Source organism: Ovis canadensis, chromosome 21, assembly GCF_042477335.2.
Source record: "Ovis canadensis isolate MfBH-ARS-UI-01 breed Bighorn chromosome 21, ARS-UI_OviCan_v2, whole genome shotgun sequence".
Lineage (NCBI taxonomy): Eukaryota > Metazoa > Chordata > Mammalia > Artiodactyla > Bovidae > Ovis > Ovis canadensis.
This window is the reverse complement of record NC_091265.1, coordinates 56493869-56630551: the sequence shown is the minus strand read 5'-3', so window position 1 is coordinate 56630551 and position 136683 is coordinate 56493869. Positions and strand designations below refer to the sequence as shown.

The 136683-nt window shown below is 58.3% G+C and overlaps 5 protein-coding genes and 1 long non-coding RNA gene across 13 annotated transcripts in view; 3 read left to right on the top strand and 3 right to left on the bottom strand.

Moving 5' to 3' along the window:
* FADS1 (fatty acid desaturase 1) overlaps window positions 1–5807 on the top strand; it is a 13727-nt gene extending 7920 nt beyond the window's left edge. For both annotated transcript variants that reach the window (XM_069565943.1, XM_069565944.1), the window contains exons 7-12: window positions 1465–1541; window positions 2432–2529; window positions 2704–2800; window positions 3012–3091; window positions 3209–3334; window positions 3565–5807. In XM_069565943.1, coding sequence (XP_069422044.1) covers window positions 1465–1541; window positions 2432–2529; window positions 2704–2800; window positions 3012–3091; window positions 3209–3334; window positions 3565–3616 — 530 coding nt within the window. In that variant the 3' untranslated portion in view covers window positions 3617–5807. The remainder of the gene's footprint in view (window positions 1–1464; window positions 1542–2431; window positions 2530–2703; window positions 2801–3011; window positions 3092–3208; window positions 3335–3564) is intronic.
* A 2459-nt stretch (window positions 5808–8266) lies between these two features.
* FEN1 (flap structure-specific endonuclease 1) lies at window positions 8267–13058 on the bottom strand. Its single transcript, XM_069565951.1, has 2 exons — window positions 12714–13058; window positions 8267–10159 (listed from the first exon to the last, which is right to left on the bottom strand). Exon 2 carries the CDS (start codon window positions 10138–10140, stop codon window positions 8998–9000), a length of 1143 nt encoding a protein of 380 aa, XP_069422052.1. The 5' UTR covers window positions 10141–10159; window positions 12714–13058; the 3' UTR covers window positions 8267–8997.
* A 40-nt stretch (window positions 13059–13098) lies between these two features.
* Window positions 13099–16800, top strand: TMEM258 (transmembrane protein 258). The gene is made up of 4 exons (XM_069565939.1): window positions 13099–13170; window positions 14948–15057; window positions 16072–16208; window positions 16686–16800. Exons 1-3 carry the CDS (start codon window positions 13168–13170, stop codon window positions 16196–16198), a joined length of 240 nt encoding a protein of 79 aa, XP_069422040.1. The 5' UTR covers window positions 13099–13167; the 3' UTR covers window positions 16199–16208; window positions 16686–16800.
* Window positions 16801–17315: 515 nt separating this feature from the next.
* On the bottom strand, window positions 17316–51673 carry MYRF (myelin regulatory factor). Of its 6 annotated transcripts, none has more exons than XM_069565932.1 (27): window positions 51515–51673; window positions 38725–38812; window positions 38274–38537; window positions 36151–36212; window positions 34947–35226; window positions 33887–34137; window positions 33681–33804; window positions 31571–31766; window positions 29945–30021; window positions 29653–29763; window positions 28924–29014; window positions 28364–28564; window positions 28020–28131; window positions 27433–27542; window positions 26431–26591; window positions 26286–26358; window positions 25922–26010; window positions 25556–25624; window positions 25060–25140; window positions 24833–24921; window positions 24532–24723; window positions 24042–24293; window positions 22649–22736; window positions 22342–22416; window positions 21880–21982; window positions 20309–20383; window positions 17316–20129 (listed from the first exon to the last, which is right to left on the bottom strand). In XM_069565932.1, exons 1-27 carry the CDS (start codon window positions 51558–51560, stop codon window positions 20049–20051), a joined length of 3441 nt encoding a protein of 1146 aa, XP_069422033.1. In that variant the 5' UTR covers window positions 51561–51673; the 3' UTR covers window positions 17316–20048. The 6 variants fall into 6 exon arrangements, with proteins under 6 accessions (XP_069422033.1, XP_069422034.1, XP_069422036.1 ...); XM_069565933.1 differs by having other exon boundaries at window positions 24833–24918; XM_069565935.1 differs by lacking the exon at window positions 25060–25140.
* Window positions 51674–57489: 5816 nt separating this feature from the next.
* Window positions 57490–124309, bottom strand: DAGLA (diacylglycerol lipase alpha). Of its 2 annotated transcripts, none has more exons than XM_069566696.1 (20): window positions 124175–124309; window positions 86428–86566; window positions 85869–86080; window positions 84238–84339; window positions 83250–83388; window positions 79894–79981; window positions 77748–77882; window positions 77124–77201; window positions 75190–75314; window positions 69050–69203; window positions 68435–68518; window positions 68245–68322; window positions 67680–67760; window positions 66488–66630; window positions 65868–65936; window positions 65451–65523; window positions 64064–64260; window positions 63243–63372; window positions 62533–62720; window positions 57490–60948 (listed from the first exon to the last, which is right to left on the bottom strand). In XM_069566696.1, exons 2-20 carry the CDS (start codon window positions 86520–86522, stop codon window positions 59994–59996), a joined length of 3126 nt encoding a protein of 1041 aa, XP_069422797.1. In that variant the 5' UTR covers window positions 86523–86566; window positions 124175–124309; the 3' UTR covers window positions 57490–59993. The 2 variants fall into 2 exon arrangements, with proteins under 2 accessions (XP_069422797.1, XP_069422798.1); XM_069566697.1 differs by lacking the exon at window positions 124175–124309 and adding an exon at window positions 87638–87704.
* On the top strand, window positions 68930–70263 carry LOC138427340 (uncharacterized). The gene is made up of 2 exons (XR_011251951.1): window positions 68930–69158; window positions 70025–70263. It is a non-coding gene; the product is annotated as an uncharacterized lncRNA (long non-coding RNA).
* Window positions 124310–136683: the final 12374 nt, after the last annotated feature.

Genomic DNA, 136683 nt, shown 5'->3' with positions numbered 1-136683 from the left:
CTATGGTTGTTTTAAGCTCTTTACTTCTTTTTTTAAAAATGCTCATTTATTTGGCTGTGTTGGGTCTTAGCTGCTGCACGAAGGAGCTTCGCTGTGGATCGCAGACTCTAGTTGTGGCATGCAAGCCCTGGAGAGCGCCAGCCTCAGCAGTTGAGGAGTGTGGACTTAGTTACTCCATGGCACATGGGATCTTAGTTCCCTGACCAGGGGGCAAACCCAAGACCCCTACACTGCAAGGCGGATTCCTAGTCCCTGGACCACCGGGGAAGCTGTTAAGCTTTTTCTGAAGATTGGTGCTGCTTTAAAGATCTGCTTCATAACGCCTGTGGTGGTGATTTAGTCGCTAAGTTGTGTCCGACTCTTGCGACCCCATGGACAGTAGCCTGCCAGGCTCCTCTGTCCATGGGATTCTCCAGGCAAGAACACAAGTGGGTTGCCATTTCCTTCTCCAGGGGATCTTCCCAACCCAGGAGTCGAACCTGGGTCTCCTGCTTCAGGCATATTCTTTACCAACTGAGCTCCGAGGGAAGCCCTTCCATAATGCCTAAGGAATTTTAAACGTCAGCCATTCCCCCAAGGCGGGAATGATTCCATTGATCCCATTTTAGTTCAAAGGAATTTATCTTAACTGCCTGGAATTCCATCCCTGTGGAGAAATGGGGATGGGATAGAAGGGTGGGACAGAAACATTGGAAGAAAGGCTAGAATCCATGGCACATCAGGATAGAAGAGCCAGGGGTGAGCGTCGTGATGCTGGGTTACAGGTAACGTCAGGCTCTGCAGAGAAGGGACACAGGGAAACCGACTAGCACAGTGGATGGGCCACTTCTTCAACTCCCAGTTCTGAGAGACGCTCTTGCGTCCCTTGCCACATTTGACCTCCAGGCTGCTTCAAGTTGGGTGGCACCAGCTTATTTCCCTAGTGCAGGGAAGTGAGCTTTCAGCCTGTGGAGGATCAGCAGGGTCCCCCCACTCAACACACACACTTTCCAGCTCCTGTCCCTTCACCCGTGTGGTGGAGCAGCCAGGAGCAGGGGCCTGATGGCTGCAAGGATGGGCATAAGGCCAGGAGAAGGCAAAGGCAGAGGCAGAGGCAGAGGCAGGGCTGAAGACAGCAGCTCAACTCGGGGAGGGTGAGCAGCGCCTTCTTAAAGGCACAGGTGCAGGGCAGCTTCCACACCAAGTGAAGCTTGTTTCCCCAGCTATCCTCTTCCACTGAAGAGGATGCCACGCCCTACCCCTCACCCTCTCAGCATCCATGGGAGATTCTCCTTTCTTCAGACTGGCATTTATGCCCACTTTCAGTGCCTGGTCGGTCCTAATGGATTGAGGGGGGTGGCTGGAGGGGTGACAGGAGATGGCAGGGGGCAGCCCTGTGCTGGAGGCCATCTGTCCCATACCAGCTGGCCCTTGGCAACCCTTCTGCGGCTCACACTTCCTCCCATGTCTCCATTTCCTCCCTAGTTGGGCCCCCAGCTTTGCTGCCTGTCTACTTCCAGTGGTATATTTTCTACTTTGTTATCAAGAGGAAGAAGTGGGTGGTAAGTATCCATTGCCCCCAGATCCCACATCCTTTGTTGCCAGTACTCTGAGGGCTGGGAATGGGGTTCCCCAGGGAAAATCCCACTGGGGTTTACTCCAGGCTTAATTTAGAGCAAAGTAGCAGAACCAGTAGAGACCTCCCATATCTCTAGATGAGATGATTTGGGCTCAGCAGGCAACCTGACTTCTGATGCCCTATTTCATTCAGCGAGTATCTCCTAAGGTCACTGTGCTCGGCATAAAGCAGGGGCCAGGCTGGGTAGGGGGAAGAGGAACGAGAGACGGCCCCTACTCTCAGGAAATGTCTGATGAAGCAGGATGTGATTACGACCAGAGAAAAGGTATAGGCTGAAGGTTCTGGGATTCCAAAAGGGAGCCGACCGCACCTGGCTGGATGGGAGGCATCAGAAAGGACTTCTTGACATCACTTTTCTAGCTGGCCATGGACAGGTAGAGGTCGGGAATTGGGAATGGACTCTGAGCAGAGAAGCTGGGAATTAATGGGCGAATATGGTCACCGGACGAGGGGTGCTGGACTTGGGTGTCAGGGGAGGAGAGTGATGCAGGAAAGTTTGATCAGGGTCCTGGCACGGACTGAGCTGTGGTCCTGGAAGATTCATTTGGCAGCCGGAGGAAGACCAGAGAGGGGTTAGGGGGAACTGGAGACAGGGAGACCTGGCACCTGGGAAGGAAATAAGCAAGGAGGGCTGGGGGCGCTGCTCGGAAAGGAGCAGCAGTGCTAGATGGCACTAGAGGGGGCAGCTGAGAGAGGCCGCCGTGACCACTCGTCTCAGGACCCAGGAGGGTGGCTGCTCCGTGCAGAGAAACGGGCGCTGCAAGAGGAGGGGCGCTCTGTGGCATCACAGGGCTCTCTTGCCTCTTGCTGCAGGACTTGGCCTGGATGATCACCTTCTACGTCCGCATCTTCCTCACTTATGTGCCGCTGTTGGGACTGAAAGGCTTCCTGGGGCTTTTCTTCATGGCCAGGTAGTACTTGATGGGGGAGCAGGGGCTGGTGCAGAGAAGTAGACGTTTGGGAATAACCAGTCTAGCCTGGGAGTGTTGGCTGGGGAAGGTGCTGGGCTGGAGCAGTTATTTGAGGGGGAGTGACAGCTCTGGGCACTGCTTGAACTGATTTTGTCTGGGTGCCTTATCCACCAGGTTCCTGGAAAGCAACTGGTTTGTGTGGGTTACACAGATGAACCACATCCCCATGCACATTGACCATGACCGCAACATGGACTGGGTCTCCACCCAGGTAAGGGACAGTCACTTGAAAGACCTGGGCATCACAATTAAAAGGGTGGGTGGGCACAGACCCAAACCTTGCCTTGTTAGCTGGACACTTCTCTCCGGCCACCACGTGGGGAAGGGAGTGACTGAAGCAGGCCAGCTCTGCCTGAAGAAGGCTGGGCTGGCCCTTCCATCGGGTGCCCAGAGCCATGCTCCCCTCTGACCTTCCCCTCCAGCTCCAAGCAACATGCAATGTCCACAAGTCAGCCTTCAATGACTGGTTCAGTGGCCACCTCAACTTCCAGATTGAGCACCAGTGAGTAGGGAGGCCGGGGAGGCAGGGACTTGGGGAGGGCTCATGTCGGGAGGAAGGAGGGGGTGGTGCAGGGACAGAGGAGCTGGACCCACTGACTGTCCCCTGTTGTCCCTGAAGTCTTTTCCCCACGATGCCTCGACACAATTACCACAAAGTGGCTCCCCTGGTGCAGTCCCTGTGTGCCAAGCATGGCATAAAGTACCAGTCCAAGCCCCTGTTCTCAGCCTTCGCTGACATTGTCCAGTGAGTATCTGAGCTTGGGAAGAGGGCAAGGTGGCGGGGTCGGTGATGAGAGTGCAGGGTGGGAGCCACCGCAGTGCTCCCCGGGTCTTCTGCAATGGAGGGTCACCCAGCAAAGGGGCCTTGCATCAGCTCTGGAAGGGCCTCGCTGCTGCACTTCTGGTGGGTGGTCTGCCTTTGGGCTCCGCTCTGGCCCATTTCCCTCACCACCTGCCTTCATCTTGCCCCCACAGCTCACTGAAGGAGTCCGGGCAGCTCTGGCTAGATGCCTATCTCCACCAATAACAGCCGCCTCCCTCTGCAAGAAGGGTTATGGCACCAAAGCAGACGGAAGCTTGGGGGCAATGCCACTACAATCCTAATATTCAGAGGGGGTGGGTTTGAGAAGACAACAAGTTTGCACTCAAACCCCTCCCCTTTATTTTCCAGGCATAGATCTAAGACCCAAAGGGGTGGGGGAAACACAAGCCCCCTGAAAGTAGGGGTGGAGCTTCTGGGACAGGCCTGTGCGTTTTCTTTTTTTCGTTTGGCAGATATAGGTGGCTGGTGAGCTAAGAGGGAGGCAGGAGGGTGTAAGAATAGGGAAGGTCTACTGAGCCCAGAAATCAGGAAGAGATTTAGCACTGAAATTTCACCCAGGAAGGGGAGGCACTCAGCCCACTGGTCCACTTCTTGGTGCCTTCTCTACCCTGGCTTGCAAATCTCAAGAGGTTCACGGGCTGGAGGAAGACAGAGCAGCTAAACTGCCTGGGCAAGATTTAGAATTCTCAGCCTGGCACAGTGCGGGGCCTGGGAGCTCAGCTCACTCTAGGGCTAGGTGTGACCCTTGTCTGCTTCAGCCTCCTCAAGAAGCAGCTTTCCCACTTTGAGAAGCAGGGTGGCAGAGGGGAGCAGAGGCCAGGGCTGTGCTGTTGGAGGCGTCCAGCCCTGAAGGCTGCTAACACTACTGGATTTGGTCTCGTGTTCGTAGGCTGCCAGTGGAGTCGCTGGCCATTAAAAATCCTTTCAGCTTTTGACTGGCCTCGTAACTATCACCCAAGGGACAGAACACTCCTAGGGTGCGGAGTCCACTTCTTGCTCCACAAGCAAGTTGGGCACGTGCGGCACTCAGTCTTCTCCATAGAAACAAACTGGGGCTCCCAGTGGCTTCCCTGTACTCCCCTACTTCCAGTTCCAAATTTAGTAAAAATAGCAGTCAAGTGAGCACAAGTGACCCGGCCACGGGAGAGACTGGACTCACTAGCCATGATGAAAACTCAAGAGTTCAGTCACAAAGAACATAATGGCTGTAAGAGATTTTCTGTAACAAATTATGTTACAGCATCACTTTTGAGCAGGGGCATTGGGTAAATATAGTGACTTCATAGTTCTTATCAGAAATAGGAAGATAAAAAACAGAAGTCTGACCATCATTCCTGTCCTTTAGAATCCTTACTCTGGCAACTATGTTCAGGTGTCTTTCTGCTGGAGACCAGGTAGGAATTTAGGAGAATCTCTTAAAAGTGTATCAGTCTAACACTGAAATACAATTTTTTAATCCCTTTTTTTTTAATTGAAAACAGTTTAACCCATCTCTAGAGAGGGAACGCCAGGACTGTGCCCCCCCCCGGGTTACCAGCACCCCCACCCCCATAGCCTTTCAGTTCAGGTGAGATCAATTCACCTGGTCAACAGCATCTTCTCTAAGCATATTGAGTATTCTGGACACTGGAAAGAGAGAACCTTAAACTAGAAGAAAAAAGCAGAGGCCTGGGAGCATTCACATTTAGTTTAAGAAGAGAATGGCAAAGAGATGAGAGTGATAATCAGGGTGATGAAGGGCCTAGGGCATGTTGGGGTGGGGTTAGAGGCACCTAACAGGGTTTGCAGTTACTTAAAACAGACTTTTACATACAGGAAAGCAGGTTACAGATTTTAGGTCTTTTCCACTGGGGCAGAACAGCTGAGAGCAGAGTTGGAGAGTGCTTTCACCGGCTCCTTCACTCTGGAACAGGTGCTAAACCCAGCCTTTCAGGCCAGCTGGCTTTGGGCCCAGGCTGCCCAATCTGAGCAAAGCTAGTGGGTCTTACTGAGCCAAGTCCAGGTCCTCAGAGCACCTCAACCACTGCGGCCTTCTCTCCTTAGTCTGGCCTGTGGTCTCACATGGCCACAAAGGGACAGACGAGTAACAAAAAGCTCAGAACTGCAAGAGAACATGAGCGATCTCACAATGACAGGAGCCACACCATGACGGGAGAAAACACGACTAGAGAGGGTAAGTTGCCTCTCTGGTCATAGATGTGGCAGCACTAACATTTGGACTCACTTTTTAAAAACTCCAACTTCTAGGCTGTCTTGTTACTTTCGTCTTCCTACCACTCTGCCACAGGCCTTTTAAGTAGACCCTGTGTCAGCATCCTTTTGGTGTGTACCAATTTTGTTACCACGTGCCGATGAAGTCAAACTGAGAAATAAAAGTTAATTTTGACCAAACAAAGGCTCTTCATTTATAATCCATGATGCTTCCCTGTACCTGTTGATAGGGCTGCCTGTACCTCTGCTTCAGATTACTACCTACCTCTACGACTCTAACCTTCTAGAACACGTGCCCCCTTGGGGTACAGGGAGGATCGTCAGGCCCCTCTGAAAAACACCAAGGTTCAGACGAACTGTGGCAAGAAGGCAGGCCAGCCCCTTCCCATGACACTCAAGTGTTTAAATGCTAGACTGCCTGTGTACACTAAGCAGTTTCAGCACTCAGTGTAGACGGCCTGCAAACACTAAGCAGTTTCAGCACTCAGTGTAGACGGCCTGCAAACACTAAGCAGTTTCAGCGCTCAGTGTAGACGGCCTGCATACACTTAAGTGGTTTCAGTGCTCTGTGTAGACGGCCTGCAAACACTAAGCAGTTTCAGCGCTCAGTGTAGACGGCCTGCATACACTAAGCGGGTTCAGCGCTCAGTGTAGACGGCCTGCATACACTAAGCGGGTTCAGTGCTCAGTGTAGATGGCCTGCGAACACTAAGTGGGTTCAGTACTCAGTGCATCATCTCCTCCTATCGTGAGGCAGTGCCCTCACCCTTTTAAACTCATATCTAATCTCAGTGTAGGTGGTCTCCATAAGACTGCTTTTTTGCCAACTCATACCTCAGAGTTGACTGTAAAGCAATGCCCTTTTTTTTTTTTTTTTTTTAAAGCAATGCCCTTTTAACCAGTGCCCTACTAGAACAGCTCTCCTCTCCAGGCAAGAGTATTAGAATGTGCTAAATAAAATGTGCAGGACTAATTCTCCCTGCAGTGGTTAATAAACTTCTAGAAAAGACCAGGTAATTCTGAAGACGAAGCACTACCTGCCACCACAGAAGACAGGCCCTCAACTAGGGCTACTGTGTCAAGGCAGTAACTCCTGTCTTCCCACTTCTGGGCCCCCATCACTATCAGTGCAGGCTGGCTCCACACTTCCACTGCAGGGTTCAATCCCAGGTAAGGGAACTAACATCCTGCATGCTGTGCAACAGAGTCAAAAAGAAAAACGGAACTCAAGTTTTGTGGCTTGGTCCAATCCGGAAAATTGGTTGGTTAACTGCTAGAAACAGACTAAGATCCCTGCCCTAAGGACATAACTTTCTGTCTACACTAGTGGTTTAGAGGCCCCTGGTTATGGGATGTTCCTGGGGAGACTGTATCTCATTCCTGCTTCAACCAGAGGAGCTCTTACAGTCTTACATTTCATGTAAGATTTCACTTGAAAGATAGTTTACTCTTAAAATATCTGAACATCACTGGTCTTTAAAAGGATATACACCAACACATCACTGATTCACTTTGCTGTACAGCAAGAGACTAACACAACACTCTAAAGCAACTATATGCCAATAAAATTTTTTGAAAAATGCATATAAAAACACAAAGGACCCCAAAGGGCCAAAACGATCTTGACAGTAAGATGGAGGCTTCACGTATTGATTTCAAATATATTACACAGGCACAGCAATCAAAACAGTATGGTATTGGCATAGAGACAGGCAGACAGACCTATGGGCCAGAACAGAGCCCTCAGATAAACTCATACATACTGGCACAATCATCTTCACCAAGGTTCTAAGACTCCACAATGGGAAAGAAGTCTCTTCAACAGTCATACAGAATGGGAAGAAAAGTTTAAAACCATATGACCGAAAAAGGACTAAGAAATAACTATAAATCAAGTTTCAAAAAAGGGCTAATAATTCAGTTTAATAACGGACCAAATAACAGATATCTCCCCAAAATTAAGTAAAAATGATGAAGCGATAAATGAAAATGTTCTCAACCTCACTAATCATGGGAGAAGTGCAAATCAAAATCACAATAGATATCACATCACACCTATCCAGATATATATTTTTTGATTCATTTTTTACTTAAGTATAGTTTAATTACAATGTTGTGTGAATTACTGTTTTTAAAAAATTTTATTCAAGTATAACTGAATTACAATGTTGTTTTACTGAGGGTATGTTTTATTGATAACAGTTATGTTGGTAAAAAAAAAAAAAAGAACCACAACATTCCAACTCTATGAAAAGTAACCTGAAATTTAAGTCACAGAGGCAATAAGAAAGTGATAAAGTGGTAAAGTAAATGCCTGGATGCTATGATGTAGTTGACCTAAATTGTGAGGATTTCTCAAAGGAGCTCCTTTATCTCACACAGTAGGTGCAAAACTAGAAATTCATTCAATTTATTAAAGCTCCTTTCCCAGCAAGGTAAACCAAGCTTCATGGCTAAAGGACCTCCAACGCTGCCTTGGCCATCCTGTGGAGCATGGTGCCATCTTCTGGCCACTCTCAAATCAGCTGTTAATAATGTGCAATTCTAACATGTTACCTTGGAGTGAAAAGAACATTTTATATTGCTTGATGCCTGGGGCACTTGAGATGTCTTCAAATGTTCTCAAAGAACAGGACATTCTGGTTACTTTTTACAATTTTATTGAATCTTTTCTTCTCATACCTTAAAAAAACAGCACATGAAAACAGCATCTTATCCCAAAGTTTCAACTCAAAGGCTTCAGGAAGGCCTTGAGAGCCACTCCACCACCTTATGCCTATGAATTACCACTGTATAAAATTTCATAGCAAGTTCAAGTTTCTACCCACCCCAGGATACAAAGCCAGTAATCAAACCCTTGTTGCCAACTCCCGGGACTCCAGCTCTCTGCCTATCTTGCTTCTCAGCAGCTCTTCCCATCTGTTTAAGACAATGGATCTCCCTGATGGCTACTCTTTAGGGCGGGTCAAGGCTGAGCCAGAGAGAGCAGCAGTCTGGTTCCACAGTCACCTCCCACTAGCCACCAGGTTGGCCAGGCAGGAAATCATCCCGTCTTTCATCTCTACCATTTATCTCCCTCTCTTCTTCAAAACTTCTTGCTTTCATGTAACAATGGATTCAGTGTCCATTAAATTGCCTGAGAGGCAGCTTGAGCCTGACATACTTTCCTGAGCTAAAAAAGAAGACAATGACGTACCTCTGTGGTGTTCCTGCCATGAGATCAAGTAACAAACGGAAAAGCAGTACTGAGCAGGGTGGTGCCAGGGAAGCAATGAAAGCCCCTCCCCACCCCCATGAAGGTTTCTCCAGCGCCAGCTCTAGCAGGTAGAGGCAAACATCCTGGGGTCACAGAGGTATCGTGAAGGGAAACCCGTTTATTTTCCTCTTTTGAACTTCCCTGCTGCCCCAGTCTTTGCCTTCTTCTTGGCGGCTCCCTTGGGCTCTGGCTCCTTGCGCTTGGCAGAAGAGAGGGAGCCGGTCACCTTAAAGAAATCATCCAGGCGGCCCTGGGTGCTGCCCTGGCGGCTCTTGCTCAGCCGCCTGACCCCACTGCGGATTCGCTCCTCGGAGAACTGCTTCTCCCCACACATGAACCTGACGAGCTCTTCTTCATTGGGCTCGCTCCACTTGAGCTCCACAGACTCCGGGTCCAACACCTCAGGCTCCAGGAAGAGCTGTTGGGCCTCCTTGTGGAGCCAGTTTTCTGGCACAGGGTACTTGTTGGGGTCCAGCCGCCGCACAATCTCCTCGATGCTCTTGTGCTTCTGGATGAGGTCCACAGCCCGCTTGGGCCCGATGCCCCGGATGCTCTCACAGTAGTCACTGCCCAGCAGGATGCACAGATCCACAAACTGCTCCTGGTTGAGGCCCAGCTCCTGCAGGATCCGGCTCAGGTGGAACTCCTGGATGGGCAGCTTCTTGGCCTCGCTGGCAGTCAGGTGCCGCATGAGCACCGGGCTGCCGAACGTCAGGCAATCCATGTCCTCTGTGGCCGCAGCGTAGACTTTGCCGGCCTTCACCAGGGCCGCACAGCTAGCCTCCGCCTCACTGGGCGCATCGAGGTATGGGATGCCCATGAGGCTCAGGAGGTGCTTGCATTCATCGTTGTGTTGTTTGGTGACCTTCACCAGCCGCTTCGTAAACTTTTCCACCTCCGCCTCAGCCCCGGCGGCCTGAGCCTGCTGCAGCTGCTTCTCCGCCTCGGCCCGCCGCTCGCTGCGCTTGGCCAGCTCCCCGGACTTGAGCTGCGGTGGCTTGCCATCGAAGACGTACACAGGCTTGATGCCGTTCTCCATCATGCGGATGGTGCGGTAGAACATGCCCATCAGGTGGCTGGTGGTCTCCCCCTCCTCGTTCTGCAACACATCCCCCCCTTGGCGAACAGCTATCAGGAACTGATAAATGCTCATGGAGGCATCGATGGCCACCTTGCGGCCAAAGTAGCTCTTAATGTCATTCTCCCGGATGGCACTGGGGGCCACGTCAGCAATCAGTTTGGCCAGTCCTTGAATTCCCATAGCAATACAGGAGGGACAGCTAAAAAAGAAAGGTGGGTAAGACAAGGAGGTACTTAAAGGATGCAGGAGGGTTACCAGGGGCACTATGTCATCAACGTCATGCCTTCAGCTAAAGAAATTTAGCACAACAAACACCAAGGCATCAAGAAATGACAGCAAGAAAGTCTATTCAATTAACACTAGTCTACTCAGTTAATACTAAGGATTCCTGAGTATCAAGAACTAAACCACATGCTGAAAGGATAAGATAAGATGTTCAAGTCCTTGAGGGACTTAAAGTTTTGCGGCTAAGGCAGCAACAGGGCTAGTATGCAAAAAGGGCTACAGCAAGGCCAGAGGAGGCGGCCAGGGCCAGCTTGAGGAGTCCAAGGACCATGATGGCAGAACTGCCTCCTGAATGACATGCAAATCCCAGTTACACAAAGGTGAAACAAGACAGATAAAAAGGCAACCAAATGTCTAAAGTGGTAAACAAACTTAGGAGTCTCTGTCTTCTTGCCAATTCATGAACAACACATTCGTTCCTCCATTGGATCTTTATTCCCAACTCACTCCTCCAGCTCACCTCCTCTCAGCAGCTCTGAGGGTTAGTTCTGTGTCAATTTGTCAAGGCCACAATATCCAATTATTTAATCAAACATTAATGCAGGTGTTGCTGTGAAGGTATTTTGTGGATGTGGTTAACATCTATATCAGTTGACTTTAAGAAAAGGAGACTTCATTCCACATTGAGACAAAGTGAAAACGTTAGTCACGCTGTCGTGTCCGATTCTTTGCAACACCACACTCCTGTGTCTACAGAATTCTCCAGGCAAGAGGGGATCTTCCTGACCAAGGGATCAAGCCTGGGGCTCCCGCATTGCAGGCAGGTTCTTTATCATCTGAGCCAGCAGTGAAGCCCACAATGTGGGAAGGCCTCATCAAATCAGCTGAAAGGCCGTAAGCACAAAAATGAGTTTCACAAAGAAATCCTGCCCCAAGACCAGTCATCAACTCCTACCTGAGTCTCCAGCCTGCAGACCTGACCTACAATTTTCAACTTTCCAACACCTACAATCACCTGAACCAATTCATTAAAGTCAGTCTTCCCATATATCCATATTCTAGATCCTGTTTGTTCTGTTTCTCCGGGCAACATAGCAGCTTTGAAGAACTGGCAGGAATAACATCTGTGTGAAAGTAATGTGGTTTTCACAACACTTCTCTAATCTCTCTTCAGCATCTGCTCAGCACTTCAAAGAGTTTCTACTTCCGTCATGCTGTTTTAAGTCTTTCCCTTTGTATTTTCTCACCACCACTAAGTCTGAAATGTGAACTCCGCAGCTCCTTTTCCACCCCGAGTCCTGATCCAGAGATGCTACAGTCACTTAGCCCAGTACCACAGTTTCTGTGGTTCAGACTCCTTAACAAAATATCTCCTAGGACAATATTTTCCAAACTTCAGTCAGGCTTAAAACACCCTCACATTTCTGTGCAACTTCCCATGAAAACCTATACTTTCATTCACTTAAAATTTCCTTCATATGGACACCATTTTCTAAAAACTAAATTGGAAAACAGAATTCATCTTAAGTAATAATACCTGTGCTTTATCAGTTATATTTTACTACACGTTAAATGCATGAATATTCAAAAGGATTTGGGGGAACTTCCCTGGAAGTCCAATCGTTAAGATTTTGTGCTCCCAATGCAGAGGGCACAGGTTTGATTTCTGGTTGAGGAACTAAAATCCCACATGTGCCACAGCCGCCAAAAAATATTTTTTAAAAAAGGATTTTGGGGGGTGCCTCTTAAAGTCATCATGTATCCACTGGTGGTGTGTCCAACACGCTAACTTACCTTTACAGTCTGGGAACCTAAGACAAAGGCTGGGATAAGACTGCCCTGTCTCACTCTGCTCAGCTGTACCCTCCTCCCACCATTCTGCAGCCCTTTTCTTCAAGGTCTATCTCGTCTTAGTTCCTCTGTGAATGGCAGTGGCCTTGAATCTAGGCACCATTATTTACCACCTGGGTAACAGTGATCACTAGGTCACTTAGTGTGTGACATTACTATGCCATTTAGGATTGGTTTTCTCATCTACCAAGATAATAACCATGCCTACCTTGCAGAATTACTGCCAGGGTTAACTGAGATATCAAACGAAAACCTCTGACAAACATTAGGTGTTCATAAACGTTCCCCCAGTAGAACCCACTCGAACCTTTGGTTCGTGCCTCAAGCTACCGGCTTTGCTAGAAAGAGGGCACAATGCCTCATTAGCTGGACATCCTCCCACTGCGTCCGTCAAAGACAGGGAGCAAAGGGATATGAACAAGTGCAGGTCAAAAGAGTATCTCCTCCAGGAGCTCAGTCACAATGCACAACGACCTCATGAGGTGGGAGTTACCTCTTTCTACAAATGAAGAAAGAGGCTCAGAGATTAAGGGACTGGGCCCGGACTCACAGCTGGAAAGTGGCGGGCCCGTCTGAATCCCGCTCTCGCTCCGCCCTGCGCGCGGCAGCCGCCCGCCTTCCCCAACAGCCGGCGCAAAACGGGCCCGACGCTCTGAGACGCTTCCCAAAGGTCTCACCTGGCCTCTGGGATGCTCCGGGGTGGCCCAGAACAGAAGTAAGCCCGACTCCCGCCTCTGCCCCGAAGCCGCCTCAGAACCAGTCTCTGGTACCCTCTCGCTTCACCGCCTTCCAAAGCCCGCGCTCCAGTCACGTGACCTGCCGCGGCGCAAAGCCTCCTGGGAAGTGTAGTACAGGCCCCAGCCCCCTCGGCCAGCTTCTCTCACGGCAATTAGTCCCGCCAGGGCGGACGGACCTGCTCTGCGACCTGACCCTACCATTCTCCACTGCTTGCCCCTACTCCACCTCGGGCTCCCGAAGGCCTCAGATCCCGCCATACCCGAAACCACGGGACTACAAGCCCCACAATGCCACCCACGTGACTGCATTTCCCCTTCCGGTTGAACAGCGCGCCTGCTCCTGCCTACGTGTTCTTCCGGTAGCGGAGTGGCGGATTATCCTGTGCCCGGCAAAATGGTGAGAGGGTTGAGGGAAGTTCAGGACAGGGCTCTGGGGACCCCCCGGGGTCCGTCCTGTGCCTTTTTCTCTCACAGAGGCGTCAGGTGCCCGAGGTCTAGAGGGCGGGAGGACCCTGGATCCTTCGATTTGGACTGAGGGGCGGGGAAGGGGCTGACTCCTTAGGTAAGGTTTTGATCGCACTGGGCTTCTGATCTCCCGATTTATAAGGATGTGGAGTGTGGGTGCATTTTTTAATACCTTCCAGCATTTAGCTCTGTTACCTGTGGTCAAACTGTTACCTCTATCTGACAAGTTTCTCACTGCTGCGAAACTCGTACTCATACTACCCAGCCCTGGGCAAAAGTCACCTTCTTGGTGAAGCACTTCCAACTGTCTCGGGCACTTGCCCCTTCTGCCCTGGGAGCCCCCACAAGCTGTGTGCAGCCCTCTTGCCACGTGTCATGGACTTCTTTGTTATCTGCCACGCCTCCTAGTGACCACCATCTGACGTGCCTCTAGCACTGGGATGATGTCTATTCATCTTTGTATTCCCAGTGCCAAACACAGGGCCTGCAATTGGAGGCTCAGTCAATGGCAGCGATTGTCTTTATCGTTAATGGGGGGGCATAAATGTTTACTGATTTGAATTCCAGCGTCTCTTAGAACAATGGGCTCAGTTTACTTGTCTAGAGTTGTTATGTTCTGGATTTAAACATTGGCTGCTGGGTGACAATGGAAATTAACATTTGTACGGAACTTTACTTTTTCAGCCCTCTTTCACAAGCATTAGCTCATGATCTTCCCTATAACCTTGGGAAGGAAACAAACACCTATTGAGCAACTACTCTATTCCAGGCAGTGAGTTAGATGCTATGACGTTTGTCTTAAATCATACATCAACTTTGTGAGAGACAGATTATAATCGCTTACTGAGATTCATGGTATTTAATAGAGTCAGAATTTTGACTTATGTCTTTTGTTTGCAGATCCCAAGATTCCTTAATTGTGTAGTGGGAAGAATAGAGAATTAGAAGTTGAGGCCTGGGTACCAGTTCAGAGTCTGCCTGTCAGTGGGGATTCTGAGCTTGGTGTCTACAGACATGGGTCCATAAAGCTCCTAAAATCATAAGCAAACTTTTTCTTTTTTTTAAAAAAAAAAGCACTTTATTTTGTATTGGGGTATAACCAATTAAAGAAAAATGTTATGATAGTTTCAGGTGAACAGTGAAGGGACTCACCCCTCCCACAAATTTTTTCTTGTATGTGATTTGTCCCAGGCAGAGTCCAGACCTTTCATCATGGGTTTTTTTTTTCCCCCCCATGATGATCAGTGGCCTCAGACAATGTTAAGGACCAGACTTCCCTGGCAGTCGATTGGTTAAGACTCTGCGCTTTCAATGCAGGGAACACAGGTTCGATTCCCTGGTCAGGAAACTTAAAATCCCACAAACTGCATGGTGCAGCCAAAAAAAAAAAAAAAATGTTAAGGACTGTTGATCTGTAGCTAATCAGTCCCCTTGTGTGTCTCAGCCTCTGACTCTTAGCTGCCCTTCTCATCTCCTACTGAAAAGACAAAGTGCCACCTTAGTTTAAGATGTCATCATAATCGTTGTCATTCCCAAAAGGTATCATTTGACAGTGGTTCTGTCAAAGGAACCAGGAAGGATGTCCCTGTCTCCCAGGCTGAAATAAGCTTCTTGCAGTCACAGCAGCATGAGGCTCCGATAACCTCGTAGTCCTCGCAGGTTGAAGTCTTGGGAGTCTTTGTTGGCTCTGATCTCATACCTTCCCCTAGGAACTTGAGGCCATGAGCAGATACACCAGCCCCGTGAACCCGGCTGTCTTTCCCCACCTGACCGTTGTGCTGCTGGCCATTGGCATGTTCTTCACCGCCTGGTTCTTCGTGTATCCTTTGATTGAGCAGCCAGTGGGCCAGAGTTAGTGATGTGGGAACTGGAGTGGGGAACTACACGGGGCACATGCACCCAGCCACTTTTGTTCTGGCGTGGGGAAGCAGAACAGTCAGGAAGTGAAGGGCTAAGGGCCGTTGACATCCAAAGTCAGGCTGTGGCCTTAGAATTTTCCAAGTTCAGGTGAGCTTAGTTTGCTTTTCAGGTTTCATAGTGAGCGGAGGTCCTGGCTGGACTGGAGGCTGGGCACAGGGACCTGAAGTTGAAAAGTGTTATAGGAGTGATATACTCAGGTGTCAGGAGATCAGAGGGCTAATCCCAGCTTTGCTGCTCATTAGCTATGTGGCCTTGGGTGGTTGAAGGGTGTTGTGGAATCTGGAGTTGCAAAGCACACCTTGGAGGACACTCAAGACAGTGGAGTACAGTTTATTACTCCAGCAGGTTCAAGGGGAATCAGTTCCCAACAAGGACCCTGATGTTTCTGAGAGCCCCGGCTTTATACCCCCGACTACTTGACTGGTTACATGTTAGCAATCCCTTTGTTGTACATGATTGAGTTTTACAAGTAGGTGCTAGGAGAACAAACAATTAAGGTTGGTGAGAGGGGAGGCAGACAATGATTATACATCAAGGGGGGATGTCTCCATGGTTAATCTAACAGGGGTAGCCTGACCTAACTGTCATCTCCGTGTGCCGTCTGTGGGGAGGGAGGTCTCCAGACCTGGTTGACACTAGCAGTGATATCCTCACTTCTTGGGCAGGGTTCACATCCTGTCTTTAAGATGGATGACAGGCTTCAAGATGCAGTCTCTCCTTCTTTCCTCACACTGGCCCCAACAGTAGGAGCACCAGGGTCTAGGTCATCTCTTGGACCCCTCTGCCCAGCTGCATGGAGCCAGACCAGCCTCCTGGAAAGCTCTCAGCCCATGCCTTTCTCCCAGAGATGCCCTGGCCGGGTTCCCTGCCCTGCATAGTCCACCCCTTTGCTTCTCCTTAATCACCCTGCCAGTTATGAGGTCACGTCCACCAAGTACACCCGGGATATCTACAAAGAGCTCCTCATCTCCCTGGTGGCCTCACTCTTCATGGGCTTTGGAGTCCTCTTCCTGCTGCTCTGGGTCGGCATCTACATATGAGCTCCCAAGGGTAAGAGCGGTGACAGGGTGGGACGCTGGAGATACCGCCCCTCACCCACATCAGGGTCCTCGGGCCTGCGTGACCCCTTAGCTAGTGGAGACAAACTGGGCAGAAAGGACAAGGACACCAGTCACATGGACTTCTTTCCCTGTCCCCTGGTGGGAATCTGAGCCAAGTGGGACCTGAGGTCAGATCTGAGGTCTCCACATTGTCTGACCTGGGTCTGGCACTGGAATGTACTGCCTTGGGCTGTGGGCACAGCTTCATGTGGTTCCACCTCTGTGTTCTTACACATCACACACACGGGCTGGGGAGCCATTGGCAAGTGGCCAGGCAGGGGGCCAGGATCCGGGACTTGGTCCATTTTAGTCGGTTTCAGCGTTCTCAGTCATTGAGATAAATTTTGACTGATGTCTAGTCACTTAGTGGAAGGAAGCTGATGGAAAGATGGGTCCCTGCTCTCATTCTGATACCCTTCTCTTTCAGGTTCCAAACGGGCAGCTTCACGGAATCCCTACTTTTGTAAATTAATTTTTTTTTTTTTTTTACTGTGGCTGGAAGTTTCCCACCTGTTGCTACAATAAAGGCAGATGTGACATTCTGTCTGGTGCTGGGACCCATGGTTCTCCAGTCCCTCCGCTTCCTGTGTCTCTGCTGCCTCCCAGATGGTTCCTGTGGCTGGGAAGCCCTGCACTCTGCCTAGGAGGGAAATGTGGGGACTGTCTTATCCTTAGAATTGAGGGCTTCCTGTGGACAGGAAGGGACTGAGCCTGCCCTCTTCTGCGGCTTCTAGAGTAAACTTCCTTAGGAACCCACACCAGTGATGTCTGTCCCAGGGCCAGTCCCCTCCTCTAAGTGTAGCCAGGGACCCTTGAAAGACAGCTTGTCCCTAAGGTGGCTCCTTCTAACCTAAGCCGGGCAGCAGTAGGTCCGTGGGGTGTGGCTAGTGGGAGGGGCTACCGCGTCCTGTTCCCAGGCCTGAAGCTACGAGGGATAATGGGGTACAGAGCATCTATCAGGCTCAGGGGCTCCAATGGTCCTAGCCCCACAGATGACCCCATCCTCCCCCCACCCCCACCCTGCCCCAGAACAATTTCAAGAAGACAGGAAGCAAGCTCAGATACAAAGCAGTATTTATACATTTATTTATATACGTATATTTATTTCAGAAAAGAACAGGGGACAGGAAGCAAGCAGGCCTGGGGCCGCTTCCCTCTGCCCGCTCGAGTCAGAGTTGATACGATAAATACGAGTCAGCTCGGGAAGGGTGGCGGGGGGCAGTTATGTGGGAGGGAGGGGGTGCGCTATGCACATGCAGGCTTTCTTGGAGGCTGTAACGTGGACGGGGCACTTGTGCATTGAGAGGCCCTATATACAGCTTGAAGCTTGGGGAGATTAGCCCAATGGCTACAGGGGTAAATGCCAAACGGGAGAGAGGAAGGGAGGGGTGGGTTGCTGGACCACGGGTAGGGGATAGAGCCAAGACACCCGCTCAGCAGCACCCGCTGGGCAGCTGTCAGCCTCCAGCAGGTGGCCCACTGGCCTTTCCTGAAACCCTTTTGCCTCCCTGGGCTTAAGGCAACTTTGGTCCAAGGTTGACCCCCCCGCCCACCCCCCTACCTTGAGCAGCTTGGAGCCCCACTTGGCCCCAGCCTCCACACAGAGGACCCCCTCCCCAGGCATGGAAACAGCCAGCTGCTAACCAGATTGGGGCAATGCTGTGTCCAAGTGGCTCCAGGGGGCAGTGGAGGGTCACTTTCCAGTTTAAGCACTTTAACTCCAGTTAAGGGGCTGTGGTCCAAGAAAACTGCAGCCCCACTGAGGAAGCCCCAGAATCCTGCCACAAGGGGCAAGGCTCGGCAGGTTCACGGCATTTAGCGAGGGTTCCTGCAGTGGAGGGAAGAACAGTAGTGCTAAGTAAGGCTCAGCCACCTGTGTGGTGTGGTGAACTGAAAGTTGCTCAGTCGTACCCGACTGATCCCGTGGACTATACAGTCCAAGGACTTCTCCAGGCCAGAATCCTGGGGTGGGTAGCCATTCCCTTCTCCAGGGCATCTTCCAAACCCAGGGATTGAACCCAGGTCTCCCACATAGCAGGTGGATTCTTTACTAGCTGAGCCACCAGGGAAGCCCAAGAATACTGGAGTGGGTAGCTATCCCTTTCCCAGCGGACCTTCCTGATCCAGGAATCGAACAGGGGGGTCTCCTGCATTGCAGGCGGATTCTTTACCAGCTGAGCTACCAGGGAAACAGTGGTGTGGAGAACCGTCTAATTCCTATGTCAGAAGAAGGGTGTGGAATCCCACTGTGGAGGGGCTGGGAGGTGCGGTATCCTGGCTACCCCCCATCTCGCCAGTGTGGACAAGTGCATATGTCTATAGCAGAATGGGGCCCATGGTTCCTAGGCTTCTTTAGGATTCAGGTCTCCCCTGAAAGGCTCCCACTCAAAGCTGAGAACGAGAGGCAGGAGGGGCAAGGCCTGGCTCCCAAAGAGGCGGCAGAACATCACCAGGCGAGGACGGCAGTTCCGTCCACATTTCTGAACCCTCGGCAGACACTGCACAGTGATTTCCAGTCCTTCCATAAGCCTGGCTGTGGCCTCAGAAGGCTCTAGATACCCACTAAGAAAGGTTAATGTTGGCATTTGAGATAAGACTTCAGTAACCCAAACCCACTGCTCTGCTCCAGAGAGGATGGGCAGAACTGGGGCCTACTGCTGAGCACAGGGCCCCCAGCCTGGCAGGCCGAGCCCAGCATGGGGCCCTTGACCTGGGAAGGTGAGGCCACCAGCAGACAGGAGAGAGGGGAGAGGCCCGTTCTGTTGGTCGGAGTTGGGAGGGTGTCTCAAGGCTCCCAGGGACGGATCAGAGCCAGGGCCCTGCCTTTCAAGAGTCCGCCAGAGCTCTGGCCCACTCGGGACTCTCCATCTCCATTCTACTCCTGCCCTGGTTTAAGTGCATTTTAGTAATTACTTCATTAATAACAGCAAAAGCTATTTGCATCCACTCATCCACCAGCCAAGACCAGCCTGCTGCCTTGCAGGGATTCCTGCTCCTCTGCTCAGACCAGTGGAAGCTCCCTGGAGCCCAGGCTGTGTGACTGCACAGGGAACTTCCCTTTGGGATACTCCAGGTTCTAGGATCCAAGGCTTACCTGGCCCACCGGCCCCGCCCCTGGTTCAGCCAGGCACTGAGTGTATAGAAGGCACATGGTCAATCGCCAGCCCATCCAGGGCTGGCTTCAGCTGCCCTGGGAGCTCTTGGAGCCAAGCTCTTCCAGGGAGAAGAGACCTCCTGGACCACGCTTAAAGCTTAGAAGTCCGAGTCCAGTAACAGTCAAACCCTAAAACGTCTGCTCCCTAACCCTCCCCAGGGAGCAGCTTTGAGAGAGGGCTGTCCTCCCTCCACCGACTCTTGACTCGGCCAGGTCTCTGAGGGCTCGTGCCAAGTCCCCGCCAGTACCAAAGGTGGACAGGTCCTCTCCCCAAAGAGGGACGGCTCCCAGTGGCAGAAGGGGAGGCGGGGAGGGTGGGCTCTGGACAGAGTCACAGCTTCCCCCGCCTCTGGGGCACCTGACATCACCAGGCCTGCATCGGCCATATCTGGATGGACGTGAATTGGGCCCGGCAGGTCTCTCTCCAGCTCTGTCCGTGGTGTGGGGGTGCCGCCAGCGGGAACAGCAGCTCCAGTGTGAGGACTTCCAGTTTCACCAGGCATGGGGAGGGCCAGGCCGGCTCAGTCTCCAAAGAAGTGCCAGCGGCGGGCTCCAGTGTAACACCATTTCATCCAGTGTGGCAGGGGCGCCCGGGAACCCCCGGGCCCTGGTGTGGCACTGCCTCCAGAGGGCAGCTCAGTCACACAGGCGGTAGAAGTGGAAGTAGTAGTCCGTGGCCGGCTGGACCGGGGCCTCCGCGCTGCAGTTGGCCTGACCCTGGGTGGAAGGGCAGGGGGAACCTGAGAAGTGGCTCCAGCGTCAGGCAGGAGGCAGTCCCCCTGCTGACATCGCCTGACTCTGCCCCAGGTCCCACTGTGCGCTTTTCAACGCCCCCCGCCCACTTCTCCCCCAAGCCCCACACTGAATGTCTTGGGGAGGCGGGGTGCCCTGCTCACCAGCAATGCCACCCGGAAGTGGTAGGTGAATCTGCGGAAGGACAGGATGGTTACTGGCCACTGGTGGGAGGTGCCCTGGGGAGGGAGGGGGAGAGGGGTCAGGACAGTGGCACGGCCCCCACCCCCAGCCAGTCCCAACCTGCATCCCTCGCCAGGGCCATCGCAGCCCCGGGCTCTCTAGCAGGTATTTCAAAGGAAAGTGCAAGTCGCTCGGCCATGTCCAACTCTGTGACCCCATGGACTATACAGTCCAAGGAATTCTCCAGGCCAGAATACTGGAGTGGGAAGCCTTTCCCTTCTCCAGGGGACCTTCCCAACCCAGGGATCAAACCCAGGTCTCTCACACTGCAGGCGGATTCTTTACCCACTGAGCCACAAGAGGGGAGAAGCAGAAATCGGGAGAGGCTGGACGGCACAAGTTCTGCTTTGGGGAGCAGCAGGGGCCACCATCTGCATGCTGTGCCCAGCACTGAGGGCCCCCGGCCTCCTGTCTCACTGCCTTTCCTCTCACCACTGTGCTCCGGGCCCATGGAAGCGTCTCACTAAGCTCATCCTAGCTACACGCCGCTGAGGAGGTGCTGCTTACGGATGAGGACACTGCTGAGTTACCTGCCTAAGCTCCCACGGCGACACGTGGCCACGCTGAGGCTCAGCCCTCTCTGCTCCCCCCCCCCGTCTGCTGGGCCCTGGGGCCTGAGCCTCTTTAGGGCTCAGCACTCCATCCTCTACGCCGGCTACTTCTGCACCTCTTTTCTCGTTGGTGAGGGACTGCGTTCTTGGAAGGCGAGGTCTTTTACCCCATGTCTGGCTCCCCTCAGCTGGGCCCAGCCCAGGGCCGGGGACAGGGGAGGCCCCGAGAAATATTGATTGAATAAACACGCGAGTCGGCGAGGAGAAACTGCCTTAACTTGTGCTGAGCGTCATGTGGCCAGAGAGGAGCCGGACGGTGACTGGGTCCCAACCGCCTGGTTCCCAGACCACGAGGCAGCCCCCTCCACACAGCCCAAGACCTTCCAAAGTCACAGATGGGACCAAGTCACCGCCCCCGCCCCCCCGCCCCCCGCCACCCCAAGCCTGAGGTCCAGCCTCCTTCCCGGCTCCTCTGAGGCACGACCCTCACCGTGCTTCCAACTCTGCCGGCACGCCATGCCCGCCCTGGTGGCCCGGCCGCTGTACACGCTGTTCCCTGACTCCTGGGACACTGTCCCCTTTCCTTTCCCCTGCTGATCCCACATCGTCCTTCAGGTCTCGTCTTAATCAAGCATGACCTGCAGGCAGGCGCCCTGACCCTGCGACCCGACAAGGTCAGCTCTCCCTGCCAGGCTCCCAGGACGCCCTCTGTCTCCTCCATTGTGCTCACCCCAGGCTAGGCCTTGGGCAGGGCAGGGCCGGGAGACACTCGCCATGGAGGGGTGCGTGCACACCCCCTCCCTGGGGCACAGAGGCCCAGGTCCCAAAGGGTCCCTTGTGGAGACGCCTTTGCTCTAACCCTGGCTCCCGCTCCTCACCTACTTGGGGGCTCAGTTGTGCCGGGGAGAGGAAGCTCCAGGCTGGCTGGAGTCGCCTCCTACCTGAGTGTCCTGATGGGCGTGAAGGCTCTGTAGAATTCCCCCCTCTTCACACGGCTCCTCCTTTGACAGGCTGCACAGCACCACGGACACTGGGGACGAGGAGCTGGGGAAGGCCCAGTCAGCGGGGAGTTGGGGTTCCGAGCTCCTCCACCCCAGCCCCCTCCCAGCCAGCCCTCCACTCAGCCTCCCTCTCCCCACAGAAGCCAGCCACTGAATCCTCTCGGCCAGTCAACGAGGCGCAGCCATCAAGGCCCTTGATGGCTACAAACCCCTTCCCATCCCCCATCCCACACGCTCTTCACAGCCCATTTCACAGATGAGGAACTGAGGCCTGGAGACTGCTGGGTCACACAGCCAGTGAAGCACGGAGCGGGCAGGAGAGCCAGCAGCCCCCTCAGCTGCCCCCCACCTCCCCCAGGTCACCGGGACCACCACGCCCCCATCCCCCACGCCAGCACTCACTTCATCTGCAGGGTCAGGCGGAGGTGCAGGGGGGTGCTGCTGCTAACAGGGATGTGGTAGGTGATGTTTCCAGGCCTGAAAGGGCCAAGCTGGCTCCTCAGCCCAAGGGCACCCTGCCATCCCACCCCTAACGCCCATCAATTCCTCAGCCCCCAGACTAGAGGGGAGCCCTTCGAGGGCCTGAAAGGGGCTGCCCTGCCTTGTAAGGGAACTTCCTCCCTGAGGGGAGCAAGATCTTGTCCCTCTGGCCTCACGTCACCTGAAGGAACCTGTCCTAGTGGGGGTGTAGGGAGGCAGCCAAACCCACCTGCAGGCATCCTCTGAAGCACAGTACTGGGAAGTAATGGGCATCGAATTCTCCAGCACCTGGATGGAGGTCAGGAATGGCACTGGGTCTACAAGGAGAGAGGCCGTTGGGGCAGGAAGGAGGGTGACAAGTCAGGACACAAATGAGGAGGAGTCACATCTTCCCTTGTCTGACTTGGATCAGTCATTCACACTTTAGCGTGAATAAATTTCAGGTTATTCTTTCCAGCTCCCACTTGGACTGAGGTCACACCACCACCTTCCCCAGCAGCCCCAGGACTCCCCAGTTCCCATGAGCCCGAGGTCTGCCTCCCTGACGGACCCAGAACACCCAGGGGCAGGGATGGGTCTTCCACACCCCCAGCCAGGAGCATCCAGGAGCCCACTCTTTAGCACTCTGCTCCTGACTGCACACATTTCTCCCCAACTTGGGGCTCAGGGATGTCAAGTTGGTAGCTTGAGATCAACCGTGGTAGGAGTATTCCCACACACAAGTCAGGGCCCCGCTGTCCTTCAGAGACTCAACTTCCATGTCACCTCCTTCAGGGACACCTCCCCTGATGAATCCCCACCTCAGTCCAGATTCCGTGCCCTCCCCAGTCGCCAAGCCACCTCTGTGTCCCCTCAGGACAGGTGAGGGGAGCCTCGCCACACTGCTGTTCGTGTCTGTAAGCCCTCGGGGGCAGGGCTCATCTGTCTCCATCACCCCCGGGTGCCCTGTACAGAGCCAGCCATAGAGCAGGGACCCAGGAAATGGTGCCTGGCGAGCATCTACCTCGTGGGGTTTCCCCATCACTTTGAACTTCAATCTCAGCAAAGCAGTTTCAAAGCTTTTTTTTTTTTTTTCTTTAAGCCACAAAACCCATCAAATGAAAGTTGATGAGGAGGCCCAGTACCTAGAGCCAGAGGTGCCTGGTTGAAACCAGGAAGGTTCTCAGCCTCCCCTTCCACCTCCTAGGCAGCCTGGGGTGGAGGGTGGGGGAAGTTCGGAGACACCCAGTTTGAAAATGAATACAGCAAAGGGTTCTCTAGCTTTGCTAAAACCAAAAGTTTGAGGTTTGGAAAACTGGGGGGACCACAGCACCCTCCTTGCCCTGGCAGGGTGACACAGAAGGAGCCAGGCAGACATGGGATCAAATTCCATCTCTGCCACTAACAGACTATGATCCTAGGAAGTTACTTCACCCAAGTTTCCATCTCCTCGCGTGAACAATGGGGACGATTCTGTTCTCACGGGAGTGTTCTGAGGATTAACCAAGGCCATCGATACAAGGCTACAGAATCAGCGTGGCCTGATTCCTGGGGCTCAGTCATACTCAGTGAATGTGGACTGACAACTCTGCACCCAGGGAGTCTGGTGATGGGCCGAACTGGGCAGAGGGTCGGGCAGGTACCTGACTGGCTCCGGGCCTGCGTGGGCTGAGCAGGGCTCAGGCCAGGCTCAGGAACCGCTCGGCGGCCCCGGCCATGGAGACTGAGGCTGGGGCCGTTCTTGGCTTTGCCCTGGCCCCCAGGGAAGGGGACCACAGGGCTGGCCATGGGGTTCGAGCTCTTTGGATGCTTGAAGTAGCCAATGCCATTGGCTGACAGGCCCCAGGACTTGGCTCTGATGTTGGTGACGGGCAGCAGGGCCATCTGGCTGGGACCTGTGGAGAGAGACAGGCCCAGGCTGAGAGGAGGGCGTGGGCAGCCTCCTATCCAGCTGTCTCAAGGGCCCCACGGGGCTCCAGGTCACTCCCTTCTGTCTCTTGGTCTCAGTCTTTTTCCAGAACCTTATTTGGTCTCCAGGAGATCAAACCCTCCCACTAATGGGTCTTTGGGGCCTTTCTTAGGCCTCATGTAAAAACCCCTCAAGCCAAACCCTGGGCCCCAGGTGAGCCATACCTGAGCGGTTGGTGGAGGGGCTGGGACTAGGGCTGAGACCACGACCGGGATTAAAGCTGGGGCCCAGACCAGGGTCGGTGGAGGGGGTGGGGCTGGGCGAGGAGCAGCAAATGACCGGGCAAGGGTGGGTAGAGCAGAGGTCCAAGGTGCGGAGCGCTGGAGCTGGGGCTGAGTGGGTCGGGCCAGTGGTACCTGAGGAAACCAGAGGCTGTATGAGCCAGAGGGGTCAGCACAGCTCCCCGCCCAGGACACACCCACTGCTCCCCGTCCTATCCCCTGCAAACCCACCCCCGGCACGCACCCAGCAGCAGAGAGGGCTGTGGGCCCAGCACGCCAGTGGTCACAGGGGACTGTCGGAGCTGAGTGGTCCCAAAGCTCTGGCTGGACCTGCTGGGGAAGGGTGGGCTGAGCTCAGAGGGGCTGGGCGAGCCTGGGCTGGGAGTTGCAGAGAAGCGGGAGGGACACGAGGAGGTGGACAGGGAAGGCAGAAAGGAGGCAGCGGGGAGAGGGCTTGGTCCAGACACGTACCATGGGCACATGGCCTCGCTCCCCCCAGGGTGCTGGGGCCGGAGCAGGGCCAGAAGACAGGAAGTAGACACGGCAAAAGAGCTAAGGGGCGGCAGAGAGGAAACGGGGGCAGGCACGGGGAGGAGAGAGAGAGAAGACACGGTCAGAGATGGCCCAAGGGCTGAGGGTGACAGTGGGCAGAAGAGCCCAAGGCCCCACCCTGGCCCTCCTTCCCCCACCCCCTGCTCTGACCTGGGCCCTGCAGAGGCCCAGCCACCTGGAGAAGCACTGAGCAGGCCAGGGAGCAATACCAGCTTCAGCAGGACAGCGAAGCAGCTGCGCCCCCCCCAAACCAGGGGATCTTCTGACCCACCACCGCTCCCCTCACAAACCCCCAGCGGGGTCAGATCTTGAGGTGGAACCCCCTTTACAGGAGACATTTTCCAGGGCTCCTCTGACCCCACCCAAGCCCCACCTGGCCTGGTGACAGCTGGTAGCCAGGCCTCCAGGGACATACCCATCACTTTCCACCAGATCCTCCTCGGTGCGCAGGCTCAGCACATACAGTGTGGACATGGACACCACGCTGGGAGCCGCAGGAAAGGGCCGTCGTTAGAGCCGGAGCCACAGCCCAGCGCCCTCTCCCCAGGATGGGGGCTTGTGGCTTTTGGTCCCAGGGGAGAGGCTCCCAAAGAGATGGGTGTATGTGGGTCTCCCCAGTCCCAGGGGGAGGAGGAGACAGGATGAGGCAGCCCCCCACTCCTTCCCCAAGAGCTCAGCCACTTCATCTCCCGGGCCACGGCCTCCTGCTCCCCGAGGCCTGGGCCTGTGGGCAGCCCGACGCCCCGAGCCGGCCACCCCCAGAGTCTGGAGGACCAGTCACCTGAAGGCCATGACGACCACCAGGGCCACGATGGTTCCCTGCAGGAAGCGCTGGCTGATGCAGGCCTGGTCTGGGACCACAGACGATGACTGAGGACCAAGAGGAAAGGGGACAAAGGCCCAGACTTAGGGAGCCCGCAGTCTTGCCCACCGTGTGCTCTGTTGGAGGTGGGGGACATCTCCCCATCCCCGCAGCGGGCAGAGGGAGAGGGAGGAGGAACCGGGAACTGGGGGAGCTAGAGGTTGGGAAGGGAGGGACGAGGAAGTGCTTCTAGTCAGTGAACTGGGAGAGGCGCCAGCTGGAAAGGCTCCATGAGGACGGGGAGGCCCCAGTGCAGCCTGCCCCCCATCCTGCCCACCCTCACCTTGCTGGCCACCTTGGGGGGCCTCTTCTTGTGGGGGACGCTGCCCGCCCGGCTGAACTGGCTCCCTGCATGGCTACAGCAAGAGGACCAGGTCAGAGGTGCCCGTGGGAAGGGGGTCAGGCCCTCCCCCAGCCCGTGCCCCCACCTGAAGGCGCCCGAGCTGCCGGTGGACTTGAGGCTGTCGAGACGCCGCAGCTTGGCCAGCTTGTGGCTCCAGCGCTCCAGCTCATCGATGCGTGTCTCCAGGTTGTCCGTCAGCTTGCACAGCTCCTTCACGGCACCCACGTTCTCCATGAAGATGCGCTCCTGCCGTGGGGGATGGCCAGTGTCGAGGGCACAGTCAGCCCCTGGGAGGCCCAGGCCACGGGCCCATGGGGGAGCAGAAGGGAGCCCTCGAAGCCCCACCCAGGCCAGCCTCACCTCTCGTCCAGCCTCAGCTCCCCCAGCTCCCTGTTCCTGCCTCTGAACACCATCCCACCTCTCCTCCTTTCCCCACCCGTGGACAGAACTCTGTGGTCCTCAGGGCCTCCCGCCTCCATCTCCCCCTCTGATGGACACAGTGTCTGAGACTTCAGCAGAGGCCAAGACCTAGGGCATGCTCACTGGCACCCAGCCTCATGCCAGGAAAGTTACAGACATCATCCTCAACAAACCACGTACGTGTTTAAACTTTGCCATAACCCTATGACAGAGGATGAGATGGCTGGATAGCATCACCGACTCAATGGACATGAATTTGAGCAAACTCTGGGAGATGGTGAAGGACAGGGAAGCCTGATGTGCTGCAGTCCACGGGTCACAAAGAGTCGGACGTGACTGAGCAACCGAACAACAAAACACCAAGAGACGTTCTCAGCTGTAACGAGCGTTTCCCTCCTTTTGCAGGAGAGGAGGCTGACTCTCAGGAGGTTCCTCTTGCCTTTGATCACACAGCCACAGATGGGCCAAATCCTCATCTCCCACCCCCCCTCCTCCCTGTGGGGTGGGGAGGGGGCTCTACAAGCAGCATGAGAGAAGACTGGGGTGAGGGGATGCTCCAACTCTCTGCACTTCAGAGCCCTGTCTCTGTGCGAGGGGCTGCTGAATGCCCTCCAGCTGGTCCACCCGTCTGCCTTTTGGGCTCCTTCCAGTTCCCCCACCCAGAGACCTTGTTCACCACCAGGAAGTTCTCTATGGTTTTCCCATTGGCAAAGACCACATCTCCTGTGTCCTTCACGGCCTCGGGCAGGATCTCCTTCACCTCCTGAGCGATGACACCTGGGGAGGGACAAACCAAGTGTGTGTTGGAGGGAAAACTGCCCACGGCACCATAATGTAGGCAGGGGCTGGGACTGGTGAGGGTGAAATTCTGGGAGCTAGAGATCTGAGATCCAGGGAGCCTTGGAGCGGGGTGGCAGTTCCAGGGATCAAGGTGTGGGGTTCCAAGGGGTAGGTGCGGGTAGGGGCAGATTCTCGGAAGTAAGGGCCACAAGGGAAAGGGGACAGAGATCCAGGAGAATAAAGGCAAGATTCATCCAGGGAACAGAGGAGCAGGGATCCCGGGACCACAAGTGCCAGACTTCCAATGTCAAAGTGCAGGGGCTCCAGGTGAAAGGGCAGGTCTCCCAGAGGGCCAGGAATCCCAGGGGCGGGGTTCCGTGAGTCGAGGGAAGGGGTTCTTGGAAGCAGAGTTTCCAGGGGACAAGGACAGGGGCGGGGTTACCAGATGCCAGATCCCAGCCCCTAGGTCTTTACCCGTTTCTGGCGCCGCAGCTTCGATGCCGGCAGTGGCGGCAAACTCCGGCTTGTACCTGTAGTGCACCAGCCGCATGCGCGAAATCCTCTTCAGCTGCTCGGTGGTGTCCACCTGCGCGGTAGCCAGGGCCCAAGTGAACCCCTCCCCTCCTGGGCCCGTCCGGTGGCAGGAGTGTGGAGGGGGTAGACCCTGCTACCACCAGTGTGGCGGGATCCAGAGACCCAGGGCCAGCCTCCTCCGAGCCCTTTTCCTGAAGCCCCGCCCCTAGGAGCCCCGCCCCAGCCCGCCCCTGCCATAGGCTCCTCCCCGCTCATGGAGTCCCCGCCCCCGACCCTGCCCCCACCTCCTGCACGTGCTCCTTGGCCCGCAGGTCGGAGGGGTGCATGAGCGAGCCCATGACCTTGACGTTGCCGTGCACCACCAGCGCCTCATCGGGCCGGTCCGTGTTGATGCCCACACGGCCATGGTGGAAGACAGTGTCCGGCACCTGCGCCCGCTGCCACAGCACCTCGCTGTCACTCTCAAACTGGCCTGGATTGGAGGCCTGGCAGGAGATGGGGCTGGATCAGTCCTGGGGGTTGGGGAACGCGCAGCGCCCTGGGAAAGGGCGAAACCCCACAGCCACCCCTCCAGCTCCAGCCGGAGCTCCTCACAGCCCCATGCCCAGCTTAAACTGTCCTCCCATGGCTGCAACTTTCAGGAAAGCCACCAACCGGGTCCTGGCCACCTCCTCACTTCATTGTGAAGGAGACACTGGCCCTGAGAGGGTGGGAACCTTGCCCAGGGCCACACAAGATCAGCACTCCAGCTCCTGACCCCTGAGGACCCTGTATTTCTCCTGGATGCTGTTTCTCCCAGGTCTGGGGAGGACTCTCAGCCCCTTTGGGGGGAGGTGGCCCTCACCCTGACGATGATGCGCTCTGAGATCTGGGCGGCCAGTGTGTAGTTCTGATTTTGTGCGTGGGCCTGGAGGGCCACCACCAGCATGAAGTACCTGGACACAAGAGGGTCTCAGAGGTGCCCAGAGTCCCGCCCCATTCCCCTCCCGCCTCCACCAGCCTTCCTGGGTCAGATGTACAGTGCACTTGGTCATCTCCCCCAGGCTCTGGGCACCCTGGAGGAGAGCATGACCACCCCACCCTACAGAGGAGGGGCTTCCCACGCGGCTTTAGTGGTAAAGAACCCGCCTGCCCATGCAGGAGACAGAGAGATGTGGGTTCGATCTCTGGGTTGGGAAGACCCCCTGGAGGAAGGAATGGCAACCCACTCCAGTATTCTTGTCTGGAGAATCCCCATGGACAGAGGAGCCTGGGGTGGGAGGTGGGGGCTACAGTCCACGGGGTCGCACAAAGTCAGACACGACTGAAGCGACTAAGCACGCACTACAGAGAAGGAAGCTGAGTCTCCACTAGGGGGCGGAAACAGCTAGGAAGCCAGCTTCCTCTCTCCTATCCGTAAGTGGTAAAGGGCTCTGAAACCCAGGTCCCTCATGTGGGAAGTGGGTCAATCTCTGGGACTCCGTTTCTGGCATGCTATGGGCAGGCGGGGGCGGGGGTGGAGTCGGGGAGACACCCTCCAGCCCCTGGTCTTCAGAAATAGAGGGGCTCCTGGGCAGGGGCGCAGCCCGCTCACCTCTGGTCGGGGTTGGGCTTGCCCTTCTTGCGCATGTTGTTGGCGGTGGTCTCGCTGAAGTGCAGCCTCCCCACAGTCACTTTCGTGACCTGTTCGGGGGGCAGATTGACCCTGCAGAGGAAGGGCAGGGTACTCAGGGGCCAGGGAAGAGGGGCTGCGGAGAGCCAGGCCACCAGGGGCCCCGGGGTCAGGAATGTGTGGGAGGGGCACGTTGTGGGTGCCTTTGGCCCTCCTTGGCTCCTGCCAGCGGAGCCCTCCTGGGGACCTCCCCAGCCGCGGCTCAGGCACTCACGTGACGGGGTTGAAGGGCCGCTTGCTTCGGTCCGACTGCGACTGCTCGATGTTGATGGACTGGTTCAGGGCCTCCAGCTGGGGGAGGAGCAGAGGCCAAGGGCACCTCAGGGCCTAGGGTCTCCCCACCTGGTCCTGCCCTCCTCAGCCTCTCAGCCCAGGCCCAGCCCAGCGGGAGCTCCTGGGGAAACTGAGGCCCACCCTCCCCTTGGCCCACAGACTCCTGTGCCTTCTCCTACACCGCCGTGCCCCTCCATGAGCCCACACCCACACCACTCTCCCACCTACGTGCACACGCGTGAGCACACACACACAGGCAACTTCGCTGGCCACCAATTCACACCCACTCACTCATCTCCAAGTACACATCCCAAATCAGCCTCCACAGACACCGATGCGTGCATGCTAAGTCACTTCAGCCCTGTCTGGCTCTGCGACCCCAAGGACTGTGGCCCAGCAGGCTACTCTGTCCATGGGATTCTCCAGGCAAGTGGGTAGCCATTCCCTTCTCCAGGGGATCTTCCTGACCCAGGGATCGAACCCACGTCTCCTGCGGCTCCTGCCCTGCAGATTCTTCACTGCTGAGCCACCGGGAAGCCTATCCACAAACACCCAGTCACACCCAAAACCACACTCCCGAGAACCCATCCCACTCCCAGGCCTCTCAAGCCCTCCAGAGCACAGGCTGAGCTACGGCAATGCCAGGCCCCACTCATGACATGGAAGGAGACACACGCAGCCAGGCCATCAGGGAGCTCATGGGCTCAAAATCAACCACCACCACCATGGAGGTGCTGGACAGTGAGGGGCCTCAAGTCAAAACGGGCCTCAAGGCAGGTGTCCCAGAGGAGGCAGCAGAGTGAACGGTGAAGGTCAAGGAGCGGTCAGCCAGGGGAGGAGGCAGGCAGTGGGGTTCAGAGGGCGTCCCAGAGAAGGAGCCGCCTGGGGGGAGGCAGGGGCTGTGACTGGGCACAGCAAACCAGGGCCGGGGTGAGGATGGGGTCCCGAAAGCCTCTGCTGCCTAGCAGTCAGGGCCTTGCTCGGGTGGATGGGGGAGACGGAGTCCTGGAGGCCTTAAATGGGGAATGTTGGGCCCACCTGTGTCTCAGGTGGAACAGAAGTCCGGCTGGCTGTGGGTGGTCAGATAAGGAGGGGGCTGGCCTGGTCTGGGCAGAGGTGCGGGGAGGAGAGGAAGGGACCAGGTTGTGGAAAGTTCCAGGAGAGAGAGCGGGGCCTAGTGCATGGTGAGAGGTGGGCAAGCAGGTCCCAGATTCATGGCTTGGGTAACCAGGGTCCCGGAGCCCCATTCCCGGAGAGGAGAGCCTGGGGAGGGCGAATTTGCAGGGAGTTCATTTTGGGACGCTATGCTGAGGCAGCTGACAGCAGGGTCAGGGGCGGGGTCCTGGCTGGGCACACAGACTTGGGGTCACAGGGTAGAGAAGGAAACAGGAAGCAGAACTGAGCAGAGGGCTGGGGACATGACCCTTCAGGGGCGGGCATGGGGGTTCAGGGGGGACGGGGGCTGGACTCAGCCCCCAGGAGTCTCCTCAGGACACACTCACCTGGCCCCAGGCTCGTCCAGCTCCCCGGCCTGCTGCCCACCCTCACTGCCGAGCCCCAGACCTGCCTTCACTCCGTGCAGCTTCAGGTAGAAGCAGTCCAGGGGCTTGAGGCCTTCGGGCGTCTTGACGTACTTGGGCTCGCCCAGCATGCCGATGTACGCCGTCACCTGGAAGTGGTTCTTCTTCTGGCACACAAAGGCGTCGTCGCCCACCGAAAAGTTGAAGCCCTTGTCGGCGTCCACGCGGTAAGTGAGCATGGGCCTGGGGGCAGGCGAGGACACTCGACCGAGGGCCCCCAGCCAGGCCTGCCTCGCCTGTCCTGTCTGTGGCCCATGTCCCCAAGCCAACTTCCTACCTGGTGCCCCCACCCTCAAACCTCTCTCAGGATTGCTCCCACTTCTCAGAAATGGAAACTGAGCCCCCCAGGAGGATCTGAGCTCTGGTGTGACAATGCCTTGGCCAATATTCCTCCCTTATATGCCTGGGACCACTGTGCCCCGGTGATGGGGGAGGCTGGGCAAGACCCTAGGATGGGAGTGAGCTCCTGATGAGGGGGCCTGACAGCCCCTCACCACACTTGGCTTCCTCCCAGAACGCTGCCCGAAGGCCCCCTCCCTCCAGGGAGACAGGGTGAGAGGGGATGCGTCTGTGGAGCCTCACTGAGCCTGACAGCTGGTTGCCATGGAAACGGTGGAACCAGGCGCCGGCTCTGCACGGGCCCAGCCCCTGCCCACCAGCTTGCTCAAGCCCCCAGACATCTTCATCCTGACTCCTACCCGGTGGGGAGGGGGCTCTCTGGGCAGCCTGGACTCAGCCTCAGTTTACCAATCTGTTGCTGGGAAGGTGTTCTTGGTCTAGGCTCTTTGGGGGATCTCCAGGGGGTAGGACACGGGGAGACTGTTGGCCCGCCTTCCCCCAGGTCCCCAGGCACAAGCAGTGCCCCCGATGCCCAGGCCTGCCTGGAGGAAGCTGGGCAGGGAGAGTGTTTCTAAACTTGGAGAGGCCTTTGGGCCTGGCTAACATCTACAGGAAGATGCAGGGCTCACTGCTTCTCCCTCCCTGGGCTCCGCTCATCTGCCTGACCACCCAGGAAACACCCAGAAAGTGCCCGTACCACACTGGGGTGGACCTCAGGTGCCAACTTCCTGGCCTTGGGATCTGGGGTGGCAGGGCTGACCTGAGAAGAATGGCTGTAGGAATGGGGGGGGTCCTCACCAGGCCATAGGGCTGGACAAAGACCTCTCCCTGACACCTAGATAGGGTCTCAAGGGATCCTTTAGTCACTACATCAGTTGGACAGCTCCTTGCCCCAGCCCTGAGGGCTTTGCGCTAACAACCCCACAAAGCCTGGGACCCCCAACTCCAGGATGCTGAACTAGCTGTGAGAAGGCAAGTCCCAGACACCCTGCCCAGTCCCAGCAAGGTCCAAAGTGAGCTGATGGTGAGCCATGCTCTCACCCCTCGCTGGCCTTCTGTGGGAGTGAGGGGAGTGGTCCCAGAGTGCTCCTGGCCGGGTCCCAGGAAGCTGAATCCGCATGGGTGGGTGCTGGAGCAGAGCTAGGAATGCTGGGGCAGCCTCTGACCAGTCCTCCCCCACCCACTGGTCCCTCCCCTGCAGGGAGGGGGCTTGCTGGAAGGGCCTCCCTGACACTCAGCTTCCGGCTACCTTCCTGGAATGCAGGAGGAGGGGGGAGGGGGAGGAGGAGCCAGAAAACACCCCTCTCCACCCACTGCTGCCAGACTCGCCCCCACTGGCCCCTCCCTGGCTGACACCACCTTCTTAAGCCTCGGGCTGGCTCAGGACTCAGGAGCCCTGAGTGGCAGCCCTAGCTCTGCCCTGAGCCTGCTCTTCTGTGAAAAGGGACTGTCTTGTTCTGAGGGTGCTTCCAGCCCTGCTCTAGGATCCTGAAGCCAGGGCTGGGGTTGCCCAGATGGCATGACCAGGAGGGATGGGTGGTGGTGGTGGTTTAGTCGCTAAGTCGTGTCCGACTCTTTTGTGACCCCCATGGTTGGTAGCCCGCCAGGCTCCTCTGTCCATGGGATTTTCTAGGCAAGGATACCAGAGTGGATTGTCATTTCCTTCTCCAGGGGATCTTCCCGACCCAAGGATGGAACCCGGGTCTCCTGCGTTGGCAGGCGGATTCTTTACCGAGGGAAGGGGCACGAAGCACTCACAGCTCCTTGTAGTTAGCGTCGTACAGTGTCGCCCATTTGTTCTGCTGATGCGGTTGCCACTTGATGGACTGGTAGTTGGGGTCCAGGTAGGAGCCACTGAGGCTATCACTGTCCTGCAGGAGACCTGGAGAGAGGGAATGGCCATGGGCCCCGAGCCCCGGGCCCCACCTCCCCAACCCAAAAGCCTGAGCAGGCCAGCCGTGTACCTGGTGAGGGGGCACCTGGTGGATGCCAAGGGGGTGTCTGGACCCGGGCGATGCTGAGGGGCAGGGAGCCAGGCCCGGGTGAGAGCGGGCCCTGGGGAGGCCAGGGTGGGGAAGGGGCTCGCGCTGGGTGCGGGGGCAGGGTCGTCACAGTCCCAGGCTCCTGTTTGATCATTCCGTTCAGCATCTGAGCATTGAGGGTGTTGGGAGGCGATTCCGAGTGCTTCCTCTTCTTGGCGGGGTGTGGGGGGAGCCTGGGGGATACAGGTGTGCGTCATGGGGGGACCAGTGCCCCCCCAACCTGTCCCACTGGGCAGTACCCCCGCTCCCCTCTCTGCCCTGTTCCAGCAGGATACGCCCAGCCCAGCAGACACCTCCTGCAGGAAGCCGCGTCTTTACCACCTCTGTGCTCTCCCATTGTGGTGTGCTATCATCCTGTGTCTGTCCCTCCTCCCTGCTCCCCAGGCTGTGGAATCCAGGAGGGCAGGGCCACACCTGACTCGCCCGTGTGTCCCCATCACACCAGGCAACTGGCCTGGTGCACCAAGTGCTCAGAATCGTTGGTGGAATGAGTGAGTCTGTCCCTTCCCTGTGGGGTCATTCTCAGCATCACCCGTTATAGTGAGGGCTCTTTGGAGAGCAGCCTCCAGAAACAAGCCAGAGGGCTTGGACCACCAAGGCTGGGAGAGTTTCCTGGAACAGGGGCTGACAATTTGCAGGGGGGGCTACACAGCACCCCTTCCCCTTCTGGTTTGCAAAAAGCTTTGCCAGTGGAATCTTTCCTTGAATGAAATCTTTCCCGAAATCTCAAATGTCCAAAACTGATAAAAAGATAATTCTGCAGCTGGAGTCAGAGCGGAAGTAGTTCTGGGTCTACAGCTAGAACCTCCTCAGAAAACTGCGGACTCTGTGTGGTTAGAAAGTCACTGCCGTGTGGGTAAGAGCACCGGCCCAGGTTCAGGCTGTGGCTCTGCCCCTTTCTACCTCTGTGACCTGGGCAAGCATCCCCTCCCTGCCCCCACCAGCCCATCTCCCCACCCTGAGGAGGCTGCCCGGCTCTTACTCAGCTCCGTGTTGCTGGAGCAGCTGGTGGAGCATCTGGGACTGCTGGCCATGGTGGAGGTCGGTGGGCACCAGCCCCTGCCCCATGGCGGCGTAGGGGGGCATCGGAGGCTCGGCCTTCATGTACAGGTCCCGCTGCAGGACGGGGTAGTGCGGTGGGGGCGGCGGGGGCGGTGGGGGGCCTGGCAGGTGGGCTGGAGGTGGGGGCGGGTGCTCCAGGCGGGAAGGCACCCCGACATGGCACAGGGTCTCGGGGGTAATGGTGCGCAGGAGATGGGGGTCTGTGGGAGAGAGGGGGCAGGGGGTGGACATTAGGTTTCCAGGCACCAGCTCTCCCTGGGGCAGGGTCTCCTCATACCCACCCCCTCCTGAGCCAGCCTGGGGGCTGCCCTCCCACCCATCCCACGTGGGAGGAGGCTGGGCAGCCCAATCCCACTGCAAGCCTGGGCGGGGAGGCTAGACCCTGTCCAGGGGGTCGGCAGCCTTTCACCCCATCGAAGCCCTCTTCTTCCCCGGGCTGGGCCTGGCCCAGCTCCCTGGGGAGGACCCACATCCCAAGGCTCTCTCCCAAGCCCCTCGCAGGCCTGCTCCTCCTCTGGACTTCAGGAAGGAGTCTCCTGGGACCCCCGGTGCAGTCCTACAGCAGGGAGGTGGGCCCCTCCTCCCTCCGGCAGCCCCTCTACCAGGCTCCCAGGGGCCAGCCCCCCAGCATGAGGGGGGGAAGCCCCAGCTCCCTTTGTTCCCCAGGAGGCATTCCAGAGATGTTTCTGGTAAGATAAACAGAACTCTTGACCCCTCTCAGGGCCGTGGGGAGAAGGCTGCCTGCCATCCTTCGGCTCTTGGCCACCTGGGGGCCGCGGCAGCCCTGAGCACACCCCGAGGCGCGGTGGGCCCAGCCAGCTGCACCCAGGCTGCCTCCCCCAGCCATCCACTCACCGCCGAAGGGTGCGTCCATGATGGCGCAGGCGGGCAGGCGGGTGGCATCACCGGCAGGGACACTTGCTCAGAGGCCGGGCGGGCTCCCCACCCGCCCACGGGGAAACAATAGCCAGCGCCAGGGAGTATTTGACCAGCGATAATCTGGGCCTGTTGGGCGGCCGCTGGCCCCCCACCCCCACCCCCGGCTCGCTCCCTCCCTCCCGATAAGGCCGCCCCAACCACTTGCCCAAACCCCAGAGGGGGAGGGCGGTGCCCGCCGGACTCACCATTCACCTGCTGGGGGGAGTAGGCCTCGGAGCCCGAGTCTGGGGGAGAGTCTGGCAGGGTGCTGTGGAGAAGAGGGAAGGGCTGTTGGCTGGGCCACGGGACCCCTGCCTCCCAGTCGGGCAGCTCTTCTGCGGGGCAGGGTCCCAGAGACCCAGGGGCTGGAGGCCTTGAGGTCTCTTCCCCGCCCCATTACAGGCATTTCTCTTTACCAGCCCCCTTGGGGTGCCCGGCAGGGCATGGGGCTGAGTTGCAGGTGGGGGGCCTTGGGCTCCCACCCCGCATCCCCTCAGACCTACAGGGCACTAGAGGGGCCTGTCCCTGGTTCAGGGATTCAAGGACTCCCTCCCCAGATCCAAGGGCCAGGCCAGCTCTTTTCTTCCTGCACCCACTGAAGCCCCACTTCCTGGAAACTCTAGGGGGCCTAGGGGGCTGGGCCTGGGAAACGTCAGTGGCTCACCGGAGGGGCTGCCCTGCCATGGGCAGGTGTGGGCTGGGCAGGGAGCCAGCCTGCCAGGCCTGCACTCATAGGTTTTGTGTTATCAGTGGTTTGGGCAAGCAAGAACAAACTCGACTCTAAGAGGTCAGCACGTCCTCCATGAACCCTGCGCTCGCCCGGAGAGGAAGGCGGGCAGGGGGCTGGCTCTCTGGCCATCGTGGCCCCCACATCTGGGAAGACTGCCCTCCATCAGGCCCAGGCAGCACCTGAGGCAGCCCAGTCACTGCCGACATGGCCCTGGGCTAACTGAGGGTCCCCAAGGTCCTCTGGGCAAGCCGCCCGCCATCGGCTTCCCCAGGCCCCGTGGGTGAGGATGACAGGAAAAAGTGACGGGGACCCGGTCCTTGCTGTGGCCCTCGCGGCCTGGTGGGCAGACCGGGGCCTCTCCAGCTCCGTGTCTGTCTCCCCGCCTGCTGCCTGCACTGCCCCGACAGTGGTCTTGTGTAAAGGCCCTTCTCTCTCTCTAGCCCCTGCAAACTCATATGCCAAGTCCAGAGGACCTTGCCTTCTTCCTCCTAACTCCTCACAGCGCTCGAGTTGCTGATTTACTGATTACTAACTCCCTCCTCAGCTAGACCCCCTGCAGGAGAGACAGGCCTGCCTTGTTTTCCACCTAGAACAGGGCCTGGCAGGGGTCGGGTGGTGGGAGCCGCCCGGGGCCCATGGAGTGTCTGTGTGGCTCTCCCTGGGAAATGGCTTCAGTGGGCCATCCGAATCCTGCTGTGAGGGAGACGGGGCTCTATGCACAGGCTGGCTGGTTTTGGGGTCCCCCAGGAGCTGGCTACTGGGGCAGTTGATGAGCTCACATAGAGGCCTGGGGTACAGCAGCGGGCACTCAGCAGACACTTGTTAGGTGGTGTTAGTTCTCTTCCCTCCCTGCCTTTCAGGGTCTGCTGCTTTAGGACAGCGTCTTGGCCTGAAGCGGCCAGCTACCTTCTGCCGCTATGGCTCACCCTTGCCTGGCTTCCCCCCTATAAGCCAGGACATGGCCACTGTCCCCCAGTACTTCCTCTGGGTTTCCTTCCCCGATTCCCACAGTCACATGATGGGGCGGAAGCATTTGGGGCTCCCCTTACAGCTGGGGCTGCTGAGGCCCTAACCGAGGTTGAGGGTCAGTACCCGGAAGAATGGGCTTTCCTGGTGGCTCAGCTGGTAAAGAATCCGCCTGCAATCCCACAAGGCTGGGAATAGTGGAGCTGGAGACAGAGCCTGGCTGTCTGACGGGCGTCGTGCTCCCAGCACCCCACCATCCTTCCACTCAGAGACGGGGTCCCCTGCCCCCTGCCTCAGCCTGAGGGGGACCCAGAACTTTCTCTGAGCACCTCTGCAGGGCTTGGCAAACCCATGCTCCCCGCCTCTACGTGGGCTGGGCGGATCTGGGAAGGGGAGGCTGGCTTGTCCCCACTCCCCTGCTCGGAACCCTCAGCTGCCCACTGCCTTAGCACAAAGCCTCCTCGGCCTAGTCCTGGAGCCCCTCGCCCACCACCACCACCTTGCTCCCTGCAGGGCAGCCCGTCCCCCACTGCCCAGCCTCGACCCCAGGCCCACTGTCACTGTGCCCATGCCTTGCCTGGCCCGGGGCCCCTGCGTCTTAACCCGCCCGCCACACTCCCTGCCCTCACTCACCCTGGGGCATAGGGAGCCTTGGGCTCTGCCTTGATGGGGGGCCCAGAACCCCCCAGGAAGGGCTTGGGAGCAACACCCATGCCGTTGTTGTTGTTGCAGTTGAGCGGGGCGCTGTAGCTCGGGGGTGGGAGGGCCCCATGGCGCCCTGGGGAGGGCGCGCCCCCCGGGGGGCTCAGGTGGTGGACCCCGCTGGAGCCGGGGATCGCTGGCTGCCCATGGGGGTAGGAGGCCGCACTGGCTGGAGCAGAGATGTCAGGGAAGCAGCTGCGGAGAAGGGAGGAAGCTCAGCGCCAGCGGGGGCCCCCAGCCCCTCCCGGGGCCCCACCCGCAGGGCAGCATGGACCCCGCAGAGGGCTTGGAGGCTGGCGGAGGGGGAGGAGCAGCTTTTGGAGGCGGGACGTTGTCATGCCTCCCAGGTGAGGCCCGTGGGGCTGGGGGCGGGGCCACTCACAGGTCAGAGGCGTCCTCCTTGCTGATGTACTCCTCCAGGATGCTCGTGTCTATGTTGGAAGGCTCCAGGGCGCCGTTGATGTCGTGGCCTGTGGGGAGGAGTGGCCATGAGCCACGGCAGAGACCCAGCACCCACTGCCCCCCAACCTGTGTCCACATGGAGGGAGAGCCCTTCACAGTCACCACCTGCCGCCCCTCCAGCAGGCAGGGACGCTGCTGCCCCCAGCCCACAAGGCCCCCTGGACTCCTCCAAGAGGGGAGGGCCCCACAGTCTGCATCTGGACGGACCCACCGGCTCCTGCCCCTCCATCCCCTCTCCCAGATGCGTGACACGAGCAAGTCCCTTCGTCTTGTCTATAAGATGGGGTGAACGTGTCCCCATCTTACGGGGTGCTGTGAGCAGCAAATGAGGTGCCACCACCCTCACTGCCTTGGGCCCAGACTCGCTGACTCTGTCCTGCCCTGTCCTCCAGGTGGCGGTTCCAGACAGCCCAGCTACGGGCAGCCAGGAGCATCGGGCCTGGCCAGGCTGGACCACACATCCTGGGTGGGGGGGCGGGGGTGGCGCATGGGGTTCGGGGAGACTCCTGCACCCCGGGCCCAGCTGCAGGTGGAGAGGGAGTTGGGGTCGGAGTCAGGAGCACCCAGCCCCCCCTCAGTGCGTGTGCCTACCACCCTCATAATGAGGGCGAGGGTGCTGAGCCCAGAGGAGGAAACAGCCTCAGAGAGGTTCAGCAGGGAACAGCGGGGGCCCTGGGCCCTCCCCCTGGCCTGGCCTGGCCCCACCAAGTGGGGGGACTCTCAGAAAAGGCGCCCCCGTGCTCTCGGGCATCAGCAGGGGAGGAGTTGCCCTCCCCTGCTCCACCCTCCCAGGGTCACCTTGCAGGGAGAGTTGGAGGGCGGGGTGATAAGGGGGCTGACGTGGGAGATGCGTCAACCCCGATAATGGAGGCTGGCCCCCCCACCCTCTTAGCCTGGGCTGGCTGGCCCCAACTGAGGCAGGAGGCATCCCTCCCACAGGCCCCTAGGCCATGAGTCAGGGGTCTCATCTCATGCTCCCTCTCCTGGTGAACCCTGAGAACAGACCTCAGGTCCAGTAATAAATCCTAGATCACCTACTGCGTGCTGTGTGACCTTGGACAGGTCACTCACCCTCTCTGAGCCTCAAGCTCCTCAGTAAAATGGGGACACAAACAGCTAACACTTTACAGGGTTGTCTGAGGATGAAAAAAATTAAGGTGTATAAGGGGCCTGGCACGTAGTGGGTGCTCAGCAAACAGTGGCTGTCCTCACTCCCCAGCACCCAGAGCCCTGGGGTCCCCAGGAACCCCCGACTCAGGCCTCTCCCTGGCCCCGGCCGGCATTTCAAGAATGCTGAGCCCCGCTTAGGTGATTAATGAGTGGCTAAGCCCTCCTAGGAGTCACGCGCTGCCTGGGACAGGCCCTCCTGCCTGGGCTCACCCGGCCGGGAACAAGGGACATCCACCAAGCATCGCCAGTGGCTGCCCGGGGCAAGGGGAGCTTCTCAAGCTGGGAGTGACCAGGCTGCAGGCTGAGATCCTAGGACTCCAGTCACACTCCGGCCCCCACTCCATCCTTCCCAGTTAACTGAAGGTCCCATTTATTGAGCGCCTGCTGTGCCCCAGGCACTTTTAGAGCCTAACACATTAATAATCGTAGGAGTTTATTCTATGCAGGGCAACCTACAGGCCCTTCCCGTGCAGTGAGACACTTCATCCTCCCAACCTGTAACGGTGACAATGATGTGATGATGATGATATTGACAGGGGCTCCCACTGAGTGCCCACCAGGCCCCAGCGCCCTTAATGGGTTTACCTCCCAATCGCCCCTGAAGACCTGGTGTTTGTTATTAGCCTCATTCTCTTTGTCCAGAGAAGCCAAGTCTCTTGCCCAAGGCAACAGGGCGAGGAGAGGCCAGGGGCATGGGCCTGACTCCAAGAGGGAAGGTTTGGTTGGCTTCCTGGCCATCCTGGGCGACCCCCCTGGATGGGGGATGGTCCCGAGGGAGGCAGGATGGCACAGGGAATGGGGAGGAGGAGGTACTGGAGCGTCACGCCCACCTTGGCCGCTGAAGCTGCAGGTTTTTGAGACTGAACTTGGAATCCACAGTGAATGATGGGGTGATGGAGTCATGGTGTTGCTATTTATAACAGGCCACCCCTCCTCCCCTCCTCCCCCTCCTCCCCTGGCTAGGAGCACTCCTAATCACCCCTAATCCTCCTGCCCACCTCCCCCCACCCCAGGGATTGGTGGTGGGGGGGCTCAGACAGAGGCATCTTGGGAGACCCTAACGAGAACCAGATGTGGTTGGGGGGAGGAGAGGCCCTCTGGTGCCAGGGGCCGGGCGGACGGGAGGATGCAGGCGGGAGGGGTGAGCCACTGGGGCAGGGTGGGGGTGGGCCGACGGGTGGGAGAGAAGTATGAGGTTTGGGGGTTGAGGGGCCTCCTGAGGGACCCTGACCCCAAATATTCGCTTTCTCTGGGAGTCGTCGAGGCCTGTCTGGCCCTCTCCCCACACCACCCATCCTAAAGGGAGCCACTAAGCAGATGCCCCCAGTCTGTCCGTGAACCACACTGGAGATCTCTAACCAAACTTTCCAGCCCTGGGACCTCTGAGGCTGGAGCAGAGGCCCCCAGGAACTCAGGAGAAAGGCAGGGCACCCAGGGCACACTCTTGGGGGTGCCCCCTTCCCCACCACTCCCAAAAGAACCCTGGAAATTGCTGAGCCAGCAGCAGACACCTGTCAGGCAGGAAGCTAAGAGTGTCACCTGCTGATCCTCAAGACCTCCCTGGGAGGTGTGGAGGCTGCCCAAGGTCCTACAGCCTGAAGGTGGCACCACCAGGTCAGGTCCTTGCCCTGCCTCTCCCCAGACCCTCCAACTTCCCATTGCTCGGGACACCCAGAACCCTCGTGCAAGGCCTGGCAGCTGGGCCCCCTGCCTGCCCAACGGCTGTTCCTGCCCCAGTGCCCCTCCCCACAACTCTCCAGGGTCCAGCCCCAGCCTCACTCCCTCTTGGGACAAAAAGCCCCACTTGCTCTTCGGGGCCTTGGCATGTGCTGTTCCCTCAGTTCAGTTCAGTTCAGTCGCTCAGTTGTGTCCGACTTTCTGCGACCCTCCCTGTCCATCACCAACTCCCGGAGTTTACTCAAAGTCATGTCCACTGAGTCGGTGATGCCATCCAAACATCTCATCCTCTGTCCCTCAAGCTGTTCCCATTCCTCATCACTCGTTAGGTTTGGCCTTAAGTGTAAGTTCCTCCCAGAGACCATGTCTGACTCTCCCAATCCCTTGAGTGGCAGCCTTCTCTCTACTTTCTCATCAGGCTCTTTGCTCACACGCCCTAAGGGCAGAATTGATCCTCTGCCCACCCACAGCCGCCAATTACCGAGCGGTCATTCTGCCCAGCCCCACGTCACACACTTAATATACAGCTTTTTTGGCGGCTGCACAGCATGTGGGATCTTAGTTCCTCGACTAGGGATCTATCCCATGCCCCCTGCCTTGGAAGCATGGGGTCTTGAGCACTGGACCGTATATAACACATATATAATTCTTATAACAATCCTACGGGGTAGGTGGTTTTCTTGTTCCCTGTTTCACAGATGAGGAAACTGCAGCTCAGAAAGGATAAATGTCTTTCCACTCCCTTGAAGGTATAGCAGCTGGGCTGAGTCCTCCCCATCTGCCCTGTGTGGCATTAGCATCTAAGCATACCATAGGCACACAATAAATGTTCGCGGGATGAATGAGCAGAGTGGCAAGCGGAGCACTGGGACCAGGCCTGCCTGGGTCTGGAGACCTCCGCCCAGCTGTGCTGCGGTCAGGGTCCAGGGCTAGACAGGGCCCCTCCAGGCACCGCCCCTGCCCTGCTGAGCTATGCACCCCAGCTGCTCCTCATTAATTAGGCCCTTTATTACCTGCTTTTAACAGGAGCCAGACACTGCTCCTTCCCAGGGAGACAGGGATCGGGGCTGTGGGAAGGAAGCCCCCTGCCCTTCTCTCTCCTCCTCCCTCTAAGGCCACCCAGCTGGGCAGAAGGGGAACCCAGGGGACACAAGCCAGGTGCGGGCTCAGGGCGTGTGGGGGCCCAGGTGGTCCTCCACCCTGGACCCTTCCCTTCCTCCCCCATCATGCTCACGTCCCCTCACCACCAGCTGTGGCTGCTGGCTGAGTCTCGGGCATTGTCCCGAGGAACGGGGGAGGGTGGGGACACGGCACAGTGGGAGGCTTGTGCCCTGTCCACACCCTCCCCTCCACCCGTCAATGGGGCACTTGTCAATTCATGCCCCAAACATGGCGGAAATCCCGTCGGCCACGTGGCTGTGGGCGGGGCAGGCCAGGGCCCAAGGATGCCGTCCGGGATGAGCTGATCGGAACCCGGGGCAATCAGGGCACAGGTCTGTCCTCCCACTGTTGACTGTCCACCCCAGGGATCCTGCCTCCAGACGGGGACTGGCCCAGGGTAGCAATGGTCAGGAGATTGCCCACCTTGGCGCTCCCACAACGCCCTAAATGGACCCCTGGGGTCACAGAGACCTGGTTGGTAATGTGGGCCCCTCCTTCATTGCTGTGTGACCCTCAGTAAGTGGCCTGGCCTCTCTGGCCTTAGCTTCCTTCTCTCTCAAGCGCAGGAGATTCCTGCATCATGGGGTGGTCGTGAGTCTTCAATGAGATGGTGGGAGAGCTCCTCACCCCAGGAGGCCATGGCTCAGTTAGTGGTAACTATCCTATCTCCATCAACCTTGGGGCTCCCGTCTCCTTCCCTGCCCAGGCACAGCTGCTGCCATGTTGTTATTCTGGCATACCCGTGGCACAGTGCAGCCTCCAGCACTTGGCTGTAGCCATCCCCGCTCCAGTGGGTAGGACTTCAGTGACTGCCTGCCGCGGCAGTCCTTCCGCAACCACCCCAGTCACAGAGGGCCCCCAGTGCTGTGGTTTCATCTCCCAGTATTGACTGAGCTGATCAACATGTGCCAAACTCGTTCCCACTGGGACAGGGCATATGGGCTCTCACCTCCCTTGGTCTGGACTATCTTTATTAATATGACCTATGGTTAATACGTGATAACTAATTCAGGCTTCAGATTCTGACCAGAGCCTTCTCACCCAAACTGCCTTCAGGTCAAATGCTTGACCCTCTGCATCTCAGCATCAAATCCCCAGTTAGCCTGGGGCTGAATGACAAGGATGTGGCTCTGGAGTCATTGCCAGCAGATCCTTAAATCTGATCCACGGTTGTCTTTGTTCCCTCTCAACTTCTTGCCAAAAATGCAGTCGAGTCCTGCATCCTGTTTGCAGAGACCCTTCTACTCCAGGGGACCTGAAATCTTTAGCCCCCTCTGGGGTATAGCTGTGTCCTCCTTGGGTCCCCACACAGCTGCCATCCTGTCCTCAGATCCACACAAGGCTGAACGCTCAGCCCCAAGATGCTCCCAAGCCAGGTTCAACAGAGCTGGGCCCAGCAGCTGTGGCCCCTTCTTAGGGAACCCGCATTGGTCCCTAGGGATTTCCACTTTGCTCTGGGACCCCCAACTTCTCCCACAGCGACCAGGCCAGGCAGGCTGGGGAAGACCCCTCGCCGTAGAGGTAAAATAGGCACCCTGCAGCTCGGGGTGGGCTTACCAGGGTCACCCAGGCCCATTTGTGTTCACACACCAGCATGTCCCCCATGCACGTGTGCACACAAGGGCACACTCCCAGGCATGTATCCACTGGCACACACACAATCGTGTACATCCAAACATACACCTATGCAGAGGCACACACGCCGAACACTGACACACGCGTGTGCACACACCGGCATGTTCCAAGTGTGCTCACTCATACCTTCACACGATTATTTACTGAGCTTCTACTACGTATCAGTCATGATGGTAGGCTCCAGAGATGAAGCAGTAAACAGACAAAACCTCCTGCCCTGTCCCATTTGTGGCCAGGTAGGGGGCCTAGTCAGGGGACGACCTTGCCTTTGGGACCAGAGCAAAATAGCGAAGGGCAAGCTGGGGACACATGTGCACACCCTCTTCCCCAGGAGGGCCTGGGGAGGGTGACAGTTTGCACAAGGAACCCCCCACTTCCTCTTGGCTCCCCTTCACTTTCTGGCTGCCCCTCTCCCGGTCTCTTCACAGCCACTCCCGGCCTGTCCCCGTCCCCTCTTCGGTATCAGGTTTGTTGGGTGTACATATAAATTGTGCTTTCCTTAAAAAAAAAGACAAAAAAAACCTCCTGCCTACATGGAGCCGACATTCTGGATGCAGAGTCAGGTGACAAGATAGATGGGTAAAACCCACTGCATTTGAGACGGGGACAAATGTTACGGAGACACTAAAGCAGGGCGACAGGCTGGGTTGCTAGGAGAGTGAGGAGCTGCGATTTGAAGCAGGATAGCAGGGAAGGCTTCACAGAGCCAAGATAGGGAGGAGGTGAGCCGCACGGACCACTGGAAAGAGCATTCCAGGCAGCGGGGAGCCAGTGCAAAGGCCCTGAGGCATGTTCACATCTTAACACACCTCACATTTGTACACTCCTGCCCACAGTGCTTCCCTGGTGGCTCAGTAGGTAAAAAATCTGCCTGCAGTGAAGGAGACTCCGGTGATGTGGGCTTAATCCCTGGGTCGGGAAGATTCTCTGGAGGAGGAAATGGCAACCCACTCCAGTCTCCGTGCCAGGAAAATCCCACGGACAGAGGAGCCCGGCGGGCTACAGTCGATAGGATCGTAAACAGCCGGACACGACTGAGTGAGCACGCACGCATGCCCGCAGTGCTCACTGACCCACGGTGGGCCCGGGCCAGCACACCTCCCCATCAGCTCCAGGTGAAGCCAGTCCAGCTGAGTGAACTCGGTGTGAGCCAGTCCAACTCCGTCACCTAAGGCAGCCCCCTCCAAGTTAGCAAAGCAGGGGATGAGGCTTCCCTGCTCCCTCGAAGACCACAGACCCCAGGAGAAGAACCATGGTGGGGAGAAGGGAGCACGGGGGACTGAGGTGATGGAGAGTGAGCGGGGGTGGGTCCCCAAGTTCCTCAGAGAGACAGAGGCTGTGGTTATGCATTAGTGGGGCTGGAGGGATCTAGGTCAGATGGAGGAAAACCTTTCCCACCTATGAGCAAGGAGGCAGGGAGAGGCCAGGAAGCCCTGAAGCCAACTGTCCGTGGTCCAGACCAGGGGCTGCTTAGGAGCCAATTGCCCCTCGACCCAGGGTTTTCCCTTCCTTCCTTCCTCCAGCCTCAACAGTCTTGGGGTCTCACTGCTTCTATCACACAACCCTGACCATCTGAGTGAGGAGTCTGAGGTCCAGAGAGGTCCAGGGGCTGGACAGCAGTCACCCAGCACAGCCGCACGTGAATGGTCAGGCCCCCCAGCACACAGACGAGAGGCCCCCTCCCGCCCCACTCCAAGCTGGCACCCAGCTGTGACGGGCTGCAGGTCAGGAGACGGGATCCCACCCAGCTCTGCCACCACAGTTGCCCTGAGGGAGCCTGCCCCATCGCCTCCTCCTCCTGCCTCAGCAGCCCCCTCTCAGAAGTGAGGGGACCCCAGCCGCACTTCACAGGGCCCCAGGACTCCCGAGAGACAACACATGCCTAAACCTCTGGCCTGGGTGCGGCTGGCAAAGACAAAGGATAGTCAAGTCCCTTCCCCAGGCCACCAGCCAGAGTTCCTCATCTCTGAGCTGGAAGGTGGGGCAGGCCCCACTGGAGGCACCGGGAACCAGGAGTGGCATCAGGACCAGGCAGGGCCATGTAGCGGCCTCTGAGAACAGGGTGCTCAACAAGGCGACAGCTTCCCTTCAGCTCTGGAACGAGCAGCCCAGAGAGGGTGAGGGGCTTTCCCAAGACACACAGCGCCAGCCACAGGCCCAGTCCGACACTGGGAGTACTAACCTACCCTCGGACCAATAAAGTGGGGAGCATAGTACCTGGTGTGAGCCTTCCAGGGGAGAGCAATCTCAGTCCAGGCTGCAGGCACCCCACCAGGCAGCATCCCAGAGCCCCTTTATCTAATCCCCAAGGAAACCCTGAGAGGCAGGTACGACGCCTACAGCTGTGTTGCCATTCTACAGATGGGAAGGTGGAGGCACAAAGAGGTTTAGGGACAAGACTAGAAGGCTAAGGACAGACCCACAGCCCACTTCAATGAATGCAGAGACCCACATGGGCTCAAGGGGCTGCCCAACATCCTGGCAACAGGGGCTGGAGGCCAAGATGGGAGAGGATGCCTCTCCATACACACACCCAGGCTGCGGGGGAACCCGATGCCCAGAGGAGGGCTCGGTGAAAAGGAAGAAGGTGGGAGAAAAAGGGCAGGCAGCCTGGGTAGGGCAGGGCCGGCCCCGGTTAATAATGCAGTTAATGATTTCTTCTCCCCATCCTTATCGAGCGGGCAAAGTCCAAGGGCAGCAGCCAATCAGCAGCCCCCGCTGGGCAGTTACCCAGCGGCCTCTGCTGCCAGGGCCCCCAGTCCTGCGAGGAGTCAGAGAGCGGGGGCCAGGTCCCCAGGAGGGGGCCATTCTGCCCAGAGCAGCCTATCTTTCCCCCCAACACCCTGCTTGGCTCTGCCTAAGACCCCCAGAGCCCCTCTGCTCAGGCCCCCAGACTCAGGAGAGGCCCTGGGGTCGGCAGGCTGGAAGCAGCCTGCTCCACTCCTCTGCGCTGAACCAGGCCCCTGACCCTGCCTCTGTTCACACGGTCATTGTTGCTTCCATCTCCTGCCCCCTCCCACCCTGTTCGGCCCTACACTGGGTGCTGGGAACAGAGAGATGAGTCAGTCGTCCGCCCCACCACTGCCCCTACTACCTACCACTTCCCCTCCAGCTGGAGTCAGGACCTAGGGAGGTGGGGCTGGGACAGCAGTCCTCCAGAGGGGCTCTGTGCGGACCCAGGAGGTACCCCATCTCATCCCCTTGAGAATCAGGGGTCTGGTGGTCTCCCCCACCCACCAACTCCCCAGAGCATACTGCAGACAGGTGGACTCGGGCACAGTGCCTGGTCACACACCGCATCTCAGCCCCAGACTCCCGTCCAAGGTGGGCATCCTCTTCCCGAGTGGTCAGGTGGGCTCCGCAGGGGCCTCCTCTGCAGGCAGACTGGGGAAAGTGGGCCATGCCATCCTTCCCCTTCCCCATCCCAGAGCTGAGGAAGGGTCAAAACCAGGATCTGGTGTTCTGGGGTTGGTGAGGAGCCCAGCGCCCCCTCCCCGCCATGTTCAGTGTATATGTCCTGTTGCGAGGTCAGGAGCTTGCCTTTGTTTGGTGGCTAAAAAGAATCATACTGGAAGCCCCTGCTCTGGTCCAGCCTACCTGCCTACCCCAGACAGGTAGGGGACATGAAGCCAGAGAAGGGAAGTCACCAGCCCAAGCTACCCATCAGGTCTGGAAGGAGTGAAAACCCAGCTCTCACCTCCAATCCTAGCAGGGCTCTAGAGGCCAGGGGAGGCACCCCAACCTCTGGGTGGCCTCTCCAGCACATGCTGGCAGCCCAGCTCCGCTCAGTCGCTTCCTCCATCCCCACCGGCTTTCCGAGGGCTGGCCGCTGTTCACTCACACCCCATGTGTCCCTGAAGCCAGGGGCCAGCACCCTCTGCCTTCTAAAACATCCCTCTTCTCCAGGGCTGGAGGATAAGGCTCATCAGAGCCGAGGGCAGCATCGAGACCTTCTCTGCTGCCCACTCCTGTCTTGCAGGTGAGGAAAAGGGGTCCAGAGAGGGCCACACAGCTCTCAGCGACCGAGCCCACCCCACAACCTCTAAGACCCTATAGGGATCCTCCGATGCCGCCTGGCCCTGGCCCTGGCCCTGACCAGCTCTGGGAGCCCCAGGCCCCAGCCAGTCAACGTGATTAGGAGGACACCTGCCACTGTGTCCCGGTTACCTGCTGGGAGCCAGTGCATCGTGCCCGGAGGGTCCACTCTCTGCAGGCCCTGTGCCCGCGGGTCTGGGCGGCCGTAGCCTCCCTCTAGGGGATTAGCAAGGCGGTCACGGGGGCCCGGCTGTACCAGCCTCGAGGGGGCCGCCCTGTCCCAGCCTCCCACCTGAAGCTCAAAGCGCCTTAGCCTCCAGCCCCTCACCCTGGGGCCGGGTACAGCCTGGCCCCCTACTCTGTGCGGGCAGGACCCAGGACACACGCCTGATGTGCCTGGAGAGGGGGCCTTGCCACATGAGGGGCCTGGGCACGCCCTGCCCCCTTCAGTCAAGCCCTCTCCCGTCTCCAAGCCCAGAGCTGAAAGCACAGACCCTGCGCCTATGTACCCACTGTCCTGGGGGGTGACCACAGCCAAGCAGGACCCGGGATGAGAGCTCAGGCGTCCCCTAGCCCCAAGGGACATACGCACCGCGTCTCTTCCCTCCCCCTGGAACAACACATCCACCACGCACACAACAGCACCGCTGCCCACGCTTCCACACTTCCACTCATGAGCACACTCGCCAGCACCCCCCACCCCCAGGGGTTCCCTAACACCCACGCTGAGTCTCCCATGTGTCACTGTCCACCAGATTCCCGGCCAGGCCTTCCCCCCGCCAAGCTGCCCAGGAGACCCCAGCCCTCAGCGCCTGCCCCACCTTCCCCCCATCGCAGGCTCTGGGAGCACTTTTCCAGCCCCTGGCTCCCTCCACAGACATTCTTGAGTCTCCTCTTATCTCTCTGGAGGGAGCAGCACAGCCTCCCCGCCAGGCCAGCCAGGCCAGCCGCATGGCTGAGCTGTGGCGTCAGCCCCCACCCCCACCCCCCACCCACAGCCAGGAGGGAAAGTTTGGCTCCGGAGACAGGGAGCCTGGGCCAGCCAGGCCCACCCCTCTGCCTGGGCCCAGGGTCCTGGGGGAGGAGGTGCGGGGATATCTGCAGGAAGCAAGGGGGTCTGGCTTGTGAGTCATCGGGACGTCTGGCACGCTCAGGGCACCCCCAAAAGAGTAGCCCCCAAGCAAGGACGAGTGCCCCCTTCCTACCTCCCCAGGGTCTCCATAAAGCCCCTCAAGGCTCCTAAAGGATTAACAGGAGCTGGGGAGGACCAGAGCCCCTGGGACTGATGGGGAAACGTCAGGACCCTCAAATGGCCCATCCACTCAGGATCAACCACTCAACCTAGTCCCAACCTGACTTCTTGGATCTGGGGCTGCTGGGGGCGTCCCAAAAACTGCAGTGGGGAGGCCTGAGGTTTGGGGATGCCCTTACCTGTGTTATTTAGCAAGCTTTCTCCCTGTCTGTGACTTCTGGCTGGGGGGCAGCAAGCAGAGTGGACAAAAGCTCTGACCCTCACACCCCGGAAGTCACAGGGAGAAACTGAGTCAAAGAAAGGCCTTCCTTGCTTCCTCACAGGACCCCAAAGGGATCTGGGCGCTGGGCTTGAAACCTGGGCCCTAATTCCCTGCCCTGTGTGCCCTGTGGGCCACCCGCAACTCGCCAGGGTTAGGTTCACACTGATGGAAGGTTCTGGATCATCGAGTTTTGCATTCTGAAAACCCTGAGGTGCAGGGTATGGGCTCAGGGACTGGGGAGCAGGTAGGGGCAGAGGGTGGGCTACCGAGGTGGGTGGAGAGGGACACGAAAGCACCCAGAAGGTCTGGCTAGATGTTCCAGCAAGGGTCTGAGAAGCCGGGGGGTGTCAGCCTGCGCCTGTCCCCCTCCCCCACGTTGTCCCTTCCCTCCTGAACTCAGCACCCAGGAGGGGGACAGCTTGGAGGAGGGGCGGAGGCTACTCAGGAAAAGGGGAGCGGAGTTGGCGAGATGAAGGTGCCGTGCCCCCAAAACCACTGCTCAGGAGCAGGGAGAGGGCAGAAGAAAACGCTAGGGTGTGTGTAGATCCCAGCCCTAGCAAGGGTCCTGTAGGGTCAAGGTGAGGAGAAGAGGTCACTCTTGGGACAGGGACACCGTCTGAGGGGGCAGAGCTCCAAGGACAGGTGTGAGGCACAGCCCAGAGGACCCTCGGGGGGTTGGCAGGAGGCAGCGAGAGGTCTCAGAGGGCGGAGGTGGCTAACGCGGCAGGGGCAGCGGGAGGGGGGGTGGTGATGCCAACTTCAAGAAGGTTCCAGCCCAAGGAGAACATTGGAGGTGGAGGGGGTGGAATCCTGCCCACAGAGGAATGTCGGGGAGGGGTACCCCAGCCCCTAGTAAGGGAGGGGTAGCTGCTTCCAGGGGAAGTTCGGCCGTGGGGGAGGAGGCGGCCTTGGAGAAGGTGGGTGACGGTCCTGAAGGGGGTCTCCCCATCTTGATGGGGGTCCTAGGCTCCTGGAAGCACCGTGGGGCAGGTCCCAGCTCCTAGGAGTCAGGGGGCAGCAGAGGCAGGGTGCCAATCTGAAAGGCACAGCAGGGCGTCTGGGTCCTTGGGGAGGGGTGGGGGTCCCAGTCTCTGGGAGGCACCATGGGGTGCCAGCCTAAGAGGCATGGAAGACCTCCAGAAGGCGTGCTGGGGACCCCAGCCTAGAGGGGGTTCCAGCGAAGCACAGAGACGGTCCCCGGGGTCGGGGAAGTGTCAGAATTTAGAGGGGACTGCGGGTCCTGGAAGGCGTGAAGGAGGGCTGAGTAGGGACGGGACGCAGCTCCAAGGAAGTTGTGTGTGTGGGGAGGAGGCAGATCAGGGAGGGGGAACCCAAGTTCAGCAGAGGTGGGTATTAACCTGCAGGAGACGGAGGAGGGCCCCCGCCCGGAGCAGGCGTTCTGGCGGGGTCCCGGCGTGGCGAAAGCACAGTCAGAGGTCCCAGTCCCCAGGCAGACCGGGTTGGGGGCTCCCAGCTCGAGAGGGTCGCCGTCCCCGCCGGCCCCGCGCGGTCCCTCACCTTCGAAGAAGCGCTGCAGCGCCTCCGTCTCGTCCACCACCTCCATGTCCGGCCTGCCCGGCGCGCACTCCGCCCCGGCCCCGCTACAGCCCGGCCCGGGGGCGCGGCATCGCCGGCGCGGCCAGCGCGACAGTCCCGGCTCGGCTCCCGCTGCCGTCCCGCCCGGCCCGCCGCCGCGCTCGCCCCCAGCGCGGCCCTGGCCCGGCCCCTGCCCGCCCCGCACGCGCCCCGCCCGCCGGCCGCGCGCCGCGCCCCCTGCCGGCCCGCCGCAGCCCCGCGCCGGGCAGGATGCGCGCGGCTCCTTCTGGGGGCGCTCGGCGCGGGGGGCGCTCCTAATCGAGTTGGGGGGGTCGCTGCGCCCCCAGACCCCTGTGCTGCGGGAGGCCAGGACCCCCGCAGTCCTCGCCTGCCTCTGGGGTAAGAGAAGACAGCAGGCTTCTCAATCTCAGATGTTCAGAACCAAACCTCAGGGATAGCCCCCGTTTCCTCTGCTGACCCACTGCCCATCTCAGCCATAACTCGCATTTCTCAAATATTCGTTAGGGGCCAGGCCCACCCTGAGTGCTCTACGGGGATTATCTCCGAGTTCGTCCTCTCAGGTACCCTACCAAAGAGAGACTACTATGTGATTTTACAGATGCGAACACTGAGGCTCAGTGAAGTTTGGTATCGTCTGAGGAAGTCTGTCCTGTAGAACCTTGCAGTGATGGGGGAATCCCTCTCTGTCTTCCATCAGGGTCACTGCCAGCCACATCTGGCTGCCGAGCCCTTGAAAATTTTAGTTAATTTTAATTAGTTCAAATTTAAATAGCTATGTGTAGCTGCGGTATTGAACAGTCCAGGTCTAATGGTTTCAAAGTGATTAAGTTCAAAGGCAACGTCAGAGCCAGGTCCTGGCTGACCTGGGAAACTGCCCCTTCCATCATCCAGGAGGGTCCCGCGTGAACCCACCAGCCTTCTCTCTCTGTCTCCATCTCTGTGAGCGCCTCTCATTTCTTTCCTGCCAAACAGCACAGCCTCTCTCCCCACTGATCTCCTCTGTAACCCTCCCTATCACTCTTTTTATTTATCTGTTTTTATTATTTGTTTATTCTTTGGCCATGCCACACAGCATGTGGGATCTTAGTTCCCCAACCAGGGATGGAACCCCCCAACCCCCGTACCCCTGCATTGGAAAACACAGAGTCTTAAACACTGGACCACCAGGGTAGTTACCCAAATCACTCTTTTTAAAACGTAGATCAGATCATGTCACTTCTTTCCTAAAACCTGGGCTTTCCCTTTGCACTCAAAACAATATCTAGGCCCATCCATGCAGCTGCAAATGGCGTTATATTTGTGGATGTATAACTGATAGACTTCCTAGTTGGTGCTAGTGATAAAGAGCCTGCCTGTCAACGCAGGAGACTTAAGAGACACGGGTTCGATCCCTGGGTTGGGAAGATCCCCTGGAAGAGGAAATGGCAACCCACTCCAGTATTCTTGCCTGGAGAATCCCATGGAGAGAGGGTCCTGGTGGGCTAGGGTCTGTAGGGTCGCAAAGAGTCAGACCTGACTAAATCGACTTAGCACACACACACAAGTATACAGCAGAAACCAACACAACATTGTAAATCATACTCTGATAAAAATTAAAAAAACAAAAACAATATCTAAACTCCCGCCCTGGTTTTCCAAGGCCACGTATGACCTGCTCCTGCCTGTAACGCTGACCTCATCTCCTACTTTTCTCTCCATTGCTAAGTCACAGCCACCAAAATTCCTCTTTGCCATCACTCAAACATGCCAGACTCACACCTGCCGCAGGGCCTTGGCACATGCTGTTCCATCTGTCTGCAACATTGGTTCCCCTGAGCTGGTTCCTTCGGAGTAGTTAGTCTCAGCTCATTCATCACCTCATTGGCCATCCTATTGAAAGCAATTCCCCCTGTGTGCATAAGTGCTAAGTTGCTCAATTGTGTCCAACTCTTTGCAACTCCACGGACTGTAGCCCACAGGTTCCTCTGTCCATGGGATTCTCCAGTCAAGAATACTGGAGTGAGTTGCCATGCCCCCTTTCAGGGGATCTTCCCAAGCCAGGGATCGAAGCCTCATCTCTTAAAGTCTCCTGCACTGGCAGGCGGGTTCTTTACTACTAGGACCACCTGGGAAGCCCAGTTTCCCCTACCTAGCCTTTCTTTCTCACCACAAAAAAGATTTGTATCTACTCTTTGTTATCATTCTCCTTGGTCAAGAATGAAAGCTCTGTGAGGGCAAGGGTATTTTCTGGCTTGGTCAGTGGTCTAACTTCAGCACCAAGAATGCTACTTGGCACACAATAGATGCTCAAAATAGTAATAGATGTGATGAATGAATGACTAGGGTAGTATCTTCAAACTGCAGAATCTTAGAACTCTGAAACTTCGGGAGCAGGGAATTCTGGAATCCTGGACCCAGAATCATCTCACTACAGAGTGGCTCCGCTCACAGCCTCCCTGGGTCCTCAGACACAGCACGGGGGCTGGAAAAAAATCCACCCGACTCTTGTTGTTGTTCAGTCGCTAAGTCGTGCTCTACTCTCTAGGACCCCATGGACTGCAGCACACCAGGCTTCCCTGTCTTTCACTATTTTCCGAAGCTTGCTCAAACTCGTGTCCATTGAGTCGATGACGCCATCCAACCATGTCACCCCCTGTCACCCCCTTCTTCTCCTGCCTTCTATCTTTCCCAACATCCGGGGCTTTTCCAGGAAGTCAGTTCGTTGCATCAGGTGGCCACTGTATTGGAGCTTCGGCCTCAGCATCAGTCCTTGCAGTGACTATTCAGGCTTTGTTTCCTCGGGACTGATTGACAGATGACAAAACTGAAACAGCGGCCAAGGAGGGGGTGGTGGGAGGACTCACTGGCAGATCAAGATGCCAGTCTAGCCAGCCCACCGGTGGCCCCTCAGAGGACAGTGGGGCGTGGGGGGCGAGCTGGGCTACCAGGTGGAGGTGGCAGTGAGAGCCTGCAAAGCGGTTTCCACCCAGGCCACCCTCCTCCTCCTCCCCAGCGGCCAGCCTTGGTGGGGGTGGGGGGGACAGCCGGGGCCTGAGCCCCAGATGTGGCCCAGTCAGCAGGCCCGTGGTGGCCCGCCGAGGAGGGTCAATGCCACGACAGTTCTGGGGCTGGGGGAGGGGGTGCCCAGGCCGGCGGGCGCCTCACAATGAGGTTTTGTCCCCCGGGGGCCGCTCTCGGAGCTGTTGCTCTTAGATATATAGAAATGGATTTTGCTGGAGGCCCCAGCTGTGTGTGCTGACCGGCGCTCCCCCCCGCAGGGGCCCGACTGAGGGAGGGAGAGGGCCACACTGAGACGCCTATTCTTTTCCAGCTGATACACCCCAGAGGTTTTTCCCCCTCTGCAGCCTCCCTTAAGACAATTGTTATTCTCTGCTCTGCCCCCTCCCCCACCCGGGTCAGGCCCGCCCCGTGGACAAAGTAGACACCCGCCTACGCCGAGTGATTTTTTAAAATGAATTTATTTTAGGAGTTGCCAGGACCGCCTGGAAAATCAGCTTCTTTATAAGCCTCCCCCATCCACAGGTCTTCCTGCCACATCCCACGTGGTACCCAAAAAGTCTACCGTTAGAAGATGGTCCCCATCCGTGAGCGATGCCTTGCCCTGGCAGTGGGTGGATGGGGCTATGTGAATTTTGTCCCCAGCACCCAAGTCCTCAGGCTGGGTTGTTGGGCCTTGAGGATGCATGCGGTGGGGTGGGGCTTCCTGTTCATCTCATGGGAGCTGGCCTCGCTCAGGGGGTTCTCGTCCTGCTGACTCCACTAAACCACTGAGCGAGGGAGCAGTGATCCCCCGAGATCTTCGTCTCTCTGCTGGGGGAGTAGGGTGGCTGAAAGGTCCCTGACTCCAGGGCTCAGCGAAGAGTCAAGACTGCCACCCTCCAACTCCATAATGAAGGAGGTTGAGGCTGGTGAGGGAGCCCCAAAGAGCCTTGTGTAAGCAGGACCTTGAGGGAACCCATCCGTGGAGAGGAGTCCCTGCCAGTACCCCCTCCTCACCATGCCACATGAGTGAGGGACCGAGATTTCTGTGCTGGCCGGGCAGACATAGCTGCCCCTGGGGCTGGCTCAGCCATTCTACAAGGCCTGTCCTCTGTACCTTCATCTCTGAGTCAACCCATTATTCCCACCTTATGGTGTAGGTAAAGTACCAGGGAGGTGATTGATAAATGAGGCTTTCTCTGATTCCAGGTCAGTTCCCAGAGCCCAGCGCTGGCCCTTGAGGGGGCAGTCGGGTTAGGAAGAGGTGGCCACTCAGCAGGCAACCCTGGGGAAAGGGAGGCAGGGACGTGAGGGTTAATGAGTAACGGGCTGGAGGCTGGCCCGGGGAGGGTGGAGCGCTGTGGACAGAACCCTCCCTACTGCAGCTGCAAGACTCCGGGCCTCCTGTGGACTCACACAGCCCTTGGCACCTGCCCACTTTGCAGAGGAAGAGAGGAGGGCCCAAATGGTGGTGAGCGTGAACCCAGGGAGTCAGCAAGCGAGGGGCCCCTCGCGAGCAAGCAGGGTCACCTCTCTCCCGCCTCCCTCCCAGCTGAGAAGGGACAGGCCATCCGGGGGGCCAAGTGGGGTCTGGGAGGCAAGGCGCTGCTCCAGTCCTTCCCCCATCGCTCCTCATGAGAGCCTCTCCCCGTTCCACACTCTGGCTGTGTGAGTGACCACAGAACCTCTCTGATCCTCAGCTTCTGCTTCTGCTCCCCTGATAGGATAATTTACAAACCAAATGAGACCACAAGGTGTGAAGAACCTCTGGAAACCATTAGGCGAGAGTGGAGGCAGGCCACCGTCCAGGGCTGGGAAGGCCTGGATTTTAGTCCTAGATCTGCCCTTGGGCCTGAGTACCCTCGAGAAGGTTTCCACCTGTATGCAGCCTCAGTTTCCTCTGTTCAAAGAGGCCTGGAGGAAGGCAGAACCACTCTGTCACCCTCCCCAGCCCCTCAGTCTGCACTCAGAGCTGGGAGGGTGGGCAGTGTAGGGAGGGGAAGGTCCAGGTCTGGTCAGACCTTGGCTGGGTCAGTGTCTGGGCGGCACTGGTGCAGGTCCCCTCGGGACTGGCTGGAGGAACAGCGCCATCTGCTGTGTGGAGGGGGCAGACCTGGGCACCGGGCTGGCAGGAGGCCAGGCCGCCTGCCCACCCTGGCCTTGTAGCCGCTCCTCAGGCCTCACTGGCCTGGGGCCAGGCTGGAAGGGGGTTCCTGGGCCTGACCAGGTCTTTTGCACTCTCCCTAGGGAGGGTGGGCTAGGAGGTCTCCATGATGGTAGACCCTGAGTTCCAGTCTGAGTGCTGCCAAGACGGGCTTCCCTGGTGGCTCAGACAGTAAAGAACTTGCCTGCAACGTGGGAGACCCGGGTTCAATCCCTGGGTCAGGAAGATCCTCTGGAGAAGGGAATGGCTACCCACTTGCCTGGAGAATCCCATGGACAGGGGAGCCTGGCAGGCTACAGTCCATGGCATCACAGAGTCAGACATGACTGAGTGACTAGACACTTTCACAGGGAAGCCCTCAGCAGACTTCCAGTGGCCCCTGCATTCCAGTGCTCCACCAACTGGCCACCCCCTACCCTTGGCTTCCAGCAGTCAGGGTTGGGGGAAGGGCAGGCACTGTCAGACCTGGCTGGTTCCCCATCCTCTCTGGTCTTGGGCAGTTTCCTTACCCTCTCTGGGTCTCAGACCCCTCAGGGGGAAGAAAGGGCCCTAAAGTGGTCAGACAGATCCCCTGGCACATGTCTGACACAGGCAGGGCCCAACAAGGAGCTACCCCCATTCAAATGGGGCTTCAGGGGTTTTCTGGTCTCTCACTGAGACTCTGAGGGTGGTCCTGGACCAGGGCATTGACAGTGGTGACAGCCGACCTCAGGGGGATCCCTCCCGCCACTCTGCCACTGAGACCCACCCCACCCAGCCTGCAGGGAAGAGAGGTCACTCCAGGCGGCCAGCATGCTTCTACATCCAGTTTATACACAGCTCTATACAATATACAGAAACCTTTATATACAGATATATTTATAGAATAAGCTATATTAATGTCTCTTTTTTACAGCAATATTAGTCTGGATCTTTCATACATTAGGTACAAAAAGTCATGGGAGGATGGCACGAACAGTGCATGAGTGTCTGTGGGGCCCAGCTCTCACTACTGATTGCATATGGAAGTCGCCCAGGCCCCTGGGAGGACAGGCCGGTGCCGTCCGGGAGACCTTGTGCTGCGGGTCTGGGGGACAGAATGGGGGGTCGGTCTGAGCCGAGCTGGGCTGAGGGGGGTGGCTCAGACCCCCCCAAGTGTGGTGTGTGGAGGAAGGGAGACACACGCAGCAGGCCCATCCTCCAGGGGCGAGGTGGGGAGGGGTGGACTGACCCGGGGGCGTCCAGGGCTGAGTCCGAGCCTGCCCCAGCCCCAAGCCTGCAACCCTGTGCGGCTGCAGCCTTGGGGGTGGGGAGTCTGTCCCTGATGGCTCAGTCCTGGGCATGGGTGGGCACCACGCCCCCTCAGAAGTCCCAGGCCCACCCTGGTGGAGGAGGAATTAAAAGGCCAGATCCCAAGCCCCCCTGCTATTGGCTGGGTTGCTAGTTGGAACTTTACTCTGATTTATGATTTGTCTTTTTTTTTTTAAACTCTTACAGCCACTGATTCCATCTTGCTTCTGTGCAGGGGGGGTGGGGGCCAGCCAGCAGGGGCAGGAGATTAATGGTGGGTGAAGGAGACTGATGCAGGTGGGAGTCACAGAGGGCAAGGGAGGCCCAGCTCCCAGGTCTCTGTCCCCATGTGGCAGGGTGGGCAGGGGTCCCAGATACCAGTGATCGTGAAATGGGGGTCTTGGTGAGGGAAGCCCTAGGCGACCCAGGGAGGCCGTGGGTGGGCCCAGAGTAGGGGGGACCATGCCTCTGAGGAGATGAAGGCACAAGCAGGCGGTCAACGCCTCGGCACATGCCTGTCTTCCAAACCAGGGGTTGGAGTGGCCGGCGAGACGAGAGGGACGATGTATCAGAAGCTGAGCTCGTCCCGTGGCCCCTGCTGCATGGCGCCTCTCGTGTTTGCCGCCTGTTGTTTTGGCAGGCCGGGGCGGGGGGCAGCAGGCAGGGCGGGGAGGGCGGGGAGGGCGCCCCAGCCACCCCCGGCCGTGTCCTCAGGGACGGCGCACAATCATGCACGTGCACACACGCCCCCCCCCAAGCATGCACCACCCCCTGCTGGGCCTCCAGGGACAGGCGGGGTCTCCACCCCATCCCCCATGCTTCCCCAACCCAGCAGGGAAGGAGCCCCTCCAGCGGAGGCTGTACAGGCCTCAGGCTAAGCCCCTCGCCCTCCTGGGTGTCTAGCCAGGTCCCACAACACCCTACTCTCGGCCCCACTTACTGACAACAGGACATGGCAGGTGGGAGAGGAGAGAGCCCAGCTCCCAGGAGAGAGCCCAGGGCGGGGGCCAAGGAGAGGGAGCTGCGGGGAGCGGAGGCTTGTTTGGTTTCAGATCCCAGGGCCTGGGGTGCCGAGGCCTGGGGGAGGTGATTAAAAGGGGCGGCGGGGGTTGGTGGGGCCTTCCTCTGCCCAGGGCACTGGCTCTGTAGCCAGGGCTTGTCATACCTGTGTCCTCCACCCTTTAAGTGGCCAGGATCCTGGGGGTAGAGGGCAGACCAGGAAGGAACGGGCTGGCGGGGCAGGCAGGCCTGGGTACCCGGGACCCATCCACAGAGGGATCACCGTGAGGGACATCAAGCAGAGATGGGTGGGCCACCTCCAGGCCCCATGGCTGCCTTGGGCCCTGTGGAGGCTGGCCCCTGCCTGCTTAGAAAGGGGCGGCTGAACACACGATTGCAAGGGCAAGGGGGGCGTGTAAGCCCAGGACACTTCCTGAGCCCAGCCCAGCAGCTTCTGTAAACATACATGGCACTGCAGGCCACCTTGGTGGGGGGTGGTCACCCCACGGGGCTGGCCAGCAGGCACCAGATCTCGGGGTGGCCAGGGCAGATGCCAGCCTGGACCACAGATGAGAATATGTGGGGAGGGGGCCGCTCTCCATCTCGGCCCTGGGAGAGCAGCCAGAGGGCAGTGATGGGGAGTCAGCATACTCATGGCCTGTCCTGGAACAGGGGGTGCCAGGATGCCCCTGTTGGGGGGCAGTCAGGCTGGGAGGGCAGAGTGTGGCCCTGCCCGCCCCCCCCCCCCTTTGGCAGGCTGTCCCTGCAGCCTCCTCCCTGCTCCACGGCCCTCCCTGTCATTCCCTATCTGGAGGGCCCAGATCCCAGCTGCCTTGGCTCCGGGGGGGTCCTAAGCTGAGGTAGGGAGGCGGACCCCCCAGCTCAGCAGCAGTGCTCAACGCCTGAGGCGACACTGGCCCGGGAGCGGCCTCTCCCCAAAGCTGCCCGGCCCGAGGGGCAGCCACCAGGAGCCCGAAGGAGCCACCTGCTCTGGCCCAGGCCACGGTCGGTAGCCACTCCTGGGTGCTGCTAGCGTGCCGAGATGACCAGGTCGTCCTGCTTGGTGGGGCTGGCCCCGCGGCCAGCCGGGGTAGAAGTCCGGACCTTGTCCACTGCCAGGCACTCCTGGCTGCTGAGGCCCGTGGGGGTCAGGTCCATGAGCTCGCCCGAGGAGCTGAGTGGGAAGGAGGGTGACAGCGAGATGCCCGAGGAGGGGTCGGCTGAGCCAGCGAAGAGCCGTGGGGGCTTGGGCACCAGATTGGGCTCGAACTGGGCTCGGAGCAGGATCTCCTGCTGGCTGGGGGACTTGGGGCCCTCGGCGTAGTCGCTGGTGGGGCTCTCAGGCACCACCATGCAGTAGAGGTCCTGGAAGGAACTGCTCTTGCTGTCCAAGTTGAAGAGGCTGTCGATGAACTCGGCAAACTCCAGCACCTGCGGGCTGGGCGAGTCCCCCAGGCGCCCCTCCTGCAGCGCCAGCTCTCCGCTGCGGGGGGCTGCCCCTCCGCCCCCTTCCTCCGGCTCCTCGTTGGCCGCGGCGCTGGGGGGCCGCTCGGGAGTGACGCCCCCGCTGCCCAGGGCGGCCTCCAGGGGCTGCGTGTCCTGCGAGTGTTTGGACAGGCTGTCGGCTGCCAGCAGCTCGGTGCGCGAGCTCAGGGATGGGTTCTCCTCGGGGATGGCTGGGTCGATGTAGAAGAGGTGGCCCTCGTCGCGCTCCAGCACAGCATGGAGGCTAGGCGAGCCGCGGATGCTACGGAAGCCGGAGGAGCGGCGCGAGTCGAAGCTGTACAGAGACTCCGTGTCCGACAGACTCTCCATGGTGGCCAGCGGCGCCCGCCGCGCCTGCAGCTCGGCCGCCAGCCGCTCCTGGGTAGACAGCAGCAGCAGCTCCACCGGGTCCTGTCGGGCCGCCGAGGCCGCGGCCACGGGGGAGAGCAGCCGCCCCTCCGAGAAGCCCTCCAGGCTCATCTCAGACTGGGACTTGCTCCTGCAGGTGGGGCAGGGAAGGGTGAGACTCAGAGGGGCGGGGAGACCCACCCCCAGCTCCTCTGGCTGGAGGGAACTTGGGGAGGGGAGGAGGGGAAGGTAGTTGAATGGTCTGGGGACAGGGAACCCTCATTTTTAAAACCAGCTCAGGAGACCCCAAGATAGAAGACAGGAGGGTTGATGCAGGGCCAAGCGGGACAGCGGTGGTGGTGGGGGGCACTGGTGCCCGTCTCACGGTACCGACAGGAGACGGAGGCCCAGAGAGACTGGCTGCCCCAGGTCCCTGGGGGCAGAGGTGAAGGAGAGAGAGGGAAGGAAGGAAGGCAGGGAGGGAGGCGGCACGGCTGAGAGCCGCATCCACTGGGTCCAGCACGCTCCGGGCCAGCACCTAGAGGGGGTCCTTTCTGAGCTGCTGTCACTTCCTTCTGCACCCTGGGGTCCCTCCCACCTCTCCCAGGGGGTGTAGCCCTTTGCTGGATGGGGCCCCGGAGCCCCGGGCTCCGCACACCGGCCTGCAGAGAGAAGGACCAGGGATGGGGAGGCAGCGGTTACTGTGGCTGCACGGACACTGGCTCCCCCGTCTGCTCAGCAGCAGGGAGAGACGTCCAGGTGTGCCCACCAAGGGCCGGGAAGCCGCCAGCACCCTTCTCAACAGCCTTGGGGTCAGATTTGCCACCTGGGAAGGAAGGGTCCCAGGGAGGAAAGAGGAGCCCCACCCGCCTCAAGAGCTACTGCCTCAGAGCCCCCAAAGAGTGTGCATGAGAGCGGAGTGTGTGCACACACCTCTGTTTCTGTGTGCAGCATGCATACCAGGCAGTTGCGTGTCAGCCGGGCCAGGTATCTGAATGGCTGGGTCTGGGCACAGTGCATCCCTCATTTACACGCATGGCTGCCTGTGCAAGTGTAGCCCTGTGTACATAGAAGTGTGTTGGCTGTCTTGATGTGTCCTATATGTGAGTCTGTCTGTATGCAGCTCTGTACACCCAGAGCTACTATCTGTGAACACAAGTATATACACATGGAAGCTTTAATATATGATGCAAAGAGCCACCTCACTGAAAAAGACCCTAATGCTGGGAAAGATTGAAGGTAGGAGAAGGGGATGACAGAAGATGAGATGGTCGGATGGCATCACTGACTCAATGGACATGAGTTTGAGCAAGCTCCAGGAGATGGTGAAGGACAGGGAAGCCTGGCGTGCTGCGGTCCAGGGAGTCACGGAGTCAGACACGACTGAGTGACTGAGCGACAAATGTGTGTGTTTCTGTGTAAGCGCATGGGTGTCCACCTGCTTGGGTCTAAACGGCTAATGAGTGAATCTGTGTTTGTGACCAGGGGTGTATGCATCCCTAGACACCCACTGGGCTTCACCCATGTGGGCTTCAGTGGTGGCAGGCTGAGGGGCAGTGGAGGGCAGAGCAGGAACGACCCCAAACAGGGGGGCAATCCTTCCTATGCACACGGACAGAGCTGTGTGAACATATGAGGGCCCAGGGTGTGTACACGAAGGTCCACAAGCATTCACGCTCTGAAGGCGCGCTTGGGGCCCCTGCACGCACTCTCTGGGCTGGGGGACAGCGCTGACCTGATGCTGCTGTCTCGGCGGTCTGCGGCGGGCAGCTCCAGGGCCAGGCCGGCAGGCACGGGTGGCCCCGTGGGCAGCGGCTGCTGCTGGAAGATGAGCTCGGGGGTCAGGTCCACCTCTGTGGGGCTCACCATGACCTTCGCAGCGGACAGCAGGGCGGTCTTCCCCTTGTTGTAGTTCTCCAGCACCTAGGGATGGGATGGGGAAGCGGGCAGTGGCTGAGGGGTGACAATCATGTGTGGGCGCAGGGTGGCAGGCCAGGCCTCTCAGGCCCAACAGACCTTCATGGGGTCAGCTGGGCCCACTCTCCTTCCTACCAGGTCCCCGCTCCTCCAGGAAGGCCAGAGACGGGCCCTGTGATGAAGCCTCGCCCCACACATGGGCCAGATTGGAGCCTCCCTGCGGTCGGCCGTTCCATGGCTGGGAGATGGCCAAGGCAGCCCCTGCTTGGCTGTGTATCCGCCCAGCGCCAGGCGGCTTTGGGGTTTCTGAGCCCAGCCTGCTTCAGGGACAGGTCCTCACGCATCTTCTAGACCCTCCCACCTCAGGACCACATGGTGGTGTAGACAGAGCCGGGTATGGGGGCCAGGACACGAAGGGGCTCCCTGGCCCACTGGGTGTCCAGGGAGTGCACACTTCTGAGTGTTGCCGCCCCCTTGTGTGTGATGTGGGGACGGGCCCGGCCAGCGGGGAGGTGGGCGGCAGCTCACCTTGTTGAGCCCCTCCATGACCACGTAGGGGAGGTGCTCGTGCAGCATGGCCGGCGAGATGATCACCTCGTTGAAGGCCTTGTTGTCGCCCCAGATGGCGAAGTATGTGGGCTCCTCCTGCTCACAGCAGCTGAGGGGTACAGGGGCCAGAGGGAAGCCGGGGGCGTGGGCGGCAGCCTGGCCTTGGCCCCCAGGCCCCTGGCCCTGCTCTCGGCCCTGGGTGAATTTGGAGACCCCTTGTTTGGCCGGGCCAGCCGGGCTGTGTCCCTGGGCTCCTCGCTCCCCACCCGTGCCAGGAACGTCTTTGCCAAACGGAGCCAGAGAGGCTGACCTGGGGCCTCAGTCCTGACCCTCAGAGAGTCTTTGATCAGCTGTGGTCTCGGCCATTCCTGCTCCACCCCTGGGGCAGGGTCCCAGCTCATAGCCCAACCCTCTGATAGAGCAGAGTTGAGGGAGCGAGGTGGGAGAAGTCTCTCTGATGCCCCCCTTCCTCTTCTCTCTCCTGCCCCCACCAGCTGACTGACTGCCAGCTGATCCCAGCAGTGATGCCAACTGACAGCTGAGGTGTGGGCCAGCCAGGGCCTTAGGGTGACCCTCCAGGGCATTTGCTTTTAAATGGACACAAGTGGGGAGAGCTGTCCTGGGGGAACACCAGGGAAGAGCTGACGATGGGGGCATGGCCTGGCTGGTCATTCCATGTCCCGGGCCCAAGGCTGGGGCAGCCCCATGGTGGGGGCCCTGGGCCGTAACTGCCCAGCCTTGGTGACCGAATGAAGGTCAGCCCATCCCCTGCCCTCTGCTGGGTCCCAGGCACCACTTACCAGCACTGCTCCGCCGGGTGGTTGTGGACCACGTGGATGATGCGGCCGGGGGGGTAGAGGGGAGTGCTGGCTGACAGGGCGATGGTCAAGTCACTGGGGTGAGTCCAGAGCCGCGTGCTGGCCAGGGCGGTCACCTCCACCTCCTCGGGCAGCTCTGACTTGGGGATGCATTTGGTGGCCCCCACAATGATTCGCCACTGTGGGGACAAGGGGAGGGGTGGGGTCAGGGCTGAGCAGCGCCGGCCAGCTGGGGAAGTGCTCAGAAGGAGGGTTTACAGGTGACGGGGGAGCTGGGAGGGGGCAAGGGAAGGGCAGCACTGAAGAGGCAGGGGCTGGAGTGCTTGGTGGCCACAATGGCCAAAAGGTGCCAGGGACAGCTGGGGTGGGATGGCTGAATTTTGGGTCTGCAAGACCAATCAACCCATTGTGGAGCGACGGGAAACAGGCCCAGCGAAGAAAAGGGACTTGCTCTAGGCTGTAAGTCAGAGGCAGAACAGACCCTAAAGCTCAAGCCAGCTGCACCCACTTAGCCAGGTCAGCATCTGGGCCCCCCCGACTGCCTCCTGAGCCAGACGAGTGCCTGGGAGGAGCAGCTCCACATCCTGGAAGCAGGCTCCTCCTAAAGCTCTGCTGCCTGCCCACCCTAGCAGCTGGTACCTGGCCCAGCGCCCTGCCTGCCAGACGGTCCTGGGCACCAAGGCTGGGAATGGTCCCACCTGGGCTGAGAGAGTGAGTGGAGTGAGGGCCGGCCTGGGGGCACAGAAGCCCTGCCTGCCTTGGCGTGCCTGGCCGCAGCCTGCCCACCTTTGGCTTAGCACATTGAATGCCAGCTTGCTACAGAAGCCCCCAGTGTCCTGCCCTACACGGGCCTGAGGGGTGGTTAGGAAGGGCTGGCCCTCTCCTCTCAGCTGCAGGCAAAAGCAGAACCCACTGCCCCCAGGTCCCCTCTGCAGGTGAACTCCAGCCTCCCTGAGCCTGGGGGATCGCGGTGGGCTTTGGAGGAGGACTTCCAGTCACACGGGACCACTGAACCTTGGGACGGCTTTGGCCTGACTGCAGGTGGCTCTGGGCCGAGGGGCCAGGACTCAGGAGTCCTCAGCTCCCGTCCTGACTGTGTTACAACTGGCTGTGTGAGCAAAAGTGAGCCCCTTGCCCACTGTGGGGTTCAGTTTCCCCATCTGCACAAGGACAGGCAGGGGGCAGCTAGGGGGAGCGCAGAGATGCTGAGAGTCTATGAGCCTGAGGTCCCCGAGACACCAATCACACCCCAGTCTGGCCTCCCACAGCGGGGGCCTCGTGTGCTTTGTGCTGAGGGGTGGGTGGCCAGCAGGAGGTCAGGGAGACTAGAGCCCTGGCTGCCCAGGTGGGAGAGAGGGGACGAGCTCACTTTGGGCTTGGTGCTTCGCTGCAGGACATCCAGGAGCTGTCTGCGGAAGCCTTCCAGCTGGGAGAGGCCGATCCTGGGGGAGGGAACAAGACAGAACGTCAGCCGGGGCTGGCCAGGGATGGGGAGGTGGAAGTGACGGGCAGCTGGAGCCCCAGGAACAAGGAGACTGGTCCATCAGGGTCACGGGGCAGGTGGAGGAGGGCCTGCAGCTCAGCAGGGCCCAGTCAGGAAGTGAGGCCAGGAAGTGGGGCGGAGCAGGCCGGGCCCACCTTGTCCTCTCACCCTGGACACGAGTGGCGGGGGTTCTGGGGTCCCTCGAGGAGGTGGGAATCTCAATGAGAAAGACGGGCCACCTGGGTGAGGGCCTGAGGGGGAGGACAGCCCAGAGCAGGCCGGGGGAGAGAGGGACCGACTTGCCTGGGAACAAGGTCTTTGCCCAGAACCACAGCCGTCACAAACTCCTTGGAGTACTCCATAGCATCCTCGCTGCAAGGGAAGCCAACGGGGCGCTAAGGCAGGGGAGGGGTGAAGTGTGTTTCCTGGGGGGGCTCTGCTCCAGCATTCCTGGAGCCAGCTTCTTGACTCGAGACCCTCTGGGGGGGGACTTCCCTGGTGGTCCAGTGGCTAGGGCTCCATGCTCCCAAGGCAGGGGGGCCTGGGTTCAATCCCTGGTCAGGGAACCAGATCCCACATGCGGCAACTAAAAAGACCTCGCAGGCCACAAGGAAGTGCAAAGACCTCCAGTGCCAGAGCTAAGACCTGGCACAGCCAAATAAATTAAAAAAAAATAAGACCCCTGTGGGGAGTAGGGCTGGGGTCCCTGCCCCGCCTACCCTGTCAGCAAGGCGCTGCTGGGGCTGGATCCCAGTGTGGGCCTGGCATTTGACAGAGCGCCTGCTTCCATGCTGCAGGCCATCCCCAGGTTCCCCATGACCAGACACCAGCCTGCCCAGGGCAGCCCCCAGCCCAAGCCAGCTCCCCCCACCGCCCACCCTTGGCCCCACCAGCCCCAGCCAAGCGCCCCCTGGACCACTTACCTCAGCAGGCCCCCTGGGGGGGAGTAGGCAAAGCACTTGAGGGTTGGGTACTGGGGTCTCAGGAGGAAGGAGAGGATGGCGGCGGTGCCTGCACCCAGGGAGTGGCCCACCACAATCAGGCCGTAGTGTTTGGTTCCGCGGCCCTGGGGGCGGAGAGCAGCCCTGAGCGCCCCGCCCTGCTGCTGCCAGGCTGACCCCAGGGAGGCAGAGGGCGCTCCCCAGAGGCCTGGGATCACGTCTGCGCTGTGCTGGGCACAGGAAGAGCCAAGCTAGATGCCCATGGAGCAACTTCTTAGAGAGACTATTTAACAAACTCCTACTCATCCTTCAAAACCTTGCACAGAGGAGAAGCCTTCTCCTTGGAGAAGCCCCTCCTGATTTTCCAGGAGAGGCTAACTCCCTCCAAGACATTGTGTCTGTACCTGGGATTGTTGCTATTGTTCAGTCAGTTAAGTTGTGTCTGACTCTTTGAGACCCCATGGACTGTAGCCCGCCAGGCTCCGCTATCCATGGGGTTTTCTAGGCAAGAATACTAGAGTGGGTAGCCATTTCCTTCTCCAGGGGATCTTCCTGACCCAGGGATTGAACCTGGGTCTCCTGCATTGGCAGGTGGATCCTTCACCACTGAGCCACCAGGGAAGCCTGCACCTGGGACAGACCTTTGTATGAGTGATTACGTTCTACTATGACCATGTGGTCACCTGCTCCCATCCCTGGGCCCCAACAGCTGGACCAGGTCTCCTGAGCCCAGGGACGGCTTGGCTTTGGGAAGGGTAATTGCAAGCCCCTCGGGAGCTGCCTGCCTGCACAGGGAGGGGTGGGCAGTGGGCCGGGCTCAGATCAACCCAACCACAGCAGTGGCCCTTCTATCTGCTCTGCAATCACATTCTGTGTTCTTTCTGCTCAGCATCTCAGAAGCCCAGGACCTGAGCCATCTTTGTGCCTTGGGTGCCCGGCACCATAACGTGGGTGGAGCTGAGCAGAGGTGTCCAAGAGGAGCTGGTACCAAAGAAGAAAGGGCCAGAGAGGGTGGGAAGGACTGAGCAGCGAGGAGAGGGCTGGGGGCCTGGGATGGAAGGAGAGTGTCTGAGTCTGGCTTGTGGGGGTGGGGTGGGGAGGGCGCCATCATTCACCCATTCTGTCCCCAGCCTGTTGCCTCGTGGGAGGGCTTGCGGCATGAAAAACCCCTTACCAGGTCTCGCCCGAAGGCCTGGGACAGGACCATCTCCTGCTCCAGCTTCTTCTTGATGTACTCAGCCGAGAGGACCATCCCCTGGGTAAGGAGGAACAGAGGTGGGTGTCACTATCATGGGGAGGCACGAGGGCCCATCAGGGACCAGTGAGACCAGTGATGGGAAGCTCAGCAACCCTGTCCCGCTCACGTCCCCCTTGGGTCCTCAGGACAACCTGGCGGGGGGCTGGGGGTGCTGGTGGACACTTGATCACATCATTTCCATTTCACAGATGAGAAAACTGAGACTCAGAGGGATTGTGGGTCTAAGAGGAACCAGTGAGATCCCTTCTCTGTTGCCTCCTTGAGCTCTCTCTTGTGGGACAGGGTCTGGGCTGTGCAGGGCTTGGGGGTCCTGGCAGGTGGGCAGCAGTGGATGGTCCAGACTGATCCACACCACCCTGACCATCTCTCTCTTGGTGAGAGGAGCGACTCCGGAGGAGGCCCTGCCCCAACCACGGGCCAGGCCTGCCTGCTGGCAGCAGAGAGGAGAAACATGGGGGCCCACGAGAGCAGGTGGGGGTACCTTGTGTCCCAGCCAGGTGCCGTGGTGGCCCTCCACGGGGAGGCGCTCGGCGTCACCAGTCAGGTCTGTCAGGGCGTCCTGGGGGCAGGGAGGACGGTGAGGCGTGGGACTGAGAACAGGGAGAAGGAGGTGGGCGCCCCCAGGGGCTGTGAGGGGGCCCGGGGTCGGGTGGGGTCCCTGGGCGGCGTACCTTGGGGGACAGGGTTCCCCGGATACTGATCACCACCTTCTTCTTGTCGTGGTCCACCGCCACGTAGAAGGGGGTTTCATAGACCTGGCAGAAGGGCAGCGAGTGAGCCGCAGGGGCCCCTGTAATGGGGCCGGATGCGGGGAAGTGACGGGAGCAGATCTCCTCCGGGCCCGAGACTCTGGCTCCACTGGCCCCTGAGCCCGAGGCCTGCGAGGGTCACAGTAGGTCCCTCCCAGCCCAGCACCCAGCCTGCCCTGCCCTCCCAACTCCGCTGACTCGGGCGCCCTGAGCACCAGGTCCTGCCTGCCTGGTCCGAGAGGCTGCCCTCTCCCCTCCCCAGTGCTTCCCCACGTCCCTCAATTCCTTCCCCCAAAGGCTGGAGCCAAGAAGCCCCAACAGCAGGTGCAGGGCTGGGGTCCACTTCCTAGCTGCAGAGTGGGCACAGGCCAGGATGTGGGGAGAAGGTGATGGCCCAGCTCTGGTTTGCCCACCTAGGGGAGCGATGCCAGCCAGGCCAAGGGCTCCTGCCACTGAGGGCAGCCCCGTCTGCCCCCTGCAGCCTGCGCAGGACCCAGGCTGTGGGGAGGCTGTGGACCAGCCCGCCTGGACCCTCACCGCGTCATGGCAGGAGGTGTAGACGATGTCCACCGCGGTCATGTTCTCGTCCAGGAAGTGGCGTCGAATGGCGATGGCATTGCAGCCGCAGCAGTTGTCTTCCTCGATGGTGACTCCGGGGGCGAACCGGGGCCGGGCGGGGCACAAGCAGCACCTGGGCGGGTGGCAGAGGGCTCAGAGCCCGGGACCCCAATGGAGCCACGGTCCCCCCCATCCTCTCGGGAATCTGTTCTTGCAGCCAGCCCCACGCCCTCTCTGAGAGCCTCCCTTGCAAAGCTCTCCAGCCCGTTCCCCAGTCCTCGCCTTATTTGGCCTCTTGACAACACGTGACCCCGGGGGTCTCTCCCGCCCCCTTTTACTCTCTCCATTCAGCGGGAGGCACCCCTCTCCTGGGCTGCTTCTCCTCATCCGTGTCTTCTCACTGAGACCAGAGGACAGCCCTGGACCTCCTCTTCTTTCTAATGACACAAGCTCCCAGGGCCTCACCCACTTTTGGGCTTTAAATACCACCTGAGTGCCAAAGAGCCCCCCAGAACTGCTTGCATTCAACCGCCTATGAAAACCCTCCTCCCAGATGTCCCCCAGGATTGCAGTTCCCTCAGCCCCAGATCCCAAGGGCCTAGCCCCGTGTGCTTCAACAGTCCCCCACACCCACCCCTGGGCATTCAGCCCACGCTTAGAGCCAGCGGGTCCTCAACCCACCTCATATCCCATATCATCGGTCAGCACATCCATCAGCTGTGCCTTCAAATTCACATCCAGATGCCAAATGCTTTCCGTTTCTTGCCCCCATCCCCCTGCCCTGCTCCAAGCCACCTTATCCCTGCCTCCCTGCCTCAGAATGTCACAGGGGCTCCCAACTGGTCCTCCTCACTCACAGCCACCCCTTATGTTCTCAGCCAGTGACCTTTTATGATAAAAGATAAGGTGGCATCCCTGGTGGCTCAGTGGTAAAGAGTCTGCCTGCCAATGCAGGAGACATGGGTTCAATCCCTCATCTGGGAAGATCCCACGTGCGTTGGACCAACTAAGCCCATGAGCCGCAACTATTGAGCCTGTGCTGTAGAAACTGTCAAGCCCACCCTCTGCAACAAGAAAAGCCACTTCAGTGAGAAGCCTGCATACGGCAAGGAAGAGCAGCCCCCACGCTCCACAGCTACAGCAACTAAAACCCAGCGCAGCCAAAAATAAATAAATAAAAGAAATTTTTTTTTTAAGCTATAAGATGAGCTACATCACTACACTCAACACCTTCCAATGCTGCCCTTCCTGCCCAGTATAAACGCCAGAGTCCAAGCAAGCACCAAGGGCCCAGCTCCATCTGGCTCCGTTCTCTGGCCTGTTGCCTCCCATTCCTCTTGGATGCACTGGGGATACATTCCTGCCTCAGCATCTCTGCACTGCTGTTCCCTCAACCTGGAACATTCTCCTCCTGGATACTGTGTGGTTGGAACCCTCGCTTCTTGAGGCCTCTGCGCAGTTTATACTGCTTTGAGATCCTCTTGGGGCCACCTCATATGACAGCTAGCCCCTGCCCAGTGTTCCCCAGTTTGACCACACAGTCAGCTCAATTTTTCTCCAAAACACTCCTATGCTCCAAAGCACTGCATTTCCTTGTCTGTGCCTCCCCAGCACCAAAAACACAGTTGTTGCTCAGTCGTTCAGTTGTGTCTGACTCTTTTCGAGCCCATGAACTATAGCATGCCAGGCTTCCCTGTCCTTCACAATCTCTCGGAGTTTGCTCAAACTCACGTCTATTGAGTCAATGATACCATCCAACCATCTCATCCTCTGTTGCCCCTTTCTCCTGCTACCCTCCTCAGTCTTTCCCAGCATCAGAGTGTTTTCCAATGAGTCGGCGCTTCACACCAGCTGGCCAAAGTATTGGAGCTTCAGCTTTAGCAGCAGTCCTTCCAATGAATATACAGAGCTGACTTCCTTTAGGAGTGACTGGTTTGATCTCCTTGCAGTCCATGGGACTCTCAAGAGTCTTCTCTAACACCACAGTTCAAAAGCATCAGTTCTTCAGCACTCAGCCTTCTTTATGGTCAAACTCTCACATTCATAGATGACCACTGGGAAAATCATAGTCAAAGCTATGGACCTTTGTTGGCAAAGTGATATCTCTGCTTTGTACTACTCTGTCTAGGTTTGTATAGCTTTTTTTCTAAGGAGCAAGTGCCTTTTAATTTCATGGCTGCAGTCACAGTCCGTAGTGATTTTGGAGCCGAAGAAAATAAAGTCCGTCACTGTTTCCATTTTCCCCCCATCTATTTGCCATGAAGTGATGGAACCAGATGCCATGATCTTAGTTTTTTGAATGTTGAGTTTTAAGCCAACTTTTCCACCCTCCTCTTTAACATTCATCAATAGGCTCTTTGCTTTCTGCCATAACAGTGGTGTCATCTGCATATCTGAGGTTACTGATATTTCTCCCGGCAATCTTGATTCCAGCTTGCACTTCATCCGGCCTGACATTTCTCATGATGTACTCAGCATATAAGTTAAATAAACAGGGTGACAATATACACCCTTGACATACTCCTTTCCCAATCTGGAACCAGTCCATTTTTCCATGTCCAGTTCTAACTGTTGCTTCTTGACCTGCATAAAGGTTTCTTAGGAGGCAGGTAAGGTGGTCTAGTATTCCCATCTCTTGAAGAACTTTCCACAGTTTGTTGTGACCCACATAATCAAAGGCTTTAGTGTAGTCAATGAAGCAGAAGTAGATTTTTTTGGAATTCTCTTGCTTTTTCTATGATCCAGAAGATGTTGGCAATTTGATCTCTGGTTCCTCTGCCCTTTCTAAATCCAGCTCGTACATCTGGAATTTCTCACTTTACACAGTGGTGAAGCCTAGTTTGAATGGTTTTGAGCATTACCTTGCTAGCATGTGAAATAAGTGCAATAGTGGGGTAGTTTGAACATTCTTTGGCATTGCCCACAACACAGTTCAGTTCAGTCGCTCAGTCGTGTCTCTTTGCGACCCCATGAATCGCAGCACGCCAGGCCTCCCTGTCCATCACCAACTCTCGGAGTTCACTCAGACTCATGTCCAATGAGCCGGTGATGCCATCCAGCCATCTCATCCTCGGTCGTCCCCTTCTCCTCCTGCCCCCAATCCCTCCCAGCATCAGAGTCTTTTCTAATGAGTCAACTCTTCGCATGAGGTGGCCAAAGTACTGGCGTTTCAGCTTTAGCATCATTCCTTCCAAGGAATATCCAGGACTGATCTCCCCAAAAATGAATGGGTGAGCTGCTGAGCTGGACACCCAGCCTGGGTGCAGTTACTCCTTGGGCCACCAGAGGGAGCGAGCGCCCAACATATGGGGCTCAGGGACCCAGAAAGCATGTGATCCAAATCTGCCCGCTTTCCTGTTGCCGTTCAGTCGCTCACTTGTGTCTGACTCTTTGCGACCCCATGGACTGCAGCATGCCAGGCTTCCCTGTCCTTCACCATCTCCTGGAGCTTGCTCAAACTCATGTCCATCAAGTTGGTCATACATCCAACCATCTCATCCTCTGTCGTCCACTTCTCCTCCTGCCTTCAATCCTGCCCAGCATCAAGGTCTTCTCTAATGAGTTGGTTCTTTGTATCAGGTGGCCAAAGTATTGGAGCTTCAGCATCAGTCCTTCCACTGAATAGTCAGGGTTGATTTCCTTTAGGATTGACTGGTTTGATCTCCTTGCAGTCCAAGGAACTCTCAAGAGTCTTCTCCAACACCACAGTTCAAAAGCATCAATTCTTCAGCGCTCAGCCTTTTTTATGGTCCAACGCTCACATCTATAACATGACTACTGGAAAAACCATAGCTTTGACTAGACGGACCTTTGTTGGCAAAGTAATGTCTCTACTTTTTAATATGCTGTCTAGGTTTGTCAAAGGTTTTCTTCCAAGAAGCAAGCGTTTTGGATTTCGTGGCTGTAGCCACCGTCTGCTTTCCTGATCTGATGGCTAAGATTTTACTAAGAATCCTAAATTTAGGTGACGCGGAGAGGTCTGTCTTCACCGCAGCAGCCCCTGAGGGACTGATGCAGAACTCCCAACGGAAAGAGGCCTCCATGGGAAAACCCAGGGTCAAGCTACATCTTGGAAGCGAGAGGGCCTGGGGTGGGCAACCACCTCCATTTACTCCAGGAGACCCCTCCCCTCTCCTGCCACTGCTGGTCCAAGTGGACACAGCTCTGGGTCTGTGGGCCAGGCTCTCATTTTCAGGCAGCTATCACCGCTCTCCAGCCTCAGCCTGGCCCTCCAGCACTGAGCAGGTGACTGCCAGCGTGGCCTGGGAGACAGAGACCCAGGCTGGAACCCTTGCTCTGGTGGCCCTTCCTGACTGCAACGGCCTGGGCGGCAGGTGCCGATAGCTACTCCACAAGGCTGGGGTGAGATCAGAGGCCCAAGATGCAGAAAGAGCCTGGCACACAGCAGCCACCAGGGAGAGGACAGCCCCTGAGTCAGTGACCTGGGGGCTTGGGGAACCACAAGAGCGGCAGGGCCAGCAGCCTGGGAGGGAAGGGCCCATGGCACCTTTGAGGCCAGCACTCCCACCTAGAGGAGGCTGGGTGCTGAGGGGGCTCCGAGGCCGTGGGAGCCCTGAGCACGTGCTTGGCCTTTGTCAGGGCCTCTCCTGCCCACAGGAGACCAACCACATGTCCAGGGCAGGGCTGGGGCTGAATGGGGGTGTCCCCAGGGTTGCAGGGGGGCATAGGCAGGCCTGGCTTGCCATGCTCTGCATGGGATGGGAAATCCACTCCAGGTGACAAGCCTGGGCCTGAGGCAGGTAGGCAGTCCTTCATCTAGCCCATGCTGGGAACCTGGGCTGCTGAGGACAGGCTGGGCTCGGAGAAGGTAGCCTGACCCTCTGGGCTGTAGGCTGAGACTTCAGGCCTGCCTCTTCTCTGATTTCCAGCACCCGGCTCTTCTCAGCAGGGACCCAGCTGGGCATTCCCGGGTCTGAGGTCTTTCTGCTGCCTCTTCTGGCAGCTCTGAGAAACTGATATGAATGCAGCCTTGCCCCGTTGGCAGAGCCCCTTAGATGCCCAGACCACCAGGGACACTACCCCCCTGTCCCGGCTTCTGAAAGATCCTACTGGCAGGAGAGGCCTGCCTGTGCAAATGACGTCCCTGCCCTGCCAGTGAGTAATGGAGCAGGGCTGTGGGATCCCAGGTCTCAGGACCCCTCAGGACCTCTCAGTGGCCGCAGGGGCTCCAAGGATGCTGTCTGTGGGCTGGCAGAGACAGGGAGGGGCGTGGGGTGCCCTGGTCGGCTCTATCAGTCACTGGGGGATGGTGACGGCAACCCAAAGAGCCCCCTGGCTTTCTGGGGAAAGGACACTGAAGGAGGGGGTGGCTGCCGTGGGCCCCAAGGGCAGGGGTGTGGTGGACAGAAGCTGCCCGCCCAACATGCCAGCCTGTCTGAAACAGGGAACCCGGGCAACCATCCTCCTTCTGCCAGGCTTGGGCAGAAGGAGGAGATGCCAGAGAAGGGGAGGGGCCCTCATGGAGCCGAGCCCTCCTCTGGCACACTTAGGAAGGCAGAGTCCACCCCGGCTGCCCCCCACCACCCCGCCCCCGAAGTTGGCCAAGGGCAGCATCCAGCTGAGGTCTTGCCAACTCCTTGTGAAGAGCACTGGAGCCGTTCACAAAAGGCCTTCTTGCTGCCTTTCCAGAGGCTTCTTTGGATTGGGTCTCTATCCAGAAAGGCCTTTCTTGCAGAAAGGCAGAGCACAGGAGGGGAGTTGGGGGAAGGGAGGAAGTTGGCAGAGGGGAGGGCTCGAGAGGGGTGTGGAGGGAGATGAGAGCAGCTCCGGGAGGTATGTGTTACCATCCCCATTTCACAGATAAGGAAACTGAGGCTTGCAGAGGTATGCTGACTTGCCTGACTCTGAAAGTGACAAAGTATGGGTTCAAACCCACAAAGTGTGATTCCAAAACCCCAGCCAGGATAATGCAGAACCAGAAAGGTCCTGGCCCAGAGATGGTGCAGAAGAGCAGCAGCATGGGCCGCAGGGGGCACGGTGGCAGGCCCAGTCGCTTAGGGAGACCCCCGCCCCACCATGGGCTAGCCCGGCATTGTGACCTCAGCCCTTCTGCACTCGCCAAGGGCAGGCGGGGATCCGGGAGGGGCTGGGGTACTCACGAGCAGGACCGGGCCAGCTGGCAGAGGCCGCAGGCAGGTTTCCGCATCAGGTACATGGGCCAGCCGTAGGCAGCCAGGGCGAAGAGCATGTAATAGCAGACCTCCTTATAGCGGAGCATCTCGTGCTGGAAGTGAAGAGGCAGAGGAGGGTCACCTCCTGCCCTTCCCGCCTGTAGCCTCGGCGCCCACGGGCTCCCCTTCGTGGAGGCAATGGAGGCGAGAGCTGCCCTCCCCACAGGCTGCAGACCACGCCACCCCCACCCCGCGTGGAGGAGGGAACACGCCTCCAGATGATAATTGCATTTCCCTAATTAACTGGAAGCAACCAGGGCACGAAACCTCCTGAGACCTGTCCTGTTGCTCCAATCTCAGAATTAATGGTTTGGGGACAGAAAAACACTCAGAGCACTGGATCGATTTCCTTGCAGGTTTCCCAAGAAGGGAAGAGAGGGAGAAGTGAGAGACACAATCACCGCCTCGGCCATCAGGCCCCGGGAAGGGCAACTGACCCCCGAGAGGCCTGGACCCTCCCCTTGGAGCAGGATGCCCAGGCCAGGAACAGCAGGGCCGGCCCTGGAGATGCAGACACGCTGGGGGCCAGACCAATCCCCCCCGCCCTGCTCCGCACTCAGGGAGACCCTGGCTTGACTCAAGGGCGTCTGGGGCAGTCGGGATGGTTCTGAGAAAGGCGCCGGTTTGAAAGCCGGTGTCTGAGGCCGGTGGCTGCTGTTATCAGCTAGACTGGCCAGGGAGGCAGGCAGGAGGCACACGTGTCCCAGGGAAGCCTCTTCTCCCCAGTCCCGGGCGCCCCAGGCTCTGGGGGACTCCTGCACTTAGAGGGAATTAGTCACCTTGTAAAAGTTAAAGACGGTGATTAGTCATCTTGTGAAGTGAAATAAGCAGCACCTTAATCGGGGCCCAGAGGGGTGGAACCATCCCGGGCCGCTCCGTCTGCTCTTCAGGAAGGCGCAGGAGGTAATTAACCCCTGGCTCGCGCCGGAGGGCGGGGCTCTGGCACCTGGGGGCTCGGCGGCCCCACCCCCGCCCTGCCCCTCCGCAGGGGAGAGCGAGCCGGGCGGACATCCCCGAGGGAGGCGGGGACGGGCACCCGGGGGGCCTGCTATGGATGGGCTGTTTGGAGAACGCATGCAAATACCCGCCGGCTTTGTAGAGCGGGGTGGGGCCGGGGGGTGGGGGATGGTGGCGCGATGGAGAACCGGCGTTTCCAGGGGAGTCAGATGTGAAGGCCGAATCCTTTCTAACTCTGTCCTGACGGGCACCGGTGTTCACGCATCCCCTCCCCACCAGGGCTCTGGGTGGAAGGCAGGCCCAGCACCGCTTCCGCTGCAGGAATAGGCTCAGTGGGGTCAGGGACTCGCTCAAGGTCACAGCCCCCGGTGCGGAGCCACAGATTAAATCCATTTGCTCCCAGCGCAGGGTCTGCTGTCTGGCTGCAGTTCCCGCCCTGGGTGAGGGGCTCCTCTAGCCTAGGACCAGCCCCTCCTTCACTGGGACACACTACGCCAGATTTTCTACTAAAGGCACTTAAGAAGAGCTCCTGCTACTCAAAAAACAAAAACAAAAACCTTGGAAACCAAGTGCTACGTCTTGCTGCCTTTCATAACAATAACAACCATGGCAAGAATAACAGCAGCTCAGCCCCTGGAAGTAGTTGACAATCTCAGGAGGCCAGGGCCAAACACTCTGAGCTCAGTGGAGCCGATTCAAGGGGTTTGCCTGTAGAACCAGAGCAATGTGCAGGGGGGCAGGTCAGAGTGTGTTTGGGAGGAAGGGGGCTGCTTGGAGAGCCGAGGCGAGACCCACAGCGGAGCAGGTGCAGCCGGCGCCTCAGGGGCCGCCGGCAGGCGGTCTGCTCGGGTGAGCCCAGCAGAGGGAGAGAGGGACCCGGTGCGCTGCGGGTGGTCCTGACTCACCGAGCTTTTGAGGTCGAGGTACTTGGTGTTTCGGGTCACCGGCATGCCAGACAGAAAGGCCAGGATGTCGTTGTTGGCCTGGAAGACAAGCACGTGAGGGTGGCTGCCCCGGGCGCAGCCACACGGTCGAGAAAGGGGTCCGGGCCCGGGCTCTGCACTCTGTCTGCCCCCCAAGGCCCTGAGACCCCAAAGGGGTGTGTGGTTTCTAGCTCTTCCATGACCCGGCCCGCTTTCCAAATCCAAGGTCTCCTCATATTTCCAGTTGCTTCCCTTCCACCCAAAGCATCCATGCCAGGGGAGGGAGCCGGCCCAGGCCAGGAGAAAACATATTTTATACGAGATGCTGGGAGACCCCAGCTAGGACCGGCGAGTTGCAGGGGGGCGGGTGATGAGGCAAGTGCAGAGGCCAGAGCGCAGAGCTGGGTGTGTCGTGGGGCCCCTGTGCTTAGACGGTAGATGGGTGGAGACAGCCTCTGGGCCCTGCAGAGGGAAGCAGCTCGAGCAGAGACCCTGGGCGGCTAGCTGAGGGTGAGCTGGGGCAGGGAGGGGAGCGTGGAACCCGGGGGTGGCAGGGACAGCCTCGGTGGAGGGCAGAGTGGGGATGCGACCCGCGTGTGGGCTCACCTCGTCCAGCACGGCATTGCGCTTGGCCCGCTGCCGCTGCCGGAGCAGCACCAGGCCGGCGATGATGTCCGACGGCACAATGTCCAGGTCTCGGAAAAACTCGGCAAAGAGGTAGGCGATTTCCGAGTAGGCGTCCTACATGGTCCGGGGAGGCGGCGGGGGGCGGTGGCAGGGAGCAGGAGAGAGGACAGAGGCCGGGCGTGAATGTCCGGGGATGGGCGTCCGCAGGGACCCTTCTCCGGCCCCACTCCCCGTGCCCCCACCCCCACCCTGTCCTTGGCACTCCTTTGGCACTCAGGCACTGGCCTGATGCCCCTGAACCATTTCCTCCTCCAGGACTAGGAACCAAGGCCTGCAGGCCGGCCTGTTTCTCCTTCCGCCCTTCCCTCCAGCAGAGGAGCCAAAACTGAGCTCCTGGCTGCTTTTCTCCCACGCTGTTTCTTCCCACCTCCCTCCAGCTGTGACCCTGAATGGCCCCACCAAGCGCCCTTTGGAGCCCAGGGTCTCAGGCCTCCCTGCCCACCCCCCACCCCCCCACTCCCCCCACCCCACCCCCTGCTCCTGCCCACAGCTGGAGGTGCAGGGACCCCCACCATGTGCCTGGACCTGGAGAAGGGGCGTGTGATGCGGGGGCCCTGGCCCCCAGCTGGCCTGCAAGCTCTGTCCTCAGGACACCCGTGCTTGGGGCCGGGGGCTGGGGGGAGGGCATGCGGACAGAGGCAACCCTGCCAGCCCTGTGCAGAGTCCTCTCTGCCTCCCGACACGTGGGAGCCTGGAACCTCTTCCCTAACCTGTCAGGAGAGGCTGTGGTGGGAACAGACTCATGGCAACCCGCTTTTTCCTGCTGGGTTTTGAGTGTCTGGCACTTGTGAAAGAAGAAAAATCAAGGGCTGCAAACTCAAACGCCTAATGCAAGGGCCGAATCTAGAAATACTGAACTCGACACAAACGCCCCCGATTTTTAAATCCTGGCATCCAGTACAAATGTTTGATCAACATAGCATGAGCCGATCAAAACTCTGGGCGGGACCTGACCTGACCTGACCTGACCACCATCAGTGTTTGGTGGGACCCAGCTTCTGGGGAACACCCTGCCTTTTTTGAGAAAAGACTTCTGCCTTTTCCCCAGGGTCCAACACCAGCCCCCAATCTGCCTGTCAGGAGGGGTGGATGTGCCCTGGATGAGACCCCCCCAGAGAGCCCCGTGGGGGTGCTTCCCACCCACCAGGGAACCTCCGGGGGTGGGAGGGGCTTTCTTACACTTGATTACTTACTCTATGGCTCAGCAGGGGCTTCGGGTGGGTAGGAGCCACTGGAGCCTTTTCCGGTGGCTTCCATGGAGGGCACTGGCTGTCTGGCTCAGGCAGGAGTGGTCTCCTGACCTCACTGGCTCTGCCACTACCTAGCTGTGGGACGCTGAGCAAGTCACTCCACCTCTCTGGGCCTCAGCTGCCTGATCTGCAAAGTGAGGGGTGGGCCTAGATGATCCCTAAGGACCCTGCCAGCACAGGAGGGGGCAGCTCTCCACGGAGGGCTCCCAGGGCCCTGCCTCCCCTCCCCCGCCCGGGGGCCACCCACTGCTGACCCACCTTCCTTCTGCAGTGCCCTAGTGGGTGCGGAGGGTGAGGGCCGCACTGACCTCATGGCAGCTGATTTTACAGAAGGACCAGCAGCTGGTTGTGGTTTAGTCTGACTGTTTGGCAACCCGCCAGGCTCCCCTGTCCATGGGATTCTCCAGGCAGGAATACTGGAGTGGGTTGCCATGCCCTCCTCCAGGGGATCTTCCCAACCCAGGGATCGAACCCATGTCCCCTGCATTGGCAGGCGGATTCTCTACCGCTGAGCCAGCGGGGAGGCCCTTGCAGCTGGCTTTTCTTTGTCTTCAGGTTGCCCTGATACTTGAGTACCTCTTCTCCTAGACTCATCTCTAAGTTCCAAGGGGGTCAATAAAAGGTCTTCCCATTTTTCTGTCCCCTGACAAAGGAAGGGAAGGGCTGTTTCACACGCAGGAGGGAGTCGGGCAGTGAATGACAACAGGTCCTCTGAGGAGCAGGCTGTCACCTCCTGTCCTGCTCAAAGCCCAGCCCCGCCCCACCCGGCAGAGCCGAGGACCCGAGCCCCGGGGCGGCGACTTCCCAGTACTTACTGACTGGGAGTCCTTCGTCCGAGTGCAGCAGAGGAACACTTTGAGCCGGCGTGACCAGCTGGTGGCCTGACCCTCTTCTAAGCGGTGCCTGCAGTGGGGGAGAGTTGGTATGTGTGAGGTCAGAGGGCTGGACCAGAAGAGCTGGGCCCAGACGTTACAGAAACAGGGCAGCCTGTTCCCAGGGCCCCGGCAAAGGGCTCCCCGGCAGGAGGGTCTGGGGGGACAACAGGCCTGGGCCGGGTCAAAGCCGAGTGGCCAGCGAGCTGTCAGCCTGCAGGGCTTTTCCTGAGGGGCTCCTGCTGGCTGAGGCTGGGGCCTGTGCTTCCGGCTTCTGACACAAAGACACCAGCACACTCGGGGGCTTCGGAGCTGGGAGCCCGAACTGGGGGCCGCCCTGAAGCCCACTCCAAAGGCTCCAACCAAGGGCCCTGGGAGATGGCAGCAGGGTGCTGGGCCTCCCTGCCAATTTGTTCCACTTTGGGAGCAGACCTGCTGGCCAGACCTGTTCCCCTCTCAGAAAGGATTTCTCTCATCTCTGTACTTGGGGAAGCTTAAGGGGCTGAATGAGTTTAGCATGCTGCAGCGCCTTAGATCCGTTATATTACAGGGGAGAGGGCCCTGCCCTTCATCTGCATGGCTGGCTCCTCTCCATTCCCCCACCTCCACCCCCAGCCCCAGTGGGTATGGCTGCTCTGATGGGGAGGCAGGGTACCCAGGAGTCTGCACTCAAAGCGAGAGTGATTGATTGGCCAGTTATCCAAGGAGACCCTTCCAACGCTGAGTGTCCAGAGGTCGGTGTGTTTTGAGCATAAAGATCACAGATCCAACATTAAAAATGTACATTTCCAGACTGAGCAAGAGGGGCTGGCTGGCTTTTGTGACATGCGCCCTCCCCGCCAGCCCTTTCAGAGCCTGGTGCTGGGTGGTCAGGAGGGGCAGGCTCTGAATGACCCTGGATGCCTGCAAGGCACTTAGCATCCATCAGGAGTGACAGGCCAGGCGGTCGCTGCCTCCACCTCCTCTCTGCAGCTAACAGCCGCTTCCTGTTCCCATCCTGGTGCCACAGCCCTACGGGCCACAAGGACAGGGGAAGCCACAGGGCCATCAGGGCGACAGGAAGGGGTTAGGAAACAGGGCAAGGGACTTGCTGTTTCTGGAACCTGCCAGCTCTAAGGGACTTGGGCAGCCTCATATCCTAAGCCAACGTCCCCCCCTCTACTGGGGGCTGGATGAGGGGACAGCATGTCGGCTAAGCTGAGTTCCCAGAGCATCGCGTTCTTTAACTCTTTCTAAACAAACTGGCTGTCAAACATTCAAAGACAATTTCCTCCCTTCCCTCTGGCAGATTAAGTCCGGTATACTCTACTGCCCTGGTGGCTCAGATGGTAAAGCGTCTGCCCGCAATGCGGGAGACCCGGGTCCAATCCCTGGGTTGGGAAGATCCTCTGGAGAAGGAAATGGAAAATCCCATGGATGGAGAAGCCTGGTGGGCCACAGTCCATGGGGTCGCAAAGAGTCAGACACGACTGAGCGACTTCACTTGACTTCATAATCTACTGCAGTACACTTTACGCCCACCAGGGGGAAGATGGAGCCAATGACATGTTTGGCCTAATGCCTCTGTCCCTCTGGACAGAAACTTCATGGACCCGGCACCCCTCTGCCCTGGGGCTCACTAAAGCAAAGGGAGGGCAGACACTCCAGCAGAGATCCAAGGTCAGGCTCCCAAGGAGCAGTGGTGGGAAGAACCCATCCCAAACCCTACCAGATTTCACTGGAAGGAGAAGGGCCCAGGACTTGAGCAGCTCCCTAACTCCCAGAAACTAAAATAACCCACTGGTGTGGAGCAGCATGGCTTGTGCACAAAGCCAAACCTGGAAGCGGATGAAGGGTCAGCAGGCTTGAAAAACGTCCTTGTTAAGAAAAACTTTCCGTTGGTCTTAGAGCAGAGCAAGGGGGCCGGGGGGAGAGCCGGAGAGGTAGTCACAGTAACCCGTCCAAGAGCTGGAGAAGCTGCAACAGGTGGGGGTCTAGGCGCTTGAGGCCTCTTACCACACTCACAGGGCCCAGAACTGCTGAAAGACTTTCTAATTCAGATGACAGCCACCGCCAACCACCTCCACTGTAAAGGCATTGGCTGCACCGGGCCCCAAAGGCAATTATCCAGAGTAGGGGAGGGGAATTCCCCCCCACCCAGGGCCCCAGGAGCCCAGAAACCAGGTCAGGTGGGGGCACGTGCTCGGAATGAGCAAAATGGGACAGGCGGTGGTGGCCAGCTGTGCCGCTGGGAGGAACAACGGGCTCTGGGGCCTTGGCTCCCAAACCTGGCATTTGAGGCTGGGAGGTGGCCAGTCCAGGCATGGGTGTGGCTCTGGTTGCAGGGCCCAGCTGACGTGGAGGGCCCAGCGGGGCTGGATGGAGGGGCGTGGGAGGGTGGGGTGGGGGCCTGGGAAGCCCACTCCCCTGGGTGAGGGCTCCCAACCCTGCTGCCCTGGGCTAGGGGTGGAGTGCCAGCTCCACTCCCCAACCAACATGACCCAGGGCATGTGGCCTGCCCTCCCTGGGACTCGGACCGCTCATCTGTAGAATGGGTCTCACAGCTGCACCAGGATTGGCCAAAGGATGAAACGGACTGCGGGTGGAAGTGCAGGACCTAACCCCGGACAGAAGCTCGATGAACAGGAGCGACTGTGGCCTAAGCTGAAAGCCCCTCTGCTCTTCTTCTTTCAATAAACAGGAACTCTGTGACCATCCTGGACGCCCTGCCTCATTTTCTCTGCCTCCTTCCTTCTCCAAAACACTGTACAAAACATCCCCCAACACCACCGGCAAGAAGCCTGCCTTGGTTAACCTCCTGTAGCCCCCTTAATCCTAGAGGCAGCCTCACCTAGTGGTTACGAGCCAGGGCTCTAAGGCCAGACTGACTGAGCTTGATCCCAGCCCACTGTTGGCCAGCTGTGCTACCTCAAGCAAGTCACATAACCTCTCTGTGCCCCCGTTTCCTCATCTGTATTATGGGATGACATGAACAGCGACCTCAGGGAGTTACTGTAAGTTAATATGCACACTTCCGGGCTCGCTCGTCCGAGTGCTTCCTATTATTACTCTGGTGTTTTTAGTCCTGAAGGTGATCCGAGCATGAAGCTCCTGTGAGCGCCTGTGTTCATCACTCTGATAAACATCACGGCAGCTGCACGAGGCAGGAATGATTGCGTTCCCACTTTACAGACCAGGAAGCTGAGGTGAGCCTTGGGCCAGCACCTGGGGCTCATGCAGGTTGAGATGCAGTGAGGGAGGTGCGGGGCCGGCCCCCGCCTGCCGGGGTCAGCAAGTCCCGCCCCCGCCCGGCCACTGACCGCAGGTTGTAGGTCCGCAGGTTGCGCTGCCGCCTCTTGGTGGCCCTCAGCTTGACGAAGGTGCGGCCCGTGGGGTCGAAGACGCAGAGGACTGTGATGCACACGCTCAGGATGACCACCCAGTTGCAGACGACCATCCCTGCGGAGGAGCGGTGGGAAGCCAAGGGGCATGGCACTGGGGACACCTCTCTGACCCTGAAGAAAGGAGCGCTGGGGCCTTCCTACCTCAAAATGCTCCTGGGGCCCTAGAGTCAGACTCCAAAGGCCCCAGTCCCAGCCTCTGGCTACATGGCTGTCCCCTGGCTGAGCTGTGACCACCCCCACCCCCCCGCCAGGCCCATCCTTGGCACAGAGCAGACGGCTATGTGGGTTTCCAGTGCCCCGGTCAGCTCTGTGCCTGCTGCTGTGCACCCCCAGACCAGGGGCCGCCAAGGCGGGGACAGTGGACCTCGGGATGAAGGCTACGGCCTCGCCCAGCCAATCCATCAGCCAAGCTCACAGAAACTATTTCCTTCTCAAGGTATCTGAGCTTACTACCCTTGAACCTGGTCCCCAACCCCGGATCTTGGGTTAGAGTTAGGGCTGCCCGTGTCCTCTGCACCTCAGGGTGAGTGAGTGCTCAGGCACTCGGTCACATCCGACTCTTTTGAGATCCCATGGACTGTAGCCAGGCTCCTCTGTCCATGGAATGTGTTGTTGTTTAGTCACTTCAGTCAGGTCTGACTCTTTGAGACCCCATGGACTATACAGCCAGGCTCCTCTGCCCATGGGATTTCCCAGGCAAAAATAATGGAGTAGGTTGCCATTTCCTCCTCCAAGAGATCTTCCCGACCCAGGGATTGAACCCTAGTCTTCTGCAGTGGCAGGTGGATTCTTTTACCACTGAGCCACTGGGGAAGCCCCCAACCCAGGGTTAAGGATGCTGTGTCCCTCCCACTGCCCTCTCTAACCTGGCCTGGCCCCTCCACCCCAGGCCTGACCAACATACCGAGCGTGACGTTCTTGGCAGTGAGGTCGTTGCAGGAGGTGTAGTACTGGGTGAGCCAGACGATGCCCACGATGGCATAGATGAACTCGATCACCAGGATGGCTGCAAGCAGAGCAGGGTCCCAGCTGAAGGATGGGGAGGCCCTGGAACCTGGGCCCGGTTCCTCAGCAGCAAACCACCCACCACCCCTCTCTCAGGCCTCGAGATGCAGAGGCCCAGGGAGTGTGGCCGTCCCATCCCCTGGTTTGCGTGCCCTCAGGCCCTGACACCTCTTTGAGAAGGTAACTGGAAAGGCAGATGAGGAAAAGGCATTTCCCTGCTCTTTCAGGAATTAGAGTTGTATCTATGAACTTTGGAATCAGACATGGGGCTTTCCTGGTGGCTCAGTGGCAAAGAATCTGCCTGTAGTGCAGGAGACCCAGGTTTGATCCCTGGGTTGGGAAGATCCCCTGAAGGAGGAAATGGCAACCCACGCCAGTATTCTTGCCTAGAGAATCCCATGGACAGAGGAGCCTGGTAGGCTACATTCCATGGGGTCGCAAAGAGTCAGACACGACTGAGTGACTAATACCGTATCTTAGGCAAGTTACCTAATCTCTGAGCCTCCATTTCCTCCACTGTAAAATGAGAATGATGAGGTCCACGGTTCAGGGCTGTGAGAACTGGGGGACAGGGTGTTCATTTCATGGAAATGGCTGTTCCCAGGGAGGCGGCCTCTAGCACTTGAGGCAAAAAGAGGAAAGGGGCGAACCAGCTGCCCAAGGCACCCTGTCCAGGGCTGAGCCCAGGGCTGACATGGGGGTGGATGTAGGGAGCAGGGGAGAGGACAGATGCTCCCCCCACCCACCCCGGGGACAGCGCTGGAAGCCCCAGCTTCACAGGCAGCCCCATGTGGCAGCCAAGAGTCCAGGCTTTGGAGTCTGACAACCTGGGTTCAAATCTCTGACACCTGCATACTTGTTAGCTGTGCGACCTTAAGGGAACTAATTAACCTCCCTGGTCCCAGATTCTTCATCTGCAAAATGAGACCCACAAAGGGCTCCTCCCTGAGTTAACATAAGAAGAGGGCTAAGCTGAGGCACAGGAGCACAAGAGTGTCCAGCAGGAGTGACCGGGGGAGGCAGCTGAACCGGAGTCCAGGAGGAGGTCACAGATGGGTCCTCAGGGAGCTGGTCTAGGCTCCTGAGGGGCCTCCCCAGGATGGGGAGGAGGGGCTGTTTGGGGAAGGATCACAAAGCAGCTGAAGAGACACACACAGCCTAGACAGAACAGGGGTCGGCAAGCTTTCTCCGTAAAGGGCCAGAGAGTAAATATTTTAGACCCTGTGGGTCATACTCTCCATCACAACAACTCAGCTCTGCCATGGTTGTGCAGAAGCAGCCAGAGGCGGTAAGTACTAAATGAGTGAGTGTGGCTGGGTTCCAATAAAACTTTATTTAAAAAAAAAATAGACAGCAGGCAGGATTTGGCCCTCAGGCTGCAGTCTGCCCACCCTTGGTCCAGAATTGGGTGCAGGGAGTCTGGCTGTTCGCTGCTGGCCCCCGGTGCTGGCTGAATGAACGTTGGGCACAGGAGGGGATGGGGGTGGGGAGGGCCGGAATAGCCCCCCGCCCACGGTGGGTGGCCCTTACCCAGGCGCACGTAGAGCACGTACTGCATGGATTCGCGGGGCTCTGTGTAGAGGATGCCGCCGCGCATGCTCAGCCAGATGATGGCCATCTCGGCGATCATGCAGCTCAGCAAAATGCCCAGGTAGCCGCGGCCGTGGTCCACCAGGTTCAGGGAGCAGGCCTCGTCCGGGTTGTAGACCAGACCGAAGAGCACCACGGACAGGATCACAAACCTTGGGGAATGCACACATGAGAGGGCTAGGTGGCCCCGCCCAGCCTGGACTCCGAGGTGGAGGGCTTCACTGATCTGGGCAGGGCACCACCGTCCACCAGGCAGCGGGGCCCTCTGAGGACACAGGCACCCAGGACAAGGCAGTGGGAGCAGGGAGCCCAGGGCTAGGTCAGCTCCTAGAGTGGCCAGGCAGGGTCTCTGGGCTCTGCGCGGGTATTGCCCTAAAGGGGGTGGATGTTTCAGCACTGACTCCTGGGACAGGGTCAGGACAGAGGGTCAGAAGGCCCCCCCAGGCCTGTGATGCAGCCCCCCTCGCCCCGCTGGCCTGTGCATGGCCCCGAGACTCACCAGGTGGTATGGAGCAGGAAGAGGAAGATGGCTGGCAGGACGAGGTCATCGCTGCCCACAGACCAGCGCCGCCGGAACACCACGATCCCGGGCATGGCTGGCGGCTCTGCGGAGGCTCAGCGGGCCTGGCGCTCACCTCCTGAAACAGAGCAGAGGACCCCCAGGCTGCCTGGGCCACGGCCACATCCGGGGCCACCGTGCTTCTGGCCAGGCAGGCCCAGCAGCAGGCGCATCCTCCCAGTCCAACATCCCCAGGGCTTCAGTCCCATCCCTGGGCAGGACCCACCTCCCACCATATCCATCCCCCTGGAGCCAGTATCAAAAACTGCAGTAGCCAGACACTGGCTTCAGTCTAATCCCTGAGGACTTGCCTGTCCCCAAGAGTGGCACAGGCCCCTTGAGATCGGCTCAGCCTGTGGTTGCCCCAATAGGAACTGCTTAGCTCCACTAAAGACCTGGGCTTATTCCTACCCTCCTCCATGGGATCAGGGGACCCCCACCCACATATCCAGTGCCTGCAGTCCTTGGCATGGGGTCGGGGTTTCCCAGCCCAAGCCTGAGCCTGTCTCCCGGCATGAGCTGAGCCAGGGAGGTGGAAGGCTGAAGGCACTGGGGAAGGTGGGCTGTGAGCACACGCGTGGGGCTGACACACACGGAGGATGGGAGCACCCAGCACATAGTAGGTGCTCAGTAAATATCTGTTGGATGAGGTCTTCCGTTTTGTGCTTTGCTGGAATGCTGGGAGGACACTCTATGACCTGATTTTGTACCCATCAGACAGAATCCCCAACAACAGCGACGCCCCTTGGTAGGGAAGGACCTGGTTGAGATGGGGCGGGGGCAGGGGAGGCGTCAGGAGTATGGCTGGGGTGCCCAGCCTCTCTGCTAGAAGGGCAGTGGGCAAGCCCTGGGGGTATCCCATCCTCCTGGCAGCTGCCCTCCACCCTCCACGCTCCCCCTGAGCCATGCAGTCTCTACTGCCCAGATCCCAACTCTCTGAAGTAGCTGAATTCAAATTAGCCGCAGGGAAGCTTGGGGAGAAAGGGCCCAGGAGTCTGGTCCCCCCCTCCCAAGAGCCCCAGGAACCAGGGCAGTGGTGCGACACCGGGGAGGGGCTCAGGGTAGCCCTGCGCTCAACTCAACAGAGAAACCCCAGCGACTGGAGGGTAGGTGCTGGTGGGCCGCTGCCCCCAGGCTGGCAGAGGCTTACATGGCACCTGGTCCTGGGTGGGCGGCAAGTCTTCCTCTCCCCGGTGACGGCTCCAGGGAAGGAGAGCATCCGTGGAGACCAGCATCACTCGGCAAGTGGCCAAGTCTCCCCGGCCGGTGGGCACGGCTCTTAGGGTGGGCCAGGGGATGTGGGGCCAGGTGGCCAGCCCAGCACATCCGGCCCGGCTGGTCTCCGTCGCCCTCTCCCGGGTGCAGCCGCTTCATCCGGCCGCTGCCAGGCTGCTTCCAGCGAGGTGGCGGCCTGGCGGGCGGGCGTGCTAGTCTGCTGGGGTCGTGCCTACTCCTCCCCCCACCCTCAGGAAGTGACATCATCCCACTCTCTCCAAGGAGGAGTCGGAGCGCGGATTCTGGGAAGCGGGAGAAGGATGGAGAGCCCGGAGCTGCGTGGCGGGGCGTCCGGGGGCGGGGGTCTGGGACCGCGGGAGGCCGGGGCTTCCAGTCGCCTGTCGGCGAGGGGCTGACCACGCCGCCGGCTTCGGTTGGAAGGAGCCGACCGGCCGGGTGGGAGGGGCAGGGACGCCGTGGGCGGCGGCGGGCTGGGGGGGACGGAGCTGCCAACAGCTGGGAGGGCAGCCGCCAGCCCCTCCCCGACGCCAGGTGGCCCCCGGAGGGTGAGGAGGCGCGTGGGGTTGGGCTCAGGAGTCCCTCACACACACACCGCTGCGAGGTCCCAGCAGGTGCAGCAGCCGCTCTCAGCAGGCCAGACCCCGGCAGAGGAAGGGGAGGGCTGTCCCAGAGAGGCTGGCACGGGCTGCCCTGCCGGGAGCCCAGGACATCTCGCTTTCAGGGGTACACCCAGTGAACCCTTCCCAACCGCCTCCTCTCCCAGCCCTTCGCCTTTAGAGTCTAGAATGGCTAAAACTCCCTCAACTCACATGTTATCACCTCATAACCTCAGGCGCAGCCCCACCATCCAGCTCTCAGGTAGAAGTGGGGGGCAGGGAGCCTGGCACCCCTGCAGAGGGGGTTGAAGATCTGTCAAGACCCCTGTAGTGATATGACGCGTGGCAGCCTCTGCCCCCCAGCTCAACGAGGAGGGGCGCCCAGCTGACGGCCAGGTGGTCAGTGCCAGTCCCACCTAGGTCACATGGCAGGGCGGCTGCGGGCTGACCCCGCCAGGGTACCTCATAACAGGTCTGGGGGCCACACCCCGCAACCTCCAGGGCCAGCTCGCCACTGCAGAATCCCAGGTCCAGCACTGCCTGGCTCCCAACCCCGGCTCCACCACCTACTCACAGTATGACTTACTAGTTGTGCCTCAGTTTCCCCATCTGTAAAATGTCGATGGTCCCCACCTGCTAAGGGTCTGGTGCGGACCATATGAGAGGCCTTGGCAGCGCTGGACGAAGCCAGCAGCAGTCTTGGCTCAGGAGGATGAAGCAGAGAGAGCGCGTGTGAACCGGGTGGACGAGCTGCGCCTCTGCCCGGGCCTGCAGATTCTCCGGCTGGTCACCACCAGGTCATGGCGGGGTAGTGGGGGGTGGTGATGACAGGGCCTGTGCTGTTGCTGGGGGGTGGTAAGGATGGGCCCTGCTACTCCATGTGGATTCATAAATCTCAGGACTGCTATTTTTGAGGGCCTGAAAGACGCCCTTTCTCTCGAGACCCCAGCCCTTCACAATGGGGGCCTGTTCCCCTGCTGGGGATGTGATTTCATCTGGAGGAAATGTCTCAGGATGGGGGAGGGCAGAGGCTACTTCCTGGTCTGAGGAGGCCACAAAGCATCTCCTCTGGCTCTCCTTCCCCAGGGCACAGGGGCCTCAGTGGGGCAGGGGGCATCCAGACCAGTGGCACTTCCAGGGGAGGGGATGTGCCCCCTTCAGCGGCGGCAGAACAGAAGCATTGCTGGGTGCCTCCCATGCCCCTGGCTGGACAACTCCCCCCCCCCCACCACCCAGGCAGGTGTGAACGCCCAGGACGCTCCCCACGCATGGGTGGAATGACTTGAGTGGCACTCCGAGGCCGGCCCCTTCTTCCTCCACTCACAAAGCCCAGTTTCCTTGATAGGGATTCAGGCCTTTGATTTAAGTATGAACCATCCTCAGAGTTCCTCTTTCTAAAAATGCAAAACTGTTTTTCTAAAATGCACGGGCTGATCCCTACTTTAAAAACCGTCCATGGCTCCAGGGATCTGCAGGATATAGTCCAAGCCTATCAGGCAGCACCTAAGGGCCGCAGCAGTGGCAGGCAGGCTGCGCAGCCTTGGGCAGGGGCCTTGCTCTCTCTGAGTTCTGGAGCAGGAAGTCACTCCCCAACCCCTAGGGATCCAAGGCATAGACAGGCACAGGGCTGCCTTCTGGCTGGGGAGGCACTCCAGTACCCCCTCACACTCCCTCATCCTCCTTTCCCAACCCCCAAATTTGCTGCCCCCTTAAAAACACCTCATTGGAATCTGTGTTTATCCTAGTTCCTCTGACAGGCAAAATCCTATTCATCTTCAAAAGCCAACTGAAAGCCAGTCCTCTTTGAAACCCTCCCTGACGGCACCCCCTGGCCCTTCTCAGGCCACGCTCCCTTATGGGAACCCCTCATCTCAATACCCTGGGTACCCTGGCTTACACTTGCTGATTCCTTGTTGTCCATCCTGGTTCTGCTCAATGGAGAGTCCCGCGGGGTGGAGGGGGGTGTGGGCCAGGCAGCGCTGCTCTCCTTCACACCACACCCCCTCTTCTCTTGCCCCTGGAGTGTGAATACAGCCCCTCTCCCCCTGGGCAGCCCCAGCCACTCCAAACCACTGCTTCATCCTCCTGAAGCAGCTGCCATAGGGTGGGAGACATGACTCCCGCCCCTCTTAGCTCAAATCCTTCACTTTGGAGGAAAGGTCCCTCCCCAGCGACCCCACCCCGATTGCTCTCAGAGGACCTCCCTCTCCTCTGGCTGTCTTAACTATTCTAGGGCTTCAGTTTCTCCAGCTGCAAAAGGAGGACAACCCCAGTTCCCCAGAGGGCTGCGGCGAGAGCGGGCTGGGACAAGGTCACAGAGGTCTGCATGGGTCCCGGCAGAGCCCAGGCTCCACTGACGGGTGGGTGGGGGGATTGTATCAACAGGGTTTCTGGTGGCTTCCTGGCAGGGTGATCTGTGACAGGTGCCAGCGTCTGGGCAGGCGTTGCTGGGATGCCTTTGATTGGGTCCAGCTGATCAGAAAGGGCTGGACTGAGCTGACATGAGTCCTAACAGGGTCCCCTGCCCTGCCATGGGCTTTGGGGGGCTACTATTTAGAGCACCCGGGCTGGGCCTCATCCCCTGACCCAAAGGTCCCCTTGGGCTGGGCCCTGGCAGCAGGCTTCAGGGAGAAGTGCCCCTCAGCAGTGGGTCCCAGCTGATGGGGTGCTGAGAGCTCCCGGGAGAAGGATGAAGGCACGGAGAATTCCAGCTCGAGCTGGCGGGAGGTGAGACATCACCTCGCTAGCCTGCAGTGGGGCCAGGGCACCAGAGTCAGGCACAGCCACAGAGGACAGGATGATGTGCTGTGGGAGGCCCATCCAGCAGCCTCTAGGTGAGCCCATGAGATTTCCTGCCTGGCAGAGGTGGCCTTGGGCATCTGGGCCCAAGGATAGGCTGGAAGTTGAGCCTGAAGGAAGGGATGACAACCAGGTCCAGGCCACTAGGATACATTTGATATCAACTGAGCACCTTCCACGTTTTGAGTCCCAGATGAATAGCCTGCCATCCTCACAGCAGCGATGCAGGGTGACAGCCTCACTCTCACTCCACATGGGTCTGGGTCCTGGCTCTGCACGTCATGGCTATGTGACCGTGGACAAGTTACTTAACCTCTCTGTGCCATGGTTCCTTATTTCTAAAATGGGGCTAAGAACAGCAGCTACCTCGGAACTGTCACAAGGGTTAAATGAGTCACATACACTTAAGTCAGCACCTGTCACAGATGCTCAGCAAATGTGGCTCTTCCGCTAATATTTTCGTGGAAAATTAGGAGGCTGAGGCTCAGAGACCCTGCCCCACACCTTCTGAGGACCAGGAGGCTGGGCAGGCAAGAGACTCAGGTCCTTCCTCCTGCCATCCAAAGCCCACAGGCACTGCAGGAATGTCAGGCTTAGAAGGGATCCTGGAAACAGTCTTGGGGCCCCCATTTATGGGTGAGGAAGCAAGTTCAGGAAGGCCCCAGAGGCTCCCAGCTTTCCCATTATGTCCCTCCCAGCAGGAGCTGGACATGCAGCCACAGTCGCTGAGCCGGCCCGGCCCTTCCCTGCCACACAGCACATGCCTTCTCCAACTCCTGAGAGCCGCTCCCATTAGTAGAGTGTTGCCCCAGGGAGCCTGGGCTGAGATCCTCTCTCACACTCTGGATACAGAACCCTCTCCAAAGCTGGCAAAATCCACATGAGCTCCCTTGCTGGAGATCAACCTGCAAGAAGGCATCAATCACTTGAGCAGTTTCAAGCAGACTCATCGGCGGCTAGCTCTCCACCGCCCGGCAGGTGGGGTCCCTGCAGCTCTGCAGCTCAGCTGGCAAAGGAGAGGAGGAGATCTTAGCCCCGAGCCCACCTTCCCTGGATCCTGAACAGCCCTGCCGGTTAAGGCTGGTGACCGGGCCAGGTCCAGCCACATTCCAGAGCTGCCAGTCCCAGACCAAGGGCAACATCCCCAGGACAGAAAGTCACCACCCCTCCAGACCTCAGTTACCTCTTCTGAAGAATGAGGAGCCTGGACTAAGGGGAGGCTGATGTTTTTATTTGTCAACATTCATTTGCATCCAAGGCTGCATGTGCCTATATAGAAACCCAAAACAATGAAAAGGTGGAATATAAATTTAAAAACAAACGAGAACAAAAACTAAGTAAATTGAAACAGAAGACTGGGGAAATCATCGTACATGTGCGAGACATAAAGCCCATCGTAGGAGCTGCATGTAAAACTAGCGCTCGCCTCCATGCTTCCTGGTGGCCAAAGTGAAAAGGGAAAGTGGGCAGTCGGCACACACTCTTTAAGGGGTTCCCAGGTGGCACAGTGGTCAAGAATCCACCTGCCAATGCAGGTGATGCGGGAGATGTGGGTTTGATCCCTGGGTTGGGGAGATCCCCTAGAGAAGGGCATGGCAACCAGCTCCAGTATTCTTGCCTGGGAAATTTTACGGACAGAGGAGCCTCGTGGGCTACAGTCCGTGGGGTCACAAAGAGTTGGACATGACTGAGCATGCATACGCATGCAAGGCCTCTTTCAGCACTCTGTAAGGTGCTGTATTCCTTGGGGCTCTGAGGGGAGGGCCCAGGACTCCCATTCCCATAATGAATGGGATGCCCCCATGTGACCGGGCTTAGAGAAGATGCTCCCAAAACAATGAAAGGGACCTGCTGGGTCTGTCTTTGTTGGCCGATGAGCTTGACTAGTCTTGACAGGTAGTCATCTGACTTGGAGGACTGATCCAAGGGAGGTTGGGCCCCTTGGGCAACCTGCAGAGCTAGTGCTGGCCCCCAGAGGCTCAGTCTCAGCTGGGGCAGGCTCACCAGGGGCTGCCCTCTGGCCTATATGGGCTGGCAGACGCCTCTTACCCTTTTTATCTCTGTCCAGAGCACGGGCTCCAGGGGTGGTGGAATCTTGGCAGAGCCACTACTACTCAGCTGAGTGGCTTGTTAGGGAGCTCCTTAACCTCCCCGCTGGCTTGTGAGACTTAAACGCGGAGCACCTGCAGAGGGAGGGGCGCGGCACCTCGTAACCAATCTTCTCCGAGGTTGCGGGGCGGTTCTGGGTGATGGAGGAGAGCTCCGCCCATCGCGAGTTGGGGACTCAGCCCCATTCTGCGACTTCCAGCATTTGTCAGTTGCCTATGGAGTCTTGGGCCTCCTCTAAGCCCTTTGTGCACATAACTCACTCAGTCCTCATTGGAGGCACTGCTATTACTGTATTTTACAGATGAAGTGATTTGCCCCAGGTCACCTAGCCTAGTTCCGCAGCCCGTGTCTTAACCGCCACTTCAAAGGAGCAGGAGCCAATTAAATGCTTTTCTGAACCCTGGGAGCGGGCTACTCATGTTCCCCAACCCGGCGGAGGGAGGCGCCAGGGCTTTGGGGACCACAACCCACTCTGTGGGTCTTCCTCTGGCTCCAGACTCCTGGTCCCACCACTAGGGATACACTGTGAGCATTGACCCCATTCCCAGATGAGGAAAACTGAGGCCGAGGAGAGGCTGTTCCACGGGCTGCCTGCAGGTGCGTGGGCTGAGGCCCAGAGCTAGAAACTTTATGTGTCCCCTTACTCCAGCTTCATCAGGCTGCACGGCTGGGATTTCAAAGCAGCCTCCTGGAGTTACTTCGAAGGAAACAATGTCTCTGCCCCTTGGTCTGATTCCTGCTTGCCCTTCAAGTCCCTCTATCTCCCAGGTGTGAGGGTCCCGCAGAGGCTGGGCTCTGAGAGGTGAGGGGCTGCGGAGGGCGGTGGGGGAGGCAACAGAGAGTGAACATGCGTGGGCCGGGGGCGCAGGAGCCACCCACCTGGGCCCGGGTGTGTGCAACCGGAGTCCGGGCCTGAAAGCTGTTGCTTTTCACACGTCAGCTGTGCTGGAGCAGAAGGCAGAGGCGAGCCTGCCCAGGGCTGGGGATGGATTTCGGCAAGAAATGGGTCCTCACACGCCCAGGCCCTGGGACGAAACAGGTGCCTGGTGAGGCCCGCGGCGGGGCAGTGTCGGGGACGCTGCTGTCTCTGCTTTCACCCCACGCTGCCCCACCAGGGTCTCAGGCTCATGAGCACCTTTCCTGCACCGCCACTCCCCCCAACCAGGGCAGCCTTGAAAGACCCGGGGAGGTGCCTCCTACTCCCCTCACTAGGAGCCTGTGGGTGGGCAGGACTGTTTTCATGTCACAGATGGGGAAACTGAGGTTCTGAGGTTAAGCAATCTACTGAGTGAGGGGCCAAATCAGGCTTTGAAGCTGGACCTCCCTGCGGTGTCCTCTCCACACCCACGAGCATACATGTGTTACTCAGTCGTGTCCGACTTTGCGACCCCTTGGACTGTAGCCCACCAGGCCCCTCTGCCCGTGGAATTTTCCAGGCAAGAATACCGGAGTGGGTTGCCATTTCCTTCTCCAGGGGATCTTCCTGGCCTAGGGATCGAACCTGGGTCTCCTGCATTGCAGGCAGATTCTTTACCATCTGAGCTACCAGGGAAGCCCATGAGCATCCGTGGCGCCTCACAAACCAGCACTCTGGGGCTTGGGCACAGAGTTCAGGGAAGAGGATGAAAAGAAGCAGCCCCACTTACTGGGGGCCACACCTACAGTCATGCTGGGCTGGACCTGGAGATGGCACCAGCAATTATTCTATCACCAGTTAGTAGAAAAAAAATTCTTACATAGCATTTCCTACATGCCAGGTACAGTAGCGAGCAGTTCATAGGTATCACCTACTTTAATTTCATCTTTCTAGCAACCCTATGAGCTACGTGTTATTGTCAACCCCATTTTACGGATGAAGAAACGGGCCCAGAGAAGTTAGGTCCCTTGCCCAAGGTCACTCAGCTAGTGAGAGCCGGGCTGTGAGCTTCCAGTCTGTGCCCTCGGCCCCTCCCGACGAGCCCTCATCAGGGCTCCGTTTAGCACAGAGGCTCCGGCTTCTCGTTCTCACGCTAATTATTTTCCACTCGTCTACAACAAGCAGAATTTGCCATCTGCCATGGGCCCTGTCACTGACACCAGCCAACTCCCTGGGAATCAATTGAGGCCTTTCGTTTCCTGCTAGTTCTGGGAGGGAGGCTGGCTGCTGGGGGATGAGTTGGGGGTGGGCACCGCCCCAAGAGGCAGCAGGATGTGCCCCCCCACCCCTCCTTGCCCTGGGCATGGCAGTGAGGCCGGGCCTTCCTTCCACCCTGCAGTCTTCCCTGCTCCTCTCCTCCAGCTTTGTCCTAGGCCAGAATGGACTTTCTCTGGAGAGCAGAAGAGATTCCCCTGTGGCCAGTCCAGGTTTTGTTTCTGAATTCTTCCCTGGAGACGGTTTCTGTTCTTGAAACTAGGAATGGCCTTTACCCCACCCTTATTTTGGGGCCCAGGGCCGAGGTGCCCTGGGGCGGCTCAGCGAGGCCAGGCTCTGGTCTCCCAGCCCCTGGCCAGTTCCTTCCGCCTGTCTGTGCATGCAGGCAGGCACCCATCCCAGGTTTGCTTCTATTTAGGCGGAGTCTTTCCTGCGCTGCCCCTGTGGTGGTGCCACATCCCCCGTCCCCTGCAACCCACAGTCTCAAATGGCACACCTGGAGGGTAATGGCTCCTCCAAGGAGCTCACCGCTGGCTTCCCTCCAGCCCTGAGGTAGGGCAGCCCTGAGGTGGGGCAGCCCTGAGTTTGCATCTTGGTTCTGTTACTTCTAGGTGTCTGTGACCTTCATTTCTCTGAGCCCGTTTTTTCATCTGCAGGAGAGGACAACAAAGGACTCCCCGCTTCACCAGGAGTCGTGGAGTAAATGAAATAACGTATTGAAAGCACTCAGCGCTTGGCAAGTATTCGTTGCCACCATCATTATTTATCCATCATCTTCTCCTGAGTGCTTAGACCTCATCCTCATGGCCCAAGTCCTTCCCAGCCCAAGCTGTGGCAGGGCTGCTGATCTCTGCGAGCGAGTCAGGCTTCCTGCACAGAAAGGCCCTGCTCTTCACCCCTGTGCACCAGGGTGACCCATGCCTGCCCTCACCCGTGCCAGCCTACAGGAGGCCCTGACCCACCTTCTCGGGCAGGGATGGCAGGAGTCTCACCTGCCCAGGCTGAGGCCTCACCGGCCCTGCCTCCTTAACCCAGGATGAGCCACGGAGATGAGAATCACCATCCCATGGCTCAGCTCGGACAGGGGAGCTCTGGCCCAAGGCCACTCCGTGCTCCTGCAGACGCCCCCAGTCATCTGTCTGTCTCAGAGGTTCAGTGGGTCCCCTGGAGGCCCCTTCCCAGCCCAGACTCTGGACGCTCTGAGGGGCGGAGGCCCACCGCTCATGCCAATGTGCCCACTCCAGCGTCGTGCTAGCAGTGCCCCTTGTGGACCCCCGTCCCCTCACCTCCCCCAGGGCCTCTGCTCTCTGGCGAGCCAGTCTCTGGGAACCCTACCAGGCAGCTCATCTGCAGCACTCTGGCCGGGCTTCCCAGAGCTTCCGAGAAGAGATTCCCTGTTTCAGGTGCTGGCGACACCTCCGAGAGGATTTCGCACCTCCACTTCATGAGGAGCCCCCTAGCAAGGCCGCTAATGAGTCTGCTAAGTGGGCACACCTCACCTGACACCTTCCTGCCGGGAACCCCGCCACCATGCCCTGCATACCCTGTGCCACCACGGTCCTATCGCGCCTGCCTCTGCAGCCTGTACTGGGGGGCTCCCGACTCCGGGGGTGGGGGCTGCATGGGCTATGGAGGATCCGCAGAGGGGGGCCCCCTCCCCGGGCAGCACGGCCATCTAGGGCACAGCCCTGCGCTCGGCTATTGAGTTTCACGTCAACCATTCCCTGGGCATCGCAGAAGCAGGCAGGGATCGAGTGACTGCGTAACACAAGCTCTCTCCCAGGGGACGAGGTCAGCAGAGTCCCCGTGCACCACAGGAGCATCGCTGGAGGTGGCAGGTGCTGCTCTCACGGGCCCCGGGGCCTCGGCCCAGGCCCAGCCCCTCTGCCCTCCTCTCCTGTGCCCAGTGAGTGGATGGCAGCGCTCTCTGAAGTGGGTTTCTCAGGCACCCCCAGATGAGGGGAGGGGGTCACAGCAGGCTGGGGCTTGCAGGCTACGCTGGTCAGAGTGGCTATTAGCTTTTTACCCACTGGGGCTCCTTGTGACATTGTGTTTGAGCTAAATGGTCTCAGGGCTTAAAAACGTTTGAGAAACCCCTGGAAACAGCCTGATCTCTCAGGTAGGCCCACTCTGGCCCTGTCTTTTAGAGTTCTACTTGCTGTTGGGTGCAGGAGAGAGCCTGGGGCCTCCATCCGGGGTCTAGGCTAATTCAGCCATCACTCGTGTCTGCCTGGCCTGCGCCACAAGGTGCAGAAGGAAATGGTGACCCACCCAGGTGCTCAGAGACTCCCTCCAGCCCCCTCACTCCCTCACACCTCCTTGGGCATGGCAAAGCCAGGCCCAAGCACATGACCCCAGGTCTCCAGGGAGGGCTGGGGGGCTCCGAAGGCCACCGGATGGAGAACAGGGTAGACCTGCCTTTTGTTCCAGGGTCTCTGACCACTCAGGCGTGCACTGAGCAATGACTTTCAAAGTCCGGACGAATCAACCACTGCTTCCTCCTCCTCGGTAAAGCGGGGCTGGTGATGACAGTGCCTACCCCGTGGGAGATGACAAAGTGGGTTCAAAGTTGTGAAGTGCTGAGAGCTGGGTCCTTCATACAGGGGATGCTGGGTAGCATTGGATACACACGCACACATCTTTTTACAGTTTTAACTTAAATCAACCCCCTCCTCACAAGTGCATTAAGACTCCTAAATTGCCCTGTTGTTGTTACTGTTTAGTTGCTACGTTGTGTCCAACTCTTTGAGACCCAGTGGACTATAGCCTGCCAGGCTCCTCTGTAGATGGGACTTTCCAGGCCAGAATGCAGGAGTGGGTTGCCATTTCCTTCTCCTGGGTCTTTCCAACCCAGGGAGCAAACCCACGTCTCCTGCATTGCAGGCAGATTCTTCACCACTGAGCCACCAAGGAAGCCCCTAAATTCCTCTCAAATAAGATGACAACGCCCAACCATTAGCTATCGAGCTCTGCACCAACCAGCCCCTCCAGCCCTGCTGTTGGGCAAGGCGATTCCCTGTACCCATGTCCCTCTCCTGCTCATCAGTGGAGTGCCCCCTGTCTGGTGCTTCCTTCTCTCCAGACACCCGCTCACTTCAGGGGTTCCTCCCTGGCGAAGCCTGGGGCCCATACAGTCGGCCTTAAGCCTCGGTCCTGGTTGGTCAGCCCACAGCTCATCAGTGAAGTTGCAGCCCACCATCCTATAGGCTCCGGGCCCTCCTGCCTCACCTTGTCTGTTACACTGGAGGCCCCCCAAAAGGTAATCCTGGCCTCCCCCTTATTCTCCCCCCGGGCTAGGGGATGGGCCCAGTGGCTCAGGGCAACATAGACTGGAAATGGGGGGCACTGGCCTCCACAATGGGGGTGACTCCATCAGGCCCCGAATAGAGGTCAGCCTTCTGCCTCCTCAGGCCTGGGAGGGACCCAAGGGCCAGCTCTGTATCTGGGCATGTGAGGCCTGGGAGGGAGCAGGGCCCGACCTGGGCTCCGGAGTAGGGTGTCAGTTTCCTCCCCAGAGGACTCACCCTCAGGGCCTGGGGCCCCAGGCTCGTCTCACTGTCACTCCTGGGGCCGGGGCTTCCAGGCCTGCTCCCTGGGGTGGAAGGAGGAACAGCCCTGGTGACCGCAGGCTGCCTGCCCTTCCTGCCCCCAGTGGCACTCCATGGCCATTTCGCAAGGTCACGGCAGGGAGGTGACAGGCATTTGGCGGGGTCTCCGCCCCGTCAACCTGGGGCAGGTGCCTGTGGCCCCATTAACTGCTCGCCACCAGCAGGGACGCACCTGGCAGCCCCAGGCAGGCTGGCAAAGCTGCCGGTGACTCCAGGGCCCAGACCTTTCACCCAGAGCTGACGGCACCACGGAGACAGGCCGGCAGGGCCGGCCGCTGAGTGCTATAATGGGATGCCCACCTGGGGCCCAGGAGACAGACAGGGTCCTGGCCAGACTGACTGGGGCCGAGGCTCCTGCCAGGTGGAGAGTGGCACCGTGTCCCCGCCGGGGCTTGGGGAGGAAGGTGACAAGGCCTGTTTCCTCAGCAGGCCCAGCCCTTCGCCGCTCGCCCAGGAAGCCTCTGGAGTCGGGGGTGGCGGTGGGGGAGTCGGCGAGAGCTAGGGGACTGGAGGAGGTGGCCTGCGTCACGGAGCCTGCTGACTGCCCCACCCTCGGTGGCCGCTGGCTGCTATAAATATGGCTCCTGCCTCCGATGGTGCAGGAGGTGACCTAGAATTGTGGGCTCTGGGGCCTCCTGGGCACCCCTCCCCGCCAGCATCAGAGGTAGCAGCCTGACCAGAATGTCCTTGCAGCTCGAGAGCCCACCCCCACGGTGAGCACAGCCCCGGCCGGGGCTGGGGAGACCCCGGCACTGAGGGGGACGGCGGCTGCGGCTTCCCAACCCATGTCCCACCACCATCCTTTCTACCACTCGGCAGCAAGCGCCAGGGATGCCAGGTCCCCCAAGATCGAAGGCCTGCCAGGCTGCAGAGGAGACAGATGGGAGGCCCGAGACCACCCACTGAAGCCTCCACCCTAAAGCCCAAGGGCAAAGGCCCTAGGGCCATTTGTTCCGGGTCCCCCACCCCTCCCTCAGTCCACAGTTCCTCGGCAACGCCACCTGGCTTGCAAACCTGCCACGGCCCGGAAGCCACCCTGGATGGACTCGACTGTGACTGTCCTCCTTCCAGTCGGTGGCAGGCATCTGAGTGAGCCCGTCCCGCCCTCGAGGGACCCCAGGCGGGCCCAGGCCCCAAACTCCAGGGCTGGGCGGGCCTGGGAGCAGAGGACACAGCGTGGCCCCAGGCCTGGCTGTTTCAAGGACCCCCAACCCCCACGTGTGGCCAGTTTGGTTCCAGACTCCCTGGCTCAGGGCAGCGCTGGGACCTAAGAGGAGAGGAAGCCAGGATCAGCCCCAGGGGTGGGGCCCCAGGGTGTGAACACAGGTGAAACCTAAAAATTAATTTCCCGCACACAGCCATCCTCCACCCTCCAACACACAATCAGAGAGCCCACTACATGCCAAGGGGCCACGGCAGTAAGTAAAGGCCCAGGTGGGGCCAGCCCTCAAGGATCCGACAGGCCAGAAAGGAAAGACAGGCTGGAAGCTGATCTTCACATACGATTGTGAAAAATTCTACAACTTGTGCTCAGAAGAGGGGTCCCTGTCGGAGCCCCAGCAAAGATCTGAGGGGCAGCTGCCTGAAGAATTGGGAGCAGGAGCTGAGATCTGAAGGATAAGGCGGAGTAACGTGGCCACATGGAGAGGGCGGCAGGTCCATGTGCGGGGCGGGCGGGGGGCGGGGGATGGAGCCTGGAGCGTGGAGCGAAGACCAGAACCAGCCAGACGGGAGCAGAGGGGAGGGACGCACTGGAGAGGCTCCTGGGGTCTTGTGAGCCAGCTTCATCCTGGAGCTGGGTGGGAAGCTCCGGGCCAAGGCAGGCATGATGCGGGAGAGGAGCGGGGGGCCAGAGATACAGCAGATGGCGTTGACTGACAGGCCAGGTGCTGCCAAGGACGCCCCGGCCTGATGATGGTGCCCCCAGACAGGCCGAGGGGCCGACACCACATCAGCCCTTAGAGCCTTGAGCCACCACCCGGGGCTGCCTGCCTGGAGCACTTCCTGCCCAGTCTCTTCCTGCAGGCAGGGGAGGATGGACCACGCCCCACTCCACCCGCTCCTGGGGGAACCCACTCCCCAGTCTTAGCTCTGCCCAGTCGTGCCCTCAGTGGGTGCGGCAGGCCAGGGCATTCGTCCAGCAGGCACCCACTCAGGGGTGGTCCCTGGGCCCCACTCCCACAGCCGAGGGACCCCCATAATGAGCCTGAGGCTGGAGGCATTCCTCCTTCCGTGCTCATCTCCTTACTCTTCCGGCCACTGGCTCTGACCACAAATGCCACTGCGCGGGGGAGGGGGTGTGTGCTGCGCTAAAGTAGGGAAACAGGCTCGGAGAGGAGAAGTCTCTGCCAGTCAACCAGCCTCCCCCCGCCCCCACACCCCATTTCCAGTCTCCATGCAGAGCTCATCACACGTGGAAAACACTCTCCTTCCTCTGCCAGCCGGCCTGCCCTCACCTCCACGCTGCCCTTTCTCACCACGCCCCAGGCACGTGGGCTCTCTCTCTCTCAGACAGCCGGGTGTGTCCTGTCTCCTGGACACGCCACCCCCCCTGCCCACCCCATCATTCTGATCCCAGCTCACGCATCCCTCCTCTTGCCTTTCTGCCCAGCCTCAGGGCAGCCCGAAGGCCCTCTCCATCACATTACCATTTTATTTCCCTTTCAGCACTTTCCACCATCTAACCCTCTCTGGTTTATTCCTGTGTCGATGTGTTTACTATCTAAGCAGCAACCCACTCCGATATTCTTGCCTGGAGAATACCATGGACAGAGGAGCCTGGTGGGCTGCAGTCCATAGGGTCACAGAGTCAGAACACGACTGAAGTGACTTAGCACGCACATCACGGTCTAAGTCTCCCCACAAGGATGTGGCTCCTGGGCAGGGGCCTTGTCTGTCTCCTTCCCTGGTGTGTCCCCAGCCCTCGGCAAAGGGCCTGGCAGGCGGCACATCTAAGCACAGCCTTGCGGAATCCACTGCAGAGCGGAGCCCAGAGCCTAGGCTCCTGATTTCCAGCCCCAGCCCTTCCCATTCCACCCACAGGCCGTGTGCCTTGAGTCCCAGCTTGGGCCTGGACGGCTCTCCTACAGCAGAGGCCACGAACGGGGTCCCCTGGCGCCTGAAGACCACACTGCAGGCGAGGCAGGGGAGAAACGCGGCACCATCATTGCTTTGATGATGCAGAAATGCAGGGTCGGGGTGCTGGTGATCTGCTGGGGCGACACAGTGAGCAGTGGAGCCAGGATGTGGCCAGTTGTCTGGGGTGTCCTGTGGCTAAGGAGCTTCACTGCATTGATGAACCTGCTCCCTTGGCCTCCCAGCAGGTGCCCAGGCCTGCCTGTCCATGGGAGGGTGGCCTGTGGCACCCCCCGCCGCAAAGCTTGCTGCTGGAGGGAGGGCACATGTCAGTGGGGAGTGCATCAGGGCTTGCGTGTTCTCAGGGTGTGGCGAGCACTTGAGGCCCCTCCCCATGACAGGGTCCCTGAGAGACCCACATGCCTGAAGCCTGGGGGGGCCGGGGGGCTCCCCAGGATCTCGGGGATACTGTCAGCAAGAAGGAAAGGGAACGCCTGGAGAATGACTCTCCTCTTAGGGCCTCAGCGATCTCCCATTTGGGGCTTCCCAGGTGGTACAGCTGATAAAGACCCCCTTGCAGTGCAGGAGACACAGAGACACAAGTTTGATCCCAGGGTTGGGAAGATCCCCTGGAGAAGGAAATGGCAGCCCACTCCAGTATTATCGCCTGGAGAATTTCATGGACAGAGCCTGGCGGGCTACAGTCCACGTGGTCACAGACAGTCAGACACGACTCAGCACACAAAGCACAGGATCTCCCATTTTCCCAGGACTCACTTTTTTATTCCCCCTGAATGCTCACCTGCCAAGGGCCTTCAGCCTCTGCTTTGCAGACATAATCCTAGGAAAGTTGCTGAAATATCGATACCACCGCACGGCTACCCTGGGCGGGAGATGGGCCGGGAATGACCATTCTAGGCCCAGTGTTTTAGATCAATCAGAACCAATGCCAAAACCTAGGCCATCGGTGACTTGCCCATGACTGTGGAGCCTCAAAGCCTCTTTCCTCTCCAGACAATGGGCACGGAAACAGTGGCTGCCTCCTGGGCTGGGGGCTGGGGGCTGGGGGCGGGGGGGGGGGACCAGAGGTGACCGGGGAAAGGGCAGATCCTCATTCTGCCTCCTCCCTGTGACCCTCATCTGCTCTCTGCCAACTTCCTAGGAATGCGAGGAGACAAACAAGACAGAGCAGAGGCTTCTTAGAAGGAGAGCACTATAAAAAGCCTCACAACATGATTACTTTCCTTTAAGACAGAATCCTGGGCTTCGACACCCCCGCCCCCGTGGGGCCTCATCGGGATTCTCCCAGTGTCCCCCCTCCTCCTGCACAATCGGGAGACTGAGACTGGAGGCTGAGGGCAGGCCCAGCGGGAGACACGCCCCAGCATCCCCCTACTAGACGCAGAGGACCAAGCCGGGTCTGGACGGTGGGCAGGCTGGTTCTCGGCCCCATGGCTGGCTCTGTGCGGCCCTCCCACCCTTGGCATCCGGTGTCCTCTCAGCTCTTCTGGGCCTTGGGAGGACACATGAGATCACATCTAGGAAGTGCTCAGAGCTCCTCAGAGAAAAAAAGCCAGAGGGATCCAAAGTGGGATGGATTATGTATCAATGGGCTTATTTATTAGCACTTTGTTTTAGGTCGGGGCAGAGGGGGGAGACACATGGGGTTCACTGTCAGAGAACCCAGGCTTTGTACTGCACTTGGCTTCTACTACCTGTGGGCAAGTTGCATCCTCTCGGAGCCCTGATTCCTATAAAAGGGGGAGGGGGACATAAGATCTGAGTGATGCTGGTTAAAGTACAGCCTGCAAACAGGGGCTGCCAGGGTACCAGCCTCACAGTGTTCCTATGGGGGTGACAGGCGAGGGCTTGGCAAGAGACCGCATGAAAATGATGTATGTTAGGGAGCATCCTTCTGCTGGGGAAGTTGAGTCGTAGATGAAAGGCCTGAGGACGGGGCTGTCTGCAACGTCACTTGAACTTGCAGACCCTGTGTCCATCCCCAGGCAGAAACCGACCTGGACCAGCAGAAGGAGAGAAGGCTGAGCAGGGCCTGGCAGCCTCTGTGACTTAAATCAAAACCTCAGAGGACTAGCACTCCCCTCTTCCACGCCGGTCCTGCTCCCCAGACAAGAGGTGGTGGTAGAGACACCAGGCTGCCTCCCTGGCTCCAGCACATAGCCAGCTCCCCCAAGGCCAGCATGGGAGTGACTGGACAACCTCATACAGCCGCACCCACCTGGGAAGACCGTCCCCAACTTGAGCTGGGATGTGCTCCTGGCTGCCCACTGGGTGCAGTCCAGCCACTTGGTGACAGCCTGATGGTCCTCACGGCTTGTCTGGCAGGCACCAAGGGGCGGAGTGACCACGGGCCACAGCAGAGGGCTTGCTAAAGGCCACAGTGCAAAGCAAGGTGGGCACCCCGTGGTGGGGCAAGATCCCTCATTCTCCCAGGACCCGAGCCACAGGCAGGACTTCAGGGGGCGGGGTGCCGGCTCCCTGTCCAGCTCATTCAGGCCTCTCCCTGGGGTCCCAGCTTCGGGGGAGAAACGGCTACTTCTCCACTGGGATGCCAGACCCTCCCAGCTTCTGTTTACCTAATCTGTTCCCCTTGGTCCCAAAGATCCAGCCTGTGACTTCAGGGAGCCACCGACACATTCCCCAGCCGGTGACCGCTCTCAGAAAGAGACGCGGGGTGGGGGTGGGGGGGGCGGGGGCTGGCCCCGGGCCCAGGACCAGGGAAGTTTCTGGTTCTGATTCATCTGAAAGGAGGTGAGGCCCAGGGCAAGGCAGGCCTGAATCAAGGCAGACTCTCCTCGCTGGGAGGGAGAGCAGGGCCATGGACAGGCGCAGCTGCCCCAGGAAAGGAAGGGACAGAGGTGTCCGGTGGGATACTCCCAGCTTAAGCCACGTGCTCCTCTGCCCCTGGCTGCACAAAAGCCCCATTGATGCCAGGCCTCGCCTCCACACTGCTGCCCTGACTCAAGGGTTCTGGGGACCTCTCCTGCTCCTTGCTGACCATCCAGCTGCCGCCGCCGCCGCTGCCCTGGCACGCCAGGCATGCTGGGCCCTGCAGTGCAAAGTCACATGCTGTGCGCGGGCGAGGCCAGGCACTGCTGGGGCAGCGTCGGATTGCAGGGTGTGGCGCTCACGGGCAGCGCAGCCCTTCTTGGTTACACGGAAAAGCTGGACGCCAGAAGCAGCGGACCACTCGTCTGCCCTGCCCTCCAGTCCCACCTACTTTCCTGGAGGGCAGATCCTTGGGCAAACAGTCAGCCAGGTGCTGATGGCACGGCAAAAGCAGGGCTGGGAAAAGCAAACACTGCGGGCCACCCCCACCACCACCTTGCACACCAAGCCTTCTCCAGGGGACAGGGTATACAACCAAGCAGGAGGCTGCCAGGGAGAGTCAGGCTGACCTAGGCCTGGACCTTGGCCAGTTCCTGACTGGGTGACTCTGAACAAGTCTCAGGGCCTGGGGCAATGCCCACATGTGCCGCTCTTGTGAAGGTTAAATGGGAGGAGGCCTGTGTGGGAGCACTTAGCACGGTTTGGCATAGACTAGGGTCTTGATTCATGGAGGCTCTGTCCAGTGCTACATGGATGTGGCGTGAAGTGGGGCAGGTCACAGAACGAGGGGCAGCACCTATGGAAGTCTGGGCACCACACCCTCCGAGGGCATGCTTACTCATAGCCCCCTTGTCTCAGTCTCTGGGAGAGACTTCTGACAATGGCCCTACCAGCAGGGGCTGCTCCACCAGCAAGAGATGCTCCACCAGCTGAGGCAGGAGGTGCTCTACCAGTAGGGGGATGCTCCACCAGCAGGAGATGCTCCACCAGCAGGAGGTGCTCCACCAGCAGGAGATACTCCACCAGCAGATGCTCCACCAGCAGGAGTACTCCACCAGCAGGAGGTGCTCTACCAGCAGAGGGGTGCTCCACCAGCAGGAGTGCTCTGCCAGAAGGAGTTGCTCCACCAGCATGAGGTGCTCCACCAGCATGAGGTGCTCCACCAGCAGGAGGTGCTCCACCAGCAGGGGCTGCTCCACTAGCAGAAGATGCTCCACCAGTAGGAGGTGCTCCACCAGAATGAGGTCCTCCACCAGACGGAGGTGCTCTGCCAGCAGGGGATGCTCCACAGCAGGAGATGCTCCTGCTGGCCCCAAACTCAGGGCAACCATGAGTCAGACCCCAGAACTCCCTCCAGCGGCCGAGGGCCCCACTGGCCCCCATGCAGTGCTTCTGCTTCAGGCTGGCCCCGCCCACAAGCAGCCAGAGGGTCACTGTCTGCTCCTCCCCACAGACCCTACTCTGGGGCTGAAGAGCACACGCTGGCGAAACAAGCTGGCTTCATCCGCTCTATTACTCACCATGGTCGAGTGCTCTGCGGCATCAGAGTTCGTCATGCCTCCGTGCCTTTGCACAGGCCATTCTCATGGCATAGGATGCCTTTTCTAATCCTTTGACCCGTGAACTCCTCAACCTAAGAGGGCTTAGCCTAAACACACCCTCCTCTGTGAAGCTGCCAACCCTGAGGCAGATCTGACTGGTGCCCCTCCATTTCTGTCCCAGGTACCCTGGTTCCCCACCAAGCTGCGAGCTCATAGAGGGCAGGACTGCATCTTCTGCCCGTGTCCTCGGCACCCAGACTGTGCCTGGTGCCTCGCAGCTGCTCAAGAAACATCAATCCAGGCCCAGGCCCTTGTTCTTCCGAGATCTCGCCGGTGGCCTTTTTGGCCAAAGAGACTCAGGCAGCGTATGGGAACCGAGGCAAGACAGCTTCCCTCATGAAGCTGATGGGGGCTCGAGGATTCTTCAGCTTGGACGCCATCCGCGCTCTGCGCACCAAGCTTCCCCACAGTCAGAGGCGGCTTCGGGGGCTGCAGGCTGCCTCCCCGTCTCCCAAAGCAGAAAGCAAAGTTAACAGGAGGGCGAGCACAGGGAAGGGAAGTGCAGCCGGAACTGCAGGGAGAAAGGGAGTCATGGCTGCCATCTGCTGTGAACAAGATGTTTGGAGAACACGCACTCCTCGGCTCGGAGGTCTCCCAGCCAACTCTCGGAGGGCGGCCGCCCCTCCGCAGATGGGCGCCGGCGGGCTCAGCCAAGCCCGAGAGGGGCCAGGCCCCCTCCCACCGCCCAGACCTTCCAGCTGCCCCCGCCTGACCTCTTGCTTCTCAAGCAGGCTGGGCCGGGGGGTGAGGGGGAGACGATGCCAGCCCAGGACGCGAGCCACCTCTTCCAGGGAGCCCCCCACAGGCTCTGAGGGGACAACTCCATCACAGTGATAATAACATTGCAGACATCATGATAACAAGGGTAACAACACCAACTACTGTTCAGTGAGAGCTGGATGACCTGCTGGAAGGCCTTGTACTGGCAGCTCACAGCCACGGTCTCATTTCAGCTGTCACCCCAGGGAGGAGGGAGGAGGGAGGAGGGAGGAGACACGGAGAGTCCAGGAGAGCACCTGTGCTCTGCCCCAGGGTGCGGGGCACCTGGCCACCGAGGCCCATTAGAAGACGGTCCTCGGGCCCTCCTTTATTCTCTAAGCTGGAGGGCTCAGTGAGCAATAGAAGAACATCTGAGTGAGAAGGAACCTTCTGGGCCACGGAGTCACACACCCGCATTTCAGGGAGGGAAGCAAGGGTTAAGGATGCAGAGACCAGCCCCGGGCCACCAGAGGTCAGTGGGAGGTGGGGGACATGAACCCTGGCCTGGGACCTGGCTCCTGGGGCCTCAGCAGGCTCCCGGGCAGGGCTATCCTCTGGCCTTTAAAGAAAGCGGCCCTCGGAGGGCTAAGGGGGCTGGCCCTGCCTCTAGGGCCCATCCCCGTTTGGACCAGGCCTCCCTTACCTTCTGTGCCCCAGGCTGCAGCAGGAGGGCCGAGCTGAGAGCCAGGGAAGGAGAGGCCTGTCTTCCTGGCTGTGCCTCCAGGCCTGTCCTAGACTTCCCCCTGGGTCACCCTGCCCAGAGCCTGTTCACAGAGCAATTCATGTGGCCAACAAGGCTGGGCATGCTTGCAGGGGTGCTGGGTGGCCCGCTCACCAGAGATGCTGGAGCTGCCCCATGGCACCCGGCCAACCACACCCGTGGCCTCTCACCAGACCAGGAGGGTGGTTTCTGCAGGTGGGCTGCAGAGAAGCCTGCCCAACTAGACTGAACTGTGCCAGGGCTCTGAATGCCCCTCCGTGGACCTCACTCAGCCCTGGGCAGCCCGGCCCCTGGAGGGGTGGGGGAGGGTTTGGGGGGCTGCCGGCCCCTGCCATTCCAGCCTGGAGAGGTTAGGGGGCAGCACCCTCCCCTCCCTTCGGCACCCGGAAGGCAGGATTTCTGGGGCAATCACCCAGAACTGTGCCTCCCATCCCATCCCCAGCCCTGCTCGCCCCACGCAGCCTGCTGCAGCCGCCCCCACAGGCCTGCTCTCCAGCCGCGCGCTCCATGTTTCTGTCTGCTTGGTCCTCCCCCAGCAACCCCCCACCCCCATGCCATGAATTCAACACCTCCATCCCGCTGCCTGCTCTCTGGAGGGCAGCACAGGCAGCTGGTGGCCAGAGGGTCTGAAGACGGGCTCCGAGGGGCATCTGTGGGCCTGGAGATCGCATACCGGCTTGTGTGAACTCTTCCGGGGGGCAGACTGCAGTTTTCTTTCCTTCTCCAGGGGCTCTTGGCCCCCGGGCTGGGTCACCGCCCTGGCCCCACTTCCTGCCTCTCAGTCCCCACTGGGTTGCCCTGGCTCTGAAGTGCCCGGGTGGATCAAGGGAATCAATGGCTTCTCTGTTCTCCGGGGGGAAGGCATTTCATCACCCTTGGGGGGAATCTTTCAGGGAGGCAGAGAGCAGCCAGGCGCCGGCTCAGGACCCCCGAGGCCTCAAGGCTCCTCGTGTTGGAGAGTGGGAGCCCTGTGCTTGACAGAGATGTCAGGGCTGGGGGTGGCGGGGAGGCAGCTGGGTGAGGGGGTCTGGGGAGACCTGAGGACTCCGTGGGCAAATCTGCCCCCGGCCGCCCGGGGCCCCTCGGCCCCAGCTCCCCTGGTTCCTGGGACACCCTCCGAGAGTGCGACACCTTCATAAATGGCTCCCGCCTGGGCTGAGGCACAGGCAGGCTGGGGCGAGTGAGTCAGCCAGGGGAATCCCAGCGCCCGCACCCACTGCTGGGTGACAGTTCCGCTGACACCTCCGGAGCGGGGCACCCAGCCCCTCCCAGCGCAGGGCGAGAGGAACACCCCAAGGGCTCCCCACCCCCAAGCCCTGTTCCCTGAGATGGGAGCCTGGCTGCGGGGCAGGGAGGAGTGACTGCTCAGAAAAGCTTTTCAAGTGGGGGCTCTGGGCCTGTGCCATGCTCTGCAGCCTCTTCAGGACTCTGGTCTCTCATCCTTGGTCAGGAAGGAGGCGGGAGCAGGGTCGCCACGGCCACCGCCAGTTCCAGCCCAGCGCCCATCACCCTGGCCTCTGGGTATTCTGCTTCCCAGGGTCTCAGTATCTCCAGAGCGCGTTCCTGGTATCCTCAGTATCTCTCCCTTGCCCCTGGGGGACCCTCGCCGGTCTCCAGCCTGGGCACCCCCACCACAAGCTGTCCTGGTCTCCAGGAAGCGCAGGGTCAAGGCTCTGTCCAGGAAAAACGAGGCAGAGCAAAGCGAAGAGCAAGGCCAGCAGCCTGAGCAGGCAGGCCAGAGAGGACGGGCACAAAGCCTGCTCCCAGCAGGACGTCCTGTCCCTCAAGAAACCCAGCCAGGTCCCCACAAACCCGCCAGACCGGTTAGCGGCCACCTCACTGCTGCCGGCCGCCTGAGGGTGCTGAGGTGGGGCGGCCCCATTGGGCAAGAGCCTGCCTAGCGGGTGCCTCACTGTCGACTCCGCCCACTCCGTTATTCCATTCCCTCCCAGTCTGTCACCTGCCCTGGGAGGACCACCTCTGGGCACAGGTGAGGGCAGGGAGATGTTCTGAGCATGCTCGACTCTCTGCCTCAGGTGGGCTCTCAGACCAGGGGTGGGAAAGCAGACACCGGCCCTGCCCTGCCCCAGCCGATGCACTCAGTGGGATCTTAAGAAGGAGCCTCGGGGCTGTGAACGTGAGGTGACAAGCCCCAGCCCTGAGGAGTTCTTGGTGCAGAATGATGAGGACACCCACACGCGGGTCTGTGAATACAGAGTTCTAATGCCAGGGACCCCGCAGCGAGGACAGCTGCTTAGCCCAAAGCAAGATAGAGAAGGCTTCGAGTCGGGTGCTGATGGCTGAGTAGGAGTTCACCACCAGACTGAAAGAGGGGCTAGGCACTTGCCACACTTGTCCTCCCCCTCCTCTGGTGCTCATACACACTAGCCTCCCAGAACTCCTGGGGGGCAAACACAGCCTGAGCAGGGGCTGGGCCCCAGCCAGCACTCAGCCTGCCCCCATCACCTCTGCCCTGGAGGCGCTCTGGGCTGAGCAGCAGGGCTAGCTCCCAACTCGGGCCTCTGGGATGCTGCCAGGCAGGGAAGCTGGTGATGGGAGAGACCCAGAAACCCATCCGTTTCTTTCAAAGAGCACTGAAGAGATGTGACCACAAATACCATGAGTTTACTGAAATGTCTTTAAAGCAAACGGCTTGAATGGATCTCTCCCACCCTCTCTCCCCACTGAGCCGCTCACTGAAAAATAGCAGCTCACAAGGTAGAGACTTGGGGCTGCTGGGCCTGATAGAAACGGAGTCTCAGCTGCAAAGCTGGGCAAGAGGCTCTGGGATAAAGGCAGCTCTGGGCAGGAGATGAAGAATGGCATCCGACCACGGGCAGAGCAAAGGTGATGGAGGAGGGCTTGTGGGAGGCCAGTATCAGATCCAGGAACACTCGGATACTCTCAAGCCCTCGACTACTGGTGGCTTTCCCAGCACCACGGGTCTCCCTCTGTCCTGTTCCTCCCTTCACCCTCGCCTTGAGGGCCCTGCCCCGAGCAGCTGCTTCTGCACAGCCTCACTGGGCAGCTAGAACGGACAGGTGAGATTTTCCTGGACAGCACAAACTGCTTGCAAACCCAGGGAAAGGAGCAAGAGTGGGAAGGTATGTGACTCACCAGAGATGAGAGCTGGAAGGGCCCACAGAAATCAGAGTTCAAGAGTCCCTGAATCTTAGTGGTGAAGACTCTAATAGGACCAGAGAGGTACGCTGATCTACTTGAGGTCACACAGCTATGGGTCCTTGTCCTGTGCCTGGCTTCATTCCAAGACTCATTCATTTCAACCATTACTTCTTGAGCACATCCTAGGTGCCTAGACTCCGGAATTTAGGCTTAGGCTTTTCCTAGATGATGCCCTGATGAAAACTGAAGTCTGTCCCCTGAGGCTTGCAAGCCAGGGGGCGGGGGGCCTCCCATTGCTTGGCTGTCTCCTCCCCACTCATTCTTCCTGTGTAAAGAGAAGGAGGTGCCCTCCCATCATCAGGGGAAGACTTAAAGAAGGGAGGAAGGGAAAAAGTGGGAGAAACAGTGGGAAGGACTGGGGAGCACTGGGCACAGCCTGAAGGGGAAGCGAAGAGACCAAGGTGAAGGACACTCCAGAGGGGGCAGGCTGAGCAAGAGAGACACTGTTCTGGGGGTCCTGGGCTGCTACCGGCGCCTGTGGCCTAAGGACCCTGGACCAGACATGATTACCTATCCTTCTTTTTCCTTCTTATCACAAAGAACATGTTCTCCATAGAAAACAGAAACAAACAAACAAAAACAGAAATCATCCAGGATCCCTCCAGGAAAATTATTAAGATCTGCGTAGTTGTTCTTCCCTGTTCAAATACAGGATCATTCCGTACCTGCCACATTTTTTTTTTTTTTTTTTTTACTGAGCCAGAGAAGGTGAATATTTCTCATTAAACATTTTTCTAGCCCAATCTTCCCTCATTATTGTACAGCAGTCCACGTGCCTGCAGTATGTGAGTTTAATCAACCAATTTCCTACTGGTGGCCATTAGGCTGTTTCCCCTTCTCGCTGTGAGAAAAGCCCCACAGCTGGACACAAGGATGAGCCGCTCCGGGCCCCCAGGTGGGATGGTGCTGGCTACTGGGGGCTCCTGGCCCCCATCTAGCGTCCTTTCTCCCCCAGCAGAGGCAGACCCTTGTGTGCAGTGTGGGGAGGTAGGTACAAGGGTCTTGCCCTTCTCCACCACTCTCAGACAAGGAGTGATTTCCAGTAACTCTCAGACTTGAACAGGCAGAGAGGAGGTGGGTAAATGCAGGTTCCCAGGCCCCACCAGGCATTATGAAAGCTGGTGGTCCAAGGTAGGGCCCAGGAGCCTACAGCTGAGCCCATCAAGGGCATCAAGGTCAACCCCAGGTGATTCTGAGGCTGGGTGAGCTTCCTGGCATTGAGAGATGCCCTCCGGGAGAGGATGAGGCCCAGCCATGCTTCTCTTCCCTGAGTGAGCCGAGGAGGCACCTCAGAGCTGCTCGAACTGCAGAGTCCTGGGCCCCCCTCCAGAGATTCTGATTTAGTGGCGAGGAAGGGCGCCCTGAGATTCTGACCTTTCTAACCTGTTTTCAGGCCTTGCCGCTGGTGCATGGGCCACATTGAGGAGCATTCAAATTAAACTGGCGTGGGCACCGTGTGCAAATGCAGCGGGCAAGTGCAGGCGCTGGGCACCATGCCTGGAAGGGCAATCACAGCAGGCACTACGCGAGCACTTCTGAGGCCTGAACACTGCCCCGGCCGCTCAAGCTGCGGTCCGTGAGCCTCGTCCCAGGGGGCAGGTCTGGGCCCCACCTGGGCCTCAGAGGCAATCTTCGGGGTCTTAGTTCTCCAGCCAGGGATAGAACCCATGACCCCTGCAGTGGGGCCCCAGCCACTGGACCACTAGGGAAGTCCCTAAAGCAGCACTTTGCTGAGACCCGAACCCCGTCAGCCTGTGTCATCTTTCTGATACTCCTCCGATGCAGGTCAATTCCCGATTTTACAGCCAAGATTCTGCAGCTGTGAGGTTACGCGATGTTGTTAAGGTCTCCCATGTGCCACCAGCAGGGGCTGCAACAGGAAGCCAGATGGTCCAGCCCCAGAGCCCGTGTTCCTTACTCCAACTCTCAACACCCCCTGCAGTTTTCTGTTCAAGCTCCACCATTATGGCAAGAGGTGAGACCTCAGAGACCAGGGGAGTCAACCCAACTCAGAAGTGCTCCCCGGGAAATGCAGGCGGGGCTGGGGGGTGGACTGTCTGCTGTGTCCATGCCCACGTCCTTCCCTCTGGGCCCACTGTGTTGGTGGCCCTGGTCTGGGTGGGGGTTGTGCCTCTTGAAACCTACAGGCTCTGTGGACACGGTCGGGGGTGGGGGGGGGGGCAGGAAGCGGGAACTGGGGCGGAGCTACCAGGAGCTCAGTTTGGTCTCAGGACATTCTTTCTTCGCAGCCAGACTCAGCTCTGTGTGCCTTTTGAAAGGCAGCAGAGAATATCTGTGCTCAGCCCAACGAGGCTGGCCTCTTTCAACCTTCCCCTTGCTGCCATTTCCAATTACAACTTCAGAGGCGCCTGTAATTTATACATCTCAGGATGCACTGCTCCAGCTGCTTTATGACGGGAGTTCATTACACCATTAAGGTTAAACTTTTATAAAGTACTGAGCAGGTGGTGGGCTGGGCGCCCGGCTTAGTTACCACTGCCGGAAGCCTGCTGAATAGGGTTCACCTGGGGTGGAGGGGGGGATCAGGTTCTCTGAAGGGGCCAAGAAATGGAGAAGGCGGTCGCAGAGAATGGGGGCCCTCTGTTAGCCATTTATTACGCCGCACAGTGGAGCAGGCAGGCGACAAGGAGAACAATCTGCAGCAGCTCAGCAAGGCTGGCAGGGGGCGTGGGGGTGAGTGGAAGCCCCCGTGCGGCCTGCCAAGGCACAGGGTCTGAGCCTGGACGGGCCCACATGTGGGCAGTGACAAAGGAGATGGAAGGCTAGTCTTCTCAGCAACAGGGTGGCTCGGGGTGGGGAGGTCTTCCTTTAGTAGGAACCTGTCCTTCCTGGGGCTCAAGGGGTCCCCCAACCCGATACCAGGTCGGGGAGCAAGAAGGAACACTTCCCGCCCCCCTGAGAGCAGGGGCCAGACGAATGGGGGTCTGAGGCCCAGCCAGCCAGCTGCAAACACACGGCCGTGAGCAGGTTTCTTCAATTCTCTAAGGAAGCTGAGACCCTTAACCCATCCCTCAGTTGTCAAACGCACGTGCCTCCCTCCCAGGGCATGGCCCCAGCACAGAGCTGGGCGAGCGCCCACTGCACCAGAGCTGTGTCTGTTCTTCGCATTAAATGAGTTAAGGGCAGACGGAGCACTGAGGAAGGTGTGCCCAGCAGGGAGAGGATTCTTGGCTCTTTGCTGCTCTTGTTACGTGGTCTGTTTATGTATCCGGCCCTAACCTGGGAACTCTCTGAGGAAGCGGTGGTGACTTTGCTTACTCCCAGCTCCAGGCACAGAACTTTGGCCTGCAGTAGCCGCTTGACCAGGGTCCTTGAGAGCGGGTGGATGGGACTTTTACAAGTGGTGGGGCTGTTCCTGGCTCTGCAGGCTGGCCTGGGTCCCGGGGACGGTGTCGGGCGGAAGACCAAGTTCTCTCAAAGGTATGAGGCTGAAGCCACCTCTTGAGAAACATTCCTTGACTTCCTAGGAGGAAAGAGACTCCAGATGTGGCTGGGTTTTCTGGCTCTGGGACACCGGGGTTGACTCCCCTTCTCCTTCCACAAGTCCCCAGAACCCAGGAGGATGAAGCAGGGTCTGCTGGCTCAGGAAGCACCGCTGTGGCCACGCAGGCTGGCCTCCTCCAGTCGCGGGAGAGGCCGCCCCAACCGACAGGCTCCCAGGGCTGGACAGGACCGGACGGGACTCTGGACTTGTCAAGGTCGCCAGCGCTCTTGGCTGTGAGTCCAAGTCATGACCCCCATGCTCGGGGTGCATAGTCTCACCCACAGTCCATCTTCCCACAGTCGTGGGGAGGGGTGGGGGGACGGCCCCTTAGCACAAAGGGGTCAGAAACTCTCTAACGAAAGACTGGCCTCTCCCAGAAACCTCAGGGGAGGAAAAGGTGGATGAAAAAAAAAAAAAAAAGAAAACAAGGCAGCCGGATGGAAGAGGCGCCAAAGGGAAGGAAACCAAGCTAGGAGAGGAACCAAGAGGGACGGGCCGCCTCGGAGAGTGCTGGGGTGGGAACAGGGCTGGACGCCAGAGGGCCGGCGGGCCACTGCCAGCCCCGAGGAGCGCCAGGGTTGCCTGGCTGCAAGATGCAGCCTCACGAAAGTGGGGGGTGGGTCCCCTGGGGGGACAGATGAGCGGACGGCAGGTAACATTTACAGTGCTCCCGGCACTGAGCGGAACGTTCAAAGAGGTGGCATCTCATTTGATCCCAACAGCTGCCCTGTGTGCTGTGTTCCACTAGACACCGCGCCCCCCCCCCCAACTTTAGAGACGAGTAAACTGAGGCTCTGAGAGTTGAAGGACCTGCCCACATAGCAGTGGACTTGAATGGAGCTTTATGCTAAAGTCCATGTTCACAGGCCCATGTTACATTGACTTTAAAGAGAGAGAATGAATCAGAGCTGGGTGATTGGAAGAATGAGAGGGGCAGCGTGGTCTTGGGAGGCTTGGCCATGCTGAGCGGGCTAGGTGGGCAATGCCAACCAGGAGGCAGCATGTCCGATGAGACTGCAGAGGCCAGGATGGCCCGCTGGGCCCAGGGCTGCCGGGAGGACCCGGGCCAGCCCGAAACTGCAGCGGGGCAGCTGGCCCAGGGCAGCGCAGAGCTCCTATGAAGCAGAGTCTGATGTAATCCCCGCCTGCAGAGGGTGGAAACTTGGGAAATGAAACCAGCCGTCACCTCGCTGCAGCCCGGCCACAGATTTCCAACGGCCATGCCAGGCAGGCCTCGCCCCTGCCACAGTCAAAGGCCTCTGCCCTCCACCCCAGGGCCCGGGGAAGCACCCCCCACCTTGCCCCCAGACCTGGTCCAGCACTGAGACGTGCTCAGAGTAATGCTGATGAGAAAGCAGAGGGTTTCTAGCCAACGCCCTGGGAAGCCTGCCATCGGGAGGCTGACGGTCTCACCGCCTTCCGGAGCAGACGCGGGGCTCACCTCTCCACCAGGCTTTCCGCATACTTGGAGGGGTGACAGGAGGTACCCCGGGCGGCATGGTGAGCCATCCTCTGTTCACACCGAACCTGCCTGAAGTGACCCGGTCAGGCTGCCCGGGCAAGTGGCAGACGAGATGGGTGGTGAGGTCTGAATTCCAGGCAGGCCCTGTGCACTTCCACATGACCCAAGGCCCCAGGGCAGGCAGGGTGGCCTCCAAAGGACCCAGGCACACTGGTCAGCCATCCGGGACACCAGACTGGGGCCTGGCCCCCTTGAGGGACCTCCTGCCCAGCTCTTGGCCCAGCAGGGTCCTCAAGCAAGGCCTCCCAGCTGGTAAACCACGGAATTCACTAGTCTGTGCGGGCAGCTCAGAGCGTGGGTGTAGATCCCTGTCCCAGGTATATGCCCAGTCGTAAGCATTCCTGGCCTTCATGCCAGCTCCTGAAGCTTTGAATCTCACACACAAGCAATTCTAACCCCTGACCAGCAGAGTGTCTTTCCCACCCAGCATTGCCTCTGAGCATGGGCACAGCCAGAGAAGGAGAGAGTAAATATCATTGTTGCTGTTATACAAATGGGGCAACTGAGGCTTGGAAAGGCTGAATGACTCATCTGAAGTTGCCCAGCAGAGCCAGAGGCAGGATCCAAGCCTGGCACCCAAGCCTGCCTTGCTGTCTCCCTAAAATCACCCATCTTGGGACCCTTGGAATGGGTGCTCCTGGTCCCCACGGCAAAGGAGGCAGCCCGACACAGGCCAACACATCAAACCAGACAAGCGAAAGGTTTGAGGCCGCTGGATAAATACACAGATATCAGATAAACAGGCCAGGGGAGATGGAGAGAGGAGAGAATTACGGGAGCATGAGGCCAGCACCCTGTATCTTAAGGCTGCTGGAGTCCAGGAGGCTCTGCCCTCTGTCAGCCGACTGCCTAGAGCACATTTCCACACCTCACCTATAAAATGGGTTAATACCACCTGCCTCTCGGGGGGTCATGGGGATTAAATGAGCTAATGCATGAAAAGTGCTTAGCATGGCGCCTGGCGTGTTCAGTAAGTGCTATTTGCCATCATTGTTAGTCTTCAGTGAGAATATGCATTAGTGAGGGGAACAAGCTCAGAAGGGCGCCTGTGCTCCACCCCCTGACCACGTCACGTAGTACAGTCCTGGTGTGCAATGGCGGGGGGTGGGGGGGTGGGGAAGCAAGGCATCACAGTAGATGAGGGCACTGTGTGAGCCTGAAGGAGAGGCAGAGCTCAGGGAGGAGAGGGGAGGGTCCTGGGCTCAAGCCCTGGCTTCCCACCTACTTGCTGTGTGTCCTTGGGCAGGTAACTCACCCTCTCTGAGCCTCCTATAAGACACGAGTGGAGAGGGATGGGGAAGTAGAGGGATACTTATCACAAGGAGTAAGTGGGATTCTCTCTGTGCTATATGCTGTCCCAGGTTGAATTCCCAGCATTCACAAAATGGCAACTATTGTTATTATTACTGTTATTTGGTGGCTGAGCAAAGGCTCCTGGAGACAGATGCCCTGAAGCCTCCCAACTCCTCAAACCTGAAAGGGTCTGGCAAGAGCGGAGGGCAGGGCTCTGGCCCTAAGGTGGGTGGGAGCAGGGAGCCAGAGGAGCGGCCTCACAGACCTCACCCCACGTGAGGCCTGCCCAGAGGGAGTCGCCGTGTGCTGGGAGGCGCAAGGCAGATTGTATATAATGAAGAGACATCAATAATAAATTAACCTCAAGGAAGTCCAGGAACATCAATCATAAATTAATTAAATGGCTCCAGGAAAGGCAAGGACAAGGGGCCTCTTTGGGGCAGCAAACTGCCTCACCTTACACCGCATGGCCCACCTTCCTGTCCCCGGCCTGCAGGCTCTGCAGCACAAGTATCTCCAGGTGGAGGAGCTGGTCCTCAGGAGCAGCTCCCCAAACACAGGTGAAGCTAAGCCCAGCTCTCCTCCCACCCAGCCTCCAGCTCAAGGGTTTCTGATGAAACTTCCCAGAATAGTAACCTCCTGGGCTGAACTCGGGCAGGCAAAATTTCAAGGGGTAATGTGGTGAGAAAATGATCAGACGCCTGGCAAGAAGTGCAAGGAACACTGGAGCCCCCTTGGTGGGTGCTCTGGGATGAAGGAGCACAGCCTCCTTCAGGGCATCCCCGACAGCCTCCTGCTTGCACCCTCAACCTGGAACCTCCTCCCCCAAGTCAAAGCAGCTGGAAGGCAAGTGTGGGAGCCGCATCTGAGTCCCAGAAGAGGCTCTGCCCTAGGCCCTGCCTCTTACTGACTAAAATGACAAACCTCGTGGCCTCCACCTTCCCAGCCTCCTGAGGGCGGCCACTACCTGAGTGCCAGCCTCCCCATTCCCGCCCCCTGGCCCCTGGGTCCCTGGCACCTGCAGCGACACCTCTTCCCAGCACACTCTCGCTCAGAACACTGTGGTGACGGCCCATGTTCAAGGACCGGACCTTCTGCCTCATGGTTGTGGCTCTTGGGGACCCAGCCCCAGCTCACTTCTCAACCTTTTATCACTTCCATTTCCTGCTCCCACAGTCAAGCCAGGCCACAAAAGGTCAGCCCCTCGCTTTCTCAGCCATATACCCTGTTGCTGCCGTTTCCTCTATGGCAGCCAGTCACCTGGCTGGCCCAGGTTAAAGGCCATGGCCACTTAAGTCTCCCCTGATCTCCGTGGTTTGAGTCGCTCTCTCTCCTTTGACCTCCGGTAGCACCCACCTCTTGATGTTACAGTGGAGACCTCTAGGTCCATCTCATAGCTTCTCAGTAGGTTGTAAACACCAGATTCTACACCTTATAGGTGCTGGAATGGCCACTCTGGCTTCCCAGGTGGCTCAGTGGTAAAGAAACCGTCTGCCACTTCAGGAGACGCAGGAGGTGCAGGTTTGGTCCCTGGGTGGGGAAGGTCCCCTGGAGGAGGAAATGGTAACCCACTCCAGGATTCATGCCTAGGAGATCCCATGGACAGAGGAGCCTGGTGGGCTACAGTCCATGGGGTCGCGAAGAGTCAGACACGACTGAGCACGCATGCACGCGTGTCCACTTCATCTTCATGGCCCTCGCTGACCTCCGGCCCTTGGAAGGTGCTCAAGAAACAACTATCAGTTCCATCGGAGTGAGAGCATATGCCAGGGGCATTATCTTGAGTATGATTCTGTTGACAGATACGCCAGATTCCATCCATGCCGAGCGTAGGGTGGAGCTAATTTCTCCTCACTGAGAAAAGGGACATGACCTATCGCGTCTCCCCTGGTGCTAATACATGCAGATCAGGATGGAGCTGCTTGTTTTGTGGGAAAGATCTTGAATGCAGGAGCAGAAGCACTTGGCGAGTGTGCTTCTCACCGCTGGGCTCTCTCCACTCCCCCGGCATGCAGTCCTCACAACCCCCGCTCCCTGTGGGAGGCTCTACTGTCCCCATCTTACAGATGGGGAAACTGAGGTGTAGAGAGGCACCAGGATTTGAACTTGGGTCTGTTTGCCCCCAGAGTCCCAAGTCCTAAGGCCCATGGCCTGTGCTGCTCTCTTCTGTCACCTGGGTGGACTGTCCCCGGCTGACTTCCCCGGGGGCCTGGGGAGGAGGCGGAACCAGGCGTTATGTGAACACATATGGGCATTGGAACCACTCCCCCCAGCCTGGGCTTCCTTCTAAGGAATACTGAGAAAGCAGAAAGGCTGCTCCCGAAAGAATCACACCAAGACGTTAAGCTCCCCCTCCCCGAGCTGGAAGGCGACCCCTCCCCCCGCCTCCCACTGTTCTCTCCTGCTTCTTGGGGCTCAGCAACACCCCAGCATGCACACCCACTGACACCAGGCCAGCCAGACACAGGAGCCCACGGGCTCCCCTGCCACCAGGCGCTCCTCCCGCTCAGCCCTCACTTCCCACAGAAACACTTGCTTACGGGCACACGCGGCTTGGCACACGTGCACTCGCCCAGCAGCCCTGTGGCGGGAACAGCCCCACCCCTGCCCGTCTCCACCTCGATCCTGCTGAGGAGTGGGGTACTCCTGCCCGTGGCCCTCGATGGTGGCCACACCACTTCCCTCCACATCACCTCCCCGGAACCCTCTCTCAGCGGCCCAGAGGACCCCACGAGGAAGGCAGTTTCCTGCGTCCTCCTCACCAACACATCCAGTGCCCCATCCACCAGAGAGATCCCGTGCAGCCAAAGTCGGAATCAGAAAGGAAAAAGGACAAGATAAACAGCCTTCAGCCATGCCCGCTGGGATGTAACCACATCCCACAACGTCCAGGGCTCCTTGGCACTAGATTTATTGTCCTCTGACCGCATGTTCATTGATAATTCCCCAGCGCCACATGCCTGGTCCGCTTGAGTGTGTGGGTGTGTGTGTTAGTCGCTCAGTCGTGTCTGACTCTTTGCGACCCCATGGACTGTATAGCTCTCCAGGCTCCTCTGCCCATGGAATTCTCCAGGCAAGAACACTGGAGTGGATTGCCCTTCCCTTCTCCAGGGGATCTTCCTGACCCAGGGGTCAAACCCCGGTCTCCCACATTGCAGGCAGGTTCTTGACCAACTGAGCCACCAGGGAAACCCCTACTGGAGTGTAAGGCAAAGCAATGCCAGGGAGAAACTGAACTGAGATGGAGCGCTGGCCAACAGGTGATTAAACCCTGAGCAGGATCCCTCTGTGGTCCTGGAGAGAGGGGCTGTGGGGAGGGTCCGTGCCTTCAGCTGTGGCCTAGAAGCCTCTGTCCAGAGATGCCCAATCCCCTGGCACCCCTGCAGCTGAGCAGCTGGGCACCATGATTTGCGAGGCAGCTGAGGTGGAAAGGTTGCCAGGAGCTGAGTTAAGCAACTTTTGGAGAAACATGGACAAAGAAATGGGAATAGGACTGAGGACCAGAGTTGAAACAAACCTCGACTCCAGAGAGCCCTGGATGGCCACTCCTGTGTTACCAGTTCCCTCCCCCCAGCTGGAATCTGCTCAAAACCATGATAAGGGGTGGTGGTGACTGGCGGGGCTCCTGGTGGCCTCAAACCCTGAGGACTCGCAAGACAGCCCTGCTCTGCTTCGGGCCAACAGAGGCTGGGTCCACCCGCTGGCTTCTCCCATCTCCCCCGCCTGCCACCCAGCTCGCCTGTGCAGAGTCCCAGCCTCCTAGGCAGATGGCAAGGGGTGCCTGCAAAGGGCTTCTGGATCCCCAAACCACAAGGCTGAGCCACCAATCAGAACAAACAGGCAGAGGTGTGGCGGGTGCGCTGAGGGGACGTGATTGTTCAATATTCACATCGGGGAGGCCTGAGGCTTCCTCTTAATGGACTCTCACTAGGAGAGCATTCCAAGCAGGAGCTGAAGTGCCGGCAACTCCTGGGGAGGCAGCAAAAGGGGCCGCGGGGCACACACACGATGGGTCTCCGGCACCCCGAGGATGACCCGGAAACAAGTGGCGGAGGAAGCGCCAGGGGGTGTCCAGGTGGCGACCCCTGGGAAGGCGCGGCCCTTGGCCTGGACAAGTCAGCTCACCATCCGGGACCTGGTAGGATATGTCCTCCTCCACCCCTCGTGCCGTGACACTGCAGCGTGGACACAGGGCAAAAACTTTCTGCCTCGGGGACCAAGCTTGTGAAACGGGTTGCTGGCTATGGCGGATACTCGTGCGGAACGCTGGAGAAATGGGCCTGGGTTCATGGAATCTGGCCTGCCAGGGTGAAGCTTTTGAGCCGTGGGGTATATAATTCAGGCTCTGCAGCCCATTATTAGTAACTGGGCCCCAGTGGCAGAAAGTAAAGACCCTGGCAGCCACCCTCACTCATCTTCTCCACCTGGGTCAGCCCTTCAGGCAGAAGTGGGTCCTGGGGGATTCTGGCTACACCTGCCTGCTCTCAAGAGGCCCGCTCTGAGGGTGTCCATCACCCCTTCTTCTTGCCTCCGGCACCCCTCATGGCCCAGCCTCCTGCCATCAAGCCTCCGCCTCCATCACAGGACCACCCTGCCCCGTCTCCTCTCTGGGGACTCTGACCCACTTGGCTTTCTTTAGGCCACGGCCCCCCAAAACGTGGATGTGGCTGCTGTTCACTCACATCCTCTGAACCAGGAACCAAAGTAAATTCTCAAGAGAAAACACACACGTCCAAGTCCTGCTCCCACCCGGGTACCCCAGATCTGCCAGCCACAGACACCTCCCAGCCCTGCGCGGCCACAGGCGCGTCTGCAACCCCGGTGAAGGGCTTCCTCTTGTTTGGTCCACTCCTGCAGGGCTCTCCAGTGGCTGCGGCCACGCTCGGACCGTCCTCAGGAGACCTGGGGCCTGGTTCCAGCTCAGCAGCTGACTCACAATGTCAACAGATCCCACTTTCCCCACCAGGAGCCTTTACGCTCAGGGCCTCTAATTCCCTACAACAGGCCCTTCCTCCCCTTTCACATTCCACGCTTCCATCTCCTCGGCCTCTGGCCCTGGTCTCTTCACCTGAGGATAATCCCTGACCCTTGGACAGGTCTTCACAAAGGGTTTCTGTGAGCACCATCTTTCATCCTCTGCGACCACCTTCCGATGTGGCTGTGAGAGGTAAAGTCACCTGCTCAAGGTCACACCAGCGAGACTGGAATTCAAGTCTTCTGGCTCCAAATGTGCCGGACAGCACTCCAGCTTTGAGGAACCTCAGCAGCATCTCCAAGCACCTACTTGGGAAAATGAGTTGCCAGCCCCACCCTAGTCTCCTATACCCTCAGCCTGGTCTTTCTGGACTCCTAAAAGCCCAACCTCATTTATTCTTCTCTGGCGATTCCACTTCCCCAAGAGATCCACAAAGACCTAACAATTTCCTCCCACATCCTAAGACTCCTCTGGGGGTGGGGTGGGGGTGGGTCTGTAAATTGCCCCTCTGTGAAGTAGGGCATATGTGATGCTGAGTAAGACCCTCATCCAGGGCTTCCCAAAGGATCTGTGAGGACAGACACAACCCCAACACACTCCTGGTGGCTGCAGACTCATCTTTCAAACATGCCCCAAATGATCCTCTGGACCCAAAGGCTTCTGAGCATCACAGACACCATCACCCCAAGGAAAAGGCAGGGCCTGGGAGCCACAGATGGCTGGAGCCCTACACCTCCCCCTGCCCACAGACATGGCCCACCTCTCAGCCCTGCAAATGTCTCAGGACACATGTTCAGAGATAGTGAGCAGAGCTGAGAACCACCCACCCCTCCCCTCTTCCCCAAAGCTGGATGAATTCATGAGCCCAGCATGATGGTAGTGCCTGGACAGGTCTCCGTCTGGGTCACCATCAGGGTCTTTAAGGTAGAAGCATCTCCTGGTATCTCTCTTCCATGTCCATTATAAAGGACACCAACCTTCTCCCAGACTCCTGCATTTCTCAGTCCCCCAGTGTGCCCAGCAGACATTAAAGGTGGATCTCTGTGCCAGAAGCAATACCCCTCATCATACCCAGAGTGGGAGGACAGGTATTCACCCTGCCGGTCCACCAGGGTCTGAGGGCCACGGATTCTCCCCTCACAGGGCCGGGCTGCCCCAGCACTATGCTGTGCCAGGGCCATTTCTCACAGTCGCGGCCAGCAACTCCTGCCATGCTGAGGACACAAATTCTTCAAGCCCCGGGTGCCATCACTCCAGACCATCTCAAGGCCAGAACCACTGGACACCTTACTAATGAGAGCGTTTCCTCACACCCCTGCCGGGGGCACCACCATGCGCCCACCAGCTGGCCACCGCCACCCCAGCACGAGTCCGATTGCCGTGCCCATCACCTGCCCGCACAGAGGGCTGCGCCCGCCTCACACCTGGGCGGCCACCACCACACCAAGGTGGGGGTGTCTCCTTCTGACACCCGTGCCAGGAAAACCACGCTGCTCGGGCCAGACCCACGCTGCCCACGCCCGCGCCACGGGTGTCACCCTTCCCCATCGGTGCCAGGGGCTCCACGGATCCCACACCTGTCACGGGCGCGCGCGGCAGCCGCACCTCCGCCTGCGGACCCGTCGGGCGGGCCACTGCGCGCCCTGGACACTGCCCAGCTGCCGCGCCGCTCTCACCGCACCGGAGCCCGGGGCCCAGCCCGCCGCGCCCGCGTCCCCCTTTACCTCCAGCCCGCCGCAGGGCTCGGCCCGCCGCCACCACCGCGACCGCCACCTCCATCCTGGGCTCCCCAAGGCCCCGATTCACTAACGCCGCTTCCGCAGGGCGCCGGCGCCGGCGCGAAGGCCGCCTCCGCCCCCCGGGGGACGCTGCGTCCTTTACGTAAACCCCACTCCGCCGCCAGCGGTGACCATGGCGACGGCCGTGGGGTGGCAGCGCCCCCTGGTGCCAGGGAGGGGAGTGGCGCCGAGGCCAGAGAGAGCGGAGTCTTTCGCGGGCTGGGGCCCGGCGCGTGGGGGCGGTGGGCTCCGGGCTTCTGCCGCCGCTGGAGCTCCGTGGGCGGCCGGGAGGGGCACGACCCGCCGCGCTGCATGCGGGGAAGCGAGCCGCCTGGGTCCCCCTCCTGCAGGCCCCGCGTGACCGGGTTTAGCGTGGGAGAGGGGAAAAAAAAAAGCGTGTAGGATCACTGGAGAACTGGTTCATTTGGGGGGAGGAAAGAGGGAGCTGGATTCCACCTCCTCCGGGTGCAGAGCGCTTCTTGGAGTAAGGGGGCTGGGGGCGCAGTCAGAGCACACCTTCACCGTCTGTGTCCTCTCGCCCTCCACCCTGCTGGGGCCCAGCACAGCGCCTGGCTTCCAAAAGGGCCCTTGGTCAATTTTGAATTCCTGGCAAATGAAGAAAATTGCCCTTCCTCTTCTGCTTCACACGCATCCATTCATTCCCCCAACACACCTTCCCTGAGAGCCAGCCTTGAGCAGGGAGCGCCACTGTCCTCGGGCCTTGTGCTAAGCTGGGGGAGTGAGTGGGCACAAAGATGAGCGGAACCCAGGCTCAGCCCTTCAGGAGTTGGATCTCAGGGGTACTAGACCATCACAGTACAGGGTGCTTGGGGTGTAGGAGCTCAGCAGAGACGTCGGTCGGGCGGTGGAGCTCTTAGACCCTTAACCAAGCCCTGGGGGAGGGAGCTGGGTCTGGAGGCCAAGAGGACCTCGCTGAGTCTCAAAGCTGGAGTAGAATTCAAAGCAAAGAGGGGAGCCGCATATTTCAGCCAGAGCAGTGCCTCTAAAGTGTTGTCGGGGGCCCTGTTGTCATCCCAAGGAAACAGGGTGACCCACAGCAGTTTGGTGTAAGTGGGAGCTGTGTAAAGAGGAACTGAAGTGGACCACCCTCCTGAAAATTTTCTGGACTTTTGCTTTAAAGTGAGACTGAGTCCAGGACAGCCTTCCTCTCTTGAAGCATGTGGGAGCTACTTCTGGAAGGAGTTCTGTATTATCCATGGTTATTTTGAAGGCAAACTCCAGTTTGCTTTAAAAAAAGAAAAATGGAGGCAGGGAGGACAAATACTGGGTTGGAAACCTTAGGGGATTCAAGAAAGAGGTGGACCTTCCTGCTCCCTGCTCAGGAAGAGCAGGTTATCAGGGAGGATTTAAGGACTGATTGTAGCATAGCAATTCAGGGGCCTTCTGTCTAGATCACTGCAATGAATCAGAATCAAAACTGCCAAATTTAATGTTCCCTTGGTTCAAAGTTCCAGATTCCCAAAAGAAAGAGTTTTGTTGGTCCAGCTCGGGCCATGGTCAGTTGTAGCAGCTACATTCCACCCTCTTAGCTGCACAGTGTATACAAATTCACACATGTATGCACACACACACACACACACACACACTTCCTCCCATTCATTCAGAGTCATCTTCACCAAACAATATTGTGTCCCAGTATTCCCTGGTCCGTTACCTCCAGACGTGATGTCATAATCAAGATCCAAGTTCAAGATCTTCAAGGTGATGTCCATGTCCATTTCTCCTCAAGGTTATGGTGATCCCATCTGAGCACCTAACAACTGAGTACTTTTAACTACCACCAACATGTTCTCTGAATTCTTGATGCTCGCAGGGTGGCAACAGCACCATGGAGGGGAGGGGAGGTTGCTTGTGAGAAATGCAGAATCTCAGGCCCCCACATCTCAGCATGTTGGCATGATCCCTCTGTTACGTATGCACATTACCATTTGAGAAGCACTGCTGTTCCAAATACGGATGGAAAAGGAAATACACGAAAAATGTGTTTTAATGGTGTTCATTGCTGTTTAAAAAGAAAAACAGGAGGGGTTATTTATTTGATCTTCAGCAACTCCAGTAACCCACAAGATAGTGGCTGCAGTCTTTATTTTTGCAACTGTTTGCAAACTCCTAAAAGGTGTTTATGACTTCCTTCCTCTAACTCCTGCCTGCATCGCATTTTCCTGGTGGTCTGACCGAGCCTCCATCCTTGAAGGTGTGTGTTAGTTGCTCAGTCGTGTCTGGCTCTTTGCGACCCCATGGACTGTAGCCCGCCAGGCTCCTCTGTCCATGGGATTCTCCGGGCAAGAACACTGGAGTGGGCTGCCATTTCCCGCTCCAGGGTCCATCCTTGAGGAGGAGTGATCCTGACTGTAAAGCATGTCTGCCTTTACCGTAGGGCGTGAGGGCGTAGGAGGTGCTCCATGGGGACCCTGAGTTCCACCCATATCACTCATGTCTGTGTGTGTGTGAGATGAGGATCCCCAAGTGGCCCGGTGGTAGTCCCAGTCTCCAGTTCAGCGGAACTGTTATTGTGCCCCCTGGTGGAAACGTCCCTCCCTTTAGTTCTGAAACCACCAGACAGTCGAAACTCAAGAATTGCCTGAATGGGAGGCAGGCAGCAGACATTTTGACGCTGGTGAAACTCACATCACCGTGTCCACCCCTAGTTCTGAGACCCTTTGGAAGGAACGTACCCTACCAGACGTCGGAGCACATGTTCCCTGGGGGCCTTACCTGGTCCAGCCACCAGCCTGCTCCCTCTCCACTCCAACATCCCATCTGCCCTTCCTGCTGAAAGCCATCAGCCTCGGTTCTGGCAGAGTCTGGCCAGGTGTCCTTGTAGTCGGCCACCAGAGCTGTGAGCAGACTGGAGTCAGGGAGGAGGCCAAGACTGAGGGCTTCAGGATGGGCGACGAGCCATAGACTGGTCCCCGTCCAGCTGCCAGGCTGTGTTCCCTCAGCTCGGTGCCAAATTCCCACTCTGGCCTCAGTTTCCCTCTGGGTCCCAGTGGGGATAATAACATGGCTCCTCCTTCCAGGGGGCTATGTAGATTAACTAATTAATGAGCGTGACATCGTCTGCTTCTGCAAAGGGGCTGATTAAATGCTGAGTGTTGTTATTAGAGCGATGAGGGTGTGTGACAGGCAGAGTCAACTGCAGACAGATCTACTCCCCTCACTCGCCTCCTCCCCGCCCCGTTCCTCCGTCTGCCCCACACTCTGCAAGCTGAGCATCTTGCAAGACAAAACCAAGATGATTTTTGGCACCCCAAAGACGGTGTCTAAGTTTTGCGTGTTTCCCCTGTACTGGAATGTGAGTCATGGCCCAGCTCCGTAGAGTAATCTGTCTCCGACAGCTGGCACAGCTGTGCCCTGCCTCAGACTCTCGGTTTCCAGCAGCTGCAGGGTGGGATGGCTAGGCCAGTGATTGCATCGGGTTAGAGCTGCCTGCGGAAAGACAACTGCAGCGTTCCTGAACTGGGCACCAACCCCCTGACTGCACTGCCCCACGGTCCCCGTGACTGAGTGATTGCCTTTCCTCACAGCCTGAGGGAGGGAAAGTCATTGTGGCCTACTGGCTTAAGGCTTAAGTGGGAATTCAGAGCATGCAGCATTTTAAAGTATAAAATATCTGCTCATGGCTGCTGGAGATCCAATGACTACATTTTAGCTTGGATGCAGGGTATAGGATAAGGCATGAAATCAGCTCTGAGCATGGTGACTTTAGTTTGTTCCCAGATGCCCAAGTCCTGAGTGAAATGGTGAATCTGACTTTCCCAGTAGTCGGTGTGAAATCCTTGCCCACTCACCAGTGCTGGGTCCCCCATCTCTGAGTGTTGTAGGATGCTGGCTCCCACCCGGAATCCTGGCACCCACGGTGGGGCGGATGGGAAGGAATGGCTTAGTCCCACCACCAGGGAAACACCACCAGGTAAACATCTGACAACCACGGGCAATGTTGTTTACCCAAATAGCACAAACTCTACCTGTGGAGGGGAGAGAAAAGCTCTGGAGGCTGAGCTGTCAGACTCCCACAGGGAGAGAAATTAACCAGTTTTGAGGTCTAGGGAATGAATGCATGTGAACTGTGGTTTGGGACACCTGAGCCAGCTCAGGATCACCCAAGGTTTCTCATGGCAGGATTTCAGCCTTTCTTCCGCCTAAAAATTGCTGCTCTCCTGCCTTCTGGATCCTCCCATTATGAGATATAGGAATGGGTCATGGGGGCAGATAGCCTGGAAGTGGGGGCTGGACCCATGAGGATTAAAATCAGCTACCACTGGGATGTGCTGAGGTCTCGTGCAAAAGGCAAGTCGTCCCCTCCCATCCGAGGGGAGCCTGCAACCCATGCCTTTTACTTGAGTGAGCATCATTTGCAATCAGAGTCTCAACACATCCGTATGGTGATAGAGTGATAATGGTGGAGATACTGGAGGAGGTGAGAGTGTTGGTGGTCTAGGTGGTGGTGTTGATGGGGGAAAAGGACTGATGGCTTCCAAGGGGGTCGTTCTGGAAAGTTTTTCGCTTCCCACCTCATCCTCCATTCACTTGGGTATCACTAGTACTTTCACTGTAATGCCCAAAGGATCGGGGGATCCTTGCATCTCATTAAACCAGCCTATTTGTAAGTGTTTCTCCCTAACGGGCATTGTAGTAACTAGTTTTTCTCCTTGGGGCACTAGGGAGCTTTGGAATTATAAACACAGATGTCTCAGGAGAAAGACTGCATGCTTATTGACTAGTGTGATTTATCTGCACTTTCTGGACAATAATAACAAGAGTAGAGAGTCCTCTTGAGGGTGTTCATCCATCCATCTAACCACTCCACCACCCACTTATTCTCTCACCTCCTCTTCACCCACATACCCACCCACCCACCCATTCACCCACTCACCTTCTTCCACCCAGTCTGTCCGCTGCCCAACTACCTACCTACCTACCCACTCACTCCTCCATTCACCCACCCATCCATCCAGTCATCCACAAATTCATCAGTCCATCCATCCATCTATCCATTCACCTATCTGTCCATCAACTCTTCAATCTCTCCACCTATCCAACTATGTCCTAAATCTTGTCCAAATTATTATCCCTCCTAAATATCCTTGCAACTACCCACTTCTGTCCATTTCTACCAGTGCCACCCAGGTAAGGGCCATACTTACCTCTTTTCTGGGCCACTGCCACAGGCTCCTCACTGCTCCCACTTCTCATCCAGTTTTCCCCCAACAGATAAAGTGACCTCCTATAAATGAACATCAGATTACATCATGTCACTGCTTAAAACCTCGCTGTGGTTTCTTATCGCTTAGAATACAGACTCCAATTTTTGTTGAGTGTACAGTAAAATGTACAGATGATGAATTTCCCCATAGGTGTATACCTGTGATCACACCCAGATTAAGACACAGAGTATTTCCAGTTCTTTGTGCTCATAAAAGTCAGTTACCCCGCTCCCCAATGTAGACACTAATTGTATGTCTACACCTTCAGTTCAGTTCAGTTCAGTTGCTCAGTCGTGTCCGACTCTTTGCGACCCCATGAATTGCAGCATGTCAGGCCTCCTTGTCCATCACCAACTCCTGGAGTTCACTCAGACTCACGTCCATCGAGTCAGTGATGCCATCCAGCCATCTCATCCTCTGTCGTCCCCTTCTCCTCCTGCCCTCAATCCCTCCCAGCATCAGAGTCTTTTCCAATGAGTCAACTCTTCGCATGAGGTGGCCAAAGTACTGGAGCTTCAGCTTTAGCATCATTCCTTCCAAAGAAATCCCAGGGTTGATCTCCTTCAGAATGGACCGGTTGGATCTCCTTGCAGTCCAAGGGACTCTACACCTGAGGTTTGTCTGTTTCTGAACTTCCTACAGATGGAATCATAGAGCATGGACTCTTTGGTGTCTGGCTTCCTTTGAGAAACTTTATGTCTGTGAGGTTCACCCATGTTATCACGTGTACCAGTAGCTCACCGTTTTTTATGGCTGTGTGATATTTCATGAGGGTTTTCCTGGTGGCTCAGCGGTAAAGACTCCACTTGCCATAGCAGGAGGTTCAAGTGTGACCCTTAGGTCAGAAAGATGCCCTGGAAAAGAAAATGGCCACCCACTCGAGCATTCTGAACAGAGGAGCCCTGTGGGCTACAGTCCACGGGGTCACAGAAGAGTAGGATACAACTTAGCAGCTAAACAACAACAGCAGCAACAATGTTGCATGAGATAAGTATACTATGATTTGCTTGTTTATTCTGCTGTTCGGGCTCCTTCCAGCTTGGGGCTCTAGTGGATAAGGCTGCTACATTCTTGTAAAAGTCTTTTAGTGGACATTGTACTTATTTCTCTTGGGTTGGGGGTGGACAGAATAATGATCCTTAGTGATGTCCATGTCCTAATGCCCAGAACTTGTTATGTGTAATTATAATGTGTGTTTACATGCTAAGTAGCTTCAGTTGTGTCCGACTCTTTGAGACCCCATGGACTGTAGCCTGCCAGGCTCCTCTGTCCATTGGATTCTCGAGGCAAGAACATTGGAGTGGGTTGCCATGCCCTCCTCCAGAGAACCTTCCTTACCCAGGGATTGAAGCCGCATCTCTTACGTTTCCTGCATTGGCAGGCAAGGATCTTTACCGCTAGCGCCACCTGGGAAGCCCTCAAGTATAATACAAAAGGGAATTCAGGTTGCAGGTGGAATTAAGGTCTCTAATCAGCTGATCTTGAGATAGCGAGATTATCCTAGATTATCTGGGTGGGCTCTGTGTAATCAAAAGCTTCCTTTTAAGTAGGAGTGGAGAAGGAGATGGCAACCCACTCCAGTATTCTTGCCTGGAGAATCCCATAGACAGAGGAGCTTGCTGGGCTACAGTGCATGGGTCGCAAAGAGTCCGACACGACTGAGCAACTTCACTTTCACTTTCATAAGTAGGAGAGGGAAGCTAGGTGAGAGAAACAGAGAGATGACAATGTGAGAAAGACTTGACCAGCCATTACTGGCTTTGGAGATGAGCCAAGGAAGTGGGAAAGGCAAGGAAACAGGTTATCCTTCTAGAGCCTCTAGAAGGAACACAGCCTTGCTGATAGCTTGATTTTAGCCCTGCTGCTGCTGCTAAGTCGCTTCAGTCGTGTCCGAGTGCGACCCCATAGACGGCAGCCCACCAGGCTCCCCCATCCCTCGGATTCTCCAGGCAAGAACACTGGAGAGGGTTGCCATTTCCTTCTCTAATGCATGAAAGTAAAAAGTGAAAGTGAAGTCACTCAGTCATGTCCGACTCTTAGTGACCCCATAGACTGCAGCCTACCAGGCTCCTCTGTCCATGGGATTTTCCAGGCAAGAGTACTGGAGTGGGGTGCCATTGCCTTCCCCTGATTTTAGCCCAGTGAGACCCATTTTGGACTTCTGACCTTCAGAACTATAAGATAAATATTTGTTTTAAGCCACCAAGTTTGTGTCAGTCTATTACAGCAATAGAAAGTTAATACAGATAGATGTGAGATTTCCCTGGTGGGGAAACTAAGATCCCACATACCTTGGGGCAACTAAGCCCACTCCCCACAACTACGGAGCCCACGCTCTAGAGCCCGTGCTCCACGACAAGAGAAGCCTTCAAGCCGCAACTGGAGAAAGCTTGAGCATTGCAACAGAGAGCCTGCACACCACAACAAAGAGCCAATGAAGCCCCCCCCCCCAACAAAAATACAGGTAGATACTTAAGAGAGGAACTGGTGGAAGTGCTCGGTCATAGGATGGACGAAACCCTCAAATTCTTCTTCATGCCACCATCCAGCGTGACTGGCCCTGCCAACATGTGTGCCCGCATCTTGGCCCACTCTCTGCTCTGCTGTCCATCCTCAAGCCAGGTGAGCCTATCATGCTGTTCCTCAGAGGTGTCCCTTGCGTGTGCCCTTCCCTCTGCCAGGGTGGCCCTCCCCCTCTCTTGGGCCATCAGTGCTCAAGATGCTTCCTCAAGGGAAGGAGGTCAAGTTCCCAATTACTGATAGGCTCTCCAAGCACTCTGGTTTTTTCCTCCAGGCCACTTGTCAAGGTTTCTTGTTTAGCTGCTAAGTCATGGCAGCTCTTTGCAAACCCATACTGCAGCGCACCAGGCTTCCCTGTCCTTCACTGTTTCCCGGAGTTTGCTCAAACTCATGTCCACTGAGTCCGTGATGCCATCCAACCATCTTATCCTCTGTCGTCCCCTTCTCCCTCTGCCCTCAGTCTTTCCCAGCATCAGGGGTCTTTTCCAATTACGTGGCTCTTCACATCAGGTAGTCAAATTATTGGAGTTTCTGCTTCAGCAGCAGTCCTTCCAATGAATATTCAGGGTTGATTTCCTTTAGGATTGACTGGTTTGATCTCCTTTCTGTCCAAGGAACTCTCAAGAGACTTCTCAAGAAGTCAAGATTTACCATGATATATTCATTAAAGTGGAGGACAGGGGAGCCTGGCATGCTGAACTCCATGGGCTCACAGAGTCCTACACAACTTGGTGACTGAACAACAATTTATTTAAGTAGCTGAGTTTGCCCCCCATCCTTACGCAGCACCCTATCCACAGACTAGAAGCTCCCTCTGGGTAGGGACTGGGTCACTCTCGTATCCTTAGCACACAGCTCCACTGCCTAGCACATAGCAGACCCACAGCAGCTAACTGCTCCCTGTTGAATGAACAAACTTCTGTTTGATAGGGATGGGGAGATGTCTGGGTACAGGGAGGATGTCAGAGCAAGCGTGTAGAGGGGGATGGAAGAGGAAGAAAGGAAACAGGAGGAGAGACAGAAACACACCCCCCTGAGACCATCGAGCCCCAGATTCTACCCTCAATTTCAGTCTCGTTTCACCGGCATCCCCAGGGCAAGAAGACTCTCAAAAACCATCTATGTGAATCAAACCCACAGGAGGGAAATGCTGATCTCTTAGTGAGAAAGGCCCTGTATTCCTTTAAAGACAGCTCGATGCCTTTCCAGGGACCTGTGACTCATACCTACTGCCTTGGAAACAGTCGGCCTGGCCCCTGAGGAAGGAGGGGTATTATACATAAGTCTGGAGCTGACCGCGACCCCAGGGTGGGTGGTGGGTTTCCCAAGGCTCCCCCAGCATGTTAGAATCGCAGCTGGGATCTGAAACTGGAGCTCTTGACTCCCAGCTCTCTGGTGGGGTGGCGTAGGGTTGCCAGATTTAGCAAATTAAAAAACAGGATGCCCGATTCAATTTGAATTTCAGATGAACAACAAAAAAATTTTTTTTAGTGTAAGTGTGTCCCAAGTGTTATACGAGACATACTTATACTAAATAATTATTGTTGTTCATCTGAAATTCAAATGTAACTGGGCATCCTGTATTTTATCTGGCAATGGGTGAGGAGTAGGACTGCAGGGTGGAGGCGGGGGAACATTTAATCCCTGCTTCACTACCAAACAGGCCTATCTGGGGACCCGAGTCCCCACGCTCTCTAGAAAACACAGAGCCTGTTTGTCCCCTGGACAGAGCTGGCCACACTCTGACCTCTTTGGCTTCCTTAACTCACCGGCTTCAGCCTCGGAGCAGACCCCAGCCTTCTGCCAGGACACTGGTTCTCAACTCAGAACCTTAGACTTATCTGCCCAGGCTGCACCCCAGGCCAATGACAGCAGGCTCTCTGGGGATTGCACTCAGGAATCAGGAGCTCTCAAAGCTCCCCAGGCGACTCCAGCAGGCAGCCGAGGTTGAGAACCACTGTGTAGCAGGACCCGCTTGCTTCTCGGCAGCTGAGGGCATGTTAGTTCTGCTTTTGCCTCCTGGAAGAGCCTTGGAAACCACCTCAGTCTCAGTCGCTGCCCTTTACAAAGCAACGTGCCGCAGGCCGTTCTGCCCTGGGCTTCTCTCAGCCCTTTCCGGCTGATTCTGAGGAGTTCTCCTTTCAGATGAAGACAGTTCCCGTTACCCCATGGCTCAACAGGAAGGCAGGAGTGGGGACCCCCACCCCAGCCCTCTTCTGGGATCCATGTGGCCCTACTGGGATCTGGAGCAACCAGAGAGCCTCTTGGGGATCCAGGGTCAAGGCCAGGCAGAAAGCAGGTTATTCTCTGAGCTGATTCTTTGAGCCCCATCCTTGCGGCTGGGTTGGCTCTGTCCGCTGTGGGTATCTGTTGCCCCTCCATTCTTCTCCCCCAGAGCAAACAGTGCCCATGTGCTTACTTGTCTCTCTGTTTCTATCTTCCCCACTAGACCAGCTCCAGGAGGGCAGGGGACAGGTCTGTCTTCTCAGTCCTGGGATCTTGGCTGGTGGCTGGAGCCGGAGCTCCATGAATATTTATATTCAGTGGCGGATGAACCCTTAGCAATTATGAATTCTTACCCTGCCCTTGTATAGATAAGGAAACAGAGGCACAGAGAGGGGCAGGGGCCTCCCCCAGGTGGCTGAATGAGGACTAAAACTCAAGACTCTGATTCCCATTCTGGGGCTCTTTCCACTCAGGAGGGCCCCCATATCTACTCCCGCCCGTGTCACCCCTCTCAGCCCTGTTCTGAGTCATCAGCTTCTCCTTTCAAGCTCTCCTGTGGACAGACAGACAGACACACAAGCATACGCACACACACTATATCCTGTCCAGAGGCTTCCCTCTGGAAAGGGTCAGGGGGCCCCTGACAGTGGGTGAAGACGCAGGCAGAGGTGGGAGCAGACATGTATTCTGTAGAAAACACCGGAAGTCCTTCTAGCTGAAGCCTCCTCTACCAAACAGACTTCCAGTGAGGAGGCCTGCCAGGTGTGCAAGGACTTCTGTGTAGACAGGCTTCGCAGGGTGGACCTTGCCCTCCCCCCACCTCCTCTCACCTTGGAAGAAAGACTGAGCTGCCCCCAAGCTCAAAGAGCCTCCTTCTCCCTAGAGCAGTCCCCAGCTTGAAGATCCACAAGCAGGATTTGGAGCTGAGTAGCGACTTCACATTCACTTCTCACTTTCATGTACTGGAGAAGGAAATGGCAACCCACTCCAGTGTTCTTGCCTGGAGAATCCCAGGGACAGGGGAGCCTGGTGGGCTGCTGTCTATGGGGTTGCACAGAGTCGGACACAACTGAAGCAGCAGAACCAACCCACACACCCCTCTCTTGGATGTGAGACCCTCACTGAAGCTCAGTTTCCTGATCAAGAAAATAATACTATTGCCCTGGACAGGCAGTGGTGAAGATGATTCGCAGGGTGCTGAGCTTCCTGTTAGGTGCTCGGCCAAAGCGCTTTCCCAGAGCCTCTGCCCTGGGGTCCCAGCAACATTCTAAGCTGCACTTGAGCACAGTTAGCAGGAATTCAATGCTGACCCCCTAATTGGACAAATCGGTATCATCAGTCCCTTCCTGAGCTGTGCGTCAGAAGGTGGCCTTTTTGGTAATTTCATGAATGATGATGGGTTCCCAATAGGCTCCAAAGAGACCGAGCTTCTTTCAGAGACTTCCCTGCCTTTTAAAAAATTTATTTTATTGGAATATAGTTGATTTACAATGTTGTGTTAATTTATACTGCACAGCAAAGTCATTCATTTATACATATAGTGTTCTTTTTCATAGTCTTTTCCATGGTTTAATCTCAGGATATCTGATGCAAAGAGCCGACTCATGAGAGAATACTGTGATGCTGGGAAAGATTGAAGGCTAAAGGAAAAGGGGACAGCGGAGGATGAGATGGTTAGATAGCATCACCAACTCAATGGACATGAATCTGAGCAAACTCTGAAAGACAGTGAAGGACAAGGAAGCCTGGCGTGCTGCAGTCCGTGGAGTCCCGAGGAGTCGGACACAACTTAGCAACTGAGCAACCAGAACAGCTGAATATAGTTCCTTGTGCTATACAGTAGGACCTTGATGTTTTCCCTGATTTTTGAAGTCATGTCAAGAAGGGAAGCAAGCATTTGCACCACAGGGCACTGGAGGCAGGTTTGCAATGGGTCTTCCTGGGAGGGTAGATGTCAGAGGAGACGGAACCTGACAGACTTCAGTGGGCAGGATGAACCCCAGAAACCTCAGGCGTGGCATTTGCTCTCAGACATCTGTTTCTCAGTAGTTTAAAAAAATGTGTGTGTGTGTGGTGGTGAAATATTTGTTGTTGTTGTTGTTCAGCTACTAAGTCGAGTCTGACACTTTGTGACCTTATGGCCTGCGGCATGCCAGGCTTCCCTGTCCTTTATAATCTCCTGGAGTTTGTTCAGATTCATGTCCATTGAGTCAGTGATGCTGTCTAACCATCTTATCCTCTGCCGCCCACTTCTCCTTTTGCCTTCAATCTTTCCCACCATGAGGGTCTTTTCCAACAACCCTTTTAACCATTTTTAAGTGTATGGTTCAGGGGTGTTAAATACATTCACATTGTGTGCAACCGTCTCCGGAACTTTTCTGTTCCGTCATAGTTCAGTTGATAAAGAATCGGCCTGCAATGCAGGGGACCCCGGTTTGATTCCTGGGTCGGGAAGAAGGGATAGGCTACCCACGCCAGTAT

What these genes read in the sequence shown, in the direction of transcription:
- FEN1 (XM_069565951.1), bottom strand. Translation starts at nt 10,140, where the DNA reads ATGGGAATTCAAGGACTGGCCAAACTGATTGCTGACGTGGCCCCCAGT.
- TMEM258 (XM_069565939.1), top strand. An exon ending in TTCACCGCCTGGTTCTTCGT is followed by an intron (nt 15,058 to 16,071) that starts GTATCCTTTGAT and finishes TCACCCTGCCAG; the next exon opens with TTATGAGGTCACGTCCACCA.
- MYRF (XM_069565932.1), bottom strand. Translation starts at nt 51,560, where the DNA reads ATGGAGGTGGTGGACGAGACGGAGGCGCTGCAGCGCTTCTTCGAAG. An exon ending in GATCTGGTGGAAAGTGATGG is followed by an intron (nt 25,141 to 25,555) that starts GTATGTCCCTGG and finishes GCCGCCCCTTAG; the next exon opens with CTCTTTTGCCGTGTCTACTT. An exon ending in ACAGCCCTCTCTGCTGCTGG is followed by an intron (nt 24,724 to 24,832) that starts GTGCGTGCCGGG and finishes TGGTTTCCTCAG; the next exon opens with GTACCACTGGCCCGACCCAC.
- DAGLA (XM_069566696.1), bottom strand. Translation starts at nt 86,522, where the DNA reads ATGCCCGGGATCGTGGTGTTCCGGCGGCGCTGGTCTGTGGGCAGCGAT. An exon ending in CAGCTGGCCCGGTCCTGCTC is followed by an intron (nt 69,204 to 75,189) that starts GTGAGTACCCCA and finishes CCACCCGCCCAG; the next exon opens with GTGCTGCTTGTGCCCCGCCC. An exon ending in GCACCTGGCTGGGACACAAG is followed by an intron (nt 67,761 to 68,244) that starts GTACCCCCACCT and finishes CTCCTTACCCAG; the next exon opens with GGGATGGTCCTCTCGGCTGA.